At 42.7% G+C, this 121,896-nt stretch overlaps 2 protein-coding genes across 3 annotated transcripts; one reads left to right on the forward strand and one right to left on the reverse strand.

Annotated features, from left to right (window-relative positions):
• The first annotated feature begins 5,605 nt into the window (after positions 1-5,605).
• Positions 5,606-121,541, forward strand: NT5DC1 (5'-nucleotidase domain containing 1). Its single transcript, XM_064170282.1, has 12 exons — positions 5,606-5,776; positions 7,753-7,844; positions 9,883-9,954; positions 11,440-11,546; positions 13,251-13,330; positions 16,200-16,281; positions 78,122-78,296; positions 81,391-81,488; positions 101,073-101,191; positions 101,931-102,089; positions 109,352-109,520; positions 121,295-121,541. The coding sequence occupies exons 1-12, from the start codon at positions 5,684-5,686 to the stop codon at positions 121,411-121,413; spliced, it is 1,365 nt and encodes a 454-aa protein (XP_064026352.1). The 5' UTR covers positions 5,606-5,683; the 3' UTR covers positions 121,414-121,541.
• Positions 22,120-29,291, reverse strand: COL10A1 (collagen type X alpha 1 chain). 2 transcript variants are annotated; one of them, XM_064170286.1, is made up of 3 exons: positions 29,206-29,291; positions 28,405-28,558; positions 22,120-24,285 (listed from the first exon to the last, which is right to left on the reverse strand). In XM_064170286.1, exons 2-3 carry the CDS (start codon positions 28,541-28,543, stop codon positions 22,391-22,393), a joined length of 2,034 nt encoding a protein of 677 aa, XP_064026356.1. In that variant the 5' UTR covers positions 28,544-28,558; positions 29,206-29,291; the 3' UTR covers positions 22,120-22,390. The 2 variants fall into 2 exon arrangements, with proteins under 2 accessions (XP_064026356.1, XP_064026355.1); XM_064170285.1 differs by having other exon boundaries at positions 28,405-28,563.
• Positions 121,542-121,896: the final 355 nt, after the last annotated feature.

A 121,896-nucleotide genomic window follows, 5' to 3' on the forward strand; every position in this document is an offset into this window, starting at 1 on the left:
TGTTTGTAGTCAGATTGATCCTGCCCCAGGGCAAGAAGTGAACTGTCTTTAGGTCTTTCCTAGTTCTGTTATCTTCAAGTCTAGCATTCTAGTTGTGCCATTTCCCACTGGCTGTTCAGTAGCTCTGTTCGTTTGTGCAGAGTGTGCACTGAAACATGTCAGATTTGTCTTTTATGCATCATTAGCAAGTGTCAGGCTTCAAATGCAAGCCTGTAACCTACTTGAACAACTCAGAAATCCTCAGAAAGTCTGAATTACACAGATTACAATTTTACTCATGAAGAAATCAAAGCCATTAGTAATTAATCTGTCTGCCCATGAATGCAACCATGAATGAAAGGGAATTGAAGAATGCAAACTTCTGAGTCCTGCCCTGGATGTTATGCTTAAAATTGTTAAAGTAAAATAATGGTGTATTAAAAAAAACCAAACTCTTAGAACAAATAGGGCAGCATCCCATAGATCATAGAAGGTGCACAACACTCTCACCATAAAATACATGCAGGTCTACTTTGGAAGTCTAACTTCACAAAAGTCCATTATTTTCAATACAGTTTCTTTTGCCTAAATGCAGCATCCATCCAGCTCAAGAGGGAAAATCTTTCAAAGCACCTTTAGACAACTATTCAGTGTTTTAAATTATATACTCACTAAAGGTCCAGCAATCAGTCTTGGCTATTAATCACTCTGACAAAATCATTGATTTTCATTTCCTTCTTTCATGTTTCATGGGAACAGCCTGAGTTAGATTACAAGACCTGAGAAAGGTGGTAAGGAAAATAAGTAGGCTTTTGAGAGATTCTCAGCACCTAGTGGATTACTGTCTGGTTAACCTTTTAATGAACTCTTGGGATGAGTTTTGGGAATCTCATCTCTATAGCAGCATAAGTCTCATTCCTATGCTGGTAAGACAGAGAAGGTAACCAATATAGTGCTGAGATGCCAGGTGTAATCACATGTCCTATCCTGGCAGGATGCTGTAAATTGTGTGTGTGTGATTCTACTGAAACAGTTAATGTGCTCCTATTTCATGCCATCTAAAAAGGCTACTCAACAACCCAGTGAACAGTAAAACTCCTGAAATTGCTAGAATTTAATCAAATCGTAAATCCTGATCAATATTCAAGTATGTTCACTAGGCTTCTCTACCGAGTAACAAGGCACCTCTTTGACCAGCTACTAGTGAGTTTTCCTAAGGTGTGATTGTGGGGTCAGAAAAGATGCTGGCTTCATCCTCCTTAGGTCCTCTGAGTTAAGTAGGTACAGCATCCTTATACCAAAACAACCAGATTGCAATTTGAATCTGGTTGTTGATCCTAGGGAGCGGGAGGTTAGTGGTGTATTGTTAGAAACAGCCTTTTTCTATTCTTATAACAGTGTGAGGAGCCGTCTATTTTTACATACTAAATCCTTAACCTTTACCTAAATAGGCAAATGGCTGCAACCACATAGCTGGGACAAAACACAACTGACAAAGTCATCTTACACAGCCTCAGGAAAATAAAAGAGAAGTTTAGAGAAAGTAAGACAGATAAAGGTGATTGAAAGTGAAGAGGCAGGGATGCTCCATTCTATCGTAATGCTGCCCTCTTAAGGACAGAGAAAGTGAGGAGCTGAAGCAGTTGTCTTGCTCGGAGGTCTACTACTTCTCTGTGACAGCTAAGATTTATTGGAGGAATTTTAACATCATTCTCGTGCCTTTGTGTACGTCGCTGCACTCCGTTACATCCCTTTCACCCTCTGGGGCACGTTAGTACACTCCTGCCCCCGAAATCTACATGGTGATAGGAGGCCATTCGGCATGGAAAGCAGGAGGCACGCCGACGGCAACCAAAATGCCCTTTTGTGTGTCTATAAAAGCCTTTGACACATCACATCTTGCACTTCACACGTGTTGCACTAAATCTGAGGGCACCTGCTGCCCTGTCCTGCCTGCTCTGTGAGGGTCTGTGCATCCATGGGTAGCTCTCCCACCATACAGGACTGGCCAGGGAGCTGTGGGTGAAGCTCCACAGTTGGAGTTTCCTCTGGGTGGCCTTCCAAGCCCATCCAGGAGGATGATGCAGCTGCAGGAGGTGAGCCACACCACAAGCAATTATAACTCCTGTATCTCAAGTTGTGCCAGGGTAGGTATAGGCTGGATGTTAGGAAGAAGTTTTTCACAGAGAGAGTGATTTCCCATTGGAATGGGCTGCCCAGGGAGGTGGTGGAGGCACCGTCCCTGGGGGTCTTCAAGAAAAGACTGGATGAGGCACTTAGTGCCATGGTCTAGTTGACTGGCTAGGGCTGGGTGATAGGTTGGACTGGATGATCTTTGAGGTCTCTTCCAACCTGGTTGATTCTATTCTATGATCACAGCCAGTTAAAAATTGCTTTGCTATGCCAACATTTATGATTTTCCCCAACAGTTTATTATCATGTGCTTTTTATGTAATGTTAATTAATACAATAGTATTAATACAATGCATCAGTTAACCATGGAGAAACCTCAAACAGCTGTTTGAACCTCAGAGCCCAAGAGGTCAGCCTCAGTAATTTGGACTTCTGTCAGCAGCTCATGGTTACATCAAACTGGAAAGAGAGTTGAAAAACTAATCTAGAAGGATGCTGTGAACACATTAAGGAAGTGCAGATGTTACAAAGGATTTTGTTTACAGTTACTTTCTTCCTGAGAAAGGCCCTAAAATTCATTGTCACTGCCTTTAAAAGATTCATCTGAAAGGCAGAAGATGAGAGACAAAGCAACACTTTTAAGACAAACAAAAGAGAAATAAAACTGGGGGGGATGTATGCTGAAAGAAAACTTCTGAGACTTTCCTGTTACTGGGTTTGTGCTGTGAATAGTGAAGATGAAGGCAATATTCTCTCATTTGTCTTCTTTTTCCAGAACTGAAAATCAATTCTCTTCATCAGCATTTTCTATATGTCTTGTGGTCATACTTCTAATTTAATCTTCAGTTTCAGCAGGCCTGAAATTTAACTTGCTGAATCACTCCATTGGCATTATTCATCACACAAAGAGATTTAAGATTAAATATGATTAGTACTTTTGTGTTGTATTCTAGCTTGTCATCACAGCAAATATCATTTGCACAGCATTCACAAGATCTGGCTGTTCGAGACTGCACTCAATTGATAGTGAATACACTGACCAGAGGGCTAGACTAAATGATCTTCGTGGGTCTCTTCCACTCAAAACCATCCTGTGGTTTTGTCAATGAATATATGATTCTTTATATCTGTGCAGATGTTTCAGTACTCCTGTGTGTTGGTTCTGTTGTGAATCTTTGTACTACAGGCACAGCAAGAGAAGTTATAAATTTAAAATGCCACAATTTAAACACAAGCTGCATGACTGTGAGGAAGCTGAGGGTGTTCAACCCAGAGAAGGCTTTTGGGAGACCTCACAGCAGCCTTCTAGTATTTGAAGGGAGCCTACAGCATAGCTGGACATGGATAGGGACTTTTTACAAAGGCATGTAGTGGTAATGGCTTCAAACTGGAAGAAGCTAGATTTACATTAGGAAGAAATTCTTCACCAGGTGGATGGTAAGGCACTGGGACAAGTTACCCAAAGAAGTGGAGGCTTCAACCCTGGAAGTGTTCAAAGCTAAGTTAGATACGGCCTCAAGCAACTTGATCTAGTGGGAGTTGTCCCTGTCTATGTCAGCAGGCCTGGATCTTTAAGGTCACTTCCAACCTAAACCATCCTGTGACTCCATGACATATAGTGTATGCTCTATGAGATGTACATGGTGTGCACACATACACAACAGCACGAGAAAGTATATAAATGTCTGTGGGAGACAGTGAGAGCCTGTGAAAGAAGCTGCTATGCAACGATCTAAGGTAAAATTATGCAGTGCACTTCTTTCTTGCTCTGAACCTTAAGTGCTCATCCTTCCCTACCACTAGCATTGGTGAATTTTATTCTTAATTTCCATGTATTTTCCTGTCTAGCCCATTTTCTAATCTGATGCTGAACTCCTCTCTAGAATTTTTAAACATATGTGATAGGTTATGTTATTTAAATTTCTCTCATCTGTATCTACCTGAGCATAGCAAACTGAATTTTAATACTCAAGCACATTGTATCTCATCCAGCTATTTGAGTGTATCTCCAAGAGCAGTTCACTCTGGAATACCAAATCATTGTTGAGCCATCCTGCAAAAAAAAAACCCAAACAAATCATCATTTCACATAATCAAAAGATAATCATTTTCATATGATCAGAACCGCTCTGCTGTGTGCTGCTGCTGTGGTTATGCACCCCAGTGCTCCCACCTGCAAAGCTCAACGCTTACAGCTGCATGCAAAGAGAGGCACATGAAATGTTTCACAGCAATTGCTCCCAAAGAAAATGCTTTCTGTATTGTTTTATTTCTAGCCATATAAAAATGTTTAAAATATATATATTTGGAGAGTAATTGAACTAGACTTTCTAACCTTTTCTGAATGTTGAGATATTGGAATGTGCGCAGAGAAGGGCAACGAAGCCGGTGAGGGGCCTGGAGCACAGCCCTGTGAGGAGAGGCTGAGGGAGCTGGGGGTGTGCAGCCTGCAGCAGAGGAGGCTCAGGGCAGAGCTCATTGCTGTCTGCAACTACCTGCAGGGAGGCTGTAGCCAGGTGGTGGTTGCTCTCTTCTGCCAGGCACCCAGCAACAGAACAAGGGGACACAGTCTCAAGTTGTGCCAGGGGAGGTCTAGGCTGGATGTTAGGAGGAAGTTGTTGCCAGGGAGAGTAATTGGCACTGGAATGGGCTGCCCAGGGAGGTGGTGGAGTCGCTGTCCCTGGAGGTGTTGAAGAAAAGCCTGGATGAGGCACTTAGTGCCATGGTGTGTTTGATTGGGTAGGGCTGGGTGCTAGGCTGGCCTGGATGATCTTGGAGGTTTCTTCCAACCTGCTTGATTCTATGATTCTATGGTCTGCAAAGAAAAGAATTGCAGAGAGGAGTGAGGACCTGCAAACAAGGCTGCGAAGCCCAGCTATGTAATCACCCTGAACCTGGCTTTAAGCAGACATGACACCCAAGTTCAACCACAGAGAACAGAATTAAGTCGATGCAACTCTCATCAGTTCATTCTTCAAACACAACAGCTCCTTTCAGACAATACTTTTTCCCTCATCGTGCCACAGGGATGACACTTGCCAGGCAGGTCTCTATCACAGTACCCATCGGATTGTTGTCTCGGGGCGGGCAGACTCTGGTGTTCTTGCGTTTATTCCTTGTTGGCTGTTTTTAGGGGTTTTTCATTACCAAAGCTACCGAGGGGAAGGCATTGCACGTCTGGCTGGCTGCCCCGCAGGGCCGCGCTCCGGTCCGCAGCACACAAAGCCTCGGCGGGAAACGCAGCTTTCAAATTGGAGCGCTCGAACACGCCCCCGGCCAGCGGCCCGGCGCTCGCCTTCCCGAGCCCCGGCTTCCCTGCCCAGGGCTCTACGGCCGAGTTAACCCCGCAAGCTCTGCTCGGCGTGGGCTGCCTACTGTTCTCTTCCCGCGCTCCCGACCCAGACCGGTGGGCAGCCCCGAATCCCGCGCAGGTGAGGGCGGCCCCACCGGGGCGGGACGAAGGCGGGGGGGGAGCTCCAAACGCCCCGCCCGGCGCCGCAGGAAGCACCGCCCGCGCCCCTTCCTCCTCCTCCTCCGTCCGCCTCCCCTTGGTGGCGGTGTCGGTTCGGCAATGCAGCAGCAATTCTCCCTGGCTGACTGCGACGTGATGGGCTTCGATCTGGACCACACGCTCTGCCGGTACCACCTCCCGCAGAGCGCACGGGTGAGTGCGGGCTGGCGCGGTGCGGCGCGGCACGGCACGGCACGGCCTGGGAGCCGCGGGCTGGGGTCCCTGCGCCGCTCTGCTCCGCCCCGCTCACTTCTGCCTGCCCCAGCGAAAGGGAATGTGCGGGGGAGCCGGGGCGGCGGCGTCCGGGACCCCCGAGCCTGCTGCCTTAGGTAGTCCTGGGGAAACCCAAAGAGAGAAGAGAAACACAAGTGCATATCAGCAGGCCTCTGCCGGAGCAAAGGGGACAGCCATGGCTTCTGCCTTGATAATGGTGCTTCTTGTGAGCTTTCCTAACCCGCGGTGCTGAGCGAAAGGTAGAGCACACCCCCCGGATCTGGACATGCTGCAGACAGAGCTAGAAGTCCGCAGCACTTTGGACTGGCGGCATTTCTGGCGCTTAAAATAAACCACTGAGCTTAAAGACGCTCATGGTCTCTGACTTAAGCCTTGTCCCTGCGGAGAGGAACTGCTGTCATGTGCTGCTGCGCCTTCCCGCCCTTGCCTCTTCTCTTTTTCCGATTGGCACATTTTAAACTCCCTGATAATCTTGCAGCGATTTGCCTGGTGATGTCAGGAACTCACCACGGAGCTATCTGGTGTCATGGATGCTCATGATGTCCCGCTCTCCCCTTTTATTTGCCCCTGTTCTCCTACAGTGTGCGTCTTGCACTTCATGGGGCTCGTACGCTAATTGCAGTATATTTCAGGCTTTGGTATAGAGACAAATGCTTATTAGGGGTCCCATTTGTCAATAGGCAGAGTTCAGTGTGTCCCGTGTTAAAAAAGTGCCTTGCTTCCTGGAGCTGTCATTGACTTTCTGTAGAGAACCATCTTTCTTACAAAAGAAGGTTCAGCAATAGCAAGTTAGAAATTGCACATGCTCCTAAGTTCCTGCTGGAAACTATACAGCTCTAGGCTTGCCATCCATGCTCTTCTTGTGCTACACACATTACATCTTACACAGGAACAATCTTCCTCGTAAGAATTCTGTCCAATGAAGGCAAATTTAGACAATCGATAGCTACAAGAGTTAACCACCAAAACAGCAAAATAATGGGGGGGGGGGGGGGGGGGGGGGGAGAAACCACAAGCAAAAAACATTTACTTAACTAACTTCATCTCACAGCACAGCCTGACATGCCGACTGCACACCACCACATCTACTGGAAGTAAAAAAGCACTTTTAAGGGGCTGACTGGCACAGCTGAAGATGCAGTTTGTTGCTGTTTCAAGTCTTGGCCTTCATATTTATCTTTCTCAGACATTGTTCATTTCAGGGATGGCTTTTGTAATTAAAAAAGAAAGTTCAGGGAACAGCTTTAATGAAAGAACTGTGGAAAAGGGGAGCAATTACTATTTTTGGATGGCCTTCAAGGACCTAGCAGCATCTACATGGATCTTCCTATGCAGCTTCACCAGCATATTACATTAATAAATCACTGACTGGTGTACCAGGCTTTAGCAGTGTTCCTTCTGAAATTAGAAAGTGTAACAATGTACTTAGTAGTTGCCTGCTTCCTTTGAAATATCTTCCTTTTAATACTTTGTAAATGTCCCCTAAGCAAGTTGTTTATTGGTTTGGAAGCTGCTTGTTGGATCTTGGTAACTGACATTTAAAATTAAAAACAAAAACCAAACAAAAACTGGGGAGGGGAAATAGTGACTAGTCTTAGGTAGTTACTGTCTTGGTTTCCCAACAGAAGCATAGGGGCTATGAGGTAGAATGCTATTAACTTGGTTATGCTGAAGATGCTGCACCATAACTGCTGGGTGTGCAGCTTAAGATGTTTTCCAGCCATGTCAGAAATAAACTGGGGCACTGTTTGCCAGTAGTGGGGGACAGTGGAATGGAGCCCCTGGCTCCCTGGTCTGTATTAGCTTAGGAGACACTGATATTGCCACTGTGCTGGGAATCAGTGTCTTTGGTCTCACTTAATATAATAAATGCATGTTTTTCTTTCCATTTTTAGCTAATATATGATAGTTTTGCACACTATCTGGTAACAGAGAAGGGTTATGACAAAGACTTGCTGACCCTAGCTCCAGACAACTTGGACTTCTGGTGAGTATCTTGAAAATAACAGAAACTTTCTACAGAACTTTTTAATGCTGTACCTTCTACAGAGCTTTGAAAAAAGCTTCACTAGCAAGGCAGTTGTTATTATTGGCAATCAAAAACTACAGTTCTAAATGCTTGTTCAAGCAAGTATTTGTCATGAGATATTTCTAACATGATATTTTGAAGAGAGAACTGAGCATCCAAACCTGCTTTGTCGGTGTTTATAACTGTTTAAATGCAAGCCTTTTACTCTGACTTCCTTTCTTATATCTTCTTCGTCTTTTATCTTACTGGTAAATCAAATAACCATCAAACTGTAGTCATTTTTATCTTGGCAGATATGGTTTTGTTTGTGTAGAGCAGAATTTCAACAGGTACTGGGGAACCAAGAAAAGGTGAGATGTCAGGAAGTAGCCCATGGATGGCATCAGGCACAAAGCTGCAACGTAAAACGGTGAAATGAGAGTTGCTGCTCTGAACTCGGCCAGCTCTGCACAGGAGTTTGAATGGGACTTTCTGATCTCAAATGTTAATAGGTTATTATCTAGGTCACAGAAGTGGAGGTTTGAAAGCCAGGTAGTCATTACTTTTTTTTAGGAGAAACACAGGGTGTCTTAAGTCATATTACATTATTGTGTAACAGTTTTGATCAGGCTTTTTTACAGTTCCTTTTTTGACCTGACAGTTTCCAGTGAGGTCAGTTTCAGCTTCCATGAGACAGGCAACATGGCTGTATTTCTGCTGTATTCTGATGTGTGAAATCCTTTGTTGGAACCTAGGTATCATGGCCTCAGTCCCTTATTTGAGATAGAGGTTCACCACCATGGACCAATAGGCCTGCAGTGCTGATTGCTGTGTGTCAGTGCTACTCGCTCAGGTGTCACTTGTGAAAGTTAGGGGGCTGCGTGATTTCTTTGCGACATAACGTTTGTCCTTTTGGGTACCTTACAATAGAGGATGAAGGTGCCATTAACTTTTCCAATCTTGTTTATTTGTTGTTATTCTAGTCACTGAACTCTGAATTAATTTTTCAAACAGCCTAAGCAAACATGGATTCACTTATCTGGAGGGTACAGCTTTATTAGGAGAATTAAGAACTCTCATTGAATGTCTGTCCTATGCTGTCAACTCTTCACCTTGTTAGCGCTGGCTAGCATGACAATGCTTTTTCACACATGTTCCTTGGCTATTCACTTGCCTTATTTAGATTGATGTTCTACTCCTCTCTGCCTTAATTGGTGTTATAAGTCTAAGAAGAAGTGGTAAGGAAGTGATTCTACCAAGAAAAATACATATTTAGTTAGTAGAAGTGTCTTGAATATTAAATGTATTGGTTGTATATCACAGTATCATCAGGGTTGGAAGAGACCTCACAGATCATCAAGTCCAACCCTTTACCACAGAGCTCAAGGCTAGACCATGGCACCAAGTGCCATGTCCAATCCTGCCTTGAACAGCCCCAGGGACGGCGACTCCACCACCTCCCCGGGCAGCCCATTCCAGTATCCAATGACTCTCTCAGTAAAGAACTTTCTCCTCACCTCCAGCCTAAATTTCCCCTGGCGCAGCCTGAGGCTGTGTCCTCTTGTTCTGGTGCTGGCCACCTGAGAGAAGAGAGCAACCTCCTCCTGGCCACAACCACCCCTCAGGTAGTTGTAGACAGCAATAAGGTCACCCCTGAGCCTCCCCTTCTCCAGGCTAAACAATCCCAGCTCCCTCAGCCTCTCCTTGTAGGGCTTCTGCTCGAGGCCTCTCATCTTAATCCTCCAAACTCATCTATATGAACAGTCAGTGAAGCCACTGAACAGTGGAACTGGATTTATTTATAGGAATTTGCTATGTAAGTGAAATCCACTCCTCATTGCTGCGATATATATTTGCATATGTAGAGTACTGTTCAAACATGGAAGTGTTTCAAGGATTGTGACTTTGTCCTTTTTTGCGTAGCATAATTGTGTAGATTCTCTAACTGCATTTCACTGAGCATTCCTCAGAAAGCAGTAATTATTTGTTTGTTTCTTCCTTAAAATGAAATTACTAGTTGCAAAGGCTTGGTGTTGGACATTGAAGAAGGAAACTTCCTGAAACTTGCAGAAGATGGAACAGTTTTAAGGTAATACTGACAATAAGTTTATATTGTTAAACACCAAAACTGAAAGCCATCTCTCAGTTTTGTAAACCACTTTAATACTAATTTCAGCATGCATTTCTTAGATGTAAAGGGTAAAATACTCTTTAGTAATCTGGTGCTCAGTTTCTCTTAATGTTACAAGTGCAGAAATATGTAATATTTCAGTGTTAGCTTCATGTAAAGAATATCTTATTTTTAATAAACTTCTAAGACTCAAGTGGCTTGACAATACCTTGACAATAAATTCCGTCTTTCAGTGGCTGCCAAGGTAATCTTTGCCCGCTTCTGCTAAGATCCAGAGCCAAGTTGTAGGGTTTTTTTTGGGTTGTGAGTAACCTGACTCAGAGTCAGTGCTAATGACTAATGTTAGCGATAGGAGCACCGTTATCTTTGCCTGGCACACACTGAATATTCTGCAGGTTTACAGCATACATTTTAAACAGCCCCAAGTAAACACAGGACCAAAGACATCCAATTTAAAAATTCTGAGATTTTTCCCTCTTAAAAATAATGTTTTGTCTTCATCCATCATTTCAGTTCATCCTTAGGTTCTTTTTTCCTCCTTTTTTAAAAACATATGGGACTTTTATTTTGACTCACAAATCTGAAGGGTAAATATACCTAAAGTATATCAATCCCAGTTCCATTTCCCCCTTTCTTTCTTTCCAAAATGGCAATCTGTGTAATTTACTAGACAGGATAGACTCTCTTGGGTTTTTTTTCTGGTAGCATGTGGCAAAAGGAGCTTGAAGATGCTAGGGAAAATGAAATAGCATTGAAAGAAGGGAAGAAATACTTGAGTCTCTGCTGTATATCCCCAAATTTATTTAGTACCATGAATTTTGGAGTACTAAATGCGGAGCTCAAAACTAGAGGGTATACCACAACAGAGAGAAGAGTGGTACAGCATTACCTCTCCCACCATTGCCTGCATTTGCTTCAAAACCAGTCTCTGCATTCTTTTGGAGCCCGATTTGATGGCCAAGCGAGTTGATTTTAATTGCTAAAAAGGCTTGTGTGTACTTCTGTGTTAGACAGCTGCTTGCAGGGCTCAGACTAGCACTTCTCCATAGTTCTACCCCTGCATTCTGTGAATGTTACCAGGCTTCAGAATGATGTATAGGCTTTGTTGTGCACTGTATATTGATAGTTCAGGTATAGCGAGTGTCCGCACACAATTGAGAACATTCAAGCAGAACAGAGTGGTTGTGTTAGCAGGTGAGGCACAGCAGCTGTGCCCCCGGCCAACCAGACCTCTGTGGAGTAAGGCTTTTACTGAGGGCTGTCATGTATATGGTACAAGCTCAGCTCCTGGGAAACTTCTAAGTTAGTTGCTTTTGGTCGACTTGCCTGCATCTCGGTATTCAGTTGCAGTGTCTTACTTCATATAAGGAGGAGTTTGGTTGTTTCTAACTTTTTTTTTTCTTCTTTTTTTTTTTTTAATAAATAACTTAATACATCACATAGGGCAAGCCATGGTACAAAGAGCATGACATCTGAAGAGATCCTGGAGACCTATGGAAGGAGGGAGTGGAAGCATTTTAATACAGTCAGTGGAATGGTTTCCCGCTCAGGTAGCTATACCTTAACATGTCCTCTCCTTTGAAGTTGCTTTGATCTCTTCAATGCCTCATAATGTTAGTTCTTACCACAAATATCTAAATCTAGTTGAGCTGATAGGTAAATGTTTGAGGGGAGAGTTGGGTTTGTGTATTTTCTGTTTTTAGTACTAGAATTCAATGTAGGTCACTGACACAAATGAATCACAGAATCACAGAATTACAGAATTGAGCAGGTTGGAAAAAATCTCTAGGATCATTGAGTCCAACTTACCACCTAACCCTTCTAATTAAATAAACCATGGCACTAAGTGCCTCATCCAGCCTCCTCTTAAACACTGCCAGGGATGGTGACTCCACCACCTCCCCGGGCAGCCCATTCCAGTGCTGATCACTCTTTCCGTGAAGAAATTCTTCCTAACATCCAGCCTGAACCTGTCCTGGTGCAGTTTGAGGCTGTGTCCTCTTGTTCTGTTACTGGGTGCCTGGGAGGAGAGACCAATCCTACCTGGCTACAGCCTCCTTTCAGATAGTTGTAGAGAGGAATGAGGTCTCCCCTGAGCTTCCTCTTCTCCAGGCTGATATTGCAGGCATGTTTTGGTTTTAGGAATGAGCACATTGTCCCTTGATGAAGTAGAGATTACCAGCTTGCCTAACTTAGTACATATTTGGCAAATCTTTATTTTCAATTGTTGACTCATTACCATCAGTGGTGTTACTAGAGGCCTAGATGCAGGTGGAAAAAACAAAGCAGAACTGGAAACAAATTCTCCTGCAGTCTCCTGGGTTCAAAATGGGAGTCACTTTGTAGACACCATGACTGGGTTTTCATTCTTGCTCTGTGCTTCCTCTTCATTTCATTTGCTAGTGGCAATTGTGAATTCTACGCACAAAGTGCACAGTTAAATTGCTTTGTGCTACATAATGGAGATACTTTCCTTGAGATTTTGCTGATGGAAACTTTTTTATGATGCTTATTCTAAACTGCAGCAATCTTCTGCAACAATACAGAAGAGAAAGGTTTCCTTTGGTCATATAGCAAATGTGCCTTTCTTATTTATTGCAAAGTCCTTCTTGTGAATGTTAATGCCAGTTTTGCTGACTTGGTCTTTAATATGCTTAAGACAGCACAAGCAAGATCATGAATACGAATAAAAATCTCTGGTTAGGTCATTTCATTCCAAGGAAGGAGCTGTTGAAAGCGACCTCAATCTGAGGGGACATTTGCACCCTCCTGAGTTAGTTCTGCTCTGGGGACTTGCATAGGGAGCACACATGCTCCCTCCTGGGCTGAGGCACTGCCTGCAGCACATGTGCAAAGGACAAAGCAGTGTAAGTCCTGTCCAAGTGTTTCTAAGGCAACTTCTCAAACCCTTTCTTTGTGTTTCCACTGCTAGGGAAATACTTTGGAAGAGTTGAATGATACTGTCTGTAAACCTTATGGTTTTCCCCATCTCTTCCACCTTAACTTTTAGTATTTTAAAGTGTGTTTTTGAAATCTCACTGCCTTGATACAGATAAGCAACTTTTCAGTTGCAAATTACAAGAAACAGAAGTGGGAATAAAGGCTAGCAAAGACTGGAAAGCAGATAATGGTTTACCAGTAAGATCCAAGCAGGAGCTTAAATTACTATTTAGATGTAATTTTTAAGTGTCATTAAAGCACACAATATAGATTTCAAATAAATAGATTTTTTTTCCCCAATTCTTTTATTCCAGCTAAATACTATTTGTATGATAATTATTTTGACCTGCCAGGAGCTCTCTTGTGTGCAAGGGTTGTGGACACCTTAGATGAGGTAAGAACTGGATTGTTTTAAACCTAAGTATTGCGTTATGTTTCTCCTCCCCCAGCACACACATTTAATAATGTGTAATAAATAGTGTACTGAACAGCATCAAGGTCTTTAGCTTTCTTCTTCTTTGAATTTTTTTGTGTTAGACTTGGTGTATTCAGGTTGTCTGTAGATAGTTGTGAGTTACATGGCATGTTCAAAATAAATGTGCTTCCAGCAGAGGGCACAAATAACTAGGACATGAATGGAAATGCACTGTTTTCTCAAGATTACTTTCCTATATGCAGAATATAGTTCTTAATATCTCCTTTAATTATGCTTGATGATACTTGAATTAAATCTAATGTAAATCTCATGAATAACACAGTTTGCTAACTTGCAAGGCGTGACTGAGTTGAAACCTTAATTCTGTGCTTTTTGGACTAGTTTTTGTCTTAAGTATATTCATCTTTGTACACAGATACAAATACACCTCTAGAGTAGTATCCAATATTTTTTTTCTGTCAGCTAAACAATAAGTTAAAATATCAAGCAGCTGCCTGAATCATTTTCAGTGCTTTTTAGATAGACAAAATGTCCTAAATCTAACCTTTGAAGTTTGATGCTAATCAATTAGGTTGTGTTAAAGACTTGGATTTTTGACTTGCATGCAGGTGTGGGTAGGAGAGGGTTCTTGCCATGCAGTAAGTATATTGATGTAGAAGGAATACTGATGAAATCTTCAGGCTAAAGGTACTAAAACACTGCAGCACTGAAAACTGCCAATACTAAACTTTGTTTGCAGAATGAAATTCAAAGCTGTGAGATGGGTATCTGGGATCCCTTTGCTTATCAGCTGACTTGGTGCTTTAGCCTGCACTTCAAAATAGCATACTAAGGAGATTGCTGCTTAAGTCCAGTTGCTGCATGAAGTTGGCTAAATCTAGCTTACCAGAGAGCACTGAGGGCAGGTGTGTCTGACTAATCCAATTTTGTGACTGATTACTCTTCTTCCTCTTAAGCTGTTCACAGTTTAGAACCCTGTCTCAGATGTAACACCCCCCATTGTATTACTTCATTTTATATTTAGTTTAGTTTCTGCACAAATCACCAACTTGTTGAGAGAGAAAGCATGTCACAGCATGTGTGTTATAAACTCTCAGTCAGTTCACAGCTGGAGCAACAACCCTGGGTCAGTGTCATCTTCCACCATTAAACCCATGCCGTTTCTGCAGAGAGCTACCAGCAGCAGATCAGGGACCTTGTTTATCAGCTAGCAGCTCCTGAATATTTTACTGGATTTTGGCCCAGTTTCAATGGGAGGAGTGCTGGGAAAAAACCCTAAACTAAGGAGCAAGTCAGCCACATGGAGTGTGAGGGGAGTGGACAGTTGAATCCATCCGTCTCAAGGTTACTGCTGATACAGGGTAGTGCTAATCAGCACTGGACAGATGAGTGCTCCCCAGCACCTCCTGAACATGATTATGAATAATGACCTTGGTTGGCAGCTAACTGAAAAAAACTTTTCTCTTTATTAGTTCTTTTATGTATTTCTGTGACAATTTGCTGTAAGAATGGATTAAAAAACAAAATTTGAAAGTCACAGCTTTGTATCTTTCCAACTCTTAACAGGTAGAGCTGGTGGATGATAAGCAAACTGTCCACAGTGCTCATCAGCTGTGCACAAAAGGCCTTGTTTGTGTGACTTGCTGGTTGTGAAATTAAGGGCAGACTGTTCCTCTGGAAGCCTCCATGGCAGATTAGGCCTGAAATAGCAGTTTACTTCAGTACTCACAACCTACGTGCTTTTAGCTAGCAATTTTAAGGGAGTTTGTTGCAATTTCTGAATGTCTCACTGTCTAGAAAATGCTTTATGCTCACAAAATGGGTCATTATTCAGGTATCAGTGCAGTGGTTTGGGACACTGAGGGTGGCAATGTCACTAAATCCTTAAACACTTGCCTTAAAATTCACCTTAATGTAGATGAGGAAGAGTATGTAAGAACACTAGGAAGATACTTTCCATGGTTACAGAGACTGCCACCTGCTTTGCTCCTTCTGGGGTTGCCTTGTAACTCCAACCACCTCATACAGGCTCTGTAGCTAATGCTCTGCTCTGTAATATTGGTAGGCATTGTAATTGCATCTGTTCAATTCAGCAGTCCTAAAATTTGTGGAGTGCAGCCTCAGCTGGTTGAGACACTTTTTTACTGACTTGGTGAGGTGCTGAAAGGACAGTTGAGATCAGCTGGAGCTCCTCTGTGCCTAGGCAGCTTTCTAGGAACAGCATGCTGCTGTTCACAAGCACATACCACCTTCCTGGGTCCTTCTGCCAGATATTGGCAATCTTCAGAGTACAATGCAAGACAGCACTGCTCAGTCTGGCTTCTGAATGAATGTTTTACACGGTGTTTGGGGTGGAATTGTTGTCAGGAGGGCATTACCTCTAAATTACAGTGAAGGGTTTTGCCAGTTAGGAGGATGGAAGGTGAATCTGAGTGCCAGGCTGTGGATAATGTCAACCAGCTAATTAAGTACAGTATCTGCACCTCTAGGCACTTCTTCTTCCCAAATGTCAGTGGGATGACTCTGTCAGTAAGTTGCAATTCTCTCTGATGCCCGTCTTTGCTGTGACATTTTAGGAATTCCTCATAAATATGAATCCTTTCTCCCTTCTCCTTCCTCCTCCTAACCCCACCATAACCTGAACTAAGGATATAGCTTGTCTGCTGTTCCCCAAAGTTAAGCTGGCTACTACTGACTGATTTCTACTAAGATTCAGTTTACTCCAAATACTTTTATATATTAATGGCAATCCTGTCAGTGATTCAGTATGAAAGTTTCAATTAGCTGATCCTTGGGATAATGACTAGATTTTGTTTGATAATTACAGCATGATGGGCAGAAAAAATATGACTTCTGGAAAGACATGGTAGCTGCTATCCAGCATAATTACAAAATAACAGCTTTTAAAGGTAAGTGGATTCACTGAAATCTTACAGTAACAGAAAATACTACACGTGGTTGCCAGGGCAAATACATTTGCAAATACACTGTAGGCTACTCAATGAAGCTTTTGCTTTTCAAAACTTACAAGTGTTTGTAAGTAGACACATGTTTATAATAGAATAAAACATCTTTATAACAACTGTTTATACTGTTTTGTTATCTTTAGTAATACTTGTGATATGCTACTTTACTGACTTCACAGAAAAAAATGGTTTCCTGCTATGGTAATGTGGACATCCCATCCTTGAACTGTATTTTGATTCTTCTCCTTCTACTCTTGTAATCCTAAATAAAATCAGAAATACATTGGAAAAAATATTAAATTGCTAATTAACGTTGCATAATTTTCTTTAATGTTCTGGTTTTAGTTAAAATTTGCTGATGTGATACTAACACTAGTGAAGAGATTGTTATTTTGTTATAAACTTACTAAAAATTGCAGAGAGCTTTTTTTTATCTTGGATACCCTTCAGCTGGACATTCTTATCCTTCTTTCATAGGCTTAAGAGTATCTATTAGGCATATAAAAGACTAAGTTGATAGTAAAGGATTGTGTGTGCATATTTAATTGAAATTAACTCCTTTGTTTTATTTTGGTAAAAGGATTATATGTAGCTCAATTGGTTTTGCTGACAGTATTTTCTGGTAGAATTACTTCTCTCAATGCAATATTCATTAAGCACAGGTTTAGTGTGGACCCTTTTAGAAAGTACCTTCTGTTCACCAGGGCTGTACTATTTGGTGTGCCCCAAAAGTAATTTGCAAAATTGTCTGAGAGACATTCCAAACAAAACTAGAAGTTGATGTTGAGATGTATATTGTGAAAGACAGCAAAATACTCCTAAAATATTTTGTTGCTGTTTTCACTGGAACTTAGAGTGTGACTATTAGTTAAGAATTCCTCTGGGAAATCATTCATATATGAACTAAATGTATCTTCTGTTTTCTGCTGGTACTGAATCAACCCTAATCAACTACAACAATGTTGTTAGCACTTAATTCTTTTAATCATGAGAGTTCTGTGTTTAAACCTGTGAAGGTCATGCAACATGTGGCAAAAAGAACTATTATTTTTTAATATTCTTGGGAAATGAATTAAAGAAAAGTGAAAGTGTCCTTTGAACTCATAAGTAATTGTCATGCTTTGTTTAGATGTAAGTTTCAGCTTGTGTGTACATGAAGATGTTTATGATACCTACCTAGCAGGTACCTATGTGTGAATGTAAACATGGAATCTGCATGCAAACAGATGTTGAGATGCTGGAAAGTGTCCAGAGAAGGGCAATGAAGCTGGTGAGGGGCCTGGAGCACAGCCCTGTGAGGAGAGGCTGAGGGAGCTGGGGGTGTGCAGCCTGCAGAAGAGGAGGCTCAGGGCAGACCTCATTGCTGTCTACAACTACCTGAAGGGAGGCTGTAACCAGGTGGGGTTGGTCTCTTCTTCCAGGCAAGCAGCAATAGAACAAAGGGACACAGTCTCAAATCGTGCCAGGGGAGGTATAGGTTGAATGTTAGGAGGAAGTTCTTGACAGAGAGTGGTTGGCATTGGAATGGGCTGCCCAGGGAGGTGGTGGAGTCGCTGTCCCTGGAGGTGTTCAGGAAAAGTCTGGCTGAGGCACTTCATGCTATGGTCTAGTCAATTGCTCAGGCTGGGTGCTAGGTTGGAATGGATGATCTTGGAAGTCTCTCCAGCTTAGTTGATTCTATGATGCGTGACTTATTTGACTTAATTCTTTCCACCTCCTGTCAAAAGTGGTACTTAATACACCTCATTCTCTGTTACTGAAGTTGTGAAGGACATGCACAGCAGTGTTGAAGATAAAATTTTAAAACTCCACAGTAAGTCATAGGTGTGAATTATATAGGTGTGAGGCAGTGCAGATTGTGTACACAACGGAAATATTTCAGTACATGGAAATACTGTGCTCTGTCATACCTCTCTTTGAAAGGCTTCAGAATGGTCTTATTTTCTTTCTAATAACATGATCCTGTAGATAAAGCGGTGGGAGTCAGGGGAACCAAGGATCACAGGATTTTAGAGGTTGGAAGGAAGCTCTGGAGATCTTCAACCCCCTCTGCCAGAGCAGGACCGTAGAATCTAGGGCAGGTTGTATAGGAATGCATCCAGATGGGTCTTGAAAATCTGCAGAGAAGGAGACTTCTCAAGCTCCCTGGGGAGTCTGTTCCAGTGCTCTGTGACTCTTACAGTAAAGGAGACTACATAACTCCTCTGGACAGCCTGGGCCAGGGCTCTGACACCCTCACACCAGAAAAGTTTCTCCTTGTCCTCAAATGGAATCTCCTGGCTTCCAGTTTGTGTCCATTGCCCCTTGTTCTGTCACTGGATACCACTGACAAGAGGAGAACAACCCCTATGTGACTCCAACCTCCTTTCAGGGAGCTGCAGAGAACTAGGAGATCTCCACTCATCAGATAATTTCTTCCTGTGTCACTTAACCTGTGATACTCCCACAAATTATGCCTCTGTGAAATGAGAGTAATGACAATTTTATGTCACAAGTTTGTGACAAAGAGATTTTTTTTTCTCAGCTGCAAACTTAATGTAACTTCCTGAGGAAACTCCTACAGCTGGCTCCAGCCCAACATCTACACACCAGGAAGCCCCACTGTCTTTCTTAGCCCAAAGCCTAGCCTTGAAACCACAACCTCTTTGATTTAACTCTGTGCCTTCCATGTCTTAGAGAGGGTTTAACCCTTCAGAGAAAAGCAGTGGTCATTGATAGTATAGGTCAAAACTCAAAAGGCAACTTAGGTGGTCAGTTGAGGAGACAGAAAGTTCCCAAGTCAAAATGCCATCTGAGGAGTGCCATTGTCAGTGGCAGAGCAGAACGACTGACTTTTATTTTTTGGAGTCTATGAAGTGTTTGCAGTTCACTTTGGTTTGTTGTCAGTATGCCCTTGTTCCTATATGTCCCTTCTCTTTTTGCACATGATTTTCTTTGATCATAATCAAGTGTCTGGTGAATTTTGCTTTTCATTGTCTTAGCTATGGTAGTTGCCTTAGATAATTACCCTGTGATATTTTTTTTGGATGGCTCTTTCAGATAGGCCTGATTTTCCTGACTCAGCTTAATGAAGGGTATTAACCCAGTACTGAGGGCTGTTGAAGTACCATGTGAGTATTTCCCTGTGAAAAATACCAGATTTGGTGATTTATATTTTTTTAACAGAAAAAGCAATAGTTTTTGTAGGAAGAAGTTGCCTGATGTAACTTCTTAAAGCAGAGCTTTGTAAAAGTGCTCCTCTTAAAGGCCTCTCTTTCTCTCTTTGTCTTTGCCTATCATTTCCTTACATTTCTTAGAAGTGTAGCATCTGTGGTTCTAGAATGAAAATTACATATTTTCAATCTTTTCAGTCAGCTCATAAGATTATATTTCACGTTGAAAGTAAAAAAGGATTATGGCTGATATGGCAGCAGAGGGTCCATAAATTTCCCATGGAAAGGCTTGATGGGATATGCTCTCAGGTTTCAAGGACACATCTGACAATTTGTCACTGACCACTTTTTACAAAAAGATGTGTTGTTCATGTTAAGAAACAACTTATAAACCTTACAGACCTTGTCAAGCCCACTCTGAACTGAGAATGCAAAGCTAAACTCTAAGGTATGAGATGTGCTTGTGCCACAGTTTAGTGTGTAGTATCTAACTTGTCTGTAAGAGTTGCTTTCTGAATGGCTTACTCCCTGAATGATTATGAAGAGCCTTTAGAAAAATGGGCATGAACTACTAAGGTGTGGATTTATTTGAAGTTCTGTGTGCTCATTTGAGGAACAGAGACATTAAAGGACAAAACCCCTATTAAAAATGGGTGTGTGATAAGGATATGTGAGCTGTGTTTTTAAGACTATTGTCTGGGCCCTTTTTCTGATTGTAGAGACTAGCTAATTGGAAGCACAGGACACTAATGTATTGCTGAGCACCAAGCATCACCAACGGTTTTAAACATGCTTTGCTATACATTCCATATGTAAAGCAATTAACCAGACATTTTACAATTACTGAGCAGTATTTTCCAGCTCCTGTACCCAGTCCCTCTATTTGTTTCTGAAACAAAAGTGCCAGATAGCATGTGCTGCTGCCCATACATTCAGCCTATGTTTAAATACTGGAAAGTGCTTGAACTAATACAAGTGACTGCACAGGAAAACATTGAGGTGACTGGCAGGAGATCTGTAATTAATGTTTAGCCTAAAAGAGGAAGGTAGAAAAGTGTGGGTAGTCTCAAACTCAGGTATTTTGAGTTTTATTTTGGCTGGAGAGAAGAGTATTGCATGGTTGCTACTGATAAACTGTGGTACTGTCCACAAACATTTGTATGCAGTGTTTTTAACAGCAGGACCAAATTGCTTGCCTAGGTGTTCTTGGCTGCTAAAATAAGCAGATCTCACATTACAGTCTCTGCTTAAGCATTTATTATTTTACCAAAGTATAGCCTAAACCTTTATTCAGCAGCACTTACTAAAGGTAGAAGCAATTTTGCAAGAGCTTTCTTGGTAGCTCATTTGTACTTTTGTTAATGAGAGATCAATCTAAAGGTGTCCTTGCTTTGTTTTTATTAATCCCAACATATTATTGAGCACTTGGAGAATTGCTAATTTCAGGTGTTTACAGTGTAAGAAACCTCAGGTTGCTCTTTCACAAAGAAATGGTAATACCACAAATCTTTTAAACACAAGCCTACATCATTTTAGTGTAAGTGATTAAAAACCTCTGTTTAAAAAAAAAAAACAAAGCTAGAAACCAATAGTTTGAGAGTTCATAGATGTTGTTAGTGATGCTTTTAAACTGCATAAGGGGTAACTGTTAGTGAAGAATCATAGAATCAACCAGGCTGGAAGAGACCTCCAAGATCATCCAGTCCAACCTATCCCCCGGCCCTATCCAGTCAACCAGACCATGGCACTGAGTGCCCCATCCAGAGTCCCCTCCCGAGCACCTTCAGGGACGGTGAAATCTGTGATCAAATTATTATGATTTCATAATGAGTTAACTTGATGCCATTAATTTTCCATAGTGCTTTAAAAGACTAATGTCTAATGTTTGTGGGACATGAATGTCTTTAAGTATGATAAATATGGTAATATCTACTGACTAATGACTGTCATCATTAGTAAGTAGAATTTATTGCCAAGACTGTTGTGTTTTTAAAGGAATTTGCTGTTTAGGGAAAAGCAGAGCAGAGATTGTCTCTACTTTTGGAATGGTAAAGCTGTTCTGATTTTGTGAACGTCTGCATGCTTGGGAAGATACGTTCTTAGTGTCTGGATTTAGTGGTGACAGTTGTTTTAGACTACTCTTGAATATTCTAACTTTACAGAACGTTAGGAGCATGAAATATAGTTGATTGCTGCAGATTACAAAATGTGCATCAGACAAAGCTAAATGGACTTCTGGGCTTCAAATCTGTTTGCTTCTTCGTACTGTGAAAGCCATAGATCTTCAGTAACAAGTAATCACTCGTAAATCTATCTTTCTCCACAGTAGTTATTCGTGAATAAGAAAAATGGAACTAAATTGAAACTGGGACATGGTGTGCACTGCATTAGAATTGTTTTAAGCTGTTGAGTGAAGAAAGTTGACGCTGTCAGGTAGCAGAGTGTTTCTGAAGTACCTTATCCAATTGTTGTTATGACTCTACTGTCTCTGAGACTGTTTACTTGGAATACCTTTAAGTATAGTGAAGTATAGGTACTTTATGTGGTATGAAGGGTCGTGGTTAGAAATTCTGATTTTTCTTGTTTGTATATAAAGGAAAAAAGGGGGAAAAAAAGAGAGAGAGGCTGATATATTAATTCATAAAATTTTAATATTGCATTCATTTGGACAGTTGATCATCATTTAAAACTTTTTTTTTTAATGAAAATGCTCTAAAAACATACAATATTGTTCTACTAGTTTTGAACCAATAGTTTAGAACCAATCTCTTCCACCTTCTCTTTCCCTTCTCTATTTCTGTTGCAGAATTGAGGTTGACTTGCTAATGGTGAAACAGATCAGCGCTCAGTTAGAATGGTCTGAAGAAGAGAGTGTTAGGACAGTGTTGAGTGAGATGATGTTAGACATGAGCAAATAGGAAACCTGAGAAAGAAGAGTGGACATAGTCAGAGGAATAAAGACCATTAGATTCTGAGTTGGGCAGTTGGAGCCATACTTGATCATTCTCCATGAGGTCAATGACAGCACTGCCAGAAGCCTGGTCAAGGTATCCTTTCTTGTACTCATCGTAGGTGTACATGAGTGGGGAACCATTTTTGTAGAGTGCAACCCAAACGTTTGTTCCTTTTGCATGTACATGGTAGGCAAAATAGTACAGTCCAGGGATCCTGCAGGTGAAAATGCCTGTTCTGGGGTCATAGTGTTGCTGCCTGTTGTACAGGACTTTATCGAATTTGATGGGAACGGCTGCAGCAGGGTAGGCTTTTGAGAGGATGACACTGAAAGCAGACACTGGCATCCCTGTGAGAGCTTGGTTTGCTCCTCCTTTCAGGTAAGACATTCCTGATAGCTCTCGAGATTCTCCTGCTTTAACATAGCTTTCAGGCACCTGTGGGATTACAGCTTGGCCAGGGGGACCAGGAGGACCTGGGGGACCAGGTAATCCAGGCTCTCCATTGCTGCCTTTGGGCCCAGGGGGTCCAGGTGGTCCCATGGGTCCGCTTATGCCTTTAGTAGAAATACCTGCTGGGCCTGGCAGTCCTGGGGCTCCTGGCTCGCCCTTGGCACCAGGGGCTCCGGGCAGGCCAGGGGGGCCAATGGGGCCTCTGGTCCCAGGGATTCCTGAAGGCCCTCTGGGACCTGGCTCGCCATTGATCCCTGGCACTCCCTTAGGTCCTTGTGGGCCCATCGGGCCAGGCAAGCCAGGGAGCCCAGCATGGCCAGCGTCACCTTTTGGGCCTGGGAAGCCTGGGTGTCCCTTGGGACCAGCAAGGCCCTGCTCACCTGGGTATCCTGGTTTTCCCTCTAACCCCGGCAGACCTTGTTCTCCCTTGGCCCCTGGGAATCCCGGGGGGCCTGCAGGGCCCATGTCGCCTTTGGGCCCGGGCAGGCCGCTGTCACCGGGCAAGCCTTTGCGTCCTTGGGGGCCCATGTTCCCTGGGGGTCCAGCAGGCCCTGGTTCTCCTGGCACACCAGCTGGACCTTGCTCTCCTTTAGGTCCTGGAAGACCAGGAAGGCCTTCAGGCCCTCTGTGTCCCTTCATCCCTGGCAAGCCTGGCTTTCCAAATCCTGGAAGACCTGGGGATCCAGGCAAGCCTGCGGGTCCGGGGTGTCCCTTGGCTCCAGGCAAGCCTGCTGCTCCAGGCGGTCCCATTGGCCCAGGTTTGCCGATGCCAGCTTCTCCAGGTTCTCCTGGGGGACCCTGTGGACCTGGAAGTCCAGCTGCTCCAGGTGTGCCTGGTAAACCTCTGTCACCTTTCATACCTGGCTGACCTGGCAGACCATTTTCTCCAGGTTTTCCTACTCCAGCAGGCCCAGGGAGACCCCGGGGTCCCTGCGGGCCCGGAAGACCCCTGCTCCCCGGGCGGCCTGGAATGCCAAATCCATTTTCTCCCTTTTGTCCATTCATACCGGGGATACCTGGCTCTCCCTTCTCACCGGGGAAGCCCCTCGGCCCTTGAGCTCCTGGGGGGCCTTGTGGTCCTGGCTTGCCAGCGGCAGTCAGTCCTGCGGGGCCGGGCGTGCCGGGGGGTCCTTGTGGGCCTCTTGCTCCTGGGAACCCGACAGGTCCAGGCTCTCCTTTCTCACCATGTGGTCCTCTTTCTCCTGGCTTTCCTGGTAGACCTGGCATACCTGGTTTCCCAACCCCAGAGAATCCTGGTGGTCCTGGAGGACCAGGGGGACCTTGAGGACCAGGGCTTCCAAACCCTGGCTTTCCTGCAGGACCTGGTTGTCCTCTTGGTCCAATAGGGCCTGGGGGGCCAGGGGGTCCTTGTTCACCTCTTACCTGCACACCTGTGAGAGAGAGGAAACCAGGGCAATCAGGGCACCTTTAGAAGATTTGCAGACTTGTAGAGTAGTGGTAAAATGTGCAAAGGGTTAAGCTCACCTCAAGTTTCTAACAGTTTGGTCACTCAGAACCTGATGTTTGGAGCAAAGTCAGAGCTCTTACAAATACAAATGTGTTGAAGCTGTGTTGTGAACTGCAAGTCCTCTAGAATTTTTTTAGGCTTCAGCGGTCATCAGAGAATTTAGAAGATACTGAGCAGTAAATGCCAACTGTTTAGGAATGGAAAGAACAGGTGGCTGATTTATCCAGTCATCAGACTTGTGTCTTGGTGAATGAAGCCAGAGAAGACTCCATGTGCAGGTGCAGCTACTTTGTGCTGCATCTAAATAATGAGATTTTTGTCCTTTTCCCTCCAACTTCTTAAGATGAGCTATGGCTCTGCTTTTCTGCTAACGACATGAATGTTATATTTTCAAATACTGGCTTAAGGGCTTCTGTTTGTTGTAAGAATTACACACGGCAGCAAGGTCACAACTCATCCTTTGTCTTCCTGCAGTCAGAATTCTGGCATCCTTTTTGGTTTTTTAGAACTACTTCATTTTCTTAGTTATCACAACAGCAGGTGGAGCCACTTAACCAAATGTCCCAAATAGAGGAATAACCCAACAAGCTCCCCGCTTAGCTTTCTGTGCACTTTGTAACTTTATGTTGGAATTAGAATGCTGATTTGGGGATGCTACAGACAAGATTAACATTAATATTGTGAGACCACTTCAGTTGCATGCAGCAACTGGCAGCATTATAGAACAAAACAGAAAAAAAAACCCCATATCTATGATGAATGTTAATGTAAGAAATCATTTTAGAAGTAAAGAACTGAGATATTACCTAAGAACCTGGATTCTGTTTTGTTATTTTAGTCATTTAATCTATTTGATGCTTATTTAGGAATTGTTGATCCATTGTTAATCAGTTATCTATTTAAATTGGCATTTCAGTGTGTTGTAAAGAGAGCAGTGTGTCTGCATATGTGTGTGTGTGTGTGAAAGTTTATGCAGTGATCATTCTGCTGTATCTTAGATAAAAAAATGTTTCTTTCCAGAAGGAAAATCTTGATGAACTCAAAATGAGAGAAAAGAGGGAGAAAATTACACTAACATATCCTATATTTTAAAATAACAGGTATTGTATATACACACAGGTAATAACAAATAATGTGTATATACATTTGAGTTTGATTTGATACTGTATCTGCAAGCTTGTCCTATTCCTGTTTTTCCAGGCAGACTGTTTTATGTATCCACTGTGAAGAATGCATTTTCTTTTTTGTTGGTGCATAAAATCATCTAATTTTGCATACCTTCCTATCTCATGCTCCTTAAGGCAGTGAAAAGGGAAATAGCTGTTAAAATGTCACACTCAGAAAGAAATCAATGTCTGATCTACTGACTTGCTGAAAATGCAAACCCACATCTTTCTCAGCTGCTGCAAAGATGGTTGTGGAATCACTAAGTACCAGTGACAGGTCCAGTGCAGTCTTTGATATCTTACAGATATTGTTGGATTTCTTACTACTAAACTCCCAGATTCAACAGAGTGCAAGTGAGTTTTCTTATTATTTAGATGATGTAGGAGACAGCAAATTTTAAGAACTATCTTGTGTGAAAGAATAATTTGGAAGAAGCATAGGCCTTTCAGAATTAACACATACCCTGTAGCTGAAGTGGCATATAAATGCTCTTTGCATGTTTTCTGTTCACCACAGATGAGAGAACTGCCACCAAACAGGCAGTTCTGAGAAGGAGAAGCCTAGTTCTTAGAATTTGCCATCTCTTATGTAACCTATGTAACAAGCTATTTGAGCTAACTGCAGGACTCAGAATTTGCTCCATAGGTTCTGTCTGTGGATAGAACCTCAAAAACTCTGTGTTCACTTCAGAGAACATAGGCAAGTCAAACAAAAGCCTCAGTGCAAACACCTAACAGGTTTCTTAGCTAATGTTGTTTGAGTTGTAAAGCATTAGGGGAAAAGCACAAATAGTTTTTTAACATCAGGTGTATTGAATCCAAATCCAAGTATTTATGTGGAGAAGATAACAATGACCCTAGCCAAGTCTGCTCAGGGCAGGGGTAGAGAGGGAAGGGAACAATCCTACTTTTATTCAGTAGTGTTTAACATGCAGTTATTGCACTTGATCTCATTTGAATTTATTTTTTTATTAGGAAATGGCTTCAAACTTTAGCTTCATAATCATTCTCTTTCTTGCTTTTTCTTGTTTTAGATGTGACTTTACATCAGTCTAAGGTTAACAAAGTGGTAGTTTCTGCCTTTTTTTGCATAAGATGCTAAAGGCTTTGTCAGTGTCCATGTTGTTAGGTTTTCTGTGAGGAGCTATGCTCTTTCAAAGCTGTGATGCTTTTAGACCAGAATGCCTGGACAGCAGTAAGTCCTTTGAGGAAAGGACAGCCAAGATGCTTTAATGAAGTAGGATTTTTATCAGGAAAATTTGAAGCAGTGTTTGGCTACACTTTTATATATCTTGATACATATCTTTCTGCAAAATCAGTTTACATTCTCTGAGTGCAGTCAAATCCCATTTGTGTATTGATTATGAAAACTGTAACCTTCAGTAAGGGCTTATTGAAGCATTGCTGAACAGTCATACCTAATTCAGTGATTATTCTTAACTAGGACTTCCCAAGATTGCAAGCAAAAGAACTACTCTCAAGAAGAAGGTTTTAAAAACTGTTAGAAGAGTTTTACCAAATTAATTGAAGCTTTAATAGATCTTGATTGCCAACAGAAATTGTACAGTTAGCTATATGTTGTTCTGAGTCACCAGCTTAGATCTAGACTGAACTTGAACTTCCTGACTGCTTGTTTTGACAAATAGGCCCACGTATGATTATTACAACTAAAAGTAGCTGAGATACAGCAAAAGCTGTAGAAGCTCTTAGAATCACAGAATCAGTCAGGGTTGGAAGGGACCACAAGGATCATCTAGTTCCACCCCCACTGCCATGGGTAGGGACACCCTACCCTAGATCAGGCTGGCCAGAGCCTCTTCTGAATAGCCTGTTGATAGCTGAAGGAAAATCATGTTCTCGGGGGGAGAGCAGGATGTTTACAAGGAAGATTCCATTCTCTTAATTTTAGTGATGATAGTTTTGAGTAGAACCTACTGAGAATACTCTGGGAGGACAATTCCTCAAATAAAACCAGTACCTTGGAAGTCAAAAGTTTTGATTGTAAGTTGTTTTTTTTTTGTTTGTTTTTGTTTGTTTTTTTTTAAAAGTCTTTGACTTAAGCATGGAAATGCAAAAAGGAACTCAAATAATTTCAAACACTTAAGTGTAGCCACTCACTGGACTTACAAGGACAGGCAGAGTGCCCAGAAGTAAGATGTCACAGTGTATAGGACTGCAATTGTATATTGCCTACACAGTCTGCCATAAGATTGATCTATGAAATGGTCTTCATTTCATACTTTATGTTAAGAAACTTTACTGTAAAAAGTTAGAATTGGTATTGCTGTGGGATTAGTCTGATCATTTAAGGATTAGCTTATATCAGTCATGAAAAAACTATGTAGAGGTTTATGTAACATTTTTACAACTATATATCAATTACTTAGCCTTCCTATACTTTAAACAGCTCTTCATTTGGCTACAGGTGTAAGATAGATACTTAAATTCACACCTAAGGTCTTCTCTGAGTAGAGCTGTATACCTTTCTTTCTGAACATTGTAGCTGACAGGTCTATTGTTAGAAAGCCCAGTGGTAAAACAAGACATTCGAGGATAATCAACATGTTGTACATAGTCATATATACAATGATAAGGTATTATTCCCACTGCTCAAGATCTGTAGCTGTGGTTTTGCTGCCCCCTTATATGTCTATAGTGATCATTGTGCAAAAAAGTGCCTGTGACAAGTGTTGATCCTTGTCAGTGGGAGGCAACTGACACAACCGCTGCCAGTGCTTTCTGCAGCAGTGCCATTACTTTAACAAACCTAAATTGTTAGTGAAAGTTCAATACCCATAGTATAAACAAGGAGCTTTTGGTCATGTATTGACCCTCTAGGAGCAATTGTGTTTATCATCAAAAAACAGTAAACTTACCTTGACTCTTTACATTGTATGGTAGAAAATGTGGCCCCTTGATGCTGGACTGTTTCTGATACTGCTCAGAAAAATATCCATCGCTGCCATGGACAATGTTCAGACAAAACAGCAGCAGTAAGGATATTTGTAAATGCATATTTCCAAATTTGTTCTGTTCTGCAAAGAAACAGAAAAGTTTGTGGTAAAGAAAAGCTGCTCAGTTCTATTTCTTTTGCATGAATCAATGAGTTTTCTTAAAGTGCTGGTATTAAAAGTAACATCACTTTGTGCTTATTTCATCCTTCTTTCACTGATTATGAAAAATGAAGAAGAATGGAATCAGTGTTGCTATCACTTTGAATGATAGAGTTCTTGGATCGATAGTTTAGAGGCACCATCCTCACTCTTAGGGAAAGAATCATTTTAAATGGATGCCAGCCTATTTAAAACCAGACATCAGAAGCAGTGATTATTTTCCTAGTTGCCACTAGGGCTCAAAAAGTAAGTTCAGGAGTTGCACATATCACAGCTCCTGACCTGTAGAAAAGTTTTCAGTGGAAGTACCCAGACACTCTACCACCACCTTGTTGCCTCTGGCTAGTGAAGTTGCAAATAAAACATGAAGCTCCTTCAGCGTTAGTGGCAAAAATCTTACATTGCCTTGATTGAAACCAGGCTTTTATTTGTAAGCTTTCAGATAGTCCCAGTGGCAGCAACGATGCTGTCACTGGCCCTGGTTCACCCTTACAGCCAAAAAAACACATATCCTGTAGAAGTTACCTTCAAAATCAAATAGAATGAAATGAAATCATAACATACCAAAATGTAGAGCTCCAATGCAGAGTGGTAGAGCAGTGAGTCTTCCTCTGTTGAGGAGTTCTTCTGCCACTGGTGAGTGGGCAGAAGCTCATGATTTCAAGTGTCATCCTTGAGTATTTATACAATTTTCCCCCTAGTTGGGTGACTGCTGGGCATAAGCTCCTCCCTCTAAATCAGTAAGCAGTAATTATCCATGGGTATATGTGGATTTTTTTAGGGGTGGGGGAAGCTATTTTGGGCAGTTGTCCTAGATCGTGTGAAGGTTTATTTTGGGTATTTGTTTTTTTTCCTCTTCCCTTGGATTTCTTATTGTTGATGAAATTGTATTGCTCATAGCTTGTATTTTGTAAAATGTTAGGGCCCCTCTGCTTTTAGAACTGAGAAAGGTAACACTGGAGAAAAGCATGAACTTGTAGGTAAGGTTGCTAATTCTAAGTGCTTCATTTGGATTGTCTCTGTAAATGTTTTAAGGGAGGAACTACACATTTTGAAGTTCAGTGAGCTCTTTCAGGACTAACTTCAGTAAAATCTATAGAGGCTGCTTAGGTGAGTGACTGTTCATTGGGATACAAGTGGAGCACTTAAAATCAGTGAAGATGTTAATAAAGGAGTTATTTGATAACTTGAGGATGACTTTCAAGGAGAGGATGACTTTCAAGAAGGTATTTTTTTAGGAGATTGTTATCTTCACATTGTATTTCTAGGCTTCTGGCTTGATGCTGCAGGTACATGATGTGTTCTGCAAGTAATGTTTCAGTAACATGAATTCTTGAAATGCAAGTTTACCTTATGCAGTCAGAGCTTCAGTGTGTGTAGCTGCAACAAAAGTATTGAATCTATACTGATGAAAGATATAAAATGTTATGCAGGCTGACGCTGGGGGCTGCTGGAGGTTTTCTGCAGTGAGTAATTAGTACTTATTAGCAGATTGTCCAATCAAATGCTGCAGTGTAGTAAGTTTTCCTCTTAAATGGCTGCAGTGTAGTAAGTTTTAAACAATTGTATTATTGTTGGTGGATTATAAACTGTTTTTAGCCATTAAGAAAGTTTGTTAAACGAGTCTTAGCTCAATAAACTGCATTCACAAGTTGTGATTTCCTTTTTTGAATAAAGGAAGCTTGCAGTGTTTCAGCATCAATTTGATTAGATTTCAGTACTAAATAGGCAGTCCTTAATTTGCTTGGGACTCTGAAATGTTTACAATTGAAGGGTAAAATAAGAGAGAACAAACAAACCTTTCTCATTTAGGATGAAGCTGTGTAGTTTGCAAACAAAATGTCTACATATAAATTACCTGTGCATTAAAAATTCCCGGCCAATTGCAGATTTCTTTGATGTTCTTGTATGGTATTCAGTCTTGAAGTTAGATTTTTGGATGTTGGAAATTGTTTCCCTTGTACCAAAGATCAGTGGAGAAGCAAAGCTAAAGGATATGTGTTGTTAGTAAAGGCAGCTGAGTGTGTGCCACAAGTCACTCTTCTGAAATGAACATTTAGTTATTTTTCAGGTTAAATTATGTCATTCCTTGATCTGTATAACCTTTTTGGTGAGGACAGAAGAACATGTATGCACCCATATCCTTATACCAGCTGTAGAAATGTTGTAATCAGGCAAGAGTACTAGCATGTCGTGTTACAGTAATGCCAGTAAATAACATGGGTTACTGTGAGTTCTCATGCATGGTAGGTACAGAAGGGGCACCTGTTAGCATTTCAACCAAAAGCCTGAGCTGGTGGCCCTGAACTGTGTGGCTATCTTGTGGAATGGCAGGTTAACACGGGCTGTATTCTGCCTTCTTTTTGTCTTTGTTTAATTCCACACTCTTCAACTGACAACCTTTTTTTGGCTTTTATGTGTAATGGTAAATATCCTAGAACACAAAATACTGTACTGAAGGAGACCAATGGACCATCAAGTCTATTCTGCTTACAATTGTGTTAACACCATTGCTTGCTAGAGGGCTGTATTAATGTTGTGACTTAAAGGCTGCTGTAATAATTTATTCAGTGTATTGTTGAACAGTTCTTTTCTTCTATTCTTCTTCCTGACCATCCCCTAAACAGCACTGCTTTCCATTTTTGTAATTAAACCCATTCTGCTGTAAGGGTCTTCTGACTGAAGCCTGCTTTCTCCATTAAGCTTGTGTGTCCAGTTTGGTCAATGGTTCTCAGAGAATTATTGCATGTCTGAGATGGCATTGCTACTCCCCAAATGTGCATTCAGTTCCTTTTCACCTTTTGGAGAAAGAGGCTTCAGGCTTCAGGTTGTTTCTGTAGCATCTCAAGGTGCTTAATTTAAAAATCAGTTTCTATAAATTCAGATGAGAATTCAGGCATCCACTTTTGACAGAGTGTGCTAGTTAGAGGCTAATTGGAATATTTTAATGAGAAAGATTAGGTTATAGGCTGTGAAAAGAAAACAGTGGTCATGTCTACTTCACTCATAGGCTTGCTGAGATGTATAAAAAGAAAGACACAAGCATAGCTAAGACAGAGTCTCTCTCTATCAGAGTCGGTGTCTGTGTTTTCTCCCTGGGCTTCTGCTGTGTAACCCAACTAATCCTTCTGCTTCTACCCCCCCTTGCCAATCCTCCAAACTCACCTTGCACGTAAGGCAGATTCTGGGATAAGAACAGGAGGTGGAAAGAAAGTGGAAAGGTGGTTAGGAGCCCCTCCTGGGGACTTTGATTTCTGGGAGGGATATTGTGTTTCTTTATTCTTGTATATTTCTGTATATAGCTGTATATATTTGTAATATATTGTATGTACCTGCTTGAATATTGTGCTAACTTGTGAATATTAAGCTTCATTCTTTAATTTCCAGCCAACTGAGTCTAGTCTGGGTGATTTCATAAGAGTAGGGGGGCAGGTACCTCCCAAACCATCACACAAAGGCAGCAAATGTATGGGCATAGAATTTATTTCCTCCTTGAAGAAGTGCAGCTCCATCCCCTTTTTTTGGTTCCCATAAATCCAAAAATAGCTTTTGATTTGAAAACATTTAAATATGCAGCCCTCAGTGGGGCATGTGGTTGCTGCTAATTTAACAATGTTTGGTTAAGAGCAGCGGGCGACAGTTTTATGCACACACAGTTTCATGCTAATTTCTAGCCTAATTCATAAATACCCCCAAAGCAGACACACTTATGTCACAAAAGCACCAATAATGTACACTGATATTTGCCCAGCAGCCTCACTTCCTGCCTTGGCTCCTTCTGGGCAGGAAGGTGAATAATCTCTGTGTCTCTCTGCGTCTCTCTGCATAAATAAGGAGGATTGTGGGGTCAAAAGGTATATACAGGCAAACCCCTTATCCTTGTGTTTAACTTCAGCCCCACCCTATTGTGCTACCTTATGCTGCTCCCTTGGTTTGAGGTTTTGTTTTTTTGTGGGTGTGGGATGTTGAGGTAGAATTGAAGTTCACTGCTTTTGTGTGTTTTCCATGTTGCTGTGAATATTGGCAGAGCGCTGACATGTGGTTAGCTCTAAGCACGTGTACAAAAGGTGAGCTTCAGGATGCCTTTGCACGTGTAAAAAACCATGTACCTCTGTGTACCCTTTTACAGTAAGAGCACATTTTAAACTAGGTGTGTAAACATTTAGATGCTTTTGGTTTATAGTTACGCATTTAGCAAGTTGTCTTTATTTGCAGGTGAAAGTAACTTTGCTCCGTTCTGCTCTCCCTGCCCCAGTACCATAACAGTCAGAAATAATTTTGATCCATTGCACCATTTCAGAGCTTGCTTTTTAGTTATGTATTGCCTACTTCTTCCCATGTAAAGGTAGCCATGGTAAATGTTACGGCCATGATATAGCTTAAGTCCTAAGCTTAACTACCATAAAAAGACTCAAAATAAATTTCTGGACCATGTGAAGTAGATACTGGAATTGCAGAGTCTGTAATGCCTTTTGCAGCAGTCTGCAGTGTGACTGAATGTTCTGTGTCTTGTTGAACATTGTTGGAAAGCATATTCTTCAACATGCTTCTCAAAACCCCCTATTGTCTCAGTGGCTGGCTTACTCCCACAGAATTAGTGGGAACACTGCATAAAGAACATGGAAATGATACCATGATTTGGGAAATGGGAACTGACTTTCAACACCATCCTTCAAATTACTTACAAAGTGATTTAGATCCCACAATAAACACCTGCTTATGAGCTAAAAAACCTCTCTCTGTCACAAGCCCACACACAGACAAAAAAAAAAGAAAACAGGAGAGAAGAAAACTCAGAGAAATGTTGAGTTAGGTCCATGTGGTTGCTGGAGACTAAATATACTCCTGATACTGTGGGTTCTTAGTGTGAATATGCTTAGATTTATCAGTTCGACTGTAGAAGATGTGATCTTCATTTTGCACTAAAAGCACAAACCATGTTCCTAGTTTCGAAGAGCTGTGAGTTCTTTGCAAGTGATAATTCACAACTCAGATTTTGTCTTATTTTGAATAGTTGGCTTTTAGTCTTAGTCTTGAATTTGTTATAGGTTATAATTAGTGTTTATGTCAAAATACAGTACCCAAGAAACTTGGGAAGTTGTTTATCCCTTTTGTTTGCCTAGATAATGTCAGCTGTCAAAAAAAGAGGCAAGAATGTGCTGGGGGGAGATTTCTCCTGTAGTTTAAAATGTAGTCTGGAAAATTTGGAGTAACTTTTTATCAATGACATGAAATCTCACCACTGCTTAAAGGAAACAATAGTTTTGCTGCTCCTGGCTCAGTATCTAATGGCTGACACTTTCTGATGTTGCTGGTTCCCATTTTGTTGTCTATCTGAAGTAAGAATCAAAGGCTATACCCTAGCACATGACAAATTTTCCTCTGTTAAAGTGGTTATCCCCAGAACTTGTGGTGGCTACTGTCATGCAAAGGACTCTAATAGATGGAGGTGAAGAAATTCTCAAAGAATTTTATGTTATCAAAGAAAGGTGCTTAGGAATTTCTAAGAGTTTGAAAGCCTGCCATGAAATTCAAGGAACAATTGGGCTTTCTAGTTTGGGATGCACTTTATGACCATCTGGAAACCTCTAAATTATCTCAATTCCATGGTTTAAAACTGTCCTCTCTCCATCAGACACTGGTGACAAGTATTTGCACACTCCTGTGATAGCAACCAGGTAAGCCCTCAATGGCTCTGCAGAGGAACGGAGTGTTCCACTGTACCTTAATGGGGAAAACTAACACAGAGGATTTTCATCTCCTTACTGCTCAGTCAAATGAACCCAAAGTAATAGGAAGCAGGAAATGTTGTGAATTCAAGAACTGTGAGAATCCTGGCTTTTCTTGTGTATCTTGTTTTGGTTTGTAATTGTTGTTACTTTGCATTTACATAGAGAGTGTTTTCTGTTCCAACAAGGAACTACTTGGATTGCATGAGACTAGAAACTATTTTGGTGAAAAAAATATTTACCTTGCTAGTTGCAAAATAAAAAAGATTCATTTAGAGGTTCAGACTTTACAGTCTTTTGTAATTAATAGAGGCTCGTTGAGGTAATCTGCAGGGCTCTGCAGTGCTATCTATAGTCATATCTTGGTATACAATAAGGAATTCTCTCTTTAAACAAACAAAAAAGGACTGTTACTCTTCCTGTGCTAGTCTTTTTATGGATTTCAAGTCTTATGCTTGCTACACTTGTAATTGTGGTTGAATAAATGTCCTGCTTTAAAGGAGTAATGGGAAGATGGTCTGTATTTATTCTGGCACTGAAAAGCTGAGTGCTGACTGATCTGTTCTGTTCACTTCAGGTAACTGTTGATACAGGAGCTCTATTTAGTATAGCAGTATATTTAAAGAGATGACACCCAATTAAATATTTATAGTTGTATTCTGACTGAGTTGTCTTGCAGAGACACTGAAAACCATGCTGAGACCTCAGGAAAAGATGGTGGCACGTAGGCTGTAAAGTTTTGAGATGTGATGAATTTCTGACTCCTCAGAGTCACTATGACTGATGAATGCTTTCTAACAACACTGCCTTGTGTGCTGTCCCATTTGATTATCCTGATAGAAAGACAAGGTAATCTTCATCCATGTTACAGAGCTTAGAATACTAGAGTAAAAAATACCAAACAGAGGTAGTGATGTTATGAAAGATGTTTTCCAGTGCCTTGGATATGTTACTGGCCTGACCTTATTCCTCCCTCATTTTTATTCCTCCCTCCATTACCTCTGAAAGCAAAACCAACAAATACTGTTCAAATGAATGCACTAATTTGAAAGTCTTATCAGGTGTGTGCTGTAAATGAAAACTGATCAGTTTTCAAGATGCTGAAAACACAAAGGAGTTTTTATGTTTTGATATTGGTCCTTTCTCCCACAAGTGCTTTTCTGATTAAGCAGTGTAAATGTTTAGCTATTTAAAGTTTTGGACTTTCACTCCATCTGTTTAAAAGTGTAAACATGGAGGTGATGGCAGGAATTGCATCCTCCTGAAGGGCAGGAAGAACAGAAGTCTGCAGTTAACTTTGTGCACAGTTCAGGAAAAAAGAATTTCAAGGGGTCTGACTGTTGCATAAACTAAGCAAATGTGAACATATGATTTTAGATTTTGATGAAGGGTTTCCAACAAACTTTCTGGAGCTGCTTAAGCATAATCAGGTAAAGAAGTTTCCAGTTCCTTCTAGCTGGAGATACTAATTTACAGCCTTCTGACTGCAATATGAGTTCTGCAAGTACAATGGTTTATGAAGCTTTTCTGTAAGCTGAATTTGGGGGAATTTAATTTGGACTTTCCTGGAAGTGCTAGAAGGAGTGAGGCTTGTTTTCCAGAGCTCCAGATCGTTTCACAGAATGTGTAAAATGAATTGCAAGCACCAACACCTGAAATAATATAATTGGTCTCTAAAGATTGCTGCAAGTGGTCTTTTGGAGTTCTTGTAGTAAGTTTCTGGTGTTTAAAACTCTGATACATAGCAGTAAAAAGAGAATCCTGAGAAAAAATGTAAGAATGTTAGAGTCATATTTTCCTGAGGAGAAGTATTTTTGCATTTTCTTTAATTCCTTTCTTTTCTTCTTATTTTGATTAGATTATTTTATATTCTGTTCTACTTCCTTGCCTGGTAGACTCAAGGTTTCTGTCAGACTCCCCTGGACTGCAGCAAATAAAGTAGAAACCCTGGTAAAAGAAGGGTGGGAACCACTCCTAATTTCCCAGAGGTGAAAAAGTTCAAGCAGCTGCCTCAGCTATCCCATAATTATGGGAATCTTCTAAATAGTTGGTGAAAAATAGGCATAACTGAGCTGCTTTTTCAAGTGTACCCACTGGAGCAGGTAGCCAGCCAGCTGAATAGTCTCATTCATTGACCTTACTACCTGCTGCAGTTTGGACAATTGGCACATAGTTGTTTTTAAACTTTCATGTTTAAAAAACAAGTGGGGAAAAAGAAAATCCAGACTGTTACAGCCAGAACAAATAAAAGTTGTCTAAGTTCACTTTAAAAATAAGGAATTTGCTTGGTTGCTTCAGTCTGGTGTTTTAAATGTTGCTGTTTTCATGTATTTAAACCGACAGTTTAAGTTCTATCGGTGGCTGCATATAAACTTTCTGTACTCTCTCCCCGATGCAAAATAAGCTTCAGTCCGTGAAGCTTAATTGTTCCTGATGCTTGGTAGTAGGATTGATTTTAGTTTCACTTGGCTGAGATTTTACAAGCTTTACATTGTCATAAAGGAGAGCCAGAATTACCTGCTTGTAATAGAGTGCTAATCAATGGGCTGCTTCAAGAAAATGAATCAAGGCTGGAAAGTTTTATAGGTGACATTTACCTTATTACCTGACTCAAACCCACAAACTTCACTGTCTCATGCATTTCATAGGAGAAAAAGCACATGAATGTGAAGAATTTCTCTTTTTTAAAAGAAGTTTAACCAGTAGGTTAAGGTTCAAAATGTTGAGGCTTGTAAGATAGTTACATGAAAGTAGTTGATAAGTGGAGCAGATAAATACTTCTCAGAGTACTGGTTCAAAAAATTACCTGTACCATGGAAGAAGAGACTCCTGAAGCCCTGCCAAGCTGACCAAAATGCCAACTTGTTTCCAGAGCTGATACTCTGACTCTGCTGTTATTGTGGTAAATGTGGGCAAAATAAACCCGAAAACTCAAGTCCTGCTGGAGGTGATGTTAAATGACTTCTGCACCCTTTGATGGTGAGATGTAAGCAAGGATCTCCACGGAGTTGGTGGATAGGAGCTGAATGCATTTCTGCTGCACACAGAAGTAAAAGTAGCTAACTGCAAGCAGGAATTAAATGCTTTGAGGTTTATTTGGTTGTTTTTTTTTAGACATTTGTCTGTCCAGATTATGCAATGGAATCTGAATTTTACAGGAGTTTTGCAGAACCTGCGAGTGTGTTTAGTAACAAAAGATGTAAGAGGAGAGAGGACACAGCAACACTTGGTGCTCAGCTCATCAAACTTGCATGAAATGGAGAAGACCTGTGAGTAGTTCACCATACTAGGTGATTGTAAACCTGTGGAATACACAAATTCAAGAGAACTAAGTGGTGTTTGGGTATTAAGTTGGAGTTGGGAATTAAACTGCTTTAAATGCAGGTGTCTTAGAGCCTTTCTGGCTGTATAGAGGCTGAAAGGCTGAAGCAGTTTTGCTCAGCAGCCTGGCTGCAGCCTGTGTTGAGTTGCTACAAAACCAGAGGGAAAGGTAGGGTAAATGCCTTCTCGGCAGCTTACGCTGTGCTCCAAGCTGTTGTGGGAGAGAGAAGTGTCCATTTATGACTGGCTTGGGATTGTGTACTGTGTGTTTGCATCCTAGACAAACACATGAGTGTACTCATTTTGCTAGATATTATACTGCTGTGACTGACATTTGAAACTGCCATTTAAGTATGAAACTGTTACAGTCTCATTTCATTTTATCACTGCTGAATTGATTTAGTTGATCTTTACAGCACTTGAAAAGTCAGCTTCAGAAAACCTATAGCAAGGAAATTGAGTCAATTCTAAGCTTCTAATTAGAGCTTTAAAATGGTATTTTTTGAAATGTATTTTACCTGCCTGGGGAATATATTTGATCATTGCAGTACAGCATTGAAGTCTAAGGGAGTGAGAGTTGATCAAGGTCTCCAGTGAGCAGCTACTCCAAGTATCTTGGAGTTCTTTACAGATACGTCTCAGACAGGAATGATGAGGGGGGTGTAAGTGGGTCTTCCCCAGAACATATTCCAGATTATTCAAATGGTGCAAGGATTTGGCCACCCACAAGCTGTAAATTCCAGATTGAGATCTAGCATGACTACTTGTCAGCAGAGGACAAAAATATCGTATGATAACCAGGAGGGCATTTTAATATGTAGACGATAAGGAAGGATGTCTGTAAGCTGTGGAGGTTCTGTGACAGCTTGCCATGTTACTCTAACTTATTTTGCAACCAAAAAAAAGAAGTGGAAGCTGGGTCTAAAATGAATGCTGTTACTTGATAGGGTTATCTGCATATTGCTTGGTATGTTTTATTCATCCTAGTCTCATCCTGTGAGTTATTGTTAAATTTAGGAGAGTCAATCCAATGCTGAATTTTTGCTATCACATATCCCATTAGTTTCTGATTACCTGATTCTGCACTAGAAACAAGGTGAATTCTTTTGTATTTACAGTCTCTTTCTGCACAGTAGTTTGTGGGTTTTTTAAAAGTACTTCATGGTTTCTTGGTAAAATGAGCAAGAGAATTCAGTATTATTTTTAGGTGCAGTAGAATCAAAAAAGGACCCATATATACAGAAGATCCAAGTTACAGGCATGATATTTGAGATTTGAGATTTGTGCTGTGAACTGAAACCCTTTCGTTTACCAGCTTTATGTATTTTTATATAAAGCTGAGCATCTTTAAACTTTCTCCTTTATCCATGACCTATACATAACACTGTTTTCCCCTTGAAATGTGAGGTGCCCCAGAATGCATGTTAGGTCATTCAGAGGCAGCTTATTGTTTCAGGAAACACACCACCAGTGTCTATACACCTATGGTGGGATCTGTTTGCCTACCTACATATTAGTAGGTGTAAATAAAGTCAACAGTACTAGAATATTTCCCTCCCAGTTCCTTTTTATACCTGTGTAAATCCAGATCTTTTCTGGTATGTCCTGTGTACATAAATTGTGTTGGGTTTCAGAGTTGGATTCCACCATGAGCTGTGCTGATGACCGCAGGATGTTTGTGTGAACTCTGCTGTTTCTGGCAGACCTCTCTCTCTGAGGCCTTCAAGCATTGCCCTGGCCCTGAGACATGACATTTAGAGCAGAGGTTTTGTTTGTTTGTGCACCAATATTTTGCAGGTACACGTGTTTAGGTTATTATTAGGCATTGAGCTGCCAAACTCTTAAGTATTGTTCAAATTCAGTCTGAAATTTTTCATACTTGTATAGAACTCCACGGCAGTGGCAGAATGGATAGCACAGAATCACAGAATATATCTGGTTGGAAGAGACCTCGAAGATCATCCAGTCCAACTCTCAACCCAGCACTGAAGGGTCGATGCTAAACCACATTCATAAGCACCAGAACCACATACCCCCGTGGGATAGTGACTCTACCACTGCCCTGGGCAGACCATTCTAATGTTAGAGAACCCTCTCTGTGAAGAAATATCTCCTAATATCCAACCTAAACCTTCCCAGCACAGCTTGTAGCCATTTCCTCTAGTCCTGTTGTTACTTGCCACCAAGGAGAAGAGGCTACTCCTTCCTCACTCCAACCTCCATCCAGGTATTTGTAAAGAGCAGTACAGAACCCCCTGAGCCTCTTCTCCAGGCTAAACATTCCCAGCTCCCTCATCCTCTCCTCCTAGGCCTGTGCTCCAGCCCCTTCACCACCCTTGTTGTCCTTCTCTGGACATGTTCAAGCACCTCAACATCTTTCTTAAATTGAGGAGGCCAGAACTGAACACAGTACTCGAGCTGTGGCCTCAACAGTGCTGGGCACAGGAGGATGATCACCTGCCTGTTCCTGCAGGTCACAGAGTTTCTAATACGAGCCAGGCTATTTTGCAATTACACCAATAGGTGACAAATTCCAAAGCTATGGAGAGAATGAGGGACTTGAAGCTACTTTGCAAGAAGGATGTACAGAACTACATTTGTTACATTTTTTTTGTCAATGGACAAATAGTTTTAAACAAATCTTTCTGACAAAAAGAAAAAAAAAGGTTGATTTACAAGAAATTTGAACTGGAATGGTGAAAAATTGGCACTGTTTTAATTGTCTGAAAATCTAATCGTAAAGAAACCTCACATTTCCCACTAGAGAGGAAGCAGACCATGTTATGACATCAGGTACTTACTTTAGTGGTTCCTTTTTATGATTTTATGATTCATTGGACCAGTTTGTTTTGTTTTGAGGAAAAGTAACATTCACAGTCCTTATTATCAAAGACATTAATGTTACTATTAAAATCTGGTTAATCTACAAAGATAGGTATTGAAAGTGCTGCATTTTAAGACTAATATAATAAATTAAGATGGAATCTAAACATGCAAAAAGCCAAGAATACAAGAGCTTCATGTGCCCTTTTTGTCATTTAAATCATGATCACTTGTTATCTCTGAATACTTTCTCCTTAGTGATATTTGCCATCATCTGGGAGCCTCTTGCCAAATCATAGAATGGTTTAGGTTGGAAGGAACCTCAAAGCTCATCCAGTTCCAACCCTCTGCCATAGGCAGTGACACCTCCCACTAGAACAGGTCGCTCAAGGCTTCATCCAACCTGGCCTTGAACACCTCCAGGGAGGAAGCATCTGCAACCTCGCTGGGCAATCTGTGCCAGTGTCTCACCACTCTTAGGAACCCTAGTTCCTAAGACTAAGAAACTAATGCTTAGAAAGAGTCTGAATTCACAAATACAACAACTTCAGGCTAATTACCATCAAGTTTCCCAATAGTTCTCTGCATCTGCAACTTACTCTGCCTTGAGCAATACATAGTTTTAAATATTTTCAGTATCTAAGGCCAGACTGAGTCATTACAATAATTCATTCCAACTGTTGTAACACAAGCCAAAGAAGCTTGCCCTGCAGCTTCTGCTTCTTCCCAAAGCATACCTTGCAAGACATAACATCCTCCTTTTCATTTAGCCATGGGTTACTCTAGTTGTTTCATAAACTGCTCCTGATTCTTTAGGAGGAGAATTCCAACTTCACAGTGCATAGGGGAGCTCCCTTTAGATAATTTATTACCACATCTTTCAAATGTTTGGCAGGAGTTTTGTTTTTGGTTTGCACTTCTGAATGTGAATTCTGCATTATTGTGCAGTTCCATGCTAGTAATCAAGGAGAACTGAACTTTGCAAGAGTGTCCAGCCTGGTTTTCATGTGGGAGAATCCAGGCATCGTGAACTGTCATACATAACTGTTATGAAAGTATGTAACACCCAGCCTGTCTTTTATCTCCCAAGGAACTCGATTTTTCCTAGTTGAGTGTTTTGAGAACAATTTTCTCTCTCAAATTAAAGCTTTTTATTAGGATATGCTGCTAAATTAACCTGAAGTGTATCTTTCTTGATGAAAAATCAGTTTAAACAGGGAAACCTAAGGCAGAAGACAGCCTGTGGCTGCAAATATGAGTCAACAAACAAATGTTGTCAAACCTGGCAGGGCCAAAGCCTACATGACCTACATGAAGCATTTCACAGTGTTTCTGTTGACAGATGCATGGCCAAAATGGCACCTGGCAAGTTCTGCTGAGAGACACCAAAACAGCTCCTCTTTTTTTTGACCATGAGAGTGGATATAAAACCCTTTCTGTGACTTGCAAAATGCACACAAATAAATTTAGGACACCATTTTCTATTTGAGACTCTGTTAGCAAGTTGTACTTTTCCTCTGAGGCTCATTATTAGCTCTTCATAAGTGCTATATCACACCTGTTGCTGATGTCTACTTGACCCCATTTGGTCTGGGAGTTACTGGGAGGTTGCTCTTTAACAACTTCAGCTTTACAGGCTGATGCTCCTCAGCATATATCATGCCTATAATGTTTGCACAAAGCAAGTTCCACTTTCTGCTGTTTGAGCTTCTGGATGTGTTGGAGATGTGTTTAGAGCTGGCACTAAGCTCTTGCACTTCCACAGAAGCTGGTTGGACATGAAGAAGATGTTGACTGGAAGTTAGATGATCATCCTAGAGTGGTGCAGCACATGAGCACTGGTGCATTTACTAGTGTAACATGCAGATGGACATCCATGCTAATGCACCTGCTCCCAGGCCACCATTGCTTTGTATGCAGCCAGTGCAGGGTGTACGCAGAGTCTGGTTACACCTGCCTGTGTAGGTATCTCTGTTGTGGCCAACAGATTGTGCAGAACTGCCAGTTCTGGTCACCCAAAAATGAAGTATCAAATTGCAGCAAAAAGAATTAGTTGTACTCTTAGAGAATACGGGAAGAGTGGAAAAAGAATACTGCTGCAAAGGGAAAAGAACTTCTTCTTTTACACCAAACTATTTCCGTCAAAATACCAGAGCATACAAAACTGGGAACTGGCAGGAGCCTCCACCACGCAGCAGTGCTCTTTTGGATGCTTTGGAAAGCAGCTTTGGAGCTGGATGAGTGGAGAGCCTGGAAATCCTATTGTGTGTGCTTATGTGTTGAACAGAAGAACTTCTTCCTTCTGAACTTCAAAGTATGGTAGCTGGCATGGGGCACAGGGTAAGGTTTGTGACAAATATGCCTAACAGATTCTGGAGTATGCTGTGAAGCACTACTTTGGGGTTTGTTACACAGCATTCTTAGAAATTCACTTGGTGATTGAGCATGTCTTTAAAAAGTGAAAGATAAATACTGCTACACCCATTGGAAAAGCAGATATTTTCCTTTTAGCAGAGAACAGCTGTTGTAATTAATCTTCTATATGAACTACCTTTTTTTTTCTGAGAAAGCATAGCTACTGCAGTTTTTACATAAAGGCTGAAGAGAGGACAAGGCTCCTAATGGATTAAAGGTCCCCTTCTGTAGGGAAAATAAATGCTTGCTTCCATAGAATCATAGAATCAACTAGTTTGGAAGAGACCTCCAAGATCATCCAGTCCAACCTAACACCCAGCCCTAGCCAATCAACTAGACCATGGCTCTAAGTGCCTCATCCAGGCTTTGCTTGAACACCTCCAGGGATGGTGCCTCCACCACCTCCCTGGGCAGCCCATTCCAATGCCAATCACTCTCTCTGCCAGGAACTTCCTCCTAACATCCAGCCTAGACCTCCCCTGGCACAACTTGAGACTGTGTTCCCTTGTTCTGTTGCTGCTTGCGTGGCAGAAGAGACCAACCTCACCTGGCTGCAACCTGCCTTCAGGTAGTCATAGAGAGCAGTGAGATCACTCCTGAGCCTCTCTTTCTATCATGAGATTTTGCCATGACTTTTGTGATTTAAAAATAAAACCCAGACAGCCTCACCCTGAAGAAGAATGCCAGAACTGTTGTCTTCCCTCATTTCAGATAGGTGTAGTTTGTGTTAGTATTCTGGAAATGTGGATGTATCAAAGGCCCTGTTTTACACAGCAGACAATGTGAACAGCCAAATATTTGTGTAAGTGACATTAGGTAGCATTAGTCTTTGTCTCTGAAAATGGCTAGTCCAGATAACAGTGCAAGAGCCACCTTCTTTAGCTGAAAAGTTGACTCATGCTTTTAGTTACTGATTCAGCTGAACAAGTTCTGCTTACAGCACACGAACAGCCTCATATGACACAAACTGCTCACATGATTGGGAGAACTGCTCTCTTTTTCTTTATGGAGGGGGAAAAAAAGAAGATGGAGAGTCAGAGAAGAGAGTTTAATTTATCCTTTAAAATTATGCTTGATGCTTTACTGATAGAAGCTTATCTATTTTGCAGCTAGTATGTGGCAGGAGGAGCATCCAGACATGGGTTAGGACAAGTATTATCTACTATTACAGCAGCCAGCTGTGATACAAAAGACAAATTGGGGGCCTTAAAAATTAATTTGATGATAATTAAAAAAATAAATCCAAGTCCTGAAGGTGCTTTTACTTTTTCTATCTGTTGCAGTTAGATAGGTAGGAACACAGAGGAACAGAAAGCACAATAATACTGTATTCTTTGGGGACCAACCACAGCTTTGGTAGTTGCAGTGCTGAGTGCCACAAGGTGGTTTGTATTAGCCCAATTTAATTGAGTGGAGTATGGATTTTTTTAAAGTAGGTATTACTTTTTAAAATAATATGTAGAAGGAAGTCTTCAAATTGTTTAGTGCTGCTACAACTCTTGAGTTGAGTCTCTAAATTCTCATCTATGCATAATTTTCAGCCTGTCATAGATTAGTTACAGCTTCCAAAATAACCTAAAGGAATCATAGCAGGTTGATTTGCAGAGCTGCAAATGCAGTGTTGTAAATGAGCTGTTCTGCCTTCAACGTGCAGCAGAAGCAGTTCTGTGCAAGATGTGATTGATTTTGTGTGAATGGAGATAAAAGTGACATGCATGGTGCAGTGAGCTGTTGGAAACTGTCATACTCCTCAGTAACTAAAGTCCCTCTGTCTGCCAGAAATGAAGCTTCAGTCATGTTTTAAAATCTCCATTACTTTTTTAAAAACACTTTTTGGGTCAAAAACTCTTTTGTTGGGAAAACTTTGTAATATGTTTTTGTCTGAAAGCCTTTTTTCTTCTAAATGTTACTGTGAAAGGCTAGGAAGCTTGTGGCCAAGATTTGTTATTTCATATGGTCTTGGTTTTCTCATACTAAAAGCAAATTGCATTTATATCTCCATGTGTGTATGTGTATTTATAGTGGGAGAGAGAGAGAGAAAGAAAGGCAACCTCCCACCTGGAAGGGAGGGCTAGGAAGCCTAGGAAATAAGGTGCCCTCGCTAATTTAGCCATTCCAACTTAGTTGTGTATGGTCAGCTAACAAATTCCACTTTCCAAACTGGCCTTTACTCCTGAAACATGAGGTGTTTACTTTGGCTGCAGGAGCTTTAAGCAGCCAGCGCCAAAGTAGTTGAAAAGTCTATTAAAACATTTTAAAGTGGGCAAGGACAAACAGTGCTACTTATTTATATGAACACAAAAGTATTAAAATATGCAACTGCTTTCTTTGGTAGTAGGGAAAACATGCTTCTATCTAGTTACAAATGTAAGATGCCATGAACAAGTGGCTGTTGATTATTTGTAGACTTAGAAGAAATCATCTTCAAGTAGAGTTATTTGAGCTTACCTTCTCTGTAGACCTATTTTGTTTACTTAGCATTCATGTAAAAGAAAAAAAAAGTACTAAAATTCAGATTAATGTAGAGGATGGAGGAAACATTTGAGTTACTAACAATTTTAACAGGTTTTTCTAAAGCTAGAATGCAGTTCTTGTGTTTGTCTGAGGACTCAAGTCATAGAATCAACCAGGTTGGAAGAGACCTCCAAGATCATCCAGTCCAACCTAGCACCCAGCCCTATTCAGTCAACCAGACCATGGCACTAAATGCTTCATCCAGTCTTCTTGAACACCTCCAGGGACAGCGACTCCACCACCTCCCTGGGCAGCCCATTCCAATGCCAATCACTCTCTCTGTGAAGAACTTCCTTCTCACATCCAGCCTAGACCTCCCCTGGCACAACCGGAGACTGTGTCCCCTTGTTCTGTTGCTGGTTGCCTGGGAGAAGAGCCCAACCCCACCTGGCTACAGCCTCCCTTCAGGTAGTTGTAGACAGCAATGAGCTCTGCCCTGAGCCTCCTCTTCTGCAGGCTGCTGTGGTGGTTTGGGTGTTACCCGCCCCCCCACACTTTAGAAGTACCCGAACTAGACTCACCCCCAGCTCCCTCAGCCTCTCCTCATAGGGTTTGTGTTCAGGCCTTTCACCATCTTTGTTGCCTTTCTCTGGACACGTTCCAATACCTCAACATCTCTCTTGAATTGAGGGGCCCAGAACTGGGCACAGCACTCAAGGTGTAGCCTGAGCAGTGCTGAGTACAGGGGAAGAATAACCTCCCTTGTCCTACTAGCCACACTATTCCTGATCCTGGCCAGGATGCCATTGGCACTCCTGCCCACCTGGGCACACTGCTGAATCAAGCAGGTTGGAAGAGACCTCCAAGATCATCCAGTCCACAAATTATGGCAGGTCCTCTGGTCTGCAGATAGCTTTTAATTTGTAATTCTTAATGCATATCTTGGGTTTGTTTTTTTTTCATTACATTTTGAGTATCAACTTAGATTTTTTTTTAAATGATGTGATAAAATACAGAAATAGCTGATCTGCACAAAAAAACTTTTTCAGGAGGAGCAGGATGTATATCTGTGTTTAGAAATGTGTAACTCACACAGGTACAAGATTATGTTTACCTTTAATAAATCAGCCTAGAATTTCATAGGAGTTCCAGCATTCAGTCTAGCAATGAAAATGTCATCTACATGGCACAGGAGAGACTGTACTTAGAAAATTTACCCCTCAACTACTGGCCTATTAGATTCGTGCCCATTTATTTCCCAGTAGTGCCTGTTTTTATGAGTAGTAATAGTTGGATTTAGATGTAAGGATGGCAAGTGGAGGTTCTCAGCTTACATAGCAGCAATGTAATTTGTTTCACAAACCCCGTTTTCTTTAATAAGAAGAAGCCCAGAAGCCAAGGGAAGCAATACCTTCAGCATTTGTGGCATTGCAAGTTGCTTTCCATATTTTAAGTGTTCCAGCTCTTGTTCTTTGAAATACAATGCTACTTCCTAATTTTATAACTTTCAAGATAATCTGTGGCCTGACAAATGGTTGGAATAAAGCTAAGGCAACTGCAGTGGCGAGAGACGATTCTGCAAAGTTAACCTCAACATATCAAATGTGTAGAGGAGAGCTTTGTTCCAGAGCTGGCATCTGTCTCTCATTTTTAAGGAGTGACTTGAAATCATTTCCTGTGTATTACACCACATCTTTATCAAGTATATGTTTTTATGCCTCCTAAATTGCATCCTCTAGATTTCTACAAGATGCATGCTTCCTTAGAATCGTATCAGAATCATAGAATCAAGCAGGTTGAAGAGACCTCCAAGATCATCCAGTCCAACCTAGCACCCAGCCCTATCCAATCAACCAGATCATAGCACTAAGTGCCTCATCCAGGCTTTTCTTCAACACCTCCAGGGATAGCTACTCCACCACCTCCTTGGGCAGCCGATTCCAATGGCAAATCACTCTCTCTGTGCAGAACTTCCTCCTAACACCCAGCCTGTTTCTCTCCTGACACAACTTGAGACTGTGTCCCCTTGTTATGCTGCTGGTTGCCTGGGAGAAGAAACCTTCTTACTCACTAACTCCTTTTTTCCCCTTTAAGTGTCACAACCATTGGAATGGTCAATATGTATTTCCAGGGGTGGATGCTTGGAGATTGCAATGCGTGCTATGGTGGTTCGTTAACTCAAAGCATTTTGGAAGCAGGAGGATCAGCCAGCAACAGATTGATAGAGTCCAAAGCACAGTGCTAACTGTCATCCCTCATTTTCTATTCTTTAATTCTGGGGCATACCATGTAATGAATTGCCTTGCAACAAAATAGCAGTGTGTGAATAGGCACTTGGTAGCCTGTGGTAAATGTGAAATTAGGAAAGTAATTAATTATAGTCTTTATCTTGATGGGCCAAGCCAGTTTCACAGCTGAGCCCATCTGGTGGGCTGCTGCCAGCAAAAGGTCAGCTTGTCTGCCTTAGCTTTGTCCTCTTGATGCTCTGCCCTCTTCATTCCCTTGTGCCGTGTGTGTCTGTTGTCAGGTTCTTCGGGGAGCTGCTTTAGCTGTGATAGCTAAAACTAATCAACACTATTTGCTGGTTTAATCTTCTCCCATTTTAGAAAATCAGAAAACATTGCAGAGCTGCTTAATCAGCACTAGACTGAAGGAGTGAGCATATTTCATAGAATCATAGAATCAATCAGGACTGGAAGGGACCACAAGGATCATCTAGTTCCAACTCCCTGCTCTGGGCACAGACACCCTACCCTAGAGCAGGCTGGCCACAGCCTCATCCATCCTGACCTTAAACACCTCCAGGGGTGGGCCCTGAACCACCTCCCTGGGCAACCCATTCCAGGCTTTCACCACTCTCATGCTCAACAACTTCCTCCTCACCTCTGGTCTGAATGTTCCCACCTCCAACTTTGCTCCATTCCCCTCAGTCCTGTCACTCCCTGACAGCCTAAAAAGTCCCTCCCCAGCTTTTTTGTGGGGTTACCAATGAAAGATAGACTGAATCTTTACATAAGGCATTCAATAACTAACTGTAAGAGAAAATAAAGCCCAGCAACAACTGTGCTTAGGAGAAACAACATTGTCTGGTGCAGTTCTCTCTCCATCTTACATTACTAAGCATATTCTGCTTTGATGTACACCACAAAGTAATTTAGGTCAGCATTATTAAACTACATGCTTTTCATTATCCAAGCTGCTTTTCAAAGGCAGAATTATCAGTTTTCATGGCAAGCCATGCTAAACTCCTAGAGTGACCACAAAGTCTTATGTCTTTAATTCTAGGAAGGCTGTATGCTGTATCACAGAGACATTTTTGGCACATCAATTTCACAACAAAGGAAGAGCATTTTGCTCTTTGCAACAGGCTTATCAGGAAGCACTTCTTCACCAAGAGAGTGTCCAGACACTGGCATGGGCTTCCTAGGGAGCTGGTTGATGCCCCAGGCCTGTCAGAGTTGAAGAGGCATTTGAGCAATGGCCTTAATAATGTACTTGTGGTCAGCTCTGGAGTGATCAAGCACTTGGACTGCATAACCATGCATATGTTGGCAAGGGAAATGGTCTCTGGCAGCTGAAGCTGATCTTGAGTCAGGGTCTGTTTTCCCATAGAACTTGCCATTTCTCCAGTCTTCCTCCCCCAAGCTCCTCTACAGCCCCTGGCTTCACTTCTTTTGTCCTGCTTCTTCCCAAATCTGCAGTTCCCTATCCCAGAGAGAAAGTGTTTTACCTCCCAAAGTTCTTCTCTTGAACTCTGATTGTGCCATCACTGCCACTTAAAACTAAACTCCATCTCTGTTTCGCACAATGTGCCCACCAAAACCTCTTCTTTTTCTCCTTGTACTTCAAATTAATTTCCTTCGGTACAGCCTCAGTTTTATAGCTGCAATAAGCTGCTTCCCAAAGGAAAAGCATATTTGGACCCCTATTTTTGTGGAGATACATTTGCAATATATTTAAGCAATAAGACCAGAACATTAAAACAGATGAAAGAAAATGTGTTTGTTTTCAATCTAATTTTTCAACACTTCCATGCAACTCACACTTTCATGTTAGGCTCAAGCAGCTCTGCCTACTTCTGCTGTTAAGTGTTACAAGGCTGCTCTGCAATATTTTAAACAGAAATCTTTTGAGCATACAGGAAATATTCATTGTCAGGAAGTTGTTAAATAATCGGGCTAGCAAAAATCTAACACAGTGAATCCGAGTGACAAGTTGCATTTCTTTCAATTGGCTTAACAAATAGGACAAAAAAAACCCACCCATTCAGAATGCATCCCCTTGAAAATGTGAGTGAATCAGTGAGTGAATCACAGCAGAAAGAGTTTTCTGATTGTGTACATTGCATGAAGGAAGATGAAAGGCATCTGAAAGCATGGCTTAAATCATCCTGCAGTTCAAGCTCTGCATCTCAAATGAGTGGAATACTTACTGCTGGTGTCACATTTCCTATCATTTCCTGAGCCTTGGATGGAATGTCTTTTTCCTACTTGCACTTGTGTTTATTCCTCAATTACAGAATGCTTGCTAAAACATAAGCAAAGCTCAGCATATTTTATGAAGCATCTTCCACCAACATTTCTTTCTAAAAAAAATAATGTATTAGCTTTTTTTTTTCTTCTTTAAAAACCAAAACCCTGCGGCTGGGGGAGAGTTGTAATTGCTGTGCATTTTTATCATCAATCCAGCTGCTTTTCAGTGTTCAGCTACAGGAATTCATGCTTTGTCCTACCTTGTAGTTGAATGATAGCTGTCCCTCGATAGAGGGAGTCTCTGCTTGCCAGCTGTCCCCGAAAATCCCTGCTCTCTCTTAACTCAGAGGTGATCCTCTTGCAGCAGTCATTTCAGAAGAGCTAGGAGGAGGGCAGCCCTCTCATTCAAAACCTCTTTTTTTTGGTGGCTTTGGGACTTTTTAACATTGAAAACCTGAGCTGAATCATATGCTGGCTACTAGACTGACGGGTCTGCCTTCTGATTCAGTTCCAGGAGAGAATCATTTTTTTGTTTCCCAGCAGAAAATGTCTCTCTTTGAGAGGTGGAAGGGGATTGGGAATTCTCACTTCTTTAACTCCTGTATTCTTATTCGCCTGTGTTAAAAAGGCACATGAAATTTATCTGACGTGTCTCTCAAATGGGATGGGCTTTTCTGGGAGAGTAGAAAACAAATTCCTTTATGTTCTGTAACCCACAAAAAATACTTCTTAGGAGAAAAAGAGATAGCATTTTCCCCTGTGTTTCTTACTCTATTCGTATTCTGGGAGCAAAACTCCAGTTACAGAAAGGAGAGACAGGCTTCCTGGAAGATCATACAAATGCCATCATGTCTGGTACCCAATTTTTTATCTCTGTCAATGTCTGAGCAAAACACCTGTGATTTTTTTTTATTCCATATTTAGGATAAGGTTACTGCAAGACAGCTCAGGAGCTGATTCTGGGTTTTAAGAAGAAAAAAAAGTAAATGGTTGTGAATTTTTTTATTCAAACTAGCCAAAAAACAAAAAGGTTAGTCAGAAATGACTTAGTGATGAAAGCACAGGTTAACACATGTTTTAATTGTTTGTAAGTAGTTTTAATTGCTTTACAGATGTTCTCTCCATTACATATGTATCTCTTGTACATCTCTGCCTACAGAGATGTGCATCTTAGCACAGTGCAAGCAAGATCCCTGATAAAGAGAGAAATTAGCAGATGTATTTTTTATGACCATGTGAAAATAGTTTGCAGAATGGGGCAGCTGAAATAAATAATTTTAACATGTACATATCCCTGGGAATAATACCATTCATGTTCCTCAGTTTCATAGAATCATGTAATGGCTTAGGCTGGAAGAGACCTTGGAGATGTAATCCAACTTCCTTGACCTGGGCAAGGACACCTCTCAGCTAGAATAGGTTACTCAAGGCCCCATCCAGCTTGGCCTTGAACATTCAGCCAAAGGCTGTGTGGCCATCCAGCGAGACTTGGACAGACTGGAGAGCTGGGCACAGAGGAACCAAATGAGGTTCAACAAAGACAAGTGCAGAGTCCTGCATCTGGGGAGGACTAATAAACTGCACCAGGACAGGTTGGGAGGTGGTCTGCTGGAGAGCAGCCCTGTGGAGAGGGACCTGGGAGTGCTGGTGGATAACATCCATGGGATAGCAATGTACCTTTGTGGCCAAGAAGATCAATGGGATCCTGGGATGTGTTAGGAAGAGTGTGTCCAGCAGATCAAGGGAGTTTCTCCTCCACATCTCTTCTGCCCTGGTGAGACCTCATCTTGAATATTGTGTTCAGTTTTGGGCTCCCCAGTTTAAGAGGGACAGAGGTCTGCTGGAGAGAGTCCAGCAGAGGGCTAACGAGGATGATGAGGGGACTGGAGCACTGCCTGATGAGGAGAGGCTGAGGGACCTGAGGCTGCTTAGTCTGGAGAAGAGAAGACTGAGAGGGGGTTTAATAAATGTTTATAAGTATCTGAGGGCTGGGGGTCAGGAAGGAGGGGGACAGGCTCTGCTCACTGCTCCCTGGGATGGGACAAGGAGCAATGGATGGAAGGTGCAGCACCGGAGATTCCAGCTCAACACAAGGAGGAACTTCTTTACTGTAAGGGTCCCAGAGCACTGGCACAGGCTGCCCAGAGAGGTTGTGGAGTCTCCTTCTCTGGAGCCTTTCAAAGCCTGTCTGGATGTGTTCCTCTTTGACCTGAGCTAGATTGTGTGGTCCTGCTCTGGCAGGGGAGTTGAACTCGATGATCTCTTTGGGTCTCTTCCGACTCCTGACATTCTGTGTTCCTGTGATCTCCAGGGAGGGGCCATCCACAACCTCTCTGGACAGTCCATTCCAGAATCTTGCCACCCTCATAGTGAAGAATTTCTTCCTAAGATCCAATCTAAACCTATTCTACTTCAGTTTAAACCTATTTCTCCTTGTCCTGTTAGTGGACACTCTTGTAAAAAGGTCCCTCTCCAGCCTTCTTGTAGGATCCCTTCAGGTATTGAAAGGCAGTTATGAGGTGTCTCCAGAGTCTTCTCTTCTCCAGGCTGAACAATCCCAGTTTCCCCATCCTATCCTCATAGCAGAGGTGTTCCAGCCCCTGGATCATCTTTGTGGTCCTCCTCTGGACTTGTTCCAACACATCTATGTCCATCTTACAGTGTGGACACCAGAACTGGATGCAGTATGTTTGTTAATTCACAGCACAAAATAATCAAGTGATGTCTTACTTTTACCTGTGGTTTTGGTTTTGCAGTAGGTTTTCTGTATGATTTTGGACAAGCCACTTAAACCTCCTCATTTTTTTATGTCCCTTATAAAATAAAGATAATGGATGTTTGCTTCAAAGGACTTTTCAAAGATGCATGAAGGAAAAGGTGATATATCAAGTGTAACTCTCTGTGGTTTTAGTGAACTGTCTCTTTTTGTTGAGTGAGGAATATAAGGTTGGGAATTGAAAACTCAGGTTTATTTCTGTCATTAAATGCTTCTTCCATCATGCACTCCTCATGATCTGTGCTACAAGAAGAAGCATTTATAGCAGAAATGTAGATTCAGTCTGCAGCTACTTGATACTGCTGAAGTTATGACAGGCACATGGCAAAAGGACAAAGGGAGATTTGAAAGGAAGAAATAAAATCTGATTATTCACAGTCATTGACTCTCTGCTTCTGCTGAGCTGATTTAAACTGGACATGCTGCAAAACCATATGTTGGCTTTGTAAAGTGATTTTTTTGGTAAAACTCTTCAATCTCTCCTGCAAATTTAGGTAAGGACACAAGAAATTAAGTAGATTTACATAATGCACCTTGAGCTCTGTGTCCAGGTCTGGGCTCCTCAATTCAAGAGAGATGCTGAGGTACTGGAAGGTGTCCAGAGAAGGGCAATAAAGCTGGTGAGGGGCCTGGAGCACAGCCCTGTGAGGAGAGGCTGAGGGAGCTGGGGGTGTGCAGCTTGCAGAAGAGGAGGCTTAGGGCAGAGATCATTGCTGTCTACAACTACCTGCAGGGAGGCTGTAGCCAGGTGGGGTTGGTCTCTTCTGCCAGGCAAGCAGCAACAGAACAAGGGGACACAGTCTCCAGTTGTGCCATGGGAGGTCTAGGCTGGATGTGAGGAGGAAGTTCTTCACAGAGAGAGTGATTGGCATTGGAATGGGCTGCCCAGGGAGGTGGTAGAGTCACCATCCCTGGAGGTGTTGAAGCAAAGACTGGCTGAGGCACTTAGTACCATGGTCTGGTTGATTGTCTAGGGCTGGGTGCTAGGTTGGCCTGGATGTTCTTGGAGGTCTCTTCCAACCTGGTTGATTCTCTGATTCTATGTATAATTAATTTTAAACCTTCCATTTGATAGGAAGTTGTAATAAGATAGCTACTGAAACACATTCAAGTTGTAGTTTTTTGGTTTAATTATGGTATGTATCATTTCATTAGCAATTTGGTTTAAGAGTGTGTTTATACCAAAAAAGCTCAAGAAAGATGGGGGGGGGGGGGAAGAAAGTGGGGAAAAAAGACCTTGGTATAAAGTTTAAGTTGAAGTCTTTCTCAATGAAAAGAAAAGAACAATTGTAAAGTGAAAGTACATTAGAACACATTGCAAGGGGAGTTTCATTTATGTTGTTCAAATCATTCTTTCTTTGTTTCTTTCTTGAAAGAAATCAAACCACCACCCCACAACCAAAACCGTAACACCAGCAACCGTATTGGGTGTGATTACATTAACATGTCCCAGTAAAGCAGGACATTAGCTTTGCATGCAGACATTTGGTTCTGCTACTGTCATCAGAAGTGACAAATCTGTTATTTCCCTCTGAAAAACTCTAAATACACTAAGGTACACTGGAAAAATACGTTAAGAGCTTGAGAAATGGCTATGGGCAGGGGGTATTTTTAAAGTAAGATTTTTTTCAGGGCATTTCAGTCCTTTTTCAAGCTTTTTGAGCCTTTCAGTTGAACTTAAAGTTAAAAAGATCCTCCTGGCACACCAAGTACAGCTTCTTCTTTTCAATCCTTGCATCATATAATCTACTTTATAGAATGATTTGGCTCACTTTTGTAACTCTTCAGGTTTCTAGCCTTCAGTAGCTCTTCTGGAAAGCTGTTTCACAGCCCCACTCTTCTGATGGTTAACAAAGTTGCCAGCCTAAATCTGCTCATGACAAGTTTTTAGGTCTCTTCCAACCTGATTGATTCTGTGATTCTATTAAAAGCCTGGATGAGGCACTTAGTGCCATGGTCTGGTTGATTGGATAGAGTTGGGTGCTAGGTTGGACTGGATGATCTTGGAGGTCTCTTCAACCTGGTCGATTCTATGATTCTATGTCTGGGTGTTCTTGTGCTTATTTAAGATTAAATTCTCTTTCTGCCTTGCAGAGGTCTCATTGTAGAATGATAGGATGGCTCAGATTGGAAGGGACCTCAGAGGTCATCTTCTCTAACCTCCACACCATGGGCAGGGACACCTCTCTACTAGACTTGGCTGCTCAAGGCCTCATCCTGCCTGGCCTGGGATTGTACAAGGAGACAGAACAGCTGCGTAGAGACAAAGTTGTCAGATTAATCCCATCCCAGCTGTAGGATGCTGTACTTTGTGTTATTGCATCCCATGTTCACTATTCCAGTCCATTTTTCCCTTACCATGGTCTTCTTTCCCCCTTCACGCTGGCAGTGATTCCCTCCTTCCTTTTTGTTTTTGAAGGGGGACTTCTTGCATCACAAAGTATAATAGTAAACAAAATGAATGCCAAAACTAATCCAGAAGAGTAGTCTCTTTTCATCCAATGGGTTCCCTTTTCAGCACAACTCATTGGCATTTCCTCTGCCAGAGTCCCTCTAGTCAGCACCTTTCTAGCCTTTTGCTAATCTGCCTATTTTCCAGCTCACCTGGTGATCTCCATTGTGACACCTTACCAAGTGTTCTGCTGAAATTCAGATTAAAATCTAATCTCTCTCTGCAGTTCTTTTGGTTCTTTTGTCTAGAAAATCAGGTATCTTATCAAAGCAAGAAATCAGGCTAGTCTGACATGACCTACCTTTGCTAAAGCCATGCTGCATTTTATTCTATTGTCCATTTACCTTCAAGCCATTAATTATTCTTTCCATCAAATTTTATCCTGAGATTAACATAGAGCCTGAGGTGTGAAAGGATAAAGAGTTTTGGAATCACTTTTCATTCTGTTATAATTTGAGCATATTTTATAGCTCAACTTAAGTAATATCTCATTAAAAATGCTTTCTGTTGGCTCTAGTATTGCAGTTTTTCAGAGTTCTGAGATGAAAGTGGGCTTGTGAGTAGACTCAAGAGTACTAAACTTTGCTCCTCACCATCAGTGACACTTGGCTCCATACTTTTTTTCTTCTGTGTGAAGTGGAGAGAACGTGAATTATTTAGCTCAGAGACAGAGGATTATTTGGTTAGTTTGTTCAAATGTTTCGTCTGTGAGGTTTTGGAAAGTTGCTAATGAAGCACAAAGGCCAATGTTCTCTGTCACAAATGTGAAAGAAGGCTGTATGTGCCCCACTGGGAATCCTTTGCACTGTTTGCCATGTGCAAAAAGCTGGGCAGGACAAGCAGAGGTCACTAGGAGCCCCTTCTTCAAAACCCTCCATATTACCAGTTTCTTACTCCAGGTTATAGAGTGAAGCAGAAACCCCTGTTACAACCCACCCTGACAGTTAGAATTGGGAGCAGCTAGTTACCCTGGGTTTTTTTCATTCATCCTAGCCTTATCTGAAATGAAATACAGATAATGAAATGCAGAATTTGCAATAAAAAGCACAGTTGAAAAGTTTTGTGAGAAACAGGAACTACAATAAAAGGAGTAAACCCACACAACTTTGCTTAGCATGAAGATTAAAGGTTTCTTTCATCTCTGTGCCCTCTGACACTGACTGAGTTCAAGCTAAGACACCTCATTTTCCCCAAGTTATGTGTATTTAGAATCATAGAATCAACCAGGTTGGAAGAGACTTCCAAGATCATCCAGACCGATTTATCACCCAGCCCTGTCCAGTCAACAAGACTATGTCACTAAGTGCCTTATCCAGTCTTTTCTTTAACACCTCCAGGGACAGTGGCTCCAGCACCACCCTGGGCAGCCCATTCCAGTGCCAATCACTCTGGCAAGAACGTCCTCTTAACATCCAGCCTAGACCTCCCCCAGCACAACTTGAGGCTTTGTCCCCTTGTTCTGTTGCTGATTGCCTGGCAGAAGAGACCAGTTTGCAGTAGACAGTGAAGATTTGGGCTGTATCTTATTTATCTGCATAATCAGTGTTGACCTTTGATGAAAAAGAGGAGGAAGAGTATGGAAAAGTAGACATATTCAGCTTTATGCCTCTATTCATTTGGTGTTCATTAGCTGAATTTATTCTTGTCTAACCATTGTTTGCTGTCCTGTTTTAGAGATGTTTAACTGGCCCAGCTGAACAAATCTCATCCTTCCAGCCAGACTGGGTTTCATGTAACTGGCCATTGGACATTGACAATTAGGCATCTGTTGTCTAGATTCCTTTTTTAAGCAAAGGAAAGAAGTGGGCATTTGTAGCCTGTGACTCACATGATCTATTTCAGACATGTGTACACTGGGATGGGAGGAGCAGCTTACTAGAGACACCCATCTGTCTCCACTGACTATAAAGGAAGCCTTGCCATCCTGCTCTGGTGTAGGGACTGCCAACCTTAAGTGGGGGGCTTTCTATCCTTAAGGACTGTTCTTGTACTAGGCTGGATTTTAACCAAAGCAGTGATTCACAAAGAAGTCCTCTCCCCTTCTTGCCAAGCTGGGAAATTTCCATGTCCCAGAAAGAATCTTCTCGTTCTCCTTTCCTCACCCCACAATTACAGTGTCACATAGCTGGGACTGGATGTGGCATCTCAGGGGAGAGCTCTTGTTTAGCACCTGTCCCAGAAGTGACCTGTCAGTGCTGGCATTAACTGCTTTGGGAGCTTCTGACTCTTCTTCGTGACACTGTGATGGAAGCAGTGAAAATCTGCCATGGAAGACCTGAGGGGACAGACAGGAGCTCCCAGCCCTGCTCTTCTTCATGCTCTCATACGTTTTCAGGACTGCCAGCATTCTGCTTGCACATGCAAATGTTCCTGCAATAAAGGGAGGCAGACTATGGTAAGCAGTGTGGAAACTCAAAGAAAGGTTTCCCAGAAGCAGTGTTTGTAGTAAGCAGAAAACGTTGCAGGTGTTCTAAAACAAGTGGAATCGTGGACAACTGTAAAAGGACAGATTGAGAAGCATCCTCAGTGTCCCAAGTATGAGTGTCCTCAAACACTTTCTTTTGAGTTGAACCCAGGTGCTCTTAGGTTCAGTGATGAACTGAAGCTGGCTTAAAGTTCCTAATGCCTGACCCAGAACACCACAAGACAAAGACATTGATATAGGCTGAAATCACTTTGCTGGTAGGATTTCTCTCCAAAAATACCATCAGGTTAACTTTGTCATGCCAGCCTTCCTTTGAGCCTTTTACCACTCAAACTTTATAAAAGTTCAGGTATTTGATCTGCATTTAGCATGAAACCAGCACAAAGTCATAATGTCAGCAGAAAAAAAATGCTTATTACAGCTTGCTTTAGGAAATGTGAAAGGGTTGTGACAGTGTCCACACCTGACCTGGTGCAAGACTGTGTGATCTGCCAGAGCACATATTTGATATAAACATCTGTGGAGTTAGGTTTTATCCTACTGCACTTCAGAGAACTTGCCTGCCTGTCCTAAGGAGAATAAAGAGGAGTGAGGAGAGATAAACTCCCTGGTGAAGGTATTAAGATGACAAAGGTGTTTGTATTGCAACTGCACTAGTATTCCCTTCCCCAGCAAAAAAGGGATATCAATGTAGTTCCTGGGAGGAGTGACAACAAGGGGACATTTTTACTGCAATTAATATTAAATTAAACAAAATTATTAAAAGCATATTTTACTAAGAGAATATTTTTGTGGCTTGTATTAGTCATTTTTTAGTTCTCAATTTCATAGTAGAAAAATAAAAGACAGTATAAAGAAGCAGAGGTACTGAGCCTTTAGTACCCCTTTGTGGTTCAAACAATATTGCATAGTTTATGAATTAAACAGTCATATTTTCAGTATCCTAGCTGTACCTCTGCACTACAAAGCACACTGAGGCTTTGGGTTTTATTTAAAGCTAAAATATAGCAAGCTGTTAATGGAATTTTATATTTGTGCTCCCAAGAGATTCAGATGAAGTCTTGAGGGTAACCACAATCCCTGGCGAGAATCCTTTTTCCTCTTGAAGCTGACCTGGACAGGACTTGCTTTCATGCCACATTCAAATTGTCCAGAGAAAAGAATCTCTGTGGGAGACACCACACATTCTTCTCACCTCCCTGCCTCTGACCAGCCTTAGCAGAGCCACTGCATCTTAGTCATTAGCAAGGGGGAGAAGGAAACCAATACTTCCGAGTTATGGAAAAGAAAACCAGTCAAGGAAAAAAATACTTACTAGATGCCACTAGCTAATAAAGGAAGGTTTGTTTGAGTGCCAACAACTTACCCCTGACCTCATGAACTGGAAAATATTTTCTGTTTTCCCTGGGCAAAGCTTGTCAGTGAATTGTTTGGGGATTTCTTGGGATGGATGAAGTAACTTGAGAGGTGGCCTGTTTAGGTTTTTAAAGCATTATACATATTTATATATATATACACATAAATACATATACACACACATATACATATATATCTCTATCTCTAGTGCACTTCAGCTGTAATTACTCAGCCTAAGCAGAAGCAATTAGCTGCCAGTAGAACTCTAGCAGAGAGCTTTCTGTGATATTCCATCTACAGAGTTAGCACCTGTGCTAAACTCCTGTTCTGAATCACCACCTGGACCTGCCTCAGTCTCTGCATTGATGGATTAAGAAAATTGGTTTGGAAAAGTTAGGCAATATAAGCAACTCCTCTCCTAAAAATAATTAATATGTCATTTGCATGTATTTTTTATATCAAATAGATACTTTAAGGTACAATTCATTTTGCATTCCCTTTGTCCAGAGAAGGGGAACAAGGCTGGTGAAGGGCTTGGAACACAAACTCTATGAGGAGAAGCTGAGGGAGCTGGGGGTGTGCAGCCTGCAGAAGAGGAGGCTCAGGGGGGACCCCATTGCTGTCTACAACTACCTGAAGGGAGGTTGTAGCCCGGTGGGGGCTGATCTCTTCTCCCAGACAACCACCAACAGAACGTTGTGCCAGGGGAAGTACAGGCTGGATGTTAGGAGGAAGTTCTTCACAGAGAGGGTGATTGGCATTGGAATGGGCTGCCCAGGGAGGTGGTGGAGTCTCCGTCCCTGGAGATGTTCAAGAAAAGACTGGATGAGACACTTAGTGCCATGGTCTAGTTGACTGAGTAGGGCTGGTTGATAGGTTGGACTGGATGATCTTGGAGGTCTCTTCCAACCTGGTTGATTCTATGATTCTAGTGAAACTGTGTTGTAAGTCCAAAGCACAGATTTGTTAAATAGAAATGCCCTTGCTAAATACAGGCTTGCCTTGTAACTATAAACCTGGAGTGAATTTTTATGGTCAAAAGTATGAAGTTTATTGAAATTGGGTGTATGGTGGTGCTACTACACTACTTTTTAGCAAGGTTAAAAATGAAAGGAAGAAAAGTGATGAGATACAAGTTGAAACTCTCTATGGCATCTGACCCTGTGTGCACTGCTTGCTACTGTATAACTTTTTATATAAAGAGAAAAATCAAGAGAAATAAAGGAAAAGGGGGAAAAAAGACAGAAGACTTAGGAAAGGAACAGGAACCAGAAATGGTATGTGCAGTTTCAGGAGGCTGAAGAAAAGTGTTAAGCCAGTTTCCATTTTGAAAGCAGGTTAAGTGTCTGCTAAGTATTGACAGTGGTGGTAACTGATTTTCTGATAAAACTACCACTAAAAAATATATACATAATTGTGTCCTGTTTTGGGAGAATTGTATGTGTCAAAGAAATCTGTCAGCAAGCCAGAAAATTACTTCAATACAGAATTCCATCTCTGGTAACTTACACCACTCTTAGAAGATGACTTGAGCTGTCTTGCTGGTAAATCTGAGAACAGTGTAAAATGCATCCAGTCACTAAGGCTATGGCATTCATCCACCTTCCAGCATGAAAGCCAATAAGTGGCATTAATGTGGATTTCAGAAGAAAACTAGCTTCCAAATAGCTGGAGGGTAACAGCCAGCTGCCAACACAGAGAGCAAGAGAAACCAAAACCCAGGGGCTGAATGCCACTGCTGAAATCCTTCAAGTGTCCTGCACCTTTGCAGCAACTATTTACCTTCTAGAGCTCTGAGCAAAACCTAACAGGAAAGATCGTAGACCTGTTGGACTGCCAAATACTTTGTGGTCTCTGGGAGTTTGAGAGTTGAAGTACAAGACCTGTGTGGTATGTGAGAGGGCTGGAAAGGGTTGTTTCACGTAGGGAGGCAGTGATGGCGCTGCTGGATCTCAGTAGCTTGCATAGGTGCCAGATGGCCTCTTCCTTGGAATTTAAAAGAGGCAAGTGAAGTGATCCAACAGCTAGTTAAGTTTATCCAGTAAGGTCAGGTGAAGTGCACACTCCCCTAATTAGAGACCACTTGGAGAGAAGAATTCTCTGTGGAGTATATGAAATGAGTTACATTTTTTTTCGTGTACTCTCCAGCTCCTGCTTTTTCACTTTTGTGGAGGAGTTTGTGCTAGTCACAAACCTCACTCACAACCTAATTTCTCTGAGAAATGGATGCATTAGAAAAAGCTGTGCTGCAAGGCTCTCCCACCCAGAGGTGGCTGTCATGGTGTGAATGGCCTTACCTTTGGATGAGGGTTGCTGGAGCTCTCTCGCTATAGCTGCCACTATCAGATCTATGAGCAAACATAACAGCTCCAGCTGGACAAGGTACATTTCAGTCATCCAAAGAGAAAGGAACACAAATGGTTTCTTATAGAAACTTTGAACTCATTTATGGTTTGGCAAAGAGAGGCTGCAGCTGAGAACATACAGTGAATTTCAAGAGGAAAAGAGAATTCTAATGAGAAGCAGTATTTTAAACTAGAACAGGAGACCATCAGTTGTCTGAACAAGTAAGAAAACTGGAAAGTTCTCCATGAGGAGAAATTACACTCATCATAACAAAAAGACTGCTTTGCACTTTAGAGGTCCCTCTGGAGTAGGCCACCACCAGCAGCAGGAAAGCAGTTGTAATGAGAATTCCATGGGACCTCAGCATGTAGTGGGTGGCAACGTCTTCTGGCCAAATCCAGGCTCCATTTAATGACACTAGAGGATTTTGTCGTTGCTACATTTTAAGTAGTATTAAAGATGCAGGCACACATTGTCAACTGGGCAATCCTGAAGGGCAGCTAAAGGGTTTCAGTGCTTGGTTAGGACACAATAACAAAGTCACTTCTGTTTCAGGTCTAAGTTTTTCAGACATGAATCATCAGAAAACTGATTTGTGGGGCTTTTTTTCTTTTGAGCCTTGCCTAGGTCTGGTCCTTGAAGGAGAGCAAGAGGATGTGTTTTTTCCAAGTAATTCAGTTCTTTGTACAGGTGGCTTTGACTTCCATAATTTCTATGGGTCTTTTAAATCTTCCTTCAGAGATCTGACCCACAGCTGAATCTGTGACCTTGTGCTGTGAATGAGTGGGAGTGAGTTTTTAAAACCCTGTCTGTAGCAAATAATCCTTATTGGATGAAGAGAGCAAGGCTGTTAGTTTTTAACCCCACACTCAGTACAGGAGATTTTTTTAAGCTAATGTTTAAAAACCTGCAGCCATCCAAATGAAGCACATCCTCACTTCTTCTGCTCGTTCCTGGCTGCTTGTTGGGCATTTTGTCAGCAGTTGAAGAGCTTAGCATCACCGGCATATTCCCGCCCGTTCCTGATAACCTGACTAGATTCTTCTGCATCTTGCTACAGGATGAAACGCTGTTAGCAGGGAGAGGCTGCAAACAGCCTTCAGTGCTCTGTGAGACTTGCGCCCTCTGGCGTTTGAGCAGAGCCACTGCTTGATGGCATTTGCTTCTAGGCTAAGTCCATCATAGTAATGAGGAAGGTGTTTTTCTTTGCAGATCTTTAAATTTAATTAAAGTATATATCTTATGGCATCTTATTTTTGCATCTTATATTTTGATCAGTCAGTGTTTTCTTGGAGACATTCAGGTGCCATTGCAGTGATTCCAAAGAGCAGTACTTAGAATCATAGAATCAGTCAGTGTTGGAAGGGACCACAAGGATCATCTAGTTGCAACCCCGCCTGCCACGGGCAGGGGCACCCTACCCTAGAGCAGGCTGCCCACAGCCTCATCCAGCCTGGCTTTGCATACATCTAGGGATGGGACCTCAACCACTTCCCTGAGCAACCCATTCCAGGCTCTCACCACTCTCATGCTCAACAACTTCCTCCTCACATCCAGGTTCAATCTCCCTACCTGCAGCTTTGCTCCTTTCCTCCTAGTCCTGTCACTCCCTGTTATCCTAAAAAGTCCCTCCCCAGCTTTTTTGTAGGCCCCCTTCATATCCTGGAAGGCCACAAGAAGGTCACCTGGGAGCCTCCTCTTGCCCACACTGCTCCAAATGCCATCTCTCATGCAAATAAAGCTTTCATTTTATTGTATCATTTTGTTGTATTCCTAAGTGTTATTCTCACTGAAATAAAGAAAAGGAATTCATGAGTCTCATTTTGGATCCTTCACATAGAAACAGAGCTTCTTGTTTGGGTTTGGGGGGTTTGTTTGTAATGTAAAACTATCTGTATCTGTCAAGCTGGGCAAATATGGCATGTAAGCATGCTTCTAAATCAAATTGTTCCCAGAATGTCTCTAGAAAATCTATTTTGAGAACATAAATTATCCTTGATACTGAATTGGATTTATATTTAAGAATAGCAAACTGTGAAGAGAAGGCAACTTTCTGTGTCTGTCTGACATGAGGTATTTCAAGCATTTAATCCTACTGCAGATGAAACCCATATTACCAATCTTTTTTACTCCTTGAAGGATTTGGACTAGGCCATCACAAACAGGTTGTGTGGATAGCAGTGGAGGTGACAGAAAATACCTGAAAAAGCAGGAAGGTGACTGATGCCTGGGAAAGGTGGATTAAAGATAATGACAAAGATACTACAAGGTGCCTCACAACACAGGGACACAGTTGTGCCAGGGGAGGTCTAGGCTGGATGTTAGGAGGAAGTTGTTGCCAGAGAGAGTGATTGGCATTGGAATGGGCTGCCCAGGGAGGTGGTGGAGTCGCTGCCCCTGGAGGTGTTCAAGAAAAACCTGGCTGAGGCACTTGGTGCCATGGTCTGGTTGACTGGCTAGGGCTGGGTGATAGGATGACTGGATGAGCTTGGAGGTGTCTTCCAACCTGCTTGATTCTGTGATTCTATGAACTACCTGAAATATTCCTCTTGTATCCATTTTAGTGGATAATTAGGTATTTTAATTGCTCTCTCACTGAGGTCAGAAAGGTCTCTTTGCTAAAAAACATCTCTGGTGAACAACCAAGGTGAAATTTCTCTTAAACAGTTTCTGTGAAACACTTCTGCTTCAAGTGATCAGTATAAGACATTTCACAGTTCTTCATTTCTCATCTGCTGCACAAGAACTTGGCAGTTCATATTATGGCTTTACTTGAGCAAAGAAAATCTCTACCTTAACATGGTAGAAAACTCTGAATAAAGCAGGGGAAGGTTCTGCTTTTTATTTTGAAGTGATGTAGTCTTGATATGTTAGAATTTGAGTATGTGCTTGGAACACAGCTTGTTGGCTGAGTGACATGAGACACAGTTGTGTAGACAAACTTTGCAGGAAGCAGCTGCAATGGTTCTTGAATGCCTAAAATTGTAAGTCACTCAGGCAAGCTTCTTACTGCCCTGTGGGGAAACTCTGTCACCTGTTTGGTTTAGTTCTCTGTGCTTAACAAGCCAGAGTGCTTTTCCCAGTCTTGGACTCCTGCAGTCATCTCTATATCCATTTTGTTTGGCTGCTGTAAAGGACATTCCAAAGAAGCTGGAGAGCAAGAATTTAAACTTCACAGATGAGCACTGTGCAGGGTGTTTTCAGATGGGCATTTTACATGGGGCACGTCCCTGGGCTTGCAAATAACATAAAAAGTTACTGCCTGCCAGGTGAGATGGAGTGACTGGGTTTATGTCCACATTAAACCTGTCCCCATGGTGAAATAAACTTTCCACCTAAAGGAGGGAGAAAAGGATGCAGATGTGCAGGTACAGCTGCTCAGCTGCCAGATGGCAGCTACTTAGGTTTGCTTGTTTGATTTCCTGCAGTCATCTGCAACACAGAAATTTAGGTGAGAGCAGTAGGGCTATATCTTTTGAGTGTGTAGCATTCTGGTGACATGCTCAGTCTGTCTCTTGCCATATTTATGAGGATAAACTCTGAAGGCCCTTATCCCATTGAAAGCAGTGAGAGTATTTTCCTGGGAATGTGCACAAATCCTTAAGAGGCATACTTCTATCGATGTATATAAAGTACCTTTCAGTAGGGCACAGTCAGCTATGTTCAAGTATCAACAAATACACACATGCAGAAGATGAAGTTCATTGCACAGCCTATGGCATGATACCTTTTGTTGTTATGTAGCACATTTGCTGTTTGCAGATTGTTGCCATCTGGGGACATATCTCTGAAACTTCTTTTGGTCCTGGTCTACCTTTTAAAAGTTTCAGGGAATTTCCCACGGCCCTTCTGCCTTCCCCGAGGCCGATAGAGAGGACAAAAGAAGGCAGAAAAAATGAACAGCCCAGGAAATAGCAGGGATTTGTCCTCCTGACACCCCCGTTTGGTGGTTCTTACAGCAGCGTAGAATAGTTTTGGTCGGAAAAGACCTTTCAGATCACCGAGTCCAACTGCTTTCTAACTCTGCCAACTCTGGTGCTAAACCGTGTCCCTCAGCACCACAACGCTGCCCCTTTTAAACATCTCCAGGGATGGGGATTCAGCCACCTCGCTGGGGAGCCCCTTACAGTGTCTGAGGACCGTTTCAGTGAGGAAGTTTCTTCTAACATCCAACCTAAACCTCTCCTGGTGCAGCTTGAGGTCATTTGTTCACATCCTGTCACTTGTTAAAGGAGAGGCGACTGGCCCCCACTCCAGTCCCTATAACAGAGGCTGCGGTGCCTGAAAGTGAGAGAGAGAGTGCGGCTCCCAACGAGGGCACCGAGCCCCAAGCCACCCGCGGTGCCGGGCACGGTGCTGGCTCCGGCTCCTCCTGTCCTGCCGGGCACGGTGTTGGCTCCGGCTGCTCTTGTCCTGCCGGGCGCGGTGTCGGCTCCGGCTCTTCCTGTCCTGCCGGGCACGGTGTCGGCTCCGGCTCCTCCTGTCCTGCCGGGCACGGTGTCGGCTCCGGCTCCTCTTGTCCTGCCGGGCACGGTGTCGGCTCCGGCTGCTCTTGTCCTGCCGGGCGCGGTGTCGGCTCCGGCTCCTCCTGTCCTGCCGGGCACGGTGTCGGCTCCGGCTCTTCCTGTCGTGCCGGGCACGGTGTCGGCTCCGGCTCCTCCTGTCCTGCCGGGCACGGTGTCGGCTCCGGCTCCTCTTGTCCTGCCGGGCACGGTGTCGGCTCCGGCTGCTCTTGTCCTGCCGGGCACGGTGTCGGCTCCGGCTCCTCTTGTCCTGCCGGGCACGGTGTCGGCTCCGGCTCCTCTTGTCCTGCCGGGCACGGTGTCGGCTCCGGTTGCTCTTGTCCTGCCGGGCACGGTGTCGCCTCCGGCTGCTCTTGTCCTGCCGGGCACGGTGTCGGCTCCGGCTCCTCTTGTCCTGCCGGGCACGGTGCCGCTGCTCGCTAGGTGGCAACACCCGCGCGTCCAATCGCGGAGACAGCGGCGGGTGAGGCGCGGGGGAGAGCCGTTTACAGATCCCCCTTACCGGCACACTCTTTCGTCTTCACTTTTATGTTTGATACATTTTCCTGATGCATCCATTTACGTACAGCTCTCCCCCTTACTCCAGTCTCCAGGCGTTCGTTGCTTGCAGTTTGCAGTTGCCGGTCAGGTTGTTGCTGCAGAGGGGATGTGGCATCTGTAGAGGAATCCTGGTTTAAGGGACAGGGATCTGCTGGAGAGAGTCCAGCGGAGGGCTGTGAGCATGATTAGGGAACTGGAAGTCTGCCTGATGAGGAGAGGCTTAAGGACATGGAGGTTTTTAGTCTGGAGAAGAGAAGACTGAGAGGGGATTTGATAAATGTTTATAACTATCTGAGGGTTGTGGGTCAGGAGGGGGGGACAGGCTCTGCTCACTGCTCAGGAGGTTCCACCTCAACACAAGGGGGAGCTTCTTTAAGGGTCCCAGAGCACTGGCACGGGCTCCCCAGAGAGGTTGTACAGCCTCCTTCTCTGGAGACTTTAAATACCCATCTGGCTTTGTTCCTGTGTGACCTGAGCTAGATTGTATGGTCCTGCTCTGGCAGGGGGGTTGGACTCGATGAGCTCTTTGGGTCCCTTTCAACCCCTGACATCCTGTGAGCCTGTCAGCGTGAAGCAGCAAGCAGCACTGGAGTCTGCATAGAGCTCTTGGTCCACCTGTACCCACTGTGGAGGTTTGCAGCTGTAAACCCAGGGGCTGGCGTTAATACAGCTGTTGTTGTCAGAGCACAGTTCCTTAGAAGACAGAACTTGCTTGAAGAAGAAAGAAATGTTTTTCTTTACAATGTATATACATGTAGATGTTTATATACATGTGTGATAGCATGCACATGTGCACATATGTCAGGTATATGATGCTACTGCTTCCAGTAAAAATATTTCTGAGCATTTTATTCACACTGAAACAAGTGACTCAAAGTATCTGGTGCATTCCCCAGCTACAGAAAGGGTTTCAGTTCCTCCCCAGAGCTATTTTAGTCTGAGACCTACAGAAAAGGGGATTACCTGTAGTGTCTGCTTGATGGACCAATACAGCTGAGAAGAATTTTTAGCTTGTTTTTCAGCAACCTCTATTTTTCACAGGCTCACAGGATGTCAGGGGTTGGAAGAGACCCAAAGAGATCATTGAGTCCAACCCTTCTGCCAAAGCAGGACCATACAATCTAGTTCAGGTCACAGAGGAACACATCCAGATGGACCTTGAAAGCCTCCAGAGAAGGAGACTCCACAATCTCTCTGGGGAGACTGTGCCAGTGCTCTGTGACCCTCACAGTAAAGATCTCTCTTGTGTTGAGGTGGAACCTCCTTCCATCCATTGCTCCTTGTCCTGTCCCAGGGAGCAGTGAGCAGAGCCTGTCCCCTCTCCTCCTGACCCCCAGCCCTCAGATATTTATAAACATTAATTAAATTCCCTCTCAGTCTTGTCTTCTCCTCAGGCAATGTTCCAGTCCTCTAATCAACCTCATAGCCCTCCACTGGACCCTCTCGAGCGTATCCCTGTCCCTCTTCAACTGCAGAGCCCAGAGTGTCATTATAAAGCATCTGTGGACTGCTTTTTGTTTCTTCATTATGCATTTCGTTCCCACACACCAAACATAACAATGTTTTGTGCAAGCCATTGGGCTCAAGGAAGCCTCATCAGAAGTATAAATAAAAGTGCACTCTAATATTTGACTTCCTGTCAACTTAGGTGCCAGCATTGCTTTCAGCCACAGCAGCATCCTGAACAGACCCTGTTTCCCACCCTCCTAGTTGCATTCAGCTGAACAAAACAAATTTCCTCTAAAAATATAGCCACAGATTGTGTCCTACCTCCAAAGTACATCCTTCCTGCTTTTTGTAGTGTGCTCTGGAAACATTGCTACGTTGATGTAAATATTAACAGAAAACCAGAAGGGGCAAGAATCAAATAAAACCAAGGCAAGGAAGAAATGCTGTTTGCAAGTTTTGTGCACAAAAAACTATGGGAGATTATTCAAGCTACCCACATCTAGACCCCTTTCTAATGAATGTCAAGCCATGAGGTCAGGCTGCAAGCTTTGCCATGCACTGTGTGCTTCTTGTTTCTCTTCTTTATTCTGATGCTGCCTTTTACTAAACGAAGGGATCTGCAACCGTGAGATGAAACAAGGCACAGACTGCAATGTGGAGCAGACTGGCAGTGTGATCAGTTGTACCAACAAGGTTGAAGTGGTGTAGGCTGGTCTCAGCCATTTGGGAATGCTGTAAAACCAGATCACATGGAAAATAGCCTGGTTTCCTCTTCCAGTGTCCATGCACCTCAAGAAGAAGCAAGAGGAACTCTAGATGCAAAGAAAAAGCTTGCAAGCATCTGGCTGCGGAGTTGCACTCCTTGGTGCTAGGACAGTGCTGATGCTATCCAGTTCTGGGCTCCTCAATTCAGGAGAGATGTTGAGGTGCTGGAAGGTGTCCAGAAAAGGGTGATAAAGCTGGTGAAAGACCTGGAACACAAACCCTATGAGGAGAGGCTGAGGGAGCTGGGGTTGTTTAGCCTGCAGAAGAGGAGGCTCAGGGCAGACCTCATTGCTGTCTACAACTACCTGAAGGGAGGCTGTAGCCAGGTGGGGTTGGTCTCTTCTGCCAGGCAACCAGCGGCAGAACAAGGGGACACAGTCTCAAGTTGTGCTGGGGGAAGCATAAGCTGGATGTTAGGAGGGAGTTGTTGGCAGAGAGAGTGATTGGCCTTGGAATGGGCTGCCCAGGGAGGTGGTGGAGTCACTGTCCCTGGAGGTGTTCAAGAAAAGACTGGATGGGGCAGTTAATGCCATGATCTAGTTGATTGGATGGGGCTGGTGCTAGGTTGGACTGGATGATCTTGGAGGTCTCCTCCAACCTGGTTGATTCTATGATTCTATGGGAGATGAGGCAGGACTAGGAAGCAGAAGGGTGAAGACTAGGGGCAGAGTGAATGGGGCTGTTTTTTCAGATAGGCAAAGGGAGGAGGGGTCAGGAAATGTTAATTTTTAAGCTTATTTGAAAGGCTTTTGGGGAAAAAATAGTTAACAAGTTATGTTTTCAAGAAAAAGTACAGCCACACCTTGAATCTGACTTTGGTTTGAGCCAACCCTGAAACCTGCAGCCTTGAGGTTCTGGACTGGTCATCATAGTTCTTCAGTTCTCTATGAAACACCAATAGCAGGGAGCGGGGTGGTGTGATGTTCAACTAGGAGATGGCAGAGCAGCTTCTAATTTTGATGTCAGGACTTCCATTGAAATAGTCCTGCCAGACTTTGACACAGTAATCTCACCTCAGAAAGACAAGAATGGGGGGAAAGAGCATGGTGGTTCCTGCCTCATATCAAACCAGAGACAACAACAGCTGCCTTTAGCTTTCTCACAATAGTTTTCAGTCATTCAGTCTCCTTCTAATCTGACCTTTGTCTTCAGCTACTGAAACGTCTTCATTTTTGCAGAGTTTCTTGCAGGCCACAGGAGTAGAAAATTAGTAGAAGAGGAAGTGAGCCATGAAATATTTGCAGAAGTGATGTTTTGTGTGTATTCTGCTGAAGTGTTTCGTTCAGTCTATTAAATATTTAGATAGCCCTGCAGTCGCTATTAATCCAAATAGTCCTGTTTTCCCTAGCCCACCACAGAGCCTTACCTTATGGTCACCCTCTTGAAATTAATCAAGGTGAACATAGAGTTGTCATCACTGGGAGGTAGTTTATTATTTTAGAAAACACAGTCTATTTCTGCCTGGCCAGAGCTAGATGTTGCTAAAAATATTGAGGCTGTTAACATTACATGAGCTGTAAACATTGCTTTTAACAGATACGCAGGCAAAGAGGCAAGCGTGGGATCAGTTGATCCTGTCTTGCCACTGGTAATATTTCATTTGTTCAAAGCTGAAGTAGCACAAGCATTTTCTTTGTGACCAGACAGAGCCTTGATTTTCTGAGAGCAAAGGAGGTAAAGTTGTCTCTTTACTTACATTTGACCTACTGATACACTTTCCTTACCTATGGGTGTGCGTCATGATTAGAATGCAGCTTGTCCCTAACACTGCTCTGGTTTCATTTCTCTTTGTATTTCATAGCTCCTCTCTGCAGTCTGATTTCTGCTGATTTTTCTCTTTCACATGTTGTTTCAGCTGTATATCCAAGAAGAGTTTGAAGGATACTGTGCTTTGTAGGCAGCCACTCATTTACTGGGGCTCACAAGCTAGTTCTAAGCAACAACAAGCAGAGGTTCATTGTCCTGCCTTGTGCTTGGCCTCATGACAGGCAGAAACTCAGTGAGGTGTCATTCTGAATTCCTGGTTTGCACTGGCCAACCCATCCATACTCCTTTTCCCCCTTCTCTCTTCCTAGAAAACTGCTTTTCTCTTTTTTCAGATGAGAAGGAGAAATATGTTACCATGACACTAACATCTCCTTTGTCTCTAAACTCAGTATCCTCTTGTCATGCCTGCTGCTAGTTAAGTAAGGGCTATAAATAGATGGTATGCCTTCTGCCTGAACTGGACCCTTTGGTCTGTTAAGTAACTGCATATTGAGGCAACTGCAGAAAACATTAACATAAAGAATATTTGACACCCGTCACACTTCTTTTGCTCTTATGACATTTGCCTCTCTCTAACCTATCTTTCTGGACTCTCATCCTTTTATTCTGTTTTTAAACATCTTCATCCCTTGGAGGAAGTCGAGGGGTGATTTATCTCTTCCTGCTGCTCCCTGTTCTTGATATCTGCCTGAACCCAGGCCTCCAGAATGTGACCATAATTTTCTCAGTCGTCCCTGCTTCATTCTTCACCCTGCTTTCTTATCTTGCTTTATGTTAACAATTCCTTCCCTCCGATTCTCATTTTGCTTCTGTTTCTGCTGGATACACACTTGAGCTTAAATGAAAGGAAATGGAAGTTGACTTGTCTGCTGTAATTTTAACCATCATCCCCTCTTCTCCTCCACTTGAGTTCATTAGATGAAATGTAAATTCCTTTCCAGAATCTTCTCTAATGGAGAGGTTTTCTTCCTGTGTTTCTATGGAATGCTTATATGAGTCACTGGATGTGTATACTTAGACAAGAGAAGACAACAACAATGGTCAAAGAAGTGTGTCTCTTCACTCTAAAAACCTGAAGTGCTGCAAGATTACAGTGCAAAGCAATGTGGCTGTCTTTATTTTAGGAACTCTCTATCTCAGCCCTGTTTATCAAATTAACAACTGTTGTCTACACAAGCCTGCAGTCAGACAGAAATTAGAGAAGAGGCAGAAGTTCTTAGTCAAGTCAAAGTTGCAGAAGATCTGGCTATGGCTATTGATTGCTAAGGTATTTAGTTGCCTTTGGATTTAAAAGAGAGAAAAGTCACGTTCCCAAGTACTACTTTGATTGTACAAGTTGGTTAGTTGTTAAAGCCACTAAATATAAGCTTGAAATTGGCATCTGGAGGTTTATTTTTCTTGGCTGAATTCTGTAAGGTTTTTTTAGCCTCATACCTCTCTGCTTAGCTAAATCATATAAATAGTGGATAAATTCCTTTTAATTCAATCAAGTGGGTGCTCCTTAGAAGCAGTGACAGTACTAAAACTTACACTGTGTTCCTGTGGTTTAGTTCTGGACTGAAACCTTGCCAAAAACATGCCTCTTGACCATTTGCCTTTCTGATAATCCAAATAATAGTCAAGGGATGAAAATGGCAGTGCAGATTTACAGACACTGAGTCCAAAGGAGTGCAGACCCAGTGGAGTGTGAACTGTTCCTGCCAAGGAGAAGCGGTGTAATAAAGACCACAAGATAATTCACAATTATCCTCCCTCCTTAGAGCTATTGTATTAGAAGATCAAACTGCATATGTAAATCAAGTAGTTCTTGTTACTGTAGTAGAGGGCAGCTGGATTAAAGACTGAGTTATTGTCTGTGCTGGAGGATTTCTGCCAGTCATAGCAAGCATTATATTGGCTCTTTCTGAGTTTGTTCTGGGGGGGTCTGCATTTCCAGCTCTACAGAATTCCCATCACTCTTCCTGTCACAGCTGTATTACAGGCTATTAGACTGTAAAATGAGACACTGCAAAGAACATCTTGATCAAATTACAACATCAGATAGGACAAGAAAAACAAACTCCAAGCTGGACACTAAGGGAACCTCTGATAATATACATAGGGGAAATTGGGTTGCCTTGAAATCACAAGGCATAGATGTCATAAGAGGCTCTGGCAGGACTTTAATATGTAGCAGCTCTAAGACAACTCATTTTAATTGCACATATTTCTGTCTTCTGCTTAAAGACGACCTTAACAAACTGCAAAGGCAATCATTAGTTTTAAAAGTGTATTTAGAAGGTGATTATAACTCCCTGCAGAGACTAGTTACTGTTCTAGGCTGTATTTCAGAGATTTCAGATAAACTCCAAGTCCTATAGTACCATGTGTGGAAACAGAACTACATTTGCTTGGCAAAATACATGCAATGAATTAAAAAGTTGGGTATAAAATGCTCAGATGTTTGCTTTCCTGCTCCACCTCAGCAGATGAAATTTCCTCATATAAGCACAGGGGTTAAAGATGTTGATTGTGGAGACACTTCATTACAGTGAGGGTGAGCAAGCTGCCCAGAGAGGTTGTGGGGTCTCCTTCTCTGGAGGCTTTCAGAAGCTGCCTGGATGCATTCCTGTGTGGCCTGCTTTGGCAGGGAGTTGGACTCGATGGTCTCTGGAGGTCCCTTCTAACCCTTAACATTCTGTGATTGTCACAGTCATTCTCTTTCCATTTTTTAATGAAGTGCTTTCTTGTGTCTTGAGAAGGTGGCCAAAGAGTCAGGAGTGACTAGTGTAGGCTGAAAACCATACAGAGATGAAAGATTGGACATCTGTTTTGTTACTATTGTTTTGTTTTCACTGACATGGGTGCATGTTAATGTCTGTGTAATTGTGGTTTAAATGAGGTTCATAAAACAGAGATTAAAATGTGGAGAATTTATTTTGGGCAGATAACAAACCGACAGTCGTAGGTGTGGTGGTGACCACAAGTTCCCCATTTGGATACAGGACATTTGTGAACCAACCAAGCTTCTCTAAAGTGTGCTTATAGTTCCAGTTTTAAGAGCATTTTGAAACTTAAGTGATCCATAAACATGATCAGGAATGGACTGCAAGCTAGAGACATTTTTTGTCTCTCAAGAACAGGGCTTCTCTGAAGAATGACAGTTGTGTTTCTCAAAGACAGAGCTATATGACAGTTGCATAAAACCATTCTATCACAGTATCACAGTATCACCAAGGTTGGAAGAGACCTCATAGATCATCAAATCCAACCCTTTACCACAGAGCTCAAGGCTAGACCATGGCACCAAGTGCCATGTCCAATCCTGCCTTGAACCAGCCCCAGGGATGGCGACTCCACCACCTCCCCAGGCAGCCCATTCCAGTGTCCAATGACTCTCTCAGTGAAGAACTTTCTCCTCACCTCCAGCCTAAATTTACCACAAGCTCACTTTCTCCTTTCCTCTGTTTGCCCTGGCAAAATTAATTCTTTTCTGGCTCTTTGCTCAGGAGAGGTTTTGTCTTATTTCCATGTTTTTCCTGCTTTAGTGCAGTGTGTGGCATAGTGGTAATACATAGCCATGAAAAAAAGTGTTTCATTTCTCCCTGTCAAATCATCCCACCTGATTGTGAAGGCTCAACATGATGCAGTTCCTCCATCAGGTGTTAAAAGTGGCACAGCTCTTTTCACCAATAGGATGTCTGTGGCTCTGCTGTCCTCTTCCAAACTGATCCTTGGCCAGGGATAATGAGCAGCTTTTCCTACCTGTGGGTATGGATCATGAATAGAATACAGCTTATCCTTAACACTGCTCTGGTTTCATTTCTCTTTGTATTTCATAGCTCCTCTCTGCAGTCTGATTTCTGCTGATTTTTCTCTTTCACATGTTGTTTCAGCTGCATATCCAAGAAGAGTTTGAAGGATACTCTGCTTTGTAGGCAGCCACTCATTTGCTGGGGCTCACAAGCTAGTTCTAAGCAACAACAAGCAGAGGTTCATTGTCCTGCCTTGTGCTTGGCCTCATGACAGGCAGAAACTCAGTGAGGTGTCATTCTGAATTCCTGGTTTGCACTGGCCAACCCATCCATACTCCTTTTCCCCCTTCTCTCCTCCGAGAAAACTGCTTTTCTCTTTTTCTTTTTTTCAGATGAGAAGGAGAAATATGTTACCATGACACTAACATCTCCTTTGTCTCTAAACTCAGTATCCTCTTGTCATGCCTGCTGCTAGTTAAGTAAGGGCTATAAATAGCTGGTATGCCTCCTGCCTGGACTGGACCCAGTTTTCAGCTGCTATTTTATTTGGCTTTCAACAAAATCTTGCAAGCTTTGGTGGTTAAATTCCTTCATAGTTATGAGTTCATATTGAACCTAGCTACCCTCATCAGATACAATACTATGTTAGGAATTAAGTTAAACTTCATTTTCCTGGGCCATGTTGGCCTAATTACAGTAGAGTAGGTTTTAATGAGGGTTCTTCTAAGTTACTTCTGCCTGATATGGCAGAAAGCACAGAGGTGAAGTTCAATGGCAAGAACTGATTCGTTGGCTTGTCTGCAATTAGCAGCTGGGTTTCAGAGTCTGGGTAGAATTCAAAAACAAGACTCTCTTTCAGGTCCTGTGTTGAATCCAGAGTTGCTGACCTTTTCCAGTAGAGATGTAACTGAAAGGTCAATGTCATGGATTATCACGTAGCATATACTCCACAGAACATGGACAAAGACAGCACAGATTGAATTTACACAAAGTCTTTAAGTTAACTGCACATCACAAAAATAGTCAACAGAGGGTTTAATGAGGAAAGAAAAGCAGCATCCAACAGTAAAGTTCATATAAACAGATCTTTTTTACCTTAGAGCTAATAGAGATATATAAAGATCCCTCTCTATGCAAATGAACTTTGCCATCTTTCTTTTAATTGTATGAACCTGTGAGAGCTAATGGAATGATGTGCAACTTCCCAAACAACAAATTGTCACAGTACAGCATAGGAAATACAATGAATAATGATGATACTGGAAAAAGCTGTGCAGCTTCTGCTCCTAAAATCTGTATTGCTCATCCCAGACCACATTCACACCAAAAACACTGCAGGGAAGCTCCTTTCATAAATCTGTTTTGTTTAATTAAAAAAAAAAAATCATTGGTCTTGGCTGGGTCCCAAGGTAAATGTCATGGCATCCCATAATGCTGGATATTCCCCTGGTGCAGGTTGTTACAGTCTGACCTCAATACTGTGAAGGACTGCAATAGTAATCTAGTTGGGAACTGGGAGCTTTCATTTTCTGAGATATAATCATCCACTCTGCAGCTTTGGGGAACAAATCTGCCAAGTCACAGCACAGAACATGACTTTTTGGCCTCCTCTCTAGTTGCATTGATAACTGCCAATTCCATACCTTTTGGGGGGAATACTTTTTCTTTCTTTCCCTGCCATCTGTAGGTGTTTGACTGTCTAATTTCTGATGTAGTCTTACGCTTAGCACCCAGCATCTTTTCAGTCTTTCTTTGATGCTGCTGTTTCAAACATACATGTTCACTGAACAGCTCAAGTTCAAGTGGTGTAAGTCTTAGTTTTTCGAACAGGAGAACAGCATTGCTCACATACCAGAAGGGTAAGTAATGTCTGGGATTTGTGAAATCATTCAGCAAAGTTGACCACAGGCAGTTGCATATAGAACAAATGCTGGAAGAAAAGTAATCTCCTATGACAATGTTCGTTATACTACAGCACAGACTGAGCCAAATCACAGAGTCGTACAATCATAGAATGGGTTAGGTTGGAAGGGACCTCAAAGCTTATCCAGTTCCAAACCCCTGCCATAGGCAGGGACACCTCCCACTAGAACAGGTCGCTCAAGGCCTCATCCAACCTGGCCTTAAACACCTCCAGGGAAGGAGCAGCCACAACCTCCCCGGGCAGCCTGTGCCAGTGCCCACCCTCACTGTAAAGAACTTCTTTCTAACATCTAGTTTAAATCTCCTCTCTTAAAGTTTAAACCCATTACCCTTCATCCTGTCATTACAAGACCTTGTCAGTAGTCTCTTCCCAGCCTTCTTGTAGCCCACTTCAGATACTGGAAGGCCACTCCAAGTTCTCCTCAAAGCCTTCTCTTCTCTGGGCTGAAGAGCCCCAGTCCTCAGAGCAGAGCTGCTGCAGCCCTCTGAGCATCTTCATAGCCTTCTCTGGACTCACTCTAACAGTTCCATGTCCTTGTGCTGGGGGGTCCAGAACTGCACACAGTACTCCAAGTGAGGTCTCAGGAGAGCAAAGGGGCAGAATCCCCTCCGCTGCTCTGCTGGCAGTGGATACTTGGTGTGATTTCTGTTTCTATAATTTGAACAGTTTGAGTTGGTAGGAACCTTTACAGGTCATCTAGTCCAGCCCCTTGCAGTGAGCAGAGACATCTTCAACTAGAGCAGGTTGCTCAGCACCTGCCCAGCCTCACCTAGAATGTTTCCAGGGACATCTCTGTGGACAACCTGCTCCAGTGTTCCACTACTTTCATTGTAAAAGAATTACCATATTTCTTTTTAGACTTTTAACTAGACTCACAATTATTTATATCTATAGAGGGTTTGAGCACAGAGGAGATAGATATTCTTACATTTTAGGAATGATTTAAAAAAAAGGTAAGTAATGAAGATTTGATGTCTTGGTAAAGCAGCAGTGGGTTATAGTGAGGTAAATATTTACTGGTTACTTTAATGAGGAGGTAACTTTTACCACCAACTCAGTGTTATTGCATACTTTATAAAATCTTATATGGAGAAGAGAAGGCTTTGAGGAGAACTTGGAGTGGCTTTCCACTATCTGAAGGGGGCCTACAGGAAGGCTTTGGGGAGGACTATTGACAAGGTCTTGTAATGACAGGATGAGGAGGAATGGGTTTAGACTGGCAGAGGGGAGATTTAAACTAGATGTTAGGAAAAAGTTCTTTAGAGTGAAGGTGATGAGGCACTGGTACAGGTTGCTCAGGGAAGTTGTGAACTGTAGAATTACAGAATGTGATCACATTCTGTGCTTCTGTGATCAAAGGTCACATTCTGCGCTTCTATCATCCACAATCTCCCTGAAGGTGTTCAGGACCAGGCTGGATGAGCCCTTGAGCGACCTGTTCTAGTGGGATGTGTCCCTGCCTATGGCAGGAGGTTGGAACTGGATGATCTTTGAGGTCCTTTCCAACCTAAACCATTCTATGAGTCTGTGATATTCAAAGTGTGTTTGCAAAATTCTATTGCTGTTGCACTTGGCAAACCAAAGAGCATTACTGAGGCTGGAATTGGGGGTTTCTTTGCAACTGTTCCTAATATTCCACATATCTGCAGCTGTTCCTGGTAGTCCACATAGCTGTGCCATGTGTTTGATCAACATTTCACAGATGGAGTGCTAGCTGTGAAAAATGCAAGCGGTGTTTCAGAGATGTTACTGATCAGACAATGCTAACATAAAGCACCAGAAGCGACTGAACAGATGTTCCTGGGAGTTGTAGCTGCTTGCCATGTTCTAAATGTTAAACTCATCTTAAAATCACAAAAATGACTCTCCAAAAATTGAGCAAAGGCAACAGGAAATAATTATCTGCTGTGTCCATAATTTATGTCTTATGTCCTTACGACTGAAAGAACATCAAACAAAATGACAGTGAAAATCCCATAACAAAAGACAAACTTATTGACACTACAATGTATCCTCTTGGTTTGATTGGGGTGGGTGGGGGGGTTTTTTTTTTTGCTGTTTATATTGAGTTACAACCCAGAGAAAACTTTAAACTCTGCTTTGCCTTTTTCAAATGGTATTGTTTGCACATAAAAGGATATTTGCTGTGTGGATTTAAGCGGTTTGTGAGCAGGGTTGGATAATACATAATTATGTTTTAATTTTTTAGAAGACTGTGGGATGTATTTCCCAGAAGTGAAAAACCATCCAGACAAATATTTACAAAGATGTCCTGAGTCTGTAAAAAAGTGGCTGAAACAACTGAAGAGTGCTGGGAAGATTCTGCTATTAATTACTAGTTCTCACAGTGACTATTGCAGACTCCTGTGTGAACATATTCTTGGGTAAGTGCAATGTCCCTCCCAAATTCTGTCCGCTTGTAGCAGCTGGAGATAAGCCTGAACTGTATGGAAGTTCATGTGAGTTTCCTTTTGTATTATGAATTACTTGGATCTGAAGTTTCTGATGGGCCTTTCTCTAGTAGTGATGTATCACAGTATCACAGTATCATCAGGGTTGGAAGAGACCTCACAGATCATCAAGTCCAACCCTTTACCACAGAGCTCAAGGCTAGACCATGGCACCAAGTAGTTCACCTCTGAGGTGGACTATCACAGTTTTTGAGGTGAAGTAGTCAATCTGTGAGCCTGTGAACTGTGTCTGAGAGGTAACACAGATTCTGCATCTTTTCTGGATGCCACAGTGAGATTGAAGGTGACACAGAATATCTTTCAGGCCAACACTGAATACATCATCTGAATCCAAGTTTTATCACCAGTTTTTGCTAGACTGTCTCAAGCCACTTCCTTTCTGTGCTCCTCCAGTGGTGAGTGCAAGTAGTAGTAATATTTTGATTTCCTTGCAGTAAATCATAGAATCACATAATCAACCAGGTTGGAAGAGAGCTCCAAGATATCCAGTCCAACCTAGCACCCAGCCTTAGTCAGTCAACTAGACTGTGGCGCTAGGTGCCTCATCCAGTCTTTTCCTGAACACCTCCAGGCACAGCCACTCCACCACCTTCCTGGGCAGCCCATTCCAGTGCCAATCACTCTCTCTGTGGAAAGAATTTCCTCCTAACGTCCAGCCTAGACCTCCCCTAGTCCAACTTGAGGCTGTGTCCCCTTGTTCTGTTGATGCTTGCCTGGCAGAAGAGACCAACCATTGGGAATGGGTACAGCCTCCCTTCAGGTAGTTGTAGAGAATAATGTGGTCTGCCCTGAGCCTCCTCTTCTGCAGGCTGCACACCCCCAGCTCCCTCAGCCTTTCCTCACAGTGCTCTGCTCCAGGCCTCTCACCAGCTTTGTTGCACTTCTCTGGACACGTTTCAGTACCTCAATATCTCTCTTGAATCTTCATGGAAATCTTCATGGAAAGCTTACAAATACTTCTTCTCAATAGTGATTTCCAAGAGATGAGAAATGTGCATGTACAGATCACAGCAGAAAAGATGAAACAGGTAGTTCATTGCACTTGGCAATTGATTGAGGTTGGAATTGCTGATCACAGAATCATAGAATCAGTCAGGGTTGGAAGGGAACAGAAGGATCACCTAGTTCCAAAGCCCCCTGCCATGGGCGGGGGCACCTCACGCTAGATCAGGCTGTCCAGAGCCTCATCCAGCCTGGCTTTAAACACCTCCAGGGATGAGACTTCCACCACCTCCCTAGGCAACCCTTTCCAGGATCTCACCACTCTTCATGGTGAAGAACTTCTTCCTAACATCTGGTCTGATCTACTCGTTTCTAGCTTTGTTCCATTCCCCCCAGTCCTGTCACTACCTGACACCCTAAAAAGTCCCTCCCCATCTTTCTTCTAAGCCCTCCTAAGACACTGAAAGGTCACCTGGGAGCCTTCTCTCCAGACTGAACAGCTCAAACTCCCTCAGTTTGTCCTCACAGGAGAGGTGCTCCAGTAACTGTTTTCAGCTGTAATGTTAAGGACATGACTGGTAAAATTAAATTCACTGAAATCCAGCAGAACCATCACTTACACCCCTAGATACCATTTAAGCAGGGGTGTAAATAGCTGGGTGAGTGACATGGTGAGGCTATAAAATAAATGGAACAGAGAAACAAAGTGGTGCAATGTGAGCCAGCCTCGGCTATCTGGATAAGCCTGGGAACAGCAGAGTGAATAGAGCAGCACAGTAAGAAACCCAGCAGTACAGTGAGAAACAGAGCTGCCTTCCAAAACCAGTCCTGCCACTCTCACTTCTCTCTTGTACTCACTGCACTGAACACTAAATGAAGCATCAGCTGTGCCAGGTTTTTCTGCCTTGTGTGCCCATTATACTTCCTCATTTGAGTGGAAAATCTACCTCCTCACATAAAAAGGTAATTCTTATGATCAAGATGCCTGCTCTGCTAATTAACTCTTATCTGTACATCTGCCCAGTTGTAGCTAGTGACAGGACTAAAGGGAATGGAGCAAAGCTGGAGGTGGGGAGATTCAGACTGGACATGAGGAGGAAGCTGTTGAGCATGAGAGTGGTGAGAGCCTGGAATGGGTTGCCCAGGGAGGTGGTTGAGGCCCCATGCCTGGAGGTATCACAGTATCACAGTATCACAGTATCATTAGGGTTGGAAGAGACCTCACAGATCATCAAGTCCAACCCTTTACCACAGAGCTTAAGGCTAGACCATGGCACCAAGTGCCACGTCCAACCTTGCCTTGAAGTGCCCCAGAGACGACGACTCCACCACCTCCTCGGGCAGCCCATTCCAGTGTCCAATGACTCTCTCAATGAAGAACTTTCTCCTCACCTCCAGCCTAAATCTCCCCTGGCGCAGCCTGAGGCTGTGTCCTCTTGTTCTGGCGCTGGCCACCTGAGAGAAGAGAGCAACCTCCTCCTGGCCACAACCACTCCTCAGGTGTTTAAGGCCAGGCTGGATGAGACTCTGTCCAACCTGGTCTTGGGTAGGGTGTCTCTGTGCATGGCAGGGGGATTGGAACTAGATGATCCTTGTGGTCTCTTCCAACCCTGACTGATTCTGTGATTCTCTCGTCTTCTGATTGAAATTTTGGTGTGAAGCTGAGTTTTTTGCCACATACAATGACTCTTTACTGTCTTTTCCTTGGTGAATAATGTTTAAATAGTTTAGGGCAGATGTAGATGTCCTGTTGGAAGACTTGGCTAAGCAAGGTGAAATGTGTTTGTTCTGTTTCAATTTTTTCACACACTGTTCCAACTCCTGAAATCTTGGCTTTAGTTTGAAACTTTAACTTAGCTGTAGAAGCAGAATTTGCACCCTGTGCTAAAAAGTTTACCTCTATCAATGCTTGTTACTGAAGGACAGAAGCACCGTGCCTGTTTGCTCCATTTCTGGAATCTTCCACTCAGATGCTAAATTAAAGACAAAAAATAAAAGCAAAGCCTTGAAGAGTTTTCAGTGGCATCTTAGCTAATTCTTTAATTCATTTTCCTTTATTCCCTAGGAATGATTTTGAAGAGTATTTTGATGTTGTGATCACAAATGCATTAAAACCTGGTTTCTTCTCCCATACCCCAAACCAAAGACCTTTCCGAACTCTTGGTAAGTTGTGGTTGTGGCTCCCTTTTTGTCTGCTTATCCCCATCCAAAAAAAAAAAAAAAACATTTTAAAGTAAGAGAACTGGACAGCATATTTTGCAAATTTAGGTCTGGGGCTACAAGATTCTGCCAGAGATAGGAGTGAAAAATGCTTTTTAAAACTGAGGGGCACGGGGAGATTGATTCTGTGATTAAGAATTACTGTGCTGAGAACAAGGAAAAGGAAGAGCTGTGACAGTATTTAAAAATGGCAGTGGGGCTCAGATATTATTAAAGGAAAAAAGGAAGAATCCTTTTCCTTATCATGGGATCACAGGATCACGGGATGTTAGGGGTTGGAAGGGACCCAAAGAGATCATTGAGTCCGACCCCTCTGCCAGAGCAGGACAATGCTATCTAACACAGGTCACAGAGGAACACATCAAGACAGGCCTTGAAAGTCTCCAGAGAAGGAGACTCCACGACCTCCCTGGGGAGCCTGTTCCAGTGCTCTGGGACCCTTACAGTAAAGAAGTTCACCCTTGTGTTGAGGCAGAACCTCTTTTGCTGCAACTTACACCCCTTGCTCCTATCCCAGGGAGCAAATTAGCAGAGCCTGTCCCCCAGCTCCTGGCAGCCTTCAGATACTTATAAATATTTATCAAATCCCCTCTAAATCTTCTCTTCTCCAGACTAAAAAGGCTTGGATCCCTCAGCCTCTCCTCATAAGCCATGCTCTCCTGTCCCCTAATCATCCTTCTGGACCTCTGCTGGACCCTCTCCAGCACATCCCTGTCCCTCTTCAACTGGGAGCCCAAAACTGAGGTTCAAGATGAGGTCTCACCAGGGCAGAGTAGAGGGGGAGGAGAACCTCCCTTGATCTGCTGGACACACTCTTCCTAATACACCCCAGGATTCCATTGGCCTTCTTGGCCACAAGGGCACATTGCTGTGCCATGGTTAACTTGTTATCGTGCTGACAAGGCCAGACACAAAATGAACAGGGGAAAAAACATGGCAGAAACATTCCAAAAATTTAAAGGAAAATTAAAGAATGGCAGAAATAAAATTGCAAGGGTGAAGGAAGTGGTTCTGATGGAAATATGATGGTATTAAATGTGTATTTTGGCTAGAAAATTACAGAGTAGGTAAAAAGGAAGTGCCCCTGTACTTGTTTAATTGCATTAAAACAGCCTGAAACATTTGGCAGTGTTGTCCATTAAGTAATTAAGGTTATATTGAAAGGCTTTGAACTTCAAACAATTGCAAAATGAGTGAAGGCAGTTGTTTTCTCCATATTTTGGTAAGCACTTTTATGATTGTCACCTGAAAATCGATCTGATATCCAAAATAGCCTAAGTCAGCATCCATTAAACTGTATTTCAGCATTTTATGGCAGGAAAGTCAGCTGTTCCAGAGCAGGAGAAATTTTAACCTGTGGAACTTTTACAGTAAAACTCAAATTTAAGCAGCAAAAAGAGACATTAAAAATGCATTTTAATGTTTCACTTACTTATATAAGAAAATAAGTAAGGTCTTAAATGTGATTTCTAAAGGATTAGTTCAGATAAGAAGCTGCCAAGTTGGCAATTTGTGACAAAAATAAGCTCAGAAGGGAAATTGAAACTGTTTATATGAAAGGGGAGGAGCGGGGAGCAAGACTTTAAAGGGTGAAAGAGCTCAGTTCTGTAAGGGTTTTATTTAATGAATTCTGTGAGCATTTTATTTCACCTGATAGAATGCAAATTGAAAATAAATTGTAGCTCACTTTGGATATTTTTTTTAAACAATCTAATTAGCCTGACTTCCTAAGGAAATCCTGCTGTGTCCCTCTGTCAGAAACCCAGCCAGCAACTTTTGAACCTCTTGGCCAGTTACAGTAAATTTCATAGGCAGCCAAAAAAGCCTCAAGATATTTTTACAAGGGTTTTTTTCTTTTTTCTTTTGCAAACAAGTGCTGGACAGACAGAGGAGACTTGAAATTACTGTCTCCATTGAGGGTATTGTGTGGCATTAGCTTAAGCACCTTATTAGATTGGAAGTGCCAATTTTGGTGAAGCTGTTTGTTTCTCGTGCAGCACTCCCTGGAGTGGTCTCACTGCCTTTATGTTTGGCATTGCAAAGAGGCTCTAGTGAGGGCTGATCAGTCATTACAGCTGGGAAGAGTCCAGCAGAGAGTCATAAGGATGACAGGGGGACTTGAGCATCTTCTCTATGAAAAGAGACTGATGAACCTGAGGCTGTTTAGTCTGGAGAGGAGAAGACTGAGAGGACATCTCACCAATGTATACAGATGTCTCAGGGGTGGGTGTCAAGTGGCTGGGGCCAATCTCTTTTTGGTGGTCAGCAGCAATAAGACAAGGAGCAAGAGCTACAAACTGGAACATAGAAGGCTTCACCTCAACATGAGGAGAAACTTCTTTACTGCGAGAATCATAGAATCATAGAATCAGCCAGGTTGGAAGAGACCTCCAAGATCATCCAGTCCAACCTAGCACCCAGCCCTAGACAATCAACTAGACCATGGCACTAAGTGTCTCATCCAGTCTTTCCTTGAACACCTTCAGGGATGGCAACTCCACCACCTCCCTGGGCAGCCAATTCCAATGCCAATCACTCTCTCTGTGAAGAACTTCTTCCTAACATCCAGCTTATACTTCCTCTGGCACAAGTTGAGACTGTGTCCCCTTGTTCTGTTGCTGGTTGCCTGGGGGAACAACCTGAAAGCAACCCTGTGCATAGAGTGCCAGTGGAGACCTCATTTCTTTGACATCATGTGCCCAATGCCCACAGAAACAAACTGCTCTCCTTTTCCTGCAGAGAATCTCAGCTTTCCAGTGCCCACTTTCACTTGCACTTCCAAGCTGAATTCCTTATTCCTGCACTTGGATTTCTGTTGAGCTTATGGTTCCTCTGCTATGTGATGTAGCCTCCAGTTTAAAAAACTCTTTGAAGTCTTCCAGTTTTTTTATGATTCTCTGCTAACTGCCATTTAACAACTCACTGCAGAAACTACTTCTCCTCCCTCAGTCACTCTACTGTAGCCTTTTAAAAAATACAGGAAAATGCTGTAAACCAAAAGGACCAGCTAGAAAAGAAACTACAGAGACAGAACATAAAATAGTCATATAGACTTCTAGGCTGAAAACTGTCTTTGATTAGTAGGGGCTGCAAGGCTTCAGAAGGAGGAGGCAATCCCATGTCTGCTGGTTAAGTTTTCTTCTGCCATCTTCTGTGACATCTGGGCATGACTGTTGCCAAAGATGAGATAGAGAACTGAGTGGAAAAGCAGTGCTGAGGCTATGTAATCATTTTTATTCACTTATATTCTAAGACTTTTTAGGCCTGAGAAGTGAGATGAGGAACTGAGCACCTTCATTTTCCATTTGTGTAAGCCATAAAGCTGCTGTTTAGGTCTTTGTTTTGATCTGAGACTTCTGTCTTGGCCACCAGAAGAATACCCTGCAAAGATTTTAAGGACCTTTAGTAAAGCTGTAATAAGTCTGTTAAAAATGTGGGCATTTGGAAACAGATGATAGCTGCTTGCTGCCTTTCTTCTGGAAATGGTGCCTCTTTGTATCAGCATGTCTGGGAATAGTCTATAATGTGTGGCCAAATCATAACACATTTGCTGAGAGCTTGTGACACAGTGGTGGGTAAAGGTTACACTGGCTGAGGACTGCATGATTCAGGAGGAATAAACTCCACAAATGTTTCCCATATGTCCTCTAAAATGACTGCCATATAGTCTGTGGAAGCAGTGGAATTCTTTCCAAGGAAATCTGTGTAACAATTCTTTCTGTTGTGTTGGCACTCCCTTTCATGTATTTTTCTGGCTATTTAGGAAAGAAATAGGATATTTCTTTGGACGTTGGGAAGAATTTATACTGAAAGGGATATCAGACATTGGAGTAGCTTGCCCAGGAGAGTGGTGAGGTCCCCGTAGCATCATGCTTAGGGGGCTGTGGTTTAGTCAAGGACTTGTCAGTGTTAGGCAAATGATGGGACCTTAAGGGTCTTTCCCAGTCCAGGCAATTCTGTGAGATTCTGTGGAAAAGGTGGGTTATAAGTAATAAATAATCCTATTTTCTACTCTAGTTTTCAGAACTAGATCTTTTGTTACCTCCTAAGATCACAGTGTTAAGGTCAAGATCTTTAATAGCAGAAAGAGGTTCTGTGTGCAGCTGGCAGTAGGAGGTTCACTGCTGTGATGGGTAAAGTATCTGGTTCTATACCCAAGCCAGCAATGGGAAATAATGTCTTACTCTTATCTTGACTAGAGATTTTCATTTTCCCCATCATTTCTGGAGGAAACAGTTTCTTTTTAAAGGCCTAATTGGTATGGATGATGATATAAAAAGATACTGATATTCAGTAATAGAGCCTGACCATTTTTATACTTTAGTATGAAACCCCAGAAGGATTATCATAGAATCACAGAGTCAGTCAGGGTTGGAAGGGACCACAAGGATCATCTAGTTCTAAACCCTCTGCCATAGGCAGGGACACCTCACACTAGATCAAGTTGCTCAGAGCCTCATCCACCTCCAGGAATGGGGCTTCCACCACCTCCCTGCGTGACCCCTTCCAGAGTCATGGATGATTTTTTCAGCTGCCACTGTCTTTGGCAGCATGGTCAGTGCCCAGTTCCACTTGCTGGAAAGCAGTCTAGGGTAGGGTAAGCCAATGGTGCTGACAGTGGGACACACATGCAGACAAATTTAATCTCATGTAACAGGGTTTGTTTCCTTACAGCAACTCATCTTCCACCGAATCCTAAAAGACCTACAATGTCAGGCTCCTTGGCCAACATCCTTTGTTTAAATGATCTCAGTCTAAAACTATTCCACTCCATGTACTGCTTTTGCACAGATATCAGCTACTCCAGGGATTATTTTCTTCTGGCAGTGTAAACAGCTGTCACAGAGACTTCTGGTGTTCCAATACTATTTACGTGCTGTAGACAAACATTGAAAGACCAGCCTAGGTTACCTTGTAATCTAAGAGGCTTACCAATTAGTCTTCCTCAAGTTTGCCAGATAGCACCCATGTGCAATTTGCAATGAAAAGTTTGGCAGTCTTTTCAGAACAGAGGTTATCATTACCTGTCATGTCATTAATGTTTGCAATTAACCCATGGGATAGGTGAAATGGGAGGCTGTAATTAAAGACCTCTTTTCTAAGTTACATTTTATTTCATGTTTGATAAACATGGTCTTAGCTGACAAAAACAGTCTGGATTTTGTTCTTCACATAGACCACTGTGGTGGTCTGTGTGAAAGCATTTGACATAAAAGCAAAATGAAGTTAGCCCAGCACATCCTCTCATCCTTTGGCAGAGCAGATTGCTACAACCACGCACATGCACAACACATTTTTAACAGATAACAGCAAAATGTTGGCATCAAGCTTCATTTTTTTCCTGATAGTTCTCAGAGCCATTGGCTACCATATGTGATGGTCATTACCTCATAAAAGTGTTTTGAACAATTTGGTTCCAGTGCAGAGATAATAAATTGTGATGGTTTGGGAGTTAGCCCCCCTCCCCCTTATGAAATCACCCAGACTAGACTCAGCTGAGCTGGCAGTTAAGAATGAGCTATCTTTACAGCTTAGCACAATGTACAAGCAGATATACACAAATATATACAGTTATATGCAAATTAACAGTAACAGAGAAACACAATACCCCTCCCAGAAACAATCCAAGTCCCCAGAAGGGCTCCTGACCCAAACCCCCTTCCCCCTCCCCCATTCCCTCCCTTCAGAAATAACCAGATCAACCCACACATAGCTCACATGATGAATCTGGAGATCTGAGGTGAGATGTCAAAAAGACAATAAAGTTAGAGGAAAAAGGGATTAGGTGGATTAGAGAGTTAAAGGCAGTCAGCCAGAGAGACCAGACCACCAGAAAGAAGGCACAGCCCCAAGTGAGAGCGAAGAAGAGTGTGAGAAGTGCCTATATTTTGACTAGCTGTGTTGCTCAGCAGAAAACTGAGGCATATAGATTACTGTTGTTTTTTTTCTTTCTCACAGCTAAGGATTTAATTTCTCTCAGTAAATATTAGCCTCAGACCAGCACACAAATTGGAAATGGAGGAAATGTGTTTTCTTACTGATTGGCAGTGGATGCTTTATGGCCCTTTAGTGAAATGATATAAGGGGCCACTCTGCAGTTAGAGCTGATGCTACATGTGTCAGCTTACAATGACATCTTAAACTCCATGGAGGTGTTCAAGAAAAGACTGGATGAGGCACTTGGTGCCATGGTCTGGTTGACTGGATAGGGCTGGGGGATAGGTTGGACTGGATGATCTTGGAGGTCTCTTCCAACCTGGTTGATTCTATGATTCTGTGATTCTAAACTGGTGTCATTTCTGCCACTGTGCAGTAATTAGGCTGTGTGGTAGCCAAGGAACAAGAGTAAACCCTGCCTGGCAACTGAAGCAGGGAAGCCATTCCTTTCTTCTAGGAAGAGGACTGGAGCACTTTTGTTTGTCTTGGGGATTTTTGGAATGGACTTTACTGGTATTTGTCTTAGAAGCATTTTGAGGCCAGACTGTCATTGCATCATTTGTACATATTCTCACTAATGGCAAGCTTCACCTGGGCATTTGCAGCACATCAGAAGCTAGAGGTTGAGTTGCCAAGCTCAGTTTCTGTTTCTACCAGGAGGGCAGAGTGCTGGCCTGGCTGTGGCAGTTCACTGTAAATCTGGAACATGGGCCAAATGCCAGGATTTCAGCTGGCAGCCCCTCCAGACTGGCATGGGATGTACCTGCTTATCAGCCAGGCTGGCCACTGGAACTGAAGTTGGTTGCTGCTTCTTGAACAACTTGATGACTCAATCATTTTAGCCAGAGGAGCAGCACACAGGCTATTTCTTTAACTTAGTCTGCTTTCCTAAATGCAGGGGCTTGTGCAATCATGTGGCGTATGGGAGTAAGAACCTCTGCCCATCTCCCTCTGAAACCACTGTCAGTGATGGAATTTCAGCCACATCTGTGGTTTGAGTCTGGCCTAGCAGGCTGGAGAGGAAACAATGGCTCTGTCTCTGCCAGCTGCAGTGTAACCTTAGCCCTGAGTAGGTATCAGTGTACCCATCCAGCAGAGCCACAAGCAACTCAGCTACTGGAAGAGCAAGCATGAGTTTTGCACCCTCTTAGGCATTCAGTGAATCCAACTTCAGGACACAACTTCATAGGAAGACAGGGCCCATTATTTGACTGAAACAACTTCTTGTTTATTAAAAATAAATAACCCAAAGTAGTCTTTGAAGTCTGGCACCTCTTTGCTCCTGAGTATCGAGATGAATGCTGAACTGTGGATGCGTTCTCCAATGCTCAGCCTGCCTTAACAGAAACAATTCAAGTAAATGCATCAAGCCAAGTTCTTTATATGTTTGCATAGTGTTCAAAGTACCTCAGAGGATAAAAGGGATAAGAGGTTATTCACCCAGAAACCAAAACAGTGAAATACTGCAATGTGCTTCTGCATAAAGACAGCAGGGGCTGCTTCAGCTGATTACCTTTGATATTAAACACCATGTTTGGCACAAAGCTGGTAAGAGCACTGCAGAAAGCTGGTTCAAAGTGAGCTAAAGCTACTGCTTTCAAAAGCACATCATCAACAGTATTCCTTTTGTTAAAACTGGAAAACACATTTAGCATAATTGCCAAGTGCTACAAACCCAGAATCCCTTCTGTATGGAAAGTGTATTTTCATTTTCAAAAGCAGTTACAGTAACTAACACACAGGGCTGCAAAATCCTAGTTACTGCTTACATTGTGTTAGAGTGAAGGTCTGGATAAAACTCAACCCCCAGATCTTTAAGGGATTCTGCAAGTAAGAGTCAGTCTCTGTCTTCAGGAAGGCCACAGGCAGCCCAGATAAACAAATGGTAGAAAAACAGGACTGGATTTTCTGTTAGAGCCAAGGAAGTGAGAGATTGAATGACTTTATCCATAATCATATCTCTGACAAATCTGCAGAGAGATTTCCAGTGTCCTAATCCAGAACCAGTGGTAAGTTTGCATAAGGAGTCCATGGAAGTCATAGAATCATAGAATCAACCAGGTTGGAAGAGACCTCCAAGGTCATCCAGTCCAACCTATCCCCCAGCCTTATCCAATCAACCAGACCATGGCACTAAGTGCCTCATCCAGGCTTTGCTTCGACACCTCCAGGGACAGTGCCTCCACCACCTCCCTGGGCAGCCCATTCCAATGGCACAGTCACGACTCTGAAGATCCTTTCACAAAGTTTTGTTTTAATGTAGGAATTAAGATAATTGAAATGAATTCTGCTGGATTTATTTTGTAGAGTTCACTAATTTATACCTTAAAGGAACTGGACCTATGAACTTGATGCTTTTTATTCTGAAATTATTCACATTATTCACCAAGTATTCAACTATTCTATCAAATTATTAGAAGCAATAAGCTAGATTTGGTTTGGAAGACAGTTTACACCAATGATTGCTTAAAATCAAGTTATTGGCATGTGTAGTTCACATTTATGTTTCATGTTAAAGGAAGAAACCTTTTTTTGATAAAGAAGTGTGTCAAATGCATTCTTGACATGGAGATTTATTCTCTTTTCCAAGCCTCTACAGTTAGAAATTTATCAAGTAACTGACTTCTGTAAAACAGGTTGTAAAATCATTCAGTCATTATGATGCTTTATATGTGGTTGCCAAAGAGGTGGCATCAGGTTTTAGACCTGACAGTTGTTTAACAACAGCATTTAGTAATGATATAAACTGCAGCTAAGGTTGGCTAAGTAGATGAGCTGTATGTAATTGCATTTAAACACCTTCACCATGTGATTGGGAGGTCATTAAAAGTCAAGATCTATAAAAAGTCCTCAGTCATAGTTTTGTGATCATCTTGTGGTGTTGCTATTTTGTTTTCCTTCATTTCAGGGTATTAGCAGAGAGTGGAACCAGAGTCTGATCTGGATTGTACCTGCCGTACCAGAGAGATAAGGCACTTTGGGACACAGTTTAGTGGGCATGGTGGTGTTGGGTTGACAGTTGGACTTGAGGATCTCAGGTCTTTTCCAGCCTTTATGATTCTGTAGTTAATGGTTGGACTTGATCTTACAAGTCTTTCCTGACATCAGTGATTCTATGGTCGTATGGTTAATGGTTGGACTTGATGATCTCAGAGGTCTTTTCTAACCTTAATGATTCTATGATTCTGTGGTTGATGGTTGGACTTAATGATCTGAGATGTCTTTTCTAACCTTATTGATTTTATGATTTTAAGCTCTTACATCTCAAAAATGCAGCTTGTTTTTCTGGCAGAGTGAGCTGCTAAAGGCTAGTCAATCTCATCTTTTGTCTGTAATGAGTCCCCAAAGAACATGAACTGCCATATCCTAGTCTGTTTTCAAAGCCAAAACACATAGATGACCAATCTGGATTCCAAACAAAACTGCCTTCATTACACAGACTTATCATAGAATTAACCAGGTTGGAAGAGACCTCCAAGCTCATCTAGTCCAATCTATCAGCCAGCCCTAGCCAATCAACTAGACCATGGCTTGTCTGGTTTAAGGGAATTCTCCTTCAGCACATGAGAAGATTATGAAAGGGAGATGTTTGTTTTTTTCCTGCAGTGCCTGGGAAAAATCAGCCAAACACTATGCAAGGTTTAGAAGCAAAGCAGTCAGCATACAACATATGTCCCATTTATAGAGTGGCAATACCCTAGGAGTGTAACAATGTGTGATGCTGAAAAAGGCTTGGGATTTAGGGAAGATCTCACATTGAATGCAAAGACCCAAGTTTGTGAGGGAAACAAAAGCAAATGCACACCTGCCATCCAGCAGCAGTGAGACTTGCAACACAGGCTCTTGTTGCAGTGTTAGCAGCACCTGCTCTGAAATAATGCCTTCAGTTCTTGTGTTTAAACCTCCGTAGAAATAGTGGCAATGTGAAAGGGTTGGCTGAGCAATTGCAGCTGAGGGACATGTAAACTCACTTCATTTGAACTATCAAAGGGATCACAAAGATGTGGTCTCATTGGTCAAGTGGTTTGTGGCTCCTTCACTCTGGACACATAGAAGCTCAGACCAGTGTAACATAATACCTGGGGAATGTGTAACCATTATTTATACAGATGATTCAATATCCACAGCTCTGGACTAGAAGGTTTTGGTTGGGTTTTTTTATATTGTTTCTGGTTATCTGAAATACTTCTTTTTGCTTTCATTCTCTTTCCCAGCACACATTAGAGTGTCCACACATGACTTGGAAGGGAGACCTAATTGGAAAGACCAAAAGTCTGAAAGGAGCACTAGGGAAACAAATCATGCACAAGTCAGCAGCTGTTTTGGCATTAAGATAATGCACATTTCCTTTTGATCTGTTCTGTGTATTTTTAGTGCTAGATGGTTAAACAGATAGATTTTATTTCATCCATGGAATAATGAAGGTCCCACTGTAAGGCATATTAACTCATGAAGGTCATTGCCAGACTCTCCCTGTATAAGTAGGATGTTACACCCTTGATAGCTTAGTTCAAAACTTTGCTTCTCTTCCTGCCAAAGCTGTATCAGAGAAATAGATAGTTTTCAGAAGTTGGGGTTTTTTACATTGAGCTGCAAGCCTCTCCCTTAAACAAAAACTGACTCACTACTACTCTGTGAGGGTGATGCCATATGTCAAAAATCACAAAGGTCTATTCTGACATAAATAAGCACCAGGAGTGGATACAGAAACCACAGTTTAGAGCAACTGGTCTGGCTCTCTGTCATTTCCTGGCTCACATCACAGGCTACACAGTCAGGGGAAGGCTGCACAGCTCTTCTGTGCTCCATGGAATAAACACTCTGGTCCCACTGACTCGGTGCTCCAATCTGCAGTGCCTTTGCTTCCCACTGTAGAGCCTTTCCTTTACAGTTCTGCATTTGAGACCGCATCATAGGAATGTTGTGCTCACAGCCCAATTAAAGGCCTCCAGTGCTAATTGAGAGCCCCAAAGAACCCAAACACAGGTCCTGCAGAATTTGCACAGGACCTATGGCAGATCTGTGCCTTTCCAGCTCAGACTAAGGTGCTGGAGGACCCACTGGAGGCACTGCAGAGCATCTCAAAAGTCTCTCACCACCAGTGTTTTCACAACTGAATAGGAGCAGACAATCTATTGAGTAGAAGGCTGTGAAGTAGATGCCTTGAGCAGCCCAGTCTAGTGGAGAGGTGTCCCTGCCCATGCTGGGGAGGTTGGAGTAGATAATCTTTAAGGTGCCTTCCAATCTAAGCCATTCTGTGATTCATTCTATGATCTGTGGATGTCTGCTCCTTTGAGGTCTGGCTGCCTGCAGCATGGATCAGTACCGGTTTGTAAACGTGGCCACTCTACTAAGATGCAGTGCAAACCTGTGAGACACAGTGTCACACTACAGTTCTCAAACAGCTGACAAAATCCATAAGAAATTTCTGGAAGGAAGAAAGAAAGATTACTTATGTCATAGGGACTTACCCATATGACTTTACAGGGAAAAATCCCACATTCTTTGACGTCTGTGTAGCCAATATGTGATAGAAATTGGGGAGTTTATTCATCTTTCTTTGCACTCTCTGTAATTGTTTCCTTCTGTAGGATTCAGAATGAAGTAGATGACTGGACAGACAACTTCACAAAGAGTTACCTTGTGGTTTGATTTGTAATTATTTTGGAAATTGAGGTTGAGACAGTTAGTAGTAGAGCAAAAAGAGAGAGTTGTGTATGGTACATTCCTGGCAGGACAAGGGCTGGCAACCACAGCAAAAAGCTTCCCTTCAGCATAGTTTCCATGAATCTCTATGTGCTGGTTTTCATTAGGGAGCTTTAGAGTTTCCTCGTGTGTTCTTCCAAAATGTCAGGCTTTTATTAAGGTTAGTCTGTGGAACTGATGCCTGCAGATGTTGATTTTTGTACTGCAGGCAGCAGAAGGACGCGAGCTATTGGGAGCAAGTAGTGAAAGGAGCAGGTTGGTAAGCCCTGGAAATGAGCTGAGAACAGGAGGAGGAATCATGACTAAAGCAGAGATCTGGTTCAGTTTGATATGACAGTGAATCCCTGCCTCAGATTCTCACTTTCTAAATACCAAGGCTTACCTAATGTTTATGAACTGCACCGGGAAGTGGCAGAGGAGAGCTGCAGCAAAGAGCAGGGGTGAATTTACTGAACAGGGAGAGAATCTCAGGTGGTGGAGTTACCTAATTCAGGAACAGCTCTGCCTCTGCCACCCCATACAGGGAAGTAAAAGGTCAGAGAAGACAAAACTGGATGATTCTTGGCTGGCAAGTGATCATGCATTGTTTAGATGAGTAGCAAGTCCTCTGCAGCTGATGTGCAGAAGGGAATTACTTCTTGCAAGCTGAAAGCTCAGGAAAAGGTAAAAGTAATGTACGTCCTTCTTCCTCACTCTCTTTGTTCTTCAGTCTTTCTTTTCATACACATAGGACTTTAGATATCTTAAAGTCCAAGATGTTGCAGGTAGGTAGAGTTAGTAGCCCTAGGACTTTTTCTCTCCATTCATTCTAACCTGATTCTTATCTGCTGTGAAACCACTTTATATATTATCACTGTCCACGGATCCCAGGTGTCTCTGTCATACTGCCAGACAAAGGCTGAGCCTTCTATGATGATTATCTTTTCTGGAATAATTGTAACAAGAGATTTTATCTGTGAAATTCCTGCATCCAGAGACCTGGCACAATGCACTTGGTTCTGAGAAAGGAGGTAAAGTGCATTTTCATATAGACATTAACCAGTTTTGCAAACCACATGAAATGCACAGGTGAGGAACTGGGAAAGTATTGTAGGAAGTGTCACAGCCATCATTCCTCTTTGCCTTGTTAAAATCCCTCATTACTACAAATCTTTCATGTCAGTCTTCCCGTCAAAGAGTACTTCAAGTACTTTGCCAGAAGAGAATAGTTTCCATTTTCCCCTGCCATCTCCAGATCGGTTACGTTGTTCTGAGGCTTACAGAGACTTTCCCACACAAAAACTTTTCCTTTTTGTTAGAGCATTAATTTCCTACAGCTTTTCATGTTCTTGATTAAATATGACATTTTAACATAGCTCAACACATCTAATAGGAACAGAGTTTCTTGTTCTTTTTCATTCTGGTGTTGAGCAGAGGGCTGCAGCAGCTCTGCTCTGAGGACAGACTGAAAGAGTTGGGGCTGTGCAGGCTGGAGCAGAGGAGGCTCCCAGGTGACCTTCTTGTGGCCTTCCAGGGTCTGAAGGGGGCCTACAAAAAAGCTGGGGAGGGACTTTTTAGGCTATCAGGGAGTGACAGGACTGGGGGGAATGGAGCAAAGCTGGAGATGGGGAGATTCAGCCTGGAGGTGAGGAGGAAGTTGTTGAGCATGAGAGTGGTGAGAGCCTGGAATGGGTTGCCCAGGGAGGTAGTTCAGGCCCCATGGCTGGAGGTGTTTAAGGCCAGGCTGGATGATGCTGTGGGCAGCCTGATGTAGGGTAGAGTGTCCCTGCCCATGGCAGGGAGGTTGGAACTAGCTGATGCTTGTGGTCCCTTCCAACCCTGACTGATTCTGTGAATTCTATATTTATGTCCCCTTTACCCTTGCAGGATAGAAGCTTTCTGAGTTATAAATGCAACTAAACATTTCAAAAAGAACTTGCCAGTGAATCATTTTCTATAAAGTCATTTTGCTTTTGCAAGGAGAAAAAGGCCTTGCTTGTATTTCATCATTTCAATGTCTTAAATAGAAACACTTTGTTCATTAGCCAGACTATTCCTGGACAGGTATAAAGTTAATCCTTTGAAAACAAACTACTCAATCTCTAGTGAGCTGTTATTTTCAGGACCTGTTGCACAGTAATCAAAACTTCCTAAAGGAACTTAACTGCTGATTTCCCTAAAGGAAGCACTGATTTTGTTAGGAAAGCTCCACCCTTTTCCCTACACACCCTGTTGCTTGGCACAATTAGGCAGTAAGGGCAGATTTCAGTAAAAACTAAAAAGATTGAGGTAAAACTAAAAATGTGAAGTGACTTTTTCACTTTGATCTTACCAAGTCCCTGTTCCAGTTTTCAGAAGTGAATTTAGACTTGGCTTAGTTTAACCTTTGTTTTACCAACCCTAAGCCACCCTAAAGACAGCAGAGGGGTGGAAGGGCAGATGATCTTCAGGCTTTTACTTTATAAAAACAGGTAGGACAGGCAGAAATTGAGCCAGCCAATATCCTTAGTCACTGTGGGAAACTCAAACTTTTTATTTCATCACATCATGCTAAGGGAATATTTTGTTCCTTATCGTTTCCCTACAGTCATGCAGTCAGACAGGAGCCTGGCAAGCACTGGCGCACAGATGGATTTCACAGCTGCTTCCAGGACACATTCAGGGATGGCAAAACACACAGCAATACCTGTGTGAACCCTGGAAAACACCCAAAAAGGTGGTTACTTTAGACATAGGAATTTTGGGTACTACCCTGCAGTAGAGTGTCCCTAGGGTGTGAAAGTTTTGCCCCCAGCAAGCTTGTAAGTACTTCTTTCTTCATGGAGAGCATGCCCACGGGGGAACTCTACAGGTTGTGTCATCCTATCTCATCACTTTTACAACTGGAAGAACCCACTAGACAGATTGTACTTATGCAGGCCCCCTTTCTTTGTCTCAGCTGTAAAATGATGTGGTGTCCTCCCCTGAGCCTCTTCTGGAAAAGAGAATTTGTTCCTCTGGAACTGCCATCTAGAATCGATTGTGTTTGCAAGCCAGGCTGGAACGTACCCCAGATTTTACATTCATGCCCTTGGGGCCTGAAATGATGTTATTTTAAACTGCAAAGAGGTCTTTCAGTATGACAGTTGTGGATCACAAAATGCACTTGCTTTAGAGTAGCCCTCTGAGGTGATAACCAGAGCTTTGGTGTGCTCACTTGAACTAAGCTCCTGCCTGCGGCGAGGGCTCAGAGGAGCTGCCCATGTGTGGGAAGAGGCAGGAGCAGGTATGAGCACCTCATGGTTTTATTCTACTGCAAAGGGAGAAACAATGCCTGTAGCCCTAAGAGGCAGTCTGACTAGGTTTGTGTGGTGAAAAGCTGTTAGGAGAAAGACAAGAAGGCAGAGGAAGCAGCTGCTGGGGAGCTGTACACATGCTGCAGTTAAACTTAGTACACCTTTGGCTGGCATGGCCTCCAGGCACTTGGAGTTGCCTTCTTACTTTCAGCTTTTCCCAGTCAAGTATGTGCAAGTTGTTCTTGGATGTTTAACCAAGACTCACCATAAGACACCAACCACAGGAGCAGTGCTGGGTTATGTCCTCAGGGGTGCTGAGCTGATGAAAATAAACCTTGGTGTAGGTGTAGCTGAGTGTAGCATAAGTTCGCCCTCGCCTCTCAGCATCTTTCTTGCTCTGGAGCTTCCCAAACAAGAGCCCTGTCCCATGGACTGGGGTTTAGCAGTGCAAACACCAGTCAGGTAAGGACAGAGCACCAGGCTGAGGCCCTAGGCTGGACAAGCAGTGTGGACACAAGCTCAGCACTGCCTGTGTTTTGCCACATATAACCCATAAGCAGCTAGCAAAGCAGACAGCAAAGCAGACAGCAGTGAGCAAGCAAGGGCAGAGTCTTTCCCAAGGAAATTCAGTGCCAAAGTAAATTACTGTCAGTTGTCATTCAAACAGGAATGAGCTTCACCAATTGCTTTTTGTGTATTTGTTCATAATTAAAGCAGATGTTCCTCAGCCCAAGGTGTAAACCTGCCTGGAAAGGCTGGCAAGACCATTGTCACAAGAAAAAGGATATTGAATCTAGTGAATGAATTGCTTTTTTCTGGCACACCATTTCTGCTCGTGGTGCTGGGAGTTCGTTTCTGAATCAGAAACCATTTCCCAAGCTGTTAGACACATGCAAATTGCCATTCTAATGGTATTACTACTGCCTCAGCATGCATCAAGCTTTTGTTGTTGTTTTTGAAAAGGAAAAGTAACTTCCCCTCAGGAAAATGACTCTCAATCCTGCTGAGGTTTGGGTGCATGTTCAACAGAACAATTTTCTGGATTTAATTATTCACATTTTACTTGCTTGCTACCTTTACCTTTCATGTCATGGCATGTTTTCAGTCCACAGGCAGGAATCTGGGTTGCAGTGATATATTAGACTTCAGAAGGAAGCAAGTTGCTCTATATGAATCATCTGAGAAATTCTTTTTGGTTATCCAATCCCTTTGAAATTGTCAGGACATCTCCTTTTCCTCCCAGCTCAGAAGACCTGGAGCATTAGCATCCCTGCCTATATATGTGTTGCTTCCTGCTGAGGGATTATTTACAGCATTTCTGACCTTTGAATGCCCTTTACTGAATCAGTAACAGCCAAGTGAAAGGTGGATCAGCAGCAATTCTCCTCTTGTCTGACTGTAGCAAATCTTAGGCTTGGAATACCTGAACCATGTTAGGAACTACCACGATCACATTTATGCAGCATCTTTTGCAGGAAGTCAGCACATTTCCTCAGCGCTGTCATGTAGCTCCTCTCTAAAGGATGCAGTACAAGACCAGAGCCACTCTGGTCATTAGTGAGTTTTTAAGTTGTTGCAGATCAGTTTTCACATGCCAGAGCTACTGCAAGAGGCCTTAAGAGACCATACAGGTGAAGAGTTTTCTTGATTCTATTTTCTTGGTTATATTTTCCACAAGCAAAGTGGAAGTGAGTTAAAAATCATTCTGGTTAACAGCTTACTGCAAGTGAAACCCCATTCATGTCACAGAATCACAGAATAGAATCACAGAATCAACCTGGTTGGAAGAGACCTCCAAGATCATCCAGTCCAACCAGCACCCAGCCCTGGACACTCAACCAGACCATGGCACTGAGTGCCTCATCCAGGCTTTTCTTGAGCCTCCAGGGATGGTGAGAAGGAGACTCCACCTCTAAGGGTCATCTAGTCCTCTGACCTCAGATTACAAAAAGAAAAGATGCAGTCACCCCTAGATCCCTATGATCCTACAACTCAAATGTTATAAAAGATCTTTCCTAATCCCTCAGGTTTCTGAAGCTCCTTGCAAAATTAAGGTGCGCCTATAATGACTTCGATATCTTAATGCTGTTCTGAGCATAGAGCACATCAGGCTTTGAAACTGCCCTTCAGGCTTTGAAATTGCTCCTCATTTTGCTGCCTATAAGTGAATCACAGAATCGTTCTGGCTGGAAATTACCTTTAAGATCATCAGGCCCAATCGTTATCATAACTCTTCTAAAGCTGGTGTTAAACCATGTCTCTCAGCTCCACATTGATGTGTATTTCAGACACCTCCAGGGATAGGGATTCAACCAGCTCCCTGGGGAGCCTGTTCCAATGTTTGAGAACCCTTTTAGTGAAGAAGTTTCTTCTCATAGCCAATCTAAACCTCCCCTGGTGTAACCTTAAGGCCATTTCCTTCTGTCCTATCACTTGTCACTAGGGCAAAGTTCCTAACTTAATTAAATCTTTTCCTTCTCTAGAGCTGGCACATCCAGAAAGTGCTTCTTGTGTTCAGCTTTGCCCACTGAGGGAACCTGGCCAACTGTAACTGTAAATTAGAAGCCTAAATTCCAGGTACATCACGATAAGTGAGATGACTCCCATTCCTAGGGCTGACAGCAATAGATCTCACCGAGTGAGAGGTCTACCTTGTAATTAGGGGGAATGTTTTCAGTCAGGACTGCCCCTCGTGCCTTTCCATAGAGGTAACAAAGCAGAGCCTTGCTCTTTGCTGGAGCTTTCTGGTGCTGTTGTACTTCATAGTGCTACTGTGTCCAAGATAGGGCTTCTGTACTTCATAGGGCTCCTGTGTCCAAGATAGGGCTTCTGTACTTCATAGGGCTCCTGTGTCCAAGATAGGGCTTCTGTACTTCATAGGGCTTCTGTGTCCAAGATAGGGCTTCTGTACTTCATAGGGCTCCTTTTGCAAATGCAAAAGTTATTCTGAAAGCCTCTCACGTAACAGCTCCATTTTTCACACTTGTTTTCCTGATTCACTCAGTGGAGAGACAATCATAGCTCCACAAACCTTCACAAACTGAAGACAATTTGATAGCAGATCAAAAGAGTTGCTGCCTTAAGTTTCTTCTTCTGTGTCCACACTATTTGGAGGTTATGTCTACTTGTTCATTCAGCCTTAAAATATGTCTAAAAATACAGAGGGAAATGAAACAAATCTGCTGGAGTTGGACAGTTTCTGTTTGATCAGAAGTTGTTTGGTCAAATGTATTTTAAAAGCCAGGATGAGGACATTTTTATGGATGCTATCTTCTAATTGTTATCATTAGGTTTCTGAAGAAGAACAAAGGAAAAGATGTTTCCATACAAGTTCTGCTTCAGTTCTTAGTGTCAGCTTTTAATCTCCTTAGTTTCTGCCTAGTTTATACAGCATTCTTAATATAGAATTGTTTTGTCTGAGAATAATTCCTGTGTTTATCCAAATTCTTAGATTCAGAATATTAAAGACTCATTTACTACTTCTCTGCACAATCCTATTTCCCTCCTGCTGCTGCTTCTTTTTGTTTTCTCTCTGCAGGACTGATGGACTGCACTGTACCATCAGTGCTCTTAAACAGAAAGCTGTCTTCTAATTCCAGTGCTCTTAAACAGAAAGCTGTCTTCTAATTCCACTGTTCTCCAAAATTTGCATTCCAGCTTTCAGCAGGCTCTAACCAAATACAGTTTTCTCTTAGTCTTCTTCCTCACACATTTTAAGTGCTATCAAAAATTATATGAGGCAGAAGCAAAACTGATATCCTGTTGTTGCACCTAAGTCAGATCAAAGTACTGTGTTGGCTTCTAAACCCTCTCTCTCTCTAGCATAAAAAAGGACATGTTTTGACTGAGACTGAATAACCCTTTTGTTTAACCACTTCAATAGACAGAAGATGTTAATGTTAATATTGCTGATGAGATTCTAGTTTATTGATTCACTAAGGCTAGTATTTGGCTCTGGCAAGAAGCTAAAAGGAGTTCCTTTGGCAATAGCAGATGAATCTGAATGAGGTTACATGGACACCAAGACAAATCCAGTTGCTTTGGGACCACATGGAAACAAAACCTGTGACACAGCTGAGTGATGAGCAAGGGAGTTTCAGCTTCTGCTGTTTTTCCCAGTTGACTGACAGCTGCCAAGGCAAATATTTGCCAGTGTGGGTTACACCAGCAGCAGCAATAGTGTCCACCTCAGTCTATTCTGTTGTATTGATTTAGTGTGTAAAAGCAGGAGGTAGCTTGGCTGTGCTCAAAGCTACATGCTATCTCCTACAGGTTGTCTTAGCTCATGATGCAGATCTCTCTGCATCAGCTCCATCAGTCTGATCCCTATGGTTTCCTGCCTTCACTGCTGCAGCGTTGGGAGGTAAAGCCTGTGAGTGATTCCTCAGCCCTTCTGTAGCTCTTGCAGATGGGGCTCAGCTGTTTCATTTCTCACAAGTACTTCCACCTACCAAACACCTTGACTGAACCTGCAGTCAGTACAAGGCCTCAAGCCAGACACTGGAGCTGTTTAGTGTCAAAATAGAGCATGGTGCCCAAACTGTGCCTAGGCAGCTTCACACAGGTCTCATGAATACAGGAGCATGGTCTGCTGTCACTAACAGCAGGCGACTCTGCTTGGTGATTTCAGAGAATGATGAGGAGCAAGAGGCCCTGCTGTCCCTGGACAAGCCTGGCTGGTATTCCCAAGGTAATGCTATCCAGCTTTATGAACTACTGAAGAAGATGACTGGCAAGTTGGATCCTAAGGTATGTTAAAAGTGAGAGTAAACCTTTCTGGGAAATATCTTGTTTCAGTCCAAAATTCATCGGATGTACTTCCATCAGAGTTGTGGATGTGAGCAATCACAATTGTTTGTTCTGGACGTGCTGCAATCCAGAACTGCAAGCAGCATATTAATTCAGTAGAATATGTACTTTCTAGATGGTTTAGCTTGTGTCCATGGTCATGCATTTCAGCAGCTCTGGGGAGAATCAGACTGTAACCAGGAAATAAACACTCTCCCTGAGGAAACAGATCCAATAGGTTAAAAGGTAGCATCAATGAAAACCAGAATCATGTTGTTTTAGTTTCAGGTCTAGATGAGTGAAAATGCCACTGGAGAGTTCTGAGTCTCCAAGAGGTGCTCTGTGTTATCCCTTGTTTCCAAAGTTGTCCAAAATTCATCCCCACTGTTGAGTGTATTTTTTTGGTAGCCTTTTCCACTGCTTCCCAGCAGACAAAAATCTCAGCAGTTGTCCCTGGACCAGTCCCAGCCCAGGCATCCCTCTCCAATGCCCCTGGAGTGTGACAGCAGGGAGGGTTTGCAGGTCCACCTTTTTCCTTCAGGGGCTGGTTGAAGATAAAACCTCAGACTGTGACATTAATAAGATCTGTCTGTGTCAGGACCAACTGTAAACACACAGAGGGATTTTTATTAGGTTATCTTAAATACAGTGAGCTTGTGTTTTCCTCATAGACACTGAACTTTTGCTGCTTCCCTCACAGGTGGTTTATTTTGGTGACAGCATGCACTCAGATATCTTCCCAGCACGTCACTATAGCAACTGGGAAACTGTCTTTATCTTAGAGGAGCTTCTAGGGGACAAAGTTATGGTGCCTGCAGAGACTGAAGCTGAGCCCTTGGAGAAGAAAGGAAAATATGAGGTAAGGAATCCTTGCAGATGTTTCCTGAAGAAAAATAAGTTGCAAGAAAGCCTCATGCCACCTGCACTGAGAGTGAGCCTGCTTGTCTTACCAGCCTGCTGGTGGCATCAGCATCCCTTGCAGACATAGCCTCTTCACCACACTAGGAGGATGCCATCCTGTCCCAGCTTAGTGTTGCATGGGTGACACAGAGCCTCTACACTGAGCTACACCAAGTATTACAGAATCAGAATGCTTTGGGTTGGAAGGGACTCTTGAAGGTCATCTAGTCCAGCACCCCTGCAGTGAGCAGGGACATCTCCAACTAGATCAGCTTCCTCAGGGCCCCATCAGATTTGACACTGAATGTCTCTAGGATGAGGCCTGCTGCTTGCAAAAAGAGCTGTGTGCACACTGCCTTAGCAAAGAAACCACAGTCTTCTCCTTTTTAGTAACAAGAATCTGCCCTCCGTCCTGCAAGCAGAAACTTCATGGCTGTTTACCACAAGTCCAGCACCTGAACTCTGTCAAGATCATGATGCTTCCCTGCATGTAAACACTGTAAACACTGAGGGATTTTTGTTAGGTTATTTTGAAGCTCTCTTTCTCTTCCACGAGGTACAGTTTGCTTCTGCTTCCCTTATAGCCAAAGAACTTTTAATTTGCTTCTTCCCTCATAGGCTGTTTGTTTTGGTGACAGCTGTGCTCAGATAAGAGGGACTGTTTCAAGGTCTGGTCCAATGCAGGCTGCTGATAGCTACTCCAGATAAACGGTGTGATTTTCAGGTTGTCTGCAGCTGGGCAGCAGAGCCTCAGCACTGTTGCTACCCTTCAGTTCTCCCCGAGAAGGTGGAACGTTGCTGTTCTTCACTTCCAAAGGGCAAAGCAGGCATGGAACAGCACTGTACTTCCAGCAGGTCTGTGTAGGAGCTACAGTGCAGCTTCACTCTCCATTTGGAGTGTTTCTTCTTTCCTCATGTTCCTAAACAAATAGGACATGTTCTTCTAACTGCAGAGAGGGAGAGAGACTTTCCACTCTTTGCTTTGGAAAGCACTTCACCTTTCTTTTTCTTTTTTAAACAATGGCTGTAATAAAAAGTTGAGTTACTGGTAGGAAGATTCTTGAGGGTTGCTTTTACACTAGAGATGTTTTTAACCTGACTAAGAGGTGTTTTTCATCTAAGAGGCATTTTTAAACCTCCCTGTTTTTTTTTTTAATGGAGAAAAGAATATCTTCAGCAGAACTGAAACATTATTGATGTGAAATCTCTTTCTCTACTTTTTGTAACAGACTTATCTAATGTTTTCTCTCACTGTCCTGATTTCTGAAGTCAGACAAGGACGTTTCAGTCATTGAAGTAAGGAAATGTAATCACTAATGTTTAGGCTTTTTCCTGCATTGTAGAAAACCAAGCAAGACAAACATAAGTCTCCTACCAATAGAAGTGTCTCTCATTAAGAAAGGGGATGGAGGAAAGGAAGAGCAAATAGTGGTGCTACATAGGTTAATATAATTTGATTTAATGAATTAATGCTAGAAAAATGACTTATCCTGCATAAGTTTGTTCACTCTCTGGCTGAAGACTCTACTGCATTGCTGCATAACTTAAACTCTATAAGGTTTAACTTATGCATTGCTGCATAACTTGAACTCTGTAAGGTTTAACTTCTGCAGAACTTAAAACTGTAAGATTTGGGGGGTTTATTCACCCATGGTTCCTTAAACATGTTCAGTATATGCTTTTGGAGCACACATCTTTAAATAGACAGCCAGAACATGTTTCTTTCCCTGGAAGTACAAAGGAAGTTACAGAGTGATGCTGATTTGGTTTACTCTTCTCATGTTACCTCTGGTCAACTGCTCACAAGATTCATCTTCTCTGTTGCTGGAGTTATCAAGCAGGAAATTGAGACTTTTAGCCAGGTGCTTGACATTTCACTAACACTGTAGTATTGCTGGTAAGAGCTTGCAGTATCTCGAGGAGACACCACCCCTGCCACACACAACCCTTGTTCAGTTTACATCCACTACCAGTGACAGCAAGCAAGCAAGGGAGAAATTAATTGGGTTGATTAAAGGAACCTGATCCAGGGGGGCCGTGGCAGGTCAGTGGTGTTATTTCATTACCACGCTGCTCACTGGAGTCTTAACAACAGGTCACATCCATATCTCTGCAGTTGACTGGACACCACTAACTCAACTGGACTAGTTCAAAGGGACTGCCTTTCCAAGCCTATGAAACTTTTATTTTCATTCCCCTAATCAACTTCTCCCATTAACCCTTTTATTTAAGAGGGGAGAAAAGCTAACTCACAAGGCTTGTACAAAGTTAGGTCCTTCTGGTAAATGAAACACTAACAAATTAGTTGTAGTTTTATTAATCAGCCTTCTCATTCATTGGCAACAAGCAAAAGTGAATCAGCAAATTAGATGTAGCTTTATTAATCAGCCTCCTCATTCATTGGCAGCAAGCAAAGCTACACCACTGTGGCAGGTTTTCCATGCTGTGCTGCCTGTGCAGGGAGGGACTGAATATTTAATGCAAGTTGCAGTCCTCCCTTCTACCAATCTTTGCAATGTATTGTTAAAGAAATAAAGCACTGCATCTCATTTGCAATTGCTTCTTTCAGAAAGATATTACAAAACCACTGTTTTCAGTTGTTTGACTGGGATTCAATCAGCAGCAGGGAGAGGGGAAGAAAACAACCTCCTTGGCACACAAACTAGGAGGCTTGTAATTTCCATTTTCATTAGCAGCTTTTGTCTTTTCCCTTCCATTAAGTGCATGATAGAAGCCAGAGACACATAACTGTGAAATTATGGTAACATCTGCAGTTCTTTCAAGTGCATGACTCAAAACCAAATGAGCAAGAGAATGGCAAACTAAAGAACTATTTGTGCAATTACTCGGCTCCTAAGTGAATTGCAGCATGCAGGGGGAAAAAAAAATACCAGGCATTGTGTTGAAATGAGATTCCCTCCAGATTTAGGGGTTTGTTTGCTTGGCTGGAGGCTTTGTTTTTGCCTTCTGTTCTTTAAATGTGTGATCAATTCCATCAATGAAAACTCAGAAGAAAAGCTGGAAATCATCCCAGGGTTTCGAGGGAAGTGGATCTAGTCAGCGAGTGAAAACTATTGGGCTGCAGGAATGTATGAGGCAGAAATCAAAGAGGTTATTGGCAGTCACATTGGCAGATATTGGCAGATGATTTGGCAATCAGAAGGAGAAGCTAATTTTGACAGTATTGCCTGGTGGCTGGTTGGTTGAGGGAGTCAGGGCCCTTAACTCCTCTATTTCCCTTACTCGCTCAGCCTGACTGTGCTAGTTTGAAGAACTAGATTACAGGCTGTGAAAGGGAAACAACAGTGATGTCTACTTCACTCATAGGCTTGCTGAGAGGTATAAGAACAAGAGTATAAACATAGATAAGGCATTCAGGCGTTCGGGCACAGCCTGGGCTTTTGAGCTGCATTTTCTCTCTAACCTCACCCTCCATGAGTGATTAATCCACTTACTTCCTAACCCCCCCTAGCTGACCCTCCATTCTTCCTTGGGGCACAAGGCAATGTCTGGGGTAAGGTTGAGGGGTGGGAGAAGGTGGAAGAGTGGTTGGGAGCCCCTCCTGGGGACTCAGGTTTCTAGGAGGGCTGTTATGTTTCTGTATTACCTTTTACCTTGTATATTTCTGTCTATAACTGTAGATACTGTAATATCTGCTCATGTAATGTGCTGAGCTGTAAATATAAGCTTCATTCAATTTCCAGAGCCAGCTGAGTCTAGGCTGGGTGATTTCCAAAGTGTGGGGGGGGTGGGGAACACCCAAACCACCACAGTGACCTTAGCCAAGGGCTAATTCCTTTGTTCTTTTGGGCTCTGCTTCTCTCTTTATTTCTGTTTAACACAAATCTATTATTCCTGCTTAACACAAACCTGAAAGTATATTTCAGGAACAAACTGTTATGAAGCCATATCCACAAAGCAATATCCTGAAGTAAGATGCAATTCTATTTCAAAGGAAGTCTACCTAGAATGATCCACATTGGAGTTCAGCTAGAATGATGACAAGCCAATTGTTTTATGCTTCCACATGACTTGTGAGGGGCAAGTTCTATGCATATTTAACCCAATGGCAGGTTTGCACACCCAGCATGGCTGTTATTCAGTGGCATCTGGTTGTTGTGACCAGCACAGCTGTGCTGGCAGAAACACCTCAAATACTTGTCATTAGCTGGCAAAACTGTATTTTGAGCATTGTTTTTTTCTCTGGTGGTGTTACTGCCTTGGCACCAAGCTTACAGCCATCAGTACCATCCATATATTGGATACAGTACACAATAAAATAACCCTCATGGCCCAGGATTGGCATAAAGATACAACAGAATCACAAATTCATGCAATCATTAAGGCTGGGAAAGACCTTTAAGATCATCAAGTCCAACCACCAGCCTAACACCACCATGCCCACTAAACCATGATGGCTTAGATGGCAAATCCCCAACTGGAAATGCTGAAGTCCTGCACAGAGAATGTTTATCAGCTTGACTTTTCACTCCTCTCTCCTTTGCATTCTGTCTCTTGACTAATATGGAAGCTCAGCTCCCTGCCTATTTCAATTTCAGATTGTAAGGTGACAAATCAGTGCCACCCATGGGCCCTATTGACAGATCCTGCCTGCTCTGCCCTGTTTGTCTGCAGTGAATAAAGCAAAGGTGATAGGAAGTATTCCAGGTGGAAATCCTTGGGACTTGGGAGGCACTGATAGCACAGTTATTTCTCTGAAGTCTTTGAAGGTTTGTAACTTGAATGACAATCAGCATCTGACCTGCTGCTGTCTGACCAATATGCCTGAGAGCAAACCCACATGCCTGGGGGCTCAGCACTTCTCAGGACCTACTGTCCTGCTGTGAGAGAAACCCCCATGCCTGGGGACTGTGGGAGTGGCTGGTGCACATTCCAGAGCTCCTCAGCTCCACTGCTGAACATGTTTCTTCAGGCCTGTGAGGAACAGCAGTGCTGTGAGGGGACTTGTGCTTCATTTCACAGATGTATGGAATTCATGGTATATATCTCTCCTTCCCTGCAGGAGAATGAGTGCTGTAGGTGAGATAAGGACATCTTGTAGGCAGCAGGTAGAGGTGGCAGAAGTGATGTCAGATGCTTCCAAAGGATGTGAGCAAATGCTGACAGCTGCTTTCACATTTGAGATCAAGATTTAGCATCACTACCAAACCAGCCCTGTCACTGGACATAAGGCAGTAGTAAAGAGATGGGGGCTCTTTACCAGATTACTTGGAGACAAGTCTGATATTTGATTGAATGGGAGCTTATTAAGAGCTTGGGCTGTGAATCCAAAATGTAACTCACTCCCCCTTAATGAGGAAGAATCAGACCTCTGAAAAAATCAGTTCATTTCCTCAGACTGCAGTTTTAATTGCCTCTTGCACCACTCATGCATTTCAAAAAGCAAAAAACTCACTTTTTCTTCTCATATCAATAAACAAACCCCTGTCTTCTGTGCACATTCTTATGTGGGCCAATGCTGGGGTGGTTGTTTCCATGTCTGTGTGTGCCATCCAGCTGGCAAATGGATTTTAATTCAGCATGGCATCTACTTTTTATTATAACTGATGGCAAAGCCTGAGATTTGCATGGATAGATTTGGGGGGGGGGAAGAAAATAACCCCAAACAAGCAAGACAGTGTCCCTATGTGTTTTTTTCCAACCTATTTGCATCAGAAGACAGAAACCAGTCTCTCTATTTGTCCATATCAATACTTCCTTCCCATCCTCAGTTATGCAGAACCATGAAAAGAATGACTGTGTGCTTACTGTTGTGGTCTGCTTGGCTGGATCAACAGCCTTCCTGTGATCAAAAGCCATGGACTTCTGTCATAAACACAAATTATCCCAGCAGATGCTCAAAGCTACCAAGAAAGGGGTTAAATGGAAGATCAAGTACAAAAGTTCACAGATCTGGAGGCAGAGCGAGGATATCTGTTCTGTGCTTTGCTGGTCTGAAAAGAGACTTTGCAGACAAATGACTTTAACAGGTTTTCTATTCTGTAGTTCACAGTTTTGGTTTTCCATTTTTTCACTTTTCTGTAGAGGCCTCCTGAAGCTTTTTCTGACTGCTCATGGCAGTATATAGAAGGTTTCAAGATGACCTGCTGAAAACAAAATCACTTTTCCCAATGCTGCTTTAATGCTTTCTTTAAAACATAATGAGCCTACAGCTGCTCTGAGAGCTAGATGAAAAAGGTGCATTTTTTATCATTTGCTAGGCAACTGCATGGCTCTCCATGGATCCTGCAGCTCTGTTCTCATTGCTCAGGTCAGACATGGATAGCATGACACAGGTGGCATGAGGCATTAATTGCAGTTACTCCATGCGGTGCTGGGAGACTCCTCTCTCTCAGGAAGAGGTCCAGGCTGAGTTAGTGCTGCAGCAGAGGCAAGCAGCAGATTATTTGTGCTATCTAAAGCAGGAAAACAAGGGAAAGACTAGATTTTTTTGGGGGGAAAAATGTTTAAAGCCAATTTTTTAATGCCCATGGAAATCTATACAGTTCATAAACAGGAGTTTTGGGGACTTATGTGTGGAATCCTAGTATAGAATTGTCAGGGCTGGAAGGGACCACAAGGACCATCCAGTTCCAACTTCCCCTGCCATGGGCAGGGACACTTCACTCTAGATCTGGTTGCTCAGAGCCACATCCAGCCTGGCCTTAAGGACCTCCAGGGATGGGGCTTCCATGACCAACTCAGGCAACCTGTTTCTCATAGTGAAGAACTTCTTCCTAACATCCAATCTCAATCTACCCATTTCTAGTTTTGCTCCATTACCCCCGGTCTTATCACTACCCAACACCCTAAAAAGTCCCTTACCAGCTTTCTTGTAGCCCACTTCAAATACCAAAAGGCCACAATAAGGTCTCCTTGAGCCCTTTCAGATACCAAAAGGCCACAATAAGGTCTCCTTGGAGCCCTCTTCTCTCCAGACTGAACATTCCTAACCCTTCCAATCTGTCCCCATAGGAGAGCAGCTCCAGCTGGAAGTGTCTTTGCTAACCACAGGAGGGTTGGACAAGATGACCTTTGAGGGTCCCTTCCAACCCAATGCAATCTATGAATATTGTTCTTATATTTCTTTATCATACCATAAAGTCACATTGCTCTAAGACACAATATCCTCCCAGAAATCCAGAGAAACACAAGAGTCACTCTAACTAATACTTCTTGTTGGATAAAGGTTTATTATTGTTGTTGTTATTATTCTTTCAGGAATATCAGCACAAAGCTCCTTACTTTGTATCTAAACAGTGGGGATCTTTCTTCGTGGACAGATTGCCAGGCCTGGAAAATGCAGAGGAGACTTTAGTTCAGACATGGTCCTGTCGATGTATTAGCACCTACAGCACCATTGCAATCCCCAGTCTTGAAGCAATAGCAGGTAAGGAAGATTGCTTTGCTTTTTGTGTTTCCCCTAATAAGCATACAGCCTTAGTAACGTTTTCATACTGTAGAGCTATTTCTGAGATTACATGTGTCTGAAATGCACTCAAAAATACCCTGTTAATATCATCAGAGAGGCTGAGGGTGCTGGGGGTGTGCAGCCTGGAAAAGAGGAGAGGCTCAGGGGGTGACCTCATTGCCATCTACAACTACCTGAAGGGAGGCTGTAGCTAGGTGGGGGTTGGTCTCTTTTGCCAGGTAAGCAGCAACAGAACAAGGGGACACAGTCTCAAGTTGTGCCGGGGGAGGTCTAGGCTGGATGTGAGGAGGAAGTTGTTGGCAGAGAGAGTGATTGGCATTGGAATGGGCTGCCCAGGGAGGTGGTGGAGCCGCCGTGTCTGGAGGTGTTCAAGAAAAGCCTGGCTGAGGCACTCAGTGCCATGGTCTGGGTGCTAGGTTGGACTGGATGATGTTGGAGATCTCTTCCAACCTGCTTGATTCTATGATTCCATTAATGACTTGGACATTTGTGTTTGTAATTGTTCTCTGCTGCACCAGTTCAGCTGTTTGTTTGTGTCTGCAGGCTTAGGTGCTTGATTTATCCTAAGTTAGAAATAGAATACAATGTTTAGGTCTAGGGAGGTTCTCCTCCTCCTCTATTCTGCCTGGATGAGACCACACGTGGAATACTGCATCCAGTTTTGGGATGAGAGACAGAGATCTACTGGAGAGAGCCCAGTGGAGAGGACAACTGTGGGACTTGAACATCACTTCTATGAAGAAAGGCTAAGAGACCTGGAGCTGTTTAGCCTTGAGAAGGCAATCAACCTCTTTAAATATCTGAGGGCTGGCTGTCAAGATGAAGGTGCCAGGCTCTTTTCATTGGTGCCCAGTGATAGGACAATGCACAACAGGTGCCAGCTGGAACACAGGAGGTTCTACCTCAACACAAGGAGACACTTCTTCGTGGTGAGGGTGGCAGAACACTGAAACAGGCTCCCCTTCACTGGAGACTTTCAAAACCCACTTGGGTGCATTCCCATGTGGCCTGCTCTAGGTGATCCTGATCTAGCAGGGGAGTTGGACTGGATCATCTCGAGGTCCCCTTCCAACCCCTAATGTGCTGTGAATCTGTGCTTTAACAGACTCCAGATTAGTTACTGGTTTTTTATTCATGGTTTCCCTACAGTATTTTGCTGTGTGTAATTTCAGCAGTGGGTTACCTCAGGAAACAAGCACATGCCAAGTTACTTGGGTTGTTTTTTCAGATTTCCAGATATGTTTCTGTCTGATCTGGCTTGTAATCCTTCCTCAATCAGCTCCCTTATCCCTTTACAGTTGAAATGGAGATGAACAAACACAGGAATGTAATGAAGCCAAGAACACACAGGACTATGCTAGAGCCCAAAATATTCTCCTTATCTGGAAAGCAAGGCAATTACAAGCAATGTCTTGTTCTCCAAAAATTCACCTCATTAAGAAATCAGCTCAGGCTTTCTACCTTCTTACATCAGGGCTGCATCAAAGGTGCAGTTCTGGCGGAGCTTCTGATTTTCACAGATGTTTATCCCTGGAGGGGTGGTGCATAGTTTGGATGGTTTGTAGGCATGGTTACAGTGGTAATACTGCAGTAACTTTTTGACTGCAGTGCTTCACCAATGCAACACATACAAAGGAATAACCAAAGTATTAAATTAATGAGATTCTTACCTGTATCAAGAGCACAATGAGTGTTTAGTTCACTAACCCCCCTGGTTTGTTTCTGGGCTGCACAATTCAAGAGAGATGTTGAGGTGCTGGAATGTGTCCAGAGAAGGGCAACAAAGCTGGTGAGAGGCCTGGAATACAAGCCCTATGAAGAAAGGCTGAGGGAGCTGGGGGGGATTTAGCCTGGAGAAGAGGAGGCTCAGGGGTGACCTCGTTGCTGTCTACAACTACCTGAAGGGAGGCTGTAGCCAGGTGGGGGTCCATCACTTCTCCCAGGCAAGCAGTCTCAAGTTGTGCTGGAGGAGGTCTAGGCTGGGTGTTAGGAGGAAGTTCTTGCCAGAAGAGAGTGATTGGCATTGGAATGGGCTGCCCAGGGAGGTGGTGGAGTCATCATCCCTGGAGGTGTTCAAGAAAAGCCTGGCTGAGGCACTTAGTGCCATGGTCTAATTGATTGGATAGGGCTGGGTGATAGGTTGGCTTGAATGAGCTTGGAGGTTTCTTCCAACCTGGTTGATTCTATGATTCTGAGATTCAGTGCCTGTTGCCTACTTCATGTGTAAGACCAAGGAATAAAAGGTTGTCCAGAGAGAGCATTTCAGATTTGCCCAGCAGTTGTTTCTGCACTGGAACATGTGATAGACTTGTTCTTTGCAACTATCTTCCACACCTGTGCATACATCATAAGGATATCTCAAAGCAGAGGACTCGTGTGCAGTTTATTTATACCCCTGATGTTTGACATGTTGCAGTCTGCATTTCAGCCTAGAGGTATAAAGCCCAAATATACTGAGGAGAATTGCCAGGAGACAGCCAACTTCTGTAAAACTCCCTTCTAATACATTTTCCAGAGTCATTCTGTGGCTTGCTTTGGAAAGGTTGGCCATGGGGAAGCCCATTGGTCAGCCACACTCTTGTGAAACTGCCACCCAGCCAGCTCCCCACAGCCACAGCTCAGCCTGCAGAGCTAGCAAAAGCTTCAAACCACAAACATACCACCAAGTTCCCAGCTAAAGACGGAGGGCTGAGAACCAGCGAGGCACATCTATGTAAGTTAGTGAGTAGCACAGCTGCCTGTGGTCGGCATGCAGCACCTGCAAAGCCTGCTCCTCTACAAGGTGGGACACTGTGTGTTGTCCCTCACTGCATCAGACCAGTGCTGGGGCAGGGGCTGGTGTGTGCAAAACTTGCAGCCAGAGCTAAAGGATAGGGCAAGAATGGTATTTTTGAGTTGTAGCTGTGTGCCTGGAAGCAGAATCAAAACGGGAGGTGTGAGAACATCTCTGTTACAGAAAGGTGATTCTTGTTTGCTTGTGCGGAGGAGCAGATGTTCAGGATGGATGTTGAAGAGTTCCTGACTCCTCTGAAATACGTTGTCTGACTCCTGTCACAGCAAGCTGTGAGAGCCCCTGCTTTGCCAAGGCCTGAAGCTCTTGGCTGCAGTTGTCTGTCACAGCTATTTGGGAATGATGAGCTATAGAAGAGATTCACACAAGTCGTGCAAGTTTGATGCACTCCAACTTTTCTTGTTCTAGTTATCTACTTGCATTAACAGCAGAGGACTTTTCCCTGCCAAGCTACCAAAACAGAGACATTTCTTCAAGATGCTTTGACCCTGAACATGCAGCCATACTGCCAGAGTGCTGACACAGGAGCCCAGCCCCTGGCCACCAGCTGGCACAGCCCCAACAGCTCCCAGCTGCATCCTCCTCTGAGCTTCGGTCTCACTGGGGCTTCTCTATCAGCAGCATCTGACCTGGCCTTTGTACCTCTACATGAGCAACAGTAAGTGCCACAAACAAGCAAACATCCCAGCAGGATAGGGCTGGGTGCTAGGTTGGACTGGATGATCTTGGAGGTCTCTTCCAACCTGGTTGATTCTATGATTCTATGACACGCTGTAGAGGTGTGAGAGCCAAGCTTGTGCCACGTGTGAGGACAAAGCATTTTTTCCAACACTGTGTGCTATACAAAATCTCACAGTGCTTTTTTATGTGGGGAACTAACATTTGCTTTGTGCCTTATTTTCATTTCAGTTAGCAAAGTACAAGAGAAAAATCTCCAAATTTACCAAAGCTGCCTCCAGATCTGTACCCTGCCACTTTACGTGGGACTCTGAGTCTGCAGCCTGCTTGCTGTATAAATATGGTGATAACACTGCCAGTGAACCATGGCAAAGGAGTTCATGTTTCTGCTTAGAGCTGCAAATTATCTGCACAATGGAAAGCTCAAGGCAGCTGTGACTGGGGCACCAGAAGTGGCAACACATGGGTCACAGATATACCAGTCTGCCCATCGTAGATCAACTCCAAACTGCAAACCTCACACTTTTCCTTCGCGTGTGTTTTAAATGTGACTGTCCTTTAAGAATCAACAGTTACCATGGAAGTCAGGAATTCCTCTAAGCATGTAGCAATATACTCACTTCTCTGTCCTGACCAGTAGCTGCTGAAGTGAAACAAAAACCTCTCATGTTTTTAATATATTAGTTCTATGTTTGGCTTTTTTCATTGCCATTGCATCATTTAAAGTCAAATCCAACTCCTATTAAAGTTAAATTAGTCTTTCCTGTAACTAGAGTGATAATTATGTGTTCTTACATATTCAAATAATACAATAATAGCCTATAATTTCCTTAAACATATAGAACTATCCATATTGTGCATTATGTGTTAATTAGCAGCAACCTTTTATATTTAAGACCTTACCTCACAAGCACAGTTTTACTTACAGCTGCAGTGGAAGAATTTATCTGTAGAACACATCTAGAGAGGGAGTTTATCAAAATGCTTTGAGGATTTAAACTGCTTTGGGGCTTAGCTGCTATAAATAGTTTCTACTAGAAGGCTGAAGAGGTTGTTTTTATATAATGAGGCATTTTAGGCAGCAAGCACCTTCTGATGTTAGGTGAAAAGTTGGTGCATATACACAGCAGCAGCATTTCTGAGGTTTTCTGCAACTGAAGTTTTGATGTAGGTGAAAAAAGAGATAGCAAGGATAACTGATGAGAGGGAAGATACTGGTTCTGAACGTGGTAACAGCATCTTGCTCTGTCTGCAAATTGAAAAGCATCAGATAACATCTATCTGATTCATCTGTTCCAGGAAACTAGTTTCAGTGGTCTTTATTGGAAGAAAAAGATACTTAGTGCAACAGGCAAAGAGAATGTATTTATTTTTACAGTTGCAAAACATAACTGAAAGCAACAACAAACTACATTTCGACCCTAAAAAGCGATTCAGTACATCAGAACTAGCTTGTAAAAGGTCTTTGGGACACAGTTACTTTCCAAAGGGTCTCAGACTCCAGCTTTCCTGAAGGATTTGGTAGTGATTTTCAAGGTGGAAAGGACAGCTTTCAGTGTATCACAATTTGCTGAGCCTTTCCTTCCCTCTCCAGACAGGTGTATTGACTTGTGCCCCTGAAGTCCCTGCCAAATCATGCAGAACCCAGAAGATTATTTCCCAGCCAATAACTGACAGAAATGTTCCTGCCATCGTTATTTTGCTCTGTGAGATGTCAAACTACAGCCACCTCGGAAAGATTAAAGGGAGAACTCATGAGCAACTCATTAGGAAAGGGGGAACCACTCACTCATTTCTGCTTTAAAGTCATCCTTCAACTCAGGCAGCATAATTTCATTTGCAGGCTGTAATTAAAAGCTATAATTGGGCTTTGATTAGATCGCAGGCTTATGGGGTGGGCTTAGATTGCTTCTTTAGAAGACTGGTGGTCATACAAAGTGTTGATCACTTTTAAGTGTGAAGAACAGTAAAACCAGGCAAGTCACCTAGTATTGGGAATATTTCTGGGTTAGAATTTTACAGAACCTGCAACCTCACAGCTACAAGAAAACGATGCTGGAAGCATTTATGTACTCTGGCTTAGCGCCTACTGTTTTCCCTCTGGATTAAGATGGCAACACACACACGAAAAACAATGTAGACTTTGTCTTAACTGCTTGAGAAGCTTAATGTGTGGCTGTGTGTGGCTTTTTACCTTTAGGTAAGCAATGTCTGTCATTCATCCAGAGGAAAAAGGAGGGAAAGGGAAAGAAAACATTTTCTTTACGAGAGAGGGAAACATAACAACATTAAGTCAAGCTTGGAGGCTGAGCTTGAGCTTGCTGAGTTTACCTCAGAATGAAAGCAAAGGGGGGCACCATCACTGCAGTTGGGTTAATATTGCTCCTTCAGAGTCTCAAAATGCAACTTAGCTCTTCTTAATCAAGCAGAAATAGCTCTCATTTCAATCAACTGCTTGTTTTCAGGCTCACTTCAGCTTACCTTACAAGCCCTTCCCACCACTCTTAGATCCAAGATGAGTCATTCAGAGAGAAATTAATTTACAGGTCCCTAAAAGACTAACACCTACTAGTAGGATCTTGGCATTCTCTTAGGATTCTTTTTAGATTAAGTCTTCATCTAAATATTTAAGACATTAGAGTCCAGTATTTTCTTTGGATCAGTTCCAGATCAACCAATCCCAGCTGTGCTTACTCCATGGTTAAGAAATTATTATTAGAAATTGTTACCATTAAGAAATTAATCTTTTCCTTTCTCTCCAACAGCAACTTTGAAATACAAGGGAAGATTTATGGCAAAGCTTCTAAGCCTTTTTTTTCCCCCCTGTGTTTTCTGAAATTTGCCACAATTAAGCAGTTCAAAGATTTTTCAAGTTGAAAATTGGGTATCGCTAATGAGGTTTTCGTTTCCCTCCCTGTGCCTTTTCTTTGGTGATAATCTGGAGGATATATTTGGATTCACTTAAGAACATAACCCTGCTGTTGTGTTCTGGGAAGTTTCTGCAGCATCTGGCTGCAGCCCTGCTGACTGGCTGGGAGCAGAGCTCAAAGAGAGGAGGGGAGCTGTGCAGTCTGTAAGGCTTCACACTCGTCTCACGGATGCTGCAGTGGCCTCACCATTAAAAAATGTTGGCTTTGCTTTTGTTGGTCAACACTGCAAAATGATTCCTGACATCTCTGCCCTGCGTTTTGGGAGAAATCTGCTTCAGTCTTGGACTGTGCTTTTAATTGCAAAAAGAAAAATCTTCCATCTGAAGAGCTTAGTTGAGATTATATTTGTTTAATGTATCAGTTTGTTGAAGGAGGTCTCAGAAAAGGATTAGACGTTAAGCATTGAGTTGATCGAGCAGGCCTCTGTCTGGATTAGATTATAATTGTCTTCCACTCAGTTCCTCAAATATTTTCCTGATCACTCATCCAGAAAATTACATTTTCCCTTCTTCTTGTGGTTTCCTTTCCCTTCCTTGTAGCTAGAACTCTCAACTTTTCTTCAGATAAAAGCCTGTGGCTTTCATTTGGTTTGCTTGTGCTAACAGAACAACACAGACACTGAAATATTGTCAACTGAACAGCTATGAAATAAACCCATCTGTGACACCCAAATACACCTATGGAGGTGGGGGGTACATAAGCTTCAGAGCACAATGTTGTAATTAACAGCACTTAATTCCTGGATAACCAGAACACAGCAGCTGGAACACAGTAACTGGCAGTGGATCCTGTTCAGACATCATCACTGCCCTTTTATTTACACCAGGGCTGCTGCACAGGATAGGACTCCTGCTTCTGGGCTCAGACCAAGACATATAACCTTAGGGAGCTGCCCAAGCCATTGGGAAATGCTAGCAATGTTGAATGGCCACTGCAGAGGAAACTGATTTTCATTACTCACAGTCAGGCTCTGGTCAGGGAACGAAGAATGGAGCAGGACAAAAACTCAGGGTAAAGCATCTAATACCTGACATTGCTGTAGATCTAGGAACAGGCACAGACCTTCAGACCCTTCTTGTCTGGTGTCTAGGAGTCTCTGGCTCTGAAAGTGAATGTCATATTTGTTCTGGGAATAAAATGAGTCATGGTGTAACAAGCTAAATATGATAGGAAACTTCCTTGATTGTGATTCCCAAGCAGTTTGGTAGAGCTAAGTCATTCTTCCAGCATGAAGTTGTTTAGTTCATAACAGGCTGTGGGCTTTTTAGGATAGTAGCAAGATTGGATCAGTTTTGTGCAGAATCCATTATCAGGCAGGTTAGGACTGATTAGAGCCTTGCTCTCAAATTGTATCTCAGAGGGGACTGAGCCTCCTGCCTGATGTATGACTCTTCATCAGGGAGAGATGGGAGGTGGGTACTAAGATGCCACAGTCTGCCACGACAGAAGCAGTTGTGAGCATGCACAGTAGCAGAACCTGGAGAAAGGCACTGGCAAAACCAGTAGGAAAACAATCAGCTTGGCAATAAGGAGCTTTTTTTTCCCCTGAAAGTGGCTTTTTTATTAACTACTGTATCTTATTTTAGTGAAATTGAGCTGCTGGTTTCTTCTCCATGTCATCAGTGGTAGAATGGAATCAAACCAGATATTAAGTGAATTCCTGCTCTGTCCAGGAGGCAAGCTCCCCACTTGTCTCATTGACCTTTGTTGCTGATCCAGTTTTGCTTGTCCTGGTGACTTGGCCATTTGCATCCAAAAAAAAAGATTGAAGTTGGATGTAAAATTCATATGAAACCTTTGCAGCCCAGGGCAAGGTGGGGGTTGGTCTCTTCTCCCAGACAACCAGCAATAGAACAAGGGGACACAGTCTCAAGTTGTGCCAGGGGAAGTCTAGGCTGGATGCTAGGAGGAAGTTGTTGCCAGAGAGAGTGATTGGCATTGGAATGGGCTGCCCAGGGAGGTTGTGGAGTCACCATCCCTGGAGGTGTTCAAGAAAAGCCTGGCTGAGGCACTTAGTGCCATGGTCTGGTTGACTGGATAAGGGCTGGGTGCTGGGTTGGCCTGGATGATCTTAGAGGTCTCTTCCAACCTGGTTGATTCTACGATTCTATGAACTGGGTGATTTATTTTAAGTTGCCAAGTTTTCAGAGACCTTAGTTTAAATCCACCTACAGCAGTCTTCATCTGTGACATTTTCTGCATTCTCTTTTCTATTTTTCTTTTCATCAATGCTGCATTCTCCCAGTAAAAAAAAAATCTTTGTTTCTCTTTCCCTCTCTACTTGCCCTTCTCCCATCCCTCTCTGTTTATTTATAGTCATTAAGATTCCAAGTATGGCTTTCTGCACCAGTCCAGAGCTTCCTCATAAACAGATCCCATAAAATAAAGCAATCATATAAAATATTGCATATTCCAGGCAAAGCAGATGTTGCAAATGGAATCAGTTGATGGTAAAAATAAAACCTGGAAACACTGGAAGACTTTTGCTGTTTATGATACATAAAATCTGCTTCACGAGTGAATAATAGAATCTGCTTTATGCTTCAGGCAATTTTCAGTGATGCTTTGGGCAACCTTTTAAAATCTGGATACCTTCTGGTCACTTTCCAAAGTCAGCTGGCAGAGACAAAAGCAATATTGAAATGAATAGGTTGGGGAAATAGCAACAGAATTACCATTTTGATCCAACCATTTCATTTCTCCAGCACAAGGTACACTGCAGCAAGTCTGCCTCGTTTATGTTGTTCTTTGGTTCTACCACTCCTGGGAGACTCCAGACTGCTGGGCTAAAAAGCTAATGAAAGCTTTTGTAAAAGACTAACTGTGGCATTTAGTTTTTATAGCTTATGAAGATACTCAGAAATAGTTGTTTTCTTTTTTTCTCATTATTTGTTATTTCGAAACCCCTTTGTTTTAAACAGAGCTGTCACAGATAGACTCAGCAGCCAGTAAATCCACTGGGCTCTCCACAGACTAGAAAAACATCTGCCTGGGCTGCTGCGCTCAGAACAGGCTCCAGAGATTGCCCTGACTCAGACAAAATGAGGAAATGTACTTCTTTGACGAGCTGAACTAACCCACTTCATAAAGCATGATGCATTTCCAATCAAGTCTCTTGCCATTCCTCCTTCATCCCAGCCCCCTCTGACTTTTCAGCTGGATTGAATTAGAAAGTTGCTTGCTTTCCTTCTGTTTGCAGTGGTTTCACAGCTGCAGACCTGGATGCTGTGCTGGTGCCCACATGTGAACCGCTTGTGAGGCAGACCTGAACTTCCTGTTGTGTCAAAGCTGCAAAGAGTGGGGATTTCTGTTTCACAGAAAGCACTGAGCACACACCAAAATAAATGGTGGCATCCAGCAAGAGGATAGCAGCAGCCCAGATTTACTCCAGATGAACAAAATAATGAGTTGTGATTAATAACTTACTGTTCACATGAGCTCAGCAATAGCTTTGTTTTGGTTCTGAATAGACAACTTGAGGGAGCTGGGGCTCTTGAGCTTGCAGAAGAGGAGACTGAGAGGTCACCTCATTCATGTTTAGAAATATGTAAGAGGTAAGTGAAAAGAGGCTGGAGCCAGGCTCTGCTTGGTGATGCCCAGTGACAGGACAAGGGGTAATGGGAGGGAGCTGAAGCATAGGAAGTTCTATGGAAACATGAGGAGGAATTTTTTCCCTGTGAGGGTGACAGAACACTGGAGTAGGCTGCTTAGGGGGGTGTGGAGTCTCCTTCTTGCCAGCCCTAGAGGTGTTAAAAAAAAAAAGATGAGGCACTTAGTACCATGGTCTAGTTGATTGGACAGGACTGGGTGATAGGTTGGACTGGATGAGCTTGGAGGTCTCTTCCAACCCGGCTGATTCTATGATTCTGTGACCTGCCTGGATGCATTCCTGTGTGATCTGGTCTAGGTGATGCAGCTCTGGCAAGGGGGATTGGACTAGATGAGCTTTTGAGCCTTCCAGCCCCTAACATTCTGTGAACTTGGGAATGAGCTAAAACTTCTTCTTTCTAATTTGTTGGGAGTATAATTGTTTCTTGAATAAGATTTTATTTGTATGGGTTTTTGTGTTGGGTTTTTTGTTTGGTTTCTTGAACTTTGAATAAGAGGTGAGCATGGGAAGTATCAGTTTTCTGGCTGTGAGAGTGGGTGGGTCACTGCTGGAAGTAAAGACTTTTTATTTAACAGCTACAGAAAAGAAAGCTTTGACTGTTCAGAACTCTTTTAATGCATTCAGTGTTCTTCACAGAGTGGAAGTGATGAGTACACCAAGTTACAAGTGCAGATTTTGAAGAGTGCCTGGTGAAAAATAGTGTTCTTAACACTGGACTGCAAGAAGGTCTAAGAGCAAGGGGACCTTTCTAGAACATCCATTTAACAACAGGAAAAAAAAGGAAGAAAATAACTTCTTTATTTTATACATAACCCTCGTATGAGTCAGTTGCTGAGATAAAAGACAAAGGTCTGCATCCAGTTCTGGAGCCCCCATTACAAGAAGGATGTGGAGATGCTGGAGTGTGTCCAGAGAAGGGCCATGAGGATGAGCAGAGGGCTGGAGCAGCTCTGCTATGAGGACAGACTGAAAGAGTTGGGGCTGTTCAGACTGCAGAAGAGGAGGCTCCCAGGTGACCTTCTTGTGGCCTTTCAATATCTGAAGGGGGCCTACAAAAATCTGGGGAGGTACTTTTTAGGCTGTCAGGGAGTGATAGGACTGGGGGGAATGGAGCAAAGCTGGAGTTGGGGAGATTCAGCCTGGATGTGAGGAGGAAGTTGTTGAGCATGAGAGTGGTGAGAGCCTGGAATGGGTTGCCCAGGGAGGTGGTTGAGGCCCCATGGCTGGAGGTGTTTAAGGCCAGGCTGGATGAGGCTGTGGCCAGCCTGATCTAGGGTAGGGTGTCCCTGCCCATGGCAGGGAGGTTGGAATTAGATGATCCTTGTGGTCCCTTCCAACCCTGACTGCTTCTGTGATTCTGTGATTCTAGGTGACAAAATGAAGAATGAAATTCAGAGTGCTCTAGATGGAAAATTTCACCCAGGCTCAGTGAAGCCTTTTTGCTTAGATTTTAAGCATCAGCTAAATGACTTTCTGTGATGAGCATTATTTCAGCAATCAAGAAGCCAAACGTCCTTTCCTGCAGTTGAGTAGATGCTGCAAGTCAATCCCTTGGACAGCTGACAACGTCAAAGAAATATGTGATAAGGCAATCTGATTGAGTTGTAATGCTGGTGAGCAAGCAGCTCAAGAGCTTAAGAAGCACGAGCATTCACCACAGGCTTATTTTTTATGTGATATGGGCTTTGTTGCTAATCAGGTGTGGTCTGTTTCTGTCTTTCAGATTTACCACTGGATTATAGATTTACACGATTCTCCTCCAGTAGCTCAGCAACTGCCGGGTACTACCCAAGCCCTCCTAGAGCACTTCTGCCAGATGAGGAGTCAGGGACTATGAAATAGGCTGTTGGCTTTTTTTCCCTTAAATAACCCTGTGGTCCTTACCTAAACTGCTTTCAAATGCTAATTGGTGAAAATGCTGTGTGATGCTTCATAAAATAGAGTGATGGATTAAAGCAGACTCCCGTGTAGACTTGTGTTTCACTTGTTGCTGTAGTCCAGCTGGAACAGGTAAGCTATGCATGCTTCTTTCTAAATCTTCTGACCCCCACTGTGTTGGGTAAAATGTGATTGGCTTCTTCCATGCAATGAGCAAAGCCTTCGAGAGAAATGTAATAGTAATAACAGATCCCAAGTTACAATTGCACATTTTCAAGGACATTTTTGGTGCTGTCTCTATGAAAGGTGATGCTGCTACCATAAGCCCTGGGAAAGCCATGAACCAGACCCTCAGCCATACTTTATTAAGAGTTCCCTTGGACAGCCCAGGTTGTCACCTTAGATCAATGTTTTGCATGCTCTGAGGAATGTATTCTCTCACTGGGT

The sequence above is a fragment of the Pogoniulus pusillus genome, chromosome 33, assembly GCF_015220805.1.
Source record: "Pogoniulus pusillus isolate bPogPus1 chromosome 33, bPogPus1.pri, whole genome shotgun sequence".
In the NCBI taxonomy this organism is placed as follows: domain Eukaryota; kingdom Metazoa; phylum Chordata; class Aves; order Piciformes; family Lybiidae; genus Pogoniulus; species Pogoniulus pusillus.

What these genes read in the sequence shown, in the direction of transcription:
- NT5DC1 (XM_064170282.1), top strand. Translation starts at nt 5,684, where the DNA reads ATGCAGCAGCAATTCTCCCTGGCTGACTGCGACGTGATGGGCTTCGAT. An exon ending in GAAGATGGAACAGTTTTAAG is followed by an intron (nt 9,955 to 11,439) that starts GTAATACTGACA and finishes TACATCACATAG; the next exon opens with GGCAAGCCATGGTACAAAGA. An exon ending in TTGTGGACACCTTAGATGAG is followed by an intron (nt 13,331 to 16,199) that starts GTAAGAACTGGA and finishes TGATAATTACAG; the next exon opens with CATGATGGGCAGAAAAAATA.
- COL10A1 (XM_064170286.1), bottom strand. Translation starts at nt 28,543, where the DNA reads ATGCATTTACAAATATCCTTACTGCTGCTGTTTTGTCTGAACATTGTC. An exon ending in ATACAATGTAAAGAGTCAAG is followed by an intron (nt 24,286 to 28,404) that starts GTAAGTTTACTG and finishes TCTCTCTCACAG; the next exon opens with GTGTGCAGGTAAGAGGTGAA.